The sequence below is a fragment of the Budorcas taxicolor genome, chromosome 8 (assembly GCF_023091745.1).
Source record: "Budorcas taxicolor isolate Tak-1 chromosome 8, Takin1.1, whole genome shotgun sequence".
NCBI lineage: Eukaryota > Metazoa > Chordata > Mammalia > Artiodactyla > Bovidae > Budorcas > Budorcas taxicolor.
In genome coordinates this window covers 20,165,405-20,298,398 of record NC_068917.1, presented here as the reverse complement: position 1 = coordinate 20,298,398, position 132,994 = coordinate 20,165,405, and the positions used below count along the sequence as shown (strand labels likewise).

The 132,994-nt window shown below is 41.8% G+C and overlaps 1 protein-coding gene across 2 annotated transcripts; it reads left to right on the top strand.

Moving 5' to 3' along the window:
- The first annotated feature begins 11,400 nt into the window (after positions 1 to 11,400).
- On the top strand, positions 11,401 to 111,849 carry TEK (TEK receptor tyrosine kinase). 2 transcript variants are annotated; one of them, XM_052644580.1, is made up of 23 exons: positions 11,401 to 11,548; positions 54,783 to 55,094; positions 61,529 to 61,639; positions 62,742 to 62,894; positions 67,767 to 67,898; positions 68,561 to 68,701; positions 70,372 to 70,500; positions 72,723 to 72,874; positions 74,615 to 74,759; positions 81,591 to 81,752; positions 83,891 to 84,025; positions 88,235 to 88,522; positions 90,519 to 90,818; positions 93,284 to 93,435; positions 94,802 to 95,012; positions 97,540 to 97,650; positions 99,854 to 100,044; positions 100,584 to 100,697; positions 104,930 to 105,000; positions 106,276 to 106,316; positions 107,844 to 107,940; positions 109,539 to 109,638; positions 110,846 to 111,849. In XM_052644580.1, the coding sequence occupies exons 1-23, from the start codon at positions 11,497 to 11,499 to the stop codon at positions 110,918 to 110,920; spliced, it is 3,375 nt and encodes a 1,124-aa protein (XP_052500540.1). In that variant the 5' UTR covers positions 11,401 to 11,496; the 3' UTR covers positions 110,921 to 111,849. The 2 variants fall into 2 exon arrangements, with proteins under 2 accessions (XP_052500540.1, XP_052500541.1); XM_052644581.1 differs by lacking the exon at positions 70,372 to 70,500.
- Positions 111,850 to 132,994: the final 21,145 nt, after the last annotated feature.

Here is a 132,994-nt window from a genome sequence, read left to right as displayed (position 1 = left end):
TTATAGACTTTCTGTCCTTTAAGCCAGGTTAAAGTCTTGACAAATAACATCAATTAATATTATTAACTTAATATGGTGCTAGAATGCCAATTTCAGAAGTCATTTCAAATATGGACTTTGCAGTGTCAAGAAATTTATAGCACAGACAGACTCTGTGTCTGCCTTTTATAGAATATTTTGCCAAATTCAAGAGAAAAAAACTCTTACTGAAAAAAAATGGTTTCTATTTTGAGTTGTTTTGTTAAATTCCTCTTTACAATTTTTTTTGTTTGTTTCTGTATCTAACAAGGACTATGATTGCTATCTCAGTGGATGGGTGTGGCTGAAGAGAAGATACACAATCTAAGGTTAATTTGTTCTCTTTCTCCATCTCTTTGCCACTTCACTGAAGTGGTTAAGAGAACGCTTTAGAGACAAAGGGAAATTTTATTATAAAGGCCCCTGGGGGGAATGGCTTACCGGGCTCTGAGTTTAGAATGTTCCGGGAACGGTGAGGAGGCCATTGTACCAAGTGCAGAGGCCAAGGGGAGGCTCCGATAAAGCTGGAGAGGTTGGCAGGATGGCTCCTGCAGGGCAGTGCAGGCCACGCCAAGAGTTCACAATACAGAGCTGATGAGTAGCCATGAGTCACAACGTGCAGAGCCCCTCATGGGGCCAATGCCAGGCACAAGAGAGTATCTCATAACCCCACCATCTCATAACCCTTACTATAACCCTCAAGGAGGCAAAAGCGGAGATTTGGGCCTGAACCTCTAGCAGATTTGCAGGCAGTTTTAGAAGTCAAAGAATTACTGTTTAGTTATTTTACAGTGAGATGCCTATATTCCTGACTGACCTGGTGGGGGATAAATTCAGTTTCATGTATGGACACATACATGTTGTCATTATAAATATTATAATGTGCAAAAAACAGCCTCTTCAGAAACCTTCTCTTGGACACTTCACCCATCAGCGCTAACAGCACAGAATTGAATAAACTTCTGCTTATGTAGAAACTAGTTAAACTACCTTTATTTGATTTTATAAGATATCAAAATATAAAGTTCTCCAAACTGGAATGTCTCCTAAATAGAGTTGAAAGGCTTTGTAAATTTCATGTTTCAACTCTATAAATCTTTGTAAAAATAGATGCTGGAGATACGTATGCATTATTCATAGTATAAGAAAAAGATGGGCAGACAGTTTTCTACAAGGAAGCATGGTAGATTTATTTCATGCACTGGAGAAGGAAATGGCAACCCACTCCAGTGTTCTTGCCTGGAGAATCCCAGGGATGGCAGAGCCTCGTGGGCTGCCGTCTATGGAGTTGCACAGAGTTGGACATGACTGAAGTGATTTAGCAGCAGCAGCAGCAGCAAAGTCAATTCAGTTTTCTCTATAGTTGTCACAGGTGGTGGTGGTTGTTTTGAAACCTGTAAAAAGTGTGAATTATATCTGATGATTATGCTAAGAGCTGTCATCATTTTCAGCCATTATGCTGGATGCTTTACACAAATTAAATGTTATTTCAAAAGAGAGTGCCCTTCTACCTTCACCGATTTAACATACGAGGAAACTAAACTTCAAAGAACTGAGTTAGCCAGGGTAAAATAGCCAGTTGTGTGGGATCTGTGTAATTCTTAAGTTGGCAATTCTGAGGCCCTGTACTTCTTGCTTTTCTACCAGCTCCTTAAAAGCTGGTTTCTATAGTGTATATCTGGACTGAATCAGAGACAATTTGGTAACTATCAACCAATTTACTATCAACCATCTAAGGACATTTGCAATGGTTTTGTTTTGAGTGATCAAGTTGTTCTCTAAAATGTGGGCCCTTCTGTATTCATTTACCAAAATTTCATTTAGTTATCTGTGAGTGAAGCCCTATGCTAAATATTGGATATACAAGGATGACTAAGACCTGGTCCTTGCTGCTGAAGAATTCATAGCCTAGAAGGGAAACAAGAATTGTAAACCAGAGCGACAATACTCTGTTAGAGTCATTGCAAAGAGCCCTCTTCCTGCCTCTAGTGGTCATGTCTTTCACACTACTCTACTCACTCTTCTGCCTCCATCGACTCCTTATGGTCCAGGCTGCTCTGCATGCCAGGTTAGCTCTTTAGTCCCCAGGGCAATACTCAGATTCCTCTCTTAAGTTTCATACCATTGTATCCACTCACAGCAAACTAAGCATCTATTTGGACTTGGCTATCGAGGAATTGGGGGCAGGAGGAGAAGGGGACGACAGAGGATGAGATGGCTGGATGGCATCACCAACTCGATGCACACGAGTTTGGGTAAACTCCGGGAGTTGGTGATGGTGGACAGGGAGGCCTGGCATGCTGCGATTCATGGGGTCGCAAAGAGTCGGACAGGACTGAGCAACTGAACTGAACTGATCCCATGCCCAATCCAAGCCAATGTATCTATAATAGAATTTCATATTGAATTTTTTGTATTTCCCCACAGAAGAGCTTCATGCCCTGTGGCCCTTTCATAGTGAGTTCTACCATATCCATTCATCATACAAAGCAGCAACCTTGGATTTATCCTCCCTCTGTGTGAACCCCAGTCATTAAAATTAATATTTATATCACTGTAACACTTGTCATTCTTTCTACCTCTGAAGTGATTATAGCCTTAATTAAGACTTACAATCTTTAAATAACATATTACAATAGTTATCTATCATGAGTTTTCCTGACTTTAATCTCTACAAATGTAACATGTCTATTGGTCTCAGAGTGATCCTCCTAAAATGAAAATGTCACTTAATCATGATATTCTTTGATTTAAAATCTTTTCTTTCCCATTGTTATAGACCTTACTAGGATATTTTAAACCTGGACCCAGTTTGCTTAATGCTCACTGTCTCAGGCTAAGCCCTTTCTCACACTTATTTCAGCCTTGCTCATTACATTTACCATAACACAGTGAGAAAAGCAATGACAAAGAATGTTCAAACTACCATACAATTGTGCTCATTTCACATGCTAGCAAGGCAATGCTCAAAATCCTTCAAGCTAGGCTTCAACAGTATGTGAACCAAGAACTTCCAGATGTACAAGCCAGATTTAGAAAAGGCAGAAGAACCAGAGATCAAATTGCCAACAGAAGTTGGATCATAAAAAAAAAAAAACCAAGAGAATTCCAGAAAAACGTCTACTTCTGCTTCATTGACTACGCTGAAGCCTTTGACTGTGTGGATCACAACAAACTGTGTAAAATCTTCTTAAAGAGATGGGAATACCATGTCGCATTACCTGCCTCATGAGAAACCTGTATGCAGGTCAAGAAGCAACGGTTAGGACCGGACTTAGAACAATGGACTGGTTCCAAATTGGGAAAGGAGTATGTCAAGGCTATATATTGTCACCCTGCTTATTTAACTTATATGCAGAGTATATCATGTGAAATGCCCAGGTGGATGAAGCTCAAGCTGGAATCATGATTTCAGGGAGAAATATCAGCAACCTCAAATATGCAGATCACACCACCCTTATGGCAGAAAACAGAGTATGAATAAAGAGCCTTTTGATGAAAGTGAAAGAGGAGAGTAAAAAAAGCTGACTTAAAACTCAACATTCAAAAAATTAAGATCATGGCAACTGGTCCCGTCACTTCATGGCAAATAGATGGGGAAAAAATGGAAACAGTGACAGACTTTATTTTCTTGGGCTCCAAAATCACTGCAGATGGTGACTGCAGCCATGAAATTAAAAGACACTTGCTCCTTTTAAGAAAAGCTAAGACAAACTTAGACAGCATATTAAGAAACAGAGACACAACTTTGCCAACAAAGATCTGTATGATCAAAGCAATGGTTTTTCCATTAGTCATATATGGATGTGAGTGTTGGACCATAAAGAAGGGTGAGCATTGAAGAATTGATCCTTTTGAAATGTGGTGCTGGAAAAGACTCTTGAGAGTCCCTTGGACATCAAGGAGATCAAAGCAGTTAATCCTAAAGGAAAACAAGCCTGAATATTCATTGGAAGGACTGATGCTGAAGCTGACGCTCTAATACTTGAGCCACCTGATGTGAAGAGTTGACTCATTGGAAAAGACTCTGATGCTAGGAAAGATTGAGGGCAAGAGGAGAAGGGGGCAACAGAGGATGAGATAATTGGATGGCATCATTGACTCAATGACATGAGTCTGAGCAAACTCCAGAAGATAGTGAAAGACAGGGAAACCTGGTGTGCTATAGTCCATGGGGTCGCACAGAGTTGGACACAACTTGGCAACTGAACAACAACAAAAACATGGTATACTGTTTCATATCGTCATGTTTGGGCTCAGGCTACTGGTCCGTTTGTCAGAAATGCCTGTTTTTCCCTCCTGCCTGCCATTGTCATGGTTCACCTGGTAAACACTTCAGGTTTCAGTACATAATTCAAGATTTCCTTTTTCTATATGGACCTTTAGGGGTAGCTCCTGCTAAGTTGCTTCAGTCGTGTCCGACTCTGTGCGACCCCATAGATGGCAGTTTTGGGGTAGAGCTCTGGGTAAATAAGTAACTGTGAAGACTAGAGAATAAGTCTACTGTGATCATTTCAAAAGTTACCACAATATGAAAGACTTCACAACAAGAAATATTATCAGAGATAAAGATAGATATTAATGAAAGATAAGTGAGTCAATTTACAAAGACACATAACAATCTTAAATATGAATGAAACTAACAACCTTTAAAATATATGAAGAAAAATTGATGGAATTGAAAGCATGAATACAAATCCATAATTATAGTTGGAACCTTTAACCCTCTGCTTTTAGAAACTAGTGTAACAGGTAGAAAATCAATGAGTGGGGATGGAGAGGACCTAAACAACATTATGAGCCAACTGGACCTAAGTGTAGTTTTTGGAACACTCCAGCCACCAGTAGAATACATATTCTTTTCAAGTGCACATTAAAAGAGCTGAGGCCCTGCCTATGGGGCTTGTAGTCTATCTAGAAAGATGCCATGTGTGCCAAGGAAATATCAGGAGAAGAAAAAAAGGCATGAGAATTAGTGCCTTGAGGGGTAAAGGATCCCAAACAGACTATGACAACTTTTACTGCCAGTACCACCCTTCAGTATTTAACTACACAATGTCTAATTTTTACTTAACTTTTCCTGTTTTGAGGCATTGTCACTATGCTGGGATTATGTAATTGTGAGCTTCAAAAGCAGAGACCACATCGTTTATATCTGTGTCTCTTCCTACAACAGTTAGCACAGCGCTTGCCATTTAGATGCTAAAAAAAAAAAGATTTAGAGTAAGTGGGGTTCAGAGAGGGTCAGGTATTTTCCATGGCCATCAACTCTGCTCCAGACCAAAGTGGGTGTTGCCACTTTAACTGTGGTGTCTGGGCTGAAGACCAAGACTTAATTGTGGATGACCGTTCCTTTTCTGCTAGCCACTGCTAGGTACAGTGGGCTCACAAAGAGAGTTCACAAAAGTCCTTGAGAAGCCAGATGTGATGGCTGTGGTGCTTCAGTGCCCCCAGCCCTGCAAAAGGCAGAATGCCAGGGCTGCACTGCGGGAAGCTGACAGTCCACTCTGTTTGCTCACCTCCCACAGGCTGAAGTTCACCTGCATTCTGTTGCATATTTGCCAGTGGATGTTTTAAGGGACATCCTACTGCCCTGGGTCAACTATCTCAAGGATTTTCCCCCAATTGTATTCATTTGTGCATATAGATTCATTAGTTCTTTAAAGCTGAAAGTATAGAAAATTAGAAAGAAAATAAAGATCGGTTTTTCAATAATCCAGAAATAGTAACTTATAACATTTTCTGTGTTATATATATATATATATGTATGATAAATATACATGTATAGAGAGTGTATGCATGTGTGTAAATGTCATGCTGTCTGATCTGTTTTTTCTCCCAAATACACCATGAAAGTGAAAGTGAAAGTTGCTCAGTTGTGTCCCACTCTCTGCAACCCCATGGACTATACAGTCCATGGAATTCTCCAGGCCAGGGTACTAGAGTGGGTAGCCTTTCCCTTCTCTAGGGGATCTTCTCAACCCAGGGATCAAAACCAGGAATCAAACCCAGGTCTCCCGCATTGCAGGCAGATTCTTCACCAGCTGAGCCATAAGGGAACCCATAATATCCCATAAGCATCCTTTACTCTTTCCATGTCAGTATGCTTCCATCACAACATTTTGACATTTGCCTGGTATTTCACTGCTTACCATAATTTATATTAAAAAATCCATTTTTTGGCTGCTTAGAATATTTTCATGTTTTTATATTTTTAACAGTTTATTTATTTGTGGCTACACTGGGTCTTCATTACTGTATATGGACTTTCTCTATTGAGTGTAGGATATTGTCTAGTTGTGTGCAGGCTTCTCATTGCTGTGGCTTCTCTTGTTGCAGAGCATGGGCTCTAGAGCTCAGGCTCAGTAGTTGTGGTACACAGTTGTTTCGCAGAATGTGGAATCTTCCCGGACCAAAGATCAAACCCATGTCCCCTGCATTGGCATGCAGTTTCTTAACCACTAGACCACCAAGGAAGCCTCAGATTTTTATTATTATCAACAATACTTCAGACATAAATGTTGGGGCACAAATTTGCTTTGGGCTTGCATTATATTGTAGAAGTGGACCTTTTGGGCCAGAGAATATGCATCTAAGACTTTCGCTACATATTTGTGATAGTGGCCTCTGGACATGCAGTACTAACACAGTAGGAACATTGTGTAAGTTATTTCCCATACCTCATCACATTTTTAATTTATCCATTGCTACTTTTGTTAATCCATCTCAAAGACTTTTACTGTTTTCTGTAGATGTTTTTTCACATATTAAGTACAAAAAGGCGAGATGGAAAAATGAAACATCAGCTAAGTGCCTCATTTCTTTGCTTATTTTGCTTGCTTGTGTATTGGTTTGGTTTTCTCTCTTGTTCTGCTATAATGGTGTCTGGAAAACTCACACATAGCCAGCTTGACTAGTGAGGAAGGCCCTTTCCCTTCCCTAGAGCATGGCAGTGGGGTGCCCACAGATTCTGATATTACTTCCTGCTATTTTGGAAGCACAGTGATAAATGTCCACATTTGGGACTCCCTGGTGGCTCAGTGGTAAAGAATCTGCCTGCCAATGCAGGAGACATTGGTTTGATCCCTGATCTGGGAAGATCGCACATGCTGTGGAGCAACTAAGCCCATGCACCGCAACTACTGACCCTGTGTTCTAGAGTGCAGGAGCTGCAACTGCTGAAGCCCGGCTTCCCTAGAGCCTGCGCTCTGCAATAAGAAAAGCCACCCCAATGAGGAGGCTGCTGCTGCTGCTAAGTCGCTTCAGTCGTGTCCGACTCTGTGCGACCCCACAGACGGCAGCCCACCAGGCTCCCCCGTCCCTGGGATTCTCCAGGCAAGAACACTGGAGTGGGTTGCCATTTCCTTCTCCAGTGCATGAAAATGAAAAGTGAAAGTGAAGTCGCTCAGTCGTGTCTGACTCTTAGCGACTCCATGGACTGCAGCCCACCAGGCTCCTCCGTCCATGGGATTTTCCAGGCAAGAGTACTGGAGTGGGGTGCCATTGCCTTCTCCGAATGAGGAGGCAGGGCACCGCAACTAGAAAGGAGCCATTGCTCTCCACAACTAGAGAAAAGCCCGCATGACAAGGAAGACCCACAACAGCCAAAAATAAATAAATAAAAATTTTAAATGTCTGCATTTATCAGTGTCATCAAACTTTTCCATTACCTGTCAAGTTTCAAATTCTTTCCTAAGGCCTGACTTCTTTCCTAAATACCTGGGTTGCTGTTTGTGATGTTGGCTACGTTTCTCTTTATCTACTTTTTTGCATATTGTGGTCTACAGATGAACTGTGAAAAAGAGAGCCATATATGAAACTTTGAGAAAAATTGGAAACCAAGAGACCAGGATTCTAATACTCCCTTTGCAAGTACTTCTAATACTCCCTCTGCTACCCACAGATGCGCAGGTTACTTAGCCTTTGTTGGATCTTGCTTCCTCATTGCCAGTAACTCTATATTGCAGTCCAGGGGTGGTGTGGTGGTTGTGGATGGAGAAGAAACCTATAGAAAGCCCTTATTAAATATGTACTTGTGCCAGATACTATGTTATCTCATGAATTAGACATTATTTACTTCCATTTTAAAGATGAGGAATCTGAGGTTCAGAGATATGAGTTAAATTTGCGATCTAGGTTTGCCTGACTCCAAAGACTTTTCAAGGTATGAGTATATAAACAATGATGGGAGTCTTTTGATTCATGTGTTAGTTCATTAAGTATTTATTCAAGACCTACTATGACTTACCAGGCACTGTGCTCAGATCTAGGAATTCAGTGGTGAATCAATTAGATATGTTTCCTGCCTCATGAAGGTATCTGTCAGCTGAGGGGAAAAGAGACATTAAAAAGAAGAAGACACAAGTATATGATTACCAGTGGTGATTAGTACTGTGAAAACAAAGGAGAGGATGGTGGGAAGGAATAACAGGGGAGACCTGATTCAGATTGAACAGGTCAGGGAAGACCTTTCTGAAACTGAGACCCAGAAGATAACTAGGTATTAATTAGGCCAGAATGGGAAGAGCATTTCAATGTTTCTGGGTGGGTGGAACTGCTGAAGGATAGAAAGCTGACCCAGCTGGTCCCCAGCAAGGCTCCTCAGGGTATGGAGATACCCTGATGATGGCCGCAGCCAGCTTTCAAGAGAAGGGTTGTGGCCATGTCCAAGTATGTGGTATTTCCTTAATACGTTATGTATTGGGGAAAGTCCTGTCCAGACATGGAAATGGCCTCTCCCTTCCCTTGGAAATTCTGGCATGCCATCCAGTTTTGCAACTTCCCAACCTGTTGCCAATCAGCTTTGCTGACCTATTGGCCCCACACTTGGTGGTGAAGCTCATACTGTTGTTCCTCAGTTGGTTCACCGTGTTCTAATACCTGTAAGGCAGAAAACTGGGTCACAGCATGTCTGCGAACTTTTGTTCACAAGTTATCTTCACTTTACACCTGGAATTTACACACCAAAGGTTCAGACATCCCAGAGAAAAGTTGCTTCACATTTTAACTAGCTGTATAATCATAGACTCAAGAAACCCAGCTTGCTTATTATATGGAATCAATATTCTGGACAACACGGAAAATGATTACATGTAATAATATTTCTGGATCCTGGAAGATGAAATTAAACTACATAGTTCTTTTGGATAATGAAAAAATAAACTGAGCAACATTTCCGGATTACAGAGAGAAGAGTGAAAATGAGTCACCCATTCTAGATAATGGAAGAAAGAACAGGACTGACAGCCCTAGGTAAGAGGAGATCATTCTAGATGATGGGGACGGATGAAGCTGATCAGAGACAGGCAGCCCAGGTAAGGACACAAGGTAGCAACACCTTCAGCCCTCAAGAACCAGCAAACAGGAAGGAGCAAGAGCGATGACAGCTTCCTTGTGTACCCATCAAGCACAAACAGGGGAAGCTGTGCCTGGGAGGAAGGTGCGCTGGGATTTGTTTGTTTCCAAGGCCTTCCTTCCACTGCTGCTCCATATGGCTTGGGGCCAGGGGGCCTCACAAAGTCTCAGATACCATGTGCTTAAATCACTTTTGTGACCCTCCCACCCCTTAGGTTTTCACAGTGACAAAGATACACAGTTAACATCTTCTTTGAACTGCCCAGATGAAAGGCCCTAGGAATCAGCATGGAGATGCTGAGAGGGATAATTTAGTCACTGAGACTATGAGATGTTACCATCAGAAGGGGAATTAGTCATATCCAGTCTAAATGCTTCACTTGCATAGTTGAGGAAACCAAGGCCTAGGGATGGGGAGGTGAATGGTCCAAGGCCTCACAGGCAGATCGTAGCAGACCTGGGACTAGTACCCAGAATCCCTGACTCCTAGAATGCTTCGTTAGGATGCCAGACTTGAAGCCATCTCAGAGAAGTAGAGACTAGACTTCTGGAGGAAGCTTTTAGAGACGGAATGGAAAGACGAAAGGAAATGAAATAAGTTAACACAATTAACAAAAGTCTCCTATGAATTAGACACAGTGCTGGATGTTTCTATGTATTTTCAAACCTCATTTAATCCTCTCAAAAATTCCCCTTGATGGAGATATTATTGCTATTTTACAGCTACTGAAGCTGAGACTCAAAGTTTCAGTAACTTGTCTCAGGTTACACATGGCTAAGCCAGTGTTTGAACCCAGGTCTATTGAAAACACAGCCTGAGCTTCTCTACCTTAGCTGCCTGGAAACATCAATCGATTCTCAAGATCATCACTGAGGTGATAAAACCCAAGACAGAAATCGGGCAAGACTAGCAACATCTGCCGTTTCCTGTGGTGAGTAGGAAAAAGAGCAGAGACCTATTTCCTAGGGCATAAAGGCAAGGTGATGACTAAGGTATGGGCTCTCCGTGCTAAATTCAGAATTTGTATTTTTGTGATATTGTCATTTGCATAAATTTAGGGTCTCTGATCTTGTTGTAGATATGGTTACCCCAGTGGTTATTTTCTTTTTGGTTTGTGTACTCTCTCTGCTCTTATAAATAATATTTTTATCCCCACCTAAAACTTACACTATTTGGTTTTTACACAGGCTATTTTAAAAATCTTGAATATAATTTGCTTCTGAAAGTAAGTTGGCCAGTAACCATGAAATCCCTCCTAGTTATTACTGAAATCCTTCTCTGCCAGTTCTTTAAGAAATTAGATCATCTCTAGATGAGTTGTTAATTAAAAAATAAATGCCAGTAGCATAGATATCTTCGGGCTCTTGGCCAAAAAAGAAGCCATCTGTGTAAAAGAAAACAGGCTAACAATTTTGGACTCTGGTCTCTGTGGCCACATTGAGCGTTGACCTCACTGTTAATTAACACACATTAATTGTTTTGGGCGGGGGATTGTGTTCTCTCATCACGAAAACGTCTTTTCCCCATTCAAACCACGTGGGGTTAAAACAAGAAAACAAAAGCCAAAACTGCTCCCCACACCCAAAAGCCCCTTCTATCAGGGCTCCCAAGTAGACCCGTGAGAGCTGTTAGAGGGCTGAGAAGGGCCCGTCATCAGCACATACCATACATAGGTGGAGGGCTTGTTATTCTCAGTTTCCCGCCTCAGAGAGGATACCCCTATTGTTTTTGAAAGTGCTGACCAGGACCCACACTTCCAACTAAAATTCCTCTACCCCTGCAGCAGCAGCAGCAGCAGCAGCCATAGATAAGTGTTTTGATGAATTGCAAGATGGACAGGGCTTACCATGCCCCCAGCCCTGCTGATACCAAACGCCTTTAAGATACAGCCTTTCCCATCCTAATCTACAAAGGAAACAGGAAAAAGGAACTTAAAACTCCCTGTGCTCAGACAGAAATGAGACTGTGACTGCCCGCTTCTGTGCTGTTCCTTCTTGCCTCTGACTTGTAAACAAGACCTAGTAGGACAGGCGAATGGAAAGTCACAAACCTCTGGGTGTTTGAAAGGATCCTTGGGACCTCATGCATGTCCGCGGAAACTGGATGGAGAGATTTGGGGAAGCATGGATTCTTTAGCCGGCTTAGTTCTCTGTGGAGTCAGCTTGCTCCTTTCTGGTAAGGTTTGGCTTTATTATTTTTTTAAAAAAGTTTTTTTTTAACAGTTAGTGACTCTGGGCTCTCTCACCAACGCCTATTGCTGGTTAACAAGGGGCAGCTGTGACACGGACTGTTTCTCTGTGAGTCTCCATTCAATATATGGAAGGATTCACCTAGAAAGTCCTTGTGGTGTGAACTGATTTTTCTAGTTTCTCTTCTGGATTATTGCCCCCTGTGTCACCACAGATGCTGTGGGGACTGACCAGGTCACCTTATTTGAAGAGACATACTTACTGTGGGACATTATTTTACTACTCCTCATTCTAGCTTGTTTCCTTATTCTATACAAAAAAAGAAGAAGAAACTTGGCTTTACCTGCTTCAGAGAAAATCTTCAGTCACTGAAAAAAAGTCAAATTTATGCTGAGAATGATGGGGACCCACTTAAGGCACTATACAGAGTGTCATTTTAAAAATGAGAACAAAATTGCTTTTCTATAAAGTTTTCATATTTGCATCCTATTTTATTCAAAGTGGTCAAATGCTAGGCTTTTGGGTTTGTTTGGTTTTTTTTGCTATAGTTGGGGTCAGGGAGATAAGGGTTATATAATTTGTGTTTTATTTCAAAAACTATTTGGCATATAGTGATTTGTAAAGTCTTCACTGGCCCAGTGAAATGAAAGTTTAGGCAATTACCCAGATCACTGGCCTCAGGAGTGTATTGAAACCTATTGTGGGTTTAAGGAATGGTTGGCCTGAGTATAGATTTAAGGTGTTGGTTGCTCAGATTCTCTAGATGGTGGCGTGGCTCGTACTTCACTTACCCTGTGGGACACCTATGAAAGTGGTATCAAATCATGAGATAAAAGATCACAATGTAATGGCCATCAATATCTCCCCTTAGGTTTGAAAGCGTTAGAATTATTATAATGAAAATAGAATTGATATAGGAAATGAATTTGGGAAAATTTACTGAACTTAATGATGTGGACTGTGTTATATTAGGTATACTTGGATCAAATTTTACTAAGTATCTGCTATACTATTTTATATTTTTCATATGTTTCCAATATTATTAACTATTCAGAAATTAATCCAATAATAGAATTGCGTGGAAAGTAGTTTGTTGATAGCTCTTGAGTTTGTTGTCAGTAATCAATATGTTGAGGATATAGTAATATTTTAAGACTGAGTAACACAAACTGCTGGGAAATGAAAGATTATCTGAGATAGTTTCAGTATTTATGTAGAAATTGTTTATATTCATGTGGAAATAATGTTGATTTCTCCAACAATATGCATGTTTAAGCCAAATAATTGTCATAATTTCATTCTCAATTTGCTTTTTTTCCTGTGTGACATCTATCCGTGACCTTGAAATCTGGAACTGCTTCTTTATCAGGGATTATAGTAATGCAAAGACCAGGGGTATATAGTGGCTCTGAAATACCTCTTTAGGTTAACTACTATACACACACACACACACACACACACACACACACAAAGACACACACACTCTCTGTTTTAATTCTTTTCCCCCCATAGTGACTATGTTATGGCACTTTGCAATATAGGCTTAGAAAAGCTGTCATAAAATCAAACAAAGCAGAAACTAACACAACATTGTAAAGCAACTATACCCCAGTTTTGTTTTAAAGTACTTTTAAACAAACACACACATGCAAAAAAGTTATGTGGCAAAACAGTTACTCTGTGTCTAAACCTTAGTTTTCTTGAAAGTACAGTGCTAACCTCAGCAGGCTGAGACTCAAGGAGAGGGGTTTCATGCTCTTGTTGAAAATGAAGGTTAACACCAGTAACGTGGGTTTCTGGAGTAGATCTGCTGTGCTAAATCCTAACTTACATTTTCCATCTAAGCCTCCATGAATATGAACACTGAAGGCTTGAGAGTTGCAACAGCAAGAATCCAGTATAATTATGTCTACAGGCATGGGATCCCATTCTTCAAACCAAACTCCACTGGTGGACTACAGTAATGGAGTGAGAGGCTCATGACTTACAGACTTATCTCTCTAGTTCAGTGAGTTGTTCCTCATTCCCTACTTCTGAACAGAAGTAACTAACAGAATGTCACATTTGCCTCAGTGAAGGTGACTCTGGGTGGTAGATGCTAATGCATAAGAGGATGTATGTAACTTTTAGAAGACTTCTATCAAATCCACCTAGATTCTGGTAGATTTCCCTCCCAATGGAGGATCATGGCCAGTACCAGTTTACAAACAAGTTCTCAGAAATATACTAGATTTCCCGTTCTGTCCCATTCTCACCAAACCAGGCTACTCTCTGTAAAGCATTGTATAGAAAGAAAACCAATGAAACAAATCACTCTCTGTCCTTTATCATAATATGTCCTCTGTGATCAACATGATCCAATGGAAAGTCTCTATAGCCTGTCTTTTTGCCTTTTTCCTATCTCATTCGACATTTTGAGTAACAAACTGGGTTCAGAGATAGTGAGTATCTTGTCTGGAGTGGCGGAGGAGATTCAGTTCTAAGATCAGGGAGGTGGTCACAGATGGAACCTCTTGATTAGGGTTGGTCTTAGAAGGCTAGTAGCAAGCCTGAGTAATCAAGGGTAGAGGTGTGGAAGCTAGGATCAGAGGCACACCTGGGAATTATTCTCAGAGGGAGGCTCTTTGCCCTCTCCCCAGATTCTCTCCTAAACACTGTCTTTGGGAGGTCTCAGCCTCTCCCTTTCAGTCCTACCCTGGGAGAACTTCCTTTGAGAGTTTGGTTCTTTTAAAACATCTCTCCTGGAGAGAAGGACTTGTCCAGTTCATCTCAGAAGACTATGCTATATATCCTCCAGGGATTCAGATGGGTGAGCTCCAGGTTTTTCTGACATTAATTCATCTCCTGGAACTTTATTCCTTAAAAAATGTGTGTGATTGTGTCACCAATTTATTCCCTATAGATGGTTTGTTGGTTAGAGCACAGAATCAGGATTCAAATAGATTTGTCTAGGCTGAAACAAAGCCAGAAGATACCACTTCAAAATAGATAAACGTCAAGTTATGCATTGGGGTTCAATAAATAGATTATGTTCAGTGTCAGATCTGGTGTGTTGAGAGTTCTGTGGGTGACATCTAAGTTTTGGTGATACACAAAATTTACAGGAGCCAACACGTGCTTTACTTGCTAAAATGGTAATACATACCTGTAACTATTTGCTTAGTAAAAATATAAGGTCTGACTTAGAGATGGCAATTGCTTCAATCTACTGCTCAAAGCGGACCCATTAAACACTGGTGACATTAAGAAATTTGACAGCAAACAGTAATCAAGCAGAAGGATAAGTGCTTTAAACACTTGGTCATATGAGCACATTTAGTCAGGAGAGAAGAGATGAAGGAGCAGTATTTTTATGGGTTTCCATTTAGATGACACATAGATCAATGCCGTATTTCTCCAGGTCTGGGATGCAGGGATTGAGGGAGCTGCACAAAAGATAGAGTTTGACTTTATTGACAGAAACTTTCTAAAAGCCGGATCACCGTCCCCCTGAGGAGTGAGTTCCCACTCTGAGGAGGGATCAGGTTGGGTGATGGATAGATTTTAGGAATGTGAAAAGAGGATCCTTTTCGTTTCACTATCTGTGGCTTCTGATTGATGACTTGGGAGGTAGATAAAGGTTCTGAAGAGCCACCAAGATCTTTGCTCACTGAAATCAAACTGGGTGTGTTTTCTGAATGTGGGCCCAGCTACTCTCACTTTACACTGAATTGTAACTCAATCAACTTGGCTTAGGAGAAAAAAAAGCACATGCCCTTGGGCTGTGATGATTTCTTGAAGCCACTGCTCCGAGATTGAGGTGGAGCTCATCAAGAAGGCAGGAGAAGGAGTCTGGAGTATGGATTGTGAGGTTACACACTTGGTTGTTGTTGTTTAGTCACTAAGTCATGTCCAACTCTTTTGTGACCCCATGGACTATAGCCCACCAGGCTCCTCTGTCCATGAGATTTCCCAGGCAAGAACACTGTGGTGGGTTGCCATTTCCTTCTCCAGGGGATCTTCCCAACCCAGAGATGGAGCCCAGGTCTCCTGCATTATCAGGCAGTTTATTTACTACTGAGCCGACAGGGACTCTCTTACACACCTGGAGTTAAGCTCAAATTGGGTGACCATGGACCAGTTATTTGACTGCTCTAATACACAGTTTTCTCATCTTTTACAGCTGAGAATACCTTTGACCCCTAGAGTCATTATAAACATCAAGTGTGATAATGCATATGCATTAGTCGGCCAGTAAGAACTCTCTTAGCAAGTGAAGCTAGTATAATTGAAAGAGAACTGTTGCTCTGAGGACCACTGTGCTTGTTTAAGACCAGTCTAATCTTTTCCAGGTGGAGGGGGATCACTTACTACTCATAGAAGCAGTCACCTTCTAAAAGCCTTCAATATTAGCTGGTTCCTCAAATTTCATACTGGTCTCTCCCAGTACAAAGCCAGAACACTGGGCCTACTTTCCAGTGCTTTCTCTCACCTATCCCATTCATGGTTGTTCCACTTCAGCCACGTCCTTCTCCACAATTGATGTATATTTTCCTCTTGGCTCTTGTTCATGCTGTTCTATCCATTTGGGAAAGACATCCTCCATGCTTGCTCTGCAAACAAAATTCAACTCAATTTGCCTAGGCCAATTCTTCATGATGTTCTAATTCTGAGTTCCCTTACCACACAGGCTGTGTCTTTGAACTCTGGGCACATGGATTTAGCCCAGATAACCTTTAACATCTTGAAAAAGGGTATTATTTCTTTACTATTCTCCATAGTGCTTGAAGTTTAATATGCCACAGTAAGAAACTTTTGGTATGCCACAGCAGACCTGAAAAAAAGAGAGAAAGCGTTTGTTGTTATATGAAGGGTTTTTAAACATTGAAATAATAATAACAATAATAATCAATTTCATATGTATTGAAAGTAGTAATCACTCATATCTTGAAACGTTGGCTTATGTTAAATATTTCATGTAAATAAGGCCAAAAGAAAATCCCTTTCTTCTCTCAGGTGTGAAATATGAAAGGTTTACTCATGAAAGTGGGTTTAGCAAGAGCTTTACCTAATACTATGTATTGTATGATTGCTGAATGTTACTTAAAAGATATGCATAGTTTTTATTTAATAGATATTTATTGGGTTATTGCCTGCCCATATTCATTCATTCACTCAACTATCACTTCAGTCAGTGAAGACACACTGAGGACTTACTTTGTACCAAGTATTGTATTGGATACCAGGAATGCAAAAAAAGGATGAATCATTTTTTTCCCCTTGCTAAACTCACTTTTTGGTAGGAAAGATAAATAAAGGAGAATAAATTATAAGATGCTATGATAAATAATATAATTATTGTTGTTGTTCAGTTGTTAAGTCGTATCTGACTCTTTGCGACCGCATGAACTGCAGCATGCCAGGCTTCCCTGTCCTTCACTATCTCCTGAAGTTTGCCCATACTCATGTCCGTTGAGTCGGTGATGCCATCCAACCATCTCATCCACTGTCACTCCCTTCTCCTCTTGCCCTCAATCTTCCCCAGCATCAGGGGTATATAAAAATCTAGCTTTTTAAGAGCTGTAAAAATACTTATTGGATTCAGTAATTTAAAAATCCAATTCTAAAATCCAAATTAAACATAAGTGACTAAAAACATATAATGCTAACTTCATTAATTGCTAAATTTATATGAATATAATTTAATATTGAAAATAATCTGTAGGTTAGATTTTCCTCACTTTCCCAGAACTCCTAAATAGTAATGAATATTGCCCAAAATTATGGCTGATGTAGTTATGAGTTATTCATGGCCAAATGATTTTAAAACAAAGTAGATAAAAAGGAAAAGGGAAGAAAGAATTTCCCATCAGAAGGAGCACAGGGTGTGAAACAGCAGGGCAAGCTCAGGGAAGTTGAGCAAGGCTAGAATGTAGGAGGAGGTGGTGAATTAAGGTTGAGTTCAGATCAGGAAGGGCCTCATTGGCCATATTAAGTCATCTGTACCTCTTTTCTGTACGTGTGGAAATTTAGTATGGTGTTTGCTCTATTGTATCTGATTTATGTCTTGGAAAATTCACTCTGGTAAGAGTGTGGAGCATGTATTGACATGGCAGAGACTTAGGCCTGGACCAGTTTGGCTTTCCAATTCTCCAGGCAGGAAGGCCCGGATGAAGAGGGGAATTGAAAGTGTCTAGGCGGTGAAACTGTAGGGACTGGTGATTGGTTACTTATTGGAGGTTCTGGGAAGAGAAGGTGGTGAATAAACATTGCTCCAGGCTTCTGGTTTGGGTGATGGTGCTGCCATTCACTGTGTTGGGAAACATGACAGAAGGAACCTGGTTGATGACAAGCTGACAAGAAACAATTATTTTGCACATGTTGATTTTGAGTTTCCATGTTAATGGTGGATATTTAGCAAAACTGGGCTCTCTGGGTCTGAAACTCAGAAGAGAACTGGGCAAGGGACTGAGACATAGGAAACTTTGTGTATAGTAAGTAAGGTCCTGGACATGGACACATACTGAGATTTAAGTGAAGAGAAGAGGAGGAGGAGATAGCCTAGGGTTCCATGAATAAGCAGTCAAGGAGCTGGCAGGAGAGGCAAACCCAGACAGATTCCTTTCCTGGAATTTCAAAGAATTGGCATTGCTGTGGCTAAGAAGGAGAGAGTATAAAGAAGGGAATGATAAGATGGGGGCAGCAGGGTGACAGCATCTGGGCTTGGCCTGGGGGCACCAGACTGCAGGTGTGTTGTTTCACAGAGAGCCAGCTGCACTGACAGCACAGCTGAGCCCGAGCTGGAAGGGATGTCAGAGGATCAGCTGGCATCACTCCCAGCCTTCAGGAAGGGGAACGTCTGAAGTTGCCTCCCTCAGTTCTGGAATTTTAAACTGATAACCCAATTCCCACCAGTCTAGTCAGACTGTTCCTTAATTCTCATCACATGAGCAGAATGCTTCTTTAGATCAAGACTTGCCTGCTTTCCTCTACATCCCTCCCCCGTTGCCACCTTTTGTCACTCCAGGACTCTGATCACCCTTCTCCCTTGTTCCTTCCCAAAGGCCACAGGGACAGGTGTGGTGACATGAACCTGCCAGACAGGCAGAGTCCTGACCCTTTTTAACACAGCTCTTGATTAGAGGGAGTGCGTTCCCACTGCCTCGAGGTGCCATGTCTAACATGGTAGGCACACACTTAACAGACAGAGGGAGAAAAAACCTAAAGATGAGCCACGGGAGCCCATCGGGCAGCCAGCAGAGGGGCATGTGGGCGGCTGCTGTTTGTTCCCTGCTGGTCACAGCCCCCTGCCCAGGGCTTGACCAGTGAGGTGTGTGCAGCGGGCACACCCATCTCAGCAGATCTGTCAGCTTTCCCGCTTTTGTTAGAGGGTGATATCATGCTTCCTGGGGGGAGCACTAGAAGACAATGCCCGGCCACTTTCCTCCAGATACAATAGGCGGAGTCAGGAAGGCAGTATTGACATTGCTGGGGCCGGGGAGGCACTCGCTGCTCCGCGGCCGTCAGATGGTGAAACAGCTTAACCTTGGCACATGGAGCCTGGGTTGTGCAAGGCGTCTGGCTCCAGAGCCAAAGGGGACTCCACCCCAGGGACAGAAGTCCTTTAGACATCTGGGAATCTGAGATGGGCCTCGAATTCCCATCCGCTTGTCAAAAAACATCAGTAAAACAACAACCGTCCCAGGAATAACAAAAATGACTACCATAGGCTGAATGTCATCATGTGCCAAGTGTTTAATATGACTTTTAATATCTTACAATAATCTCATACAATTGGTATTATTATTTGTTTGTTTACTATAGATGGTGAAACTGAGGCTCACAAAATGTTAGTGGCTTCACTAAGGTGAAAATATTGTGGACATTCATTATCTGGGACTGCCCAACATTCCTGTTTTTCAAAAGCCACCAAGTGTTCCCTCCAGTGATGGGACTGCCAATCACTGATCCATGTACTATCTGATCAGTGGTTGGTTCAGATGGAGGATGTATGACCCAATAGGGTCACATGGACTGTCCTCTGGGAATTTTTGAGCAAGATGTTCTCTTTCTTCAGTGAGGACACTGTTCACTTGGAGCCATCAGCTTCCGTGGGTGCTTCAAGGAAACTAGTCTTTGGTAGAACAGAATGAGTGCAATAACAGAACACAGCCCAGACAGGCACTCTGGAACGATCTGAGCTCTAGATCAGAGGCCTATCCCAGCCCCTCCCAGTTATGTGAGCCAGCCGCCTTTCTTTTCTTGTGCTATTTTGAGTTGTTCTCTGTCTCTTGAAAATGAGTAGTCCTGAGTGACCACGTGATCTCGGTAGGATTGATGGAGGCAAGAGTTAAACTCAGAATGACCTGAACCCAAATTCTGGGCTTTTTAAAACACTTCACTGTGCTGTCTTCCAACTAGTGTTTCATGGTCACCTCAAGCTGGTTCACAGAAAATGAGACTCGTAACAGTACTGATAACAGTACTTATTCACGTGCTATGTGGTCAGTCATGTCCAACTCTTTGTGACCCCATGGACTGTGGTCTGCCAGGCTCCTCTGTCCACGGGGCTTTCTAGGCAAGAATACTGGAGTGAGTTGCCATTTCCTCCTCCAGGGGATCTTCCCGAGCCATGGATCAAACCCATGTCTCTTGTGTCTCCTGCTTTGATGGGTGGGTTCTTTACCCCTAGCGCCACTTATTCAGTATCAGTATCAGTTCAGTCGCTCAGTCATGTCTGACTCTTTGTGACCCCATGGACTGCAGCACACCAGGCCTACCTATCTATCACCAACTCCTGGAGTTTACCCAAACTCATGTCCTTTGAGTTGGTGATACCATCCAATCATCTCATCCTCTGTCATCCCCTTCTCCTCCCACCTTCAATCTTTCTCAGCATCAGGGTCTTTTCAAATGAGTCAGCTCTTCACATCAGGTGGCCAAGTTTTGGAGTTTCAGCTTTAGTATCAGTCCTTCCAATGAATATTCAGGACTGATTCCCTTTAGGATGAACTGGTTGGATCTCCTTGCAGTCCAGGGGACTCTCAAGAGTCTTCTCTAACCACCAAAGAGCATCAATTCAAAAGCATCAATTCTTTGGCGCTCAGCTTTCTTCATAGTCCAACTCTCACATCCATATGTGACTATTGGAAAAACCATAGCCTTAACTAGATGGACCTTTGTTGGCAAAGTAATGTCTCTGCTTTTTAATATGCTGTCTAGGTTGGTCATAACTTTTCTTCCAAGGAGTAAGCATCTTTTAATTTCTGCAGTCACCATCTGCAGTGATTTTGGAGCCCAGAAGAATAAAGTCAGCCACTGTTTCTCCTTCTATTTGCCATGAAGTGATGGGACTGGATGCCGTGATCTTAGTTTTCTCAATGTTGAGCTTTAAGCCAACTTTTTCACTCTCTTCTTTCCCTTTCATCAAGAGGCTCTTTAGTTCTTCTTCACTTTCTGCCATAAAGGTGGTGTCATCTGCATATCTGAGGTTATTGATATCTCTCCCTGCAATCTGCAATCTTGATTCCAGCTCGTGCTTCATCCAGTCCAGTGTTTCTCATGATGTTCTCTGCATGTAAGTTAAATAATCAGGGTGACAATATACAGCCTTGACGTACTCCTTTAGGTTCCTATTTGGAACCAGTCTGTTGTTCCATGTCCAGTTCTAGCTGTTGCTTCCTGACCTGCAAACAGATTTCTCAAGAGGCAGGTCAAGTGGTCTGGTATTCCCATCTCTTTCAGAATTTTCCAGAGTTTATTGTGATAACTTCACATAGTTCAGGGGGAAGATTTTAAAATATACTACTTTAAGTGGACACTGTATGGTGTGGGTATATAACGAGCACTCAGTAAAAATCTGATGTTATTTTTCACTTATAAACAAAGCTAGAGGTGCTTATGTCACTTAATGTCCATCTTTTCAAAGCACATCTCTATCCAAGAGGGTAGGTAATTCATTCTATGCCAGATGGAGCTCCCCACCTTTCCTTGAGTTAGCCTCCTTTTGTCCTAAGCCTGGCCTTGTCTCAGAACAAGGGGAGAAATCCTTAGAGATGTGTGTTCTTGGGCTCTGGCTAAAAATCTGGAGTGTCAGGTGGGGACTTCCTTCCCATGGCCCTACCAGCTGGCAAGATGGTGCTCCCCATTTTTTCTCCTGCCAGCCCCCAGTTTCCTCTTTTCTCAGGTCCTAACTGAAAAGTGGCTCTAGGATGCTTTGCTCTAGATTGTTCCCACGTCCTTTATCCCAAATCTATGAATTCCTAGTTCTTGAAAATCTTATGTGGCATTGTCAGTTCCCAGTGCAGTGTGCCTCACTTCAGACTAGGCTCATTACTGGTAAATTATTTGGGAAGTGATCCTAGGGAGCAAGAATGAGGGGCTACGGGAATGGAAGTATACAAGCATGTACTATCATGTTGGCCACTGCTTCAAAAGCCTGGTGAAGTGAAACGTTAGTTGCTCAGTCGAGTCTGACACTTTGCAACCCTGTGGGCTGTGTGTAGTCCACCAGGCTTCTCTGTCCATGGAATTCTTCAGGCAAGAATACTGGCGTGGGTAGCCATGCCCTCCTCCAGAGCATCTTCCTGACCACGGGATTGAACCTGGGTCTCCTGCATTGCAGGTGGATTCTTTACCATCTGAGCCCCCAGAGAATTCCCAAATGCCTGGTGCTCCACAACTTCTAAGGAGCCTCATGAAATGTAGCTCTGGGCCTTCATACTTTGCTTTCCTTCCCTTTGTCTAAGGCTCATGTAGATACATGAAGCTGATAAGTTACTGGGGTCCTGCGCTGTTGTGCCATAGAAAGTCCCAGGGGAGGAAGTGCGATATCCTCCCACAGGCTCTGAGTGAGCTACTTTGAGGTTCTGCCTGCTCAAAGCTGATGGAGGCCTGCTCAGAAGTGATTGCAGAAGCATTTGGAGCTAAAGTGGGAATGGGGAAGATTTGCATTGGTGTCCAAGAGGTGTTGGATACAGGCACCCTTACATTTGTCCCTGACATAGAACTTAGAATATTAAATCACAATTTACAGTTTACTTGATGGTTTTCCCACTAGGTTATGGGCTGAATGACACATTAACATTCTCAGCACCAAATATAGTATCCTGGATGGAAGAGAAATGCTTTAATAATTGTTTTGCATTGGATTCAGTGTTCTGACCTAGTGCTTCCCCAAGTGTCCTATATACACTATTGCTGGCCTGAAAGATGATTTTATGTGATGCAATTTTAAAAAGGGCATTTTTAATTATGAAATTAATATGTGTATATAGACATATGTATGTATAATTGTGTAGTTGCTAAGTTGTGTGTGATGCTTTGCGACTCTATGGACTGTAGCTTCTTCTGTCCATGGAATTTCTTAGGCAAGAATACTGGAGTTGGTTGCCATTTCCTTCTCCAGATCTTCCTGACCCAGGTTGAACCCAAGTCTCCTGCTTGGCAGGTAGATTCTTTACCACTGAGCCACCTGGGAAGTCCATATGTGTGTATATATCATAACAATCATGTAATTTCATGAGTATTTTGGCATTATATGAGGCTAAGAAAAAAAAGATGAGTTAACTTAAAAAGAATGGTTAATAGAATAATTATCATACAAGTCTCATGTAGACTCAGCAAAAATCATGAAAATACTGTCTAAATTAATGCAGTTTGAGAGACACTGCTCTAAAAGAATGAGGGAACCAATACTTTTTTATATCTCTATGTATGTGTTCAAATTAAAAGTGGAAAAGTAATTTGGGCACATAAATAATACTAATGGATTAAGCAGAAGGGAGTCTCTTGGTGATCAATCTGTCTCAGAGGACTGACTTGGACTGTAATCTTGCTCCTCTCAGGAAACCTGGAAAGGGGACATTTATTAATAAATTACAGTTAAGACCTAGTTTACCCCTTGGGTACCCTGAGCATTTGTCAAAAAAGGCCCAACAGTCAGCATGCAAAGTAGTGGGCAGTGGCCAAAGTGGAGGAACAAGTAGGTCAGTTATATCCGTTCATTCAAGCTAACATTTAGTGAACCCTTTCTGTGTGGGGGGAATCTGCTGGGCATTCAAGTTACCAACATGGTTAAGATAGGGATCTGACCTCAGGTGGCTTTTAGTCTGGCAGGTGAGAAGCTCTGCTCTGTTAGAGGCAGACAGCGCACATTGGGAGTATCGAGGCTGGAGGGAGTCCTTCTGGAAGAAAACATGGGTCTCACCAAGAGGGTGATGTTTGAGAAGAATGAGCAGGATTGTGCCTTGTGGAAAATCAGGAATGGAAGTGAGGAAGTGTTCTAGGCCAAGGAAGAAGTGGGAAAAATGAGGGATAAAAAGTTTAACAAATGTTTGTGCCGTGGTTCTATGTGGCTACCCTGTAGGGTACAAAGACCAAAGCTGGGGAGGTGGACTGGGGAGAAGGTAACTTGGCTTGAGGTTCGCTGGCAGGGTCAGAGTCAGTTATGGGAGTTGTCAGGATATGGGATGAAGCCCTGTGAGGGGATGACATTGCCAAAAAGAGGAGAAAGAGTTTGTTTCGGGAACACCTATGTCAAGGGGTGATGTGGGTGGAGGAAGAGGAAGCTGAAGGTGACAAGCCAAAGGAGGAGGGAGTTTCTCATCTACATCAAAATGTACAAAGGCAGGAGCTAGGATTACGAGAGAGACTGGAGAACTTGGCAGTTGGGTATTGCTGCTAAGCATTTCTGGTGGATGGGCAGGGCCTGGTTTGAAGAGTAAGAGGGAGGTGAGGAAATGGAGTAAGCAAGCATAGATTCCTCTCTGGGAGATGTCCCATGTCATGGCAGCTTCCTGTTTCTGTGTGCTTTTCTGTAAACTTGATTCTAGGGTGATCTAGTAGGAGAAGGGGTGAGGTCCCCTCTGCCATTGTTGGCTCAGGGTGCTAGGAGGATATGCCAATGTTTGAAGGAAATAGAGAAAACGTCTTCCATCACAGGTATTCTCCCCTTCCCATGGATGTTGTCCCAAATTGCCTGAATTAGATAATTATTTTAATTTCAAAAATGTTTGGTAATGGAGGTACACAGGGGAGCCACACACCGCTACCTGGAATGAGGAACATTAGAACTGACAAAGACTCAAAAGATTATCTAATCCAGGGTTATTGAATTGTTTTTTCATACAATACTAATTCCAGGAGAATTGTTGAATTCCTCCCCACTTTTTTTTTTTTTTGAGTGTAATGTGGAGCTAATGTTTGATACCTTAAGTAATACTGGTTTGATTGAACCTGCTCATTTTACAGATACTGAGGCCCCAGGAGTTTAGCACTTTGCACAAGCTTACTCAGCTCATTAGAGGCCGTTTCTTCACTTTAGCAGAGAGTGTGGAAAGCAATATAAATTAGATCTATTGTTTGGTCAGACTGCCTGGGCTTGCATTCCAGTTTTACCATTGAATTGGTTAGCTATCACTGTGTAACAAACCATTCCCAAAACCCAGTGACTAAACCAACATTTGTCATTCCTCACATGTCTTTGTGTGATTTGCGGTTCACTTGATGTGTGCTGAGTACAGCTCTGAGGTTCTGCTTCAGATCGCTGCAGCTGCTGCAGCTCTGCCTCTTGCTGCAGGTGTGCTGGTTGTCTGGGTGACCTGCTCACACGTATCTCATCCTTCTTGGATCAGCCCGGGGGGTGTTGTTCTAATGGTGATGTTAGAAACACAAGAGCACTAAGTAGAAACAAATCAACAAGTGAGTCTTCTCAAGGCTTAGGCTGTGAACTAGCACACTGTCATTCCCGAAGTGAAGGTCTGGGAACTACGTTCTGCCCATGGTATGGCCAAAGCAAGGGAATGATGCAAAAGGGAGCTGAAGTTTGGGGGTCAACAATTCGATCTACTACAGCTACCATTAGCCTTGCACTGTGGTGCAAGTTGGTTGTTTTCATCTGAAAAACAAACATCATAATAGCACCTTTTGGGGCTTGGGGAGAGGGAATTAAATGAATTTGTTCATGTAAACCATTAAGAACAGCACTTAAACTTAGAAAACACTAAGTAAATACTAAGATTGCCACTGATTTTATCCACCTACCCATCACTATCCATGCATGATGGAGGATATTTGGGGTCTTTGCCACCAGAGTGGCTATGGAAGGTTTCGGGTTGACTTGATAAACTGGCTCAGCATCGGCCATTTCCCACCAGCAGAAGGGCTCAAAGGAGTGACCTTCTGAAAATCCTCCAAACCGCTCATTTATAAAGTCCTCTCTTTGTCTTCTGAGTGATTATATGGCCTCTGGCAGCTTGCGCTGGCTTGGTGCTGCCCTGTTCTCCCAGCCTCCGCACCACACGCCCCTCCCCTGCAGTGTCTCTCTCACACCCAGAATCGGCAGAGATTTTCACACAAACCATCTGCCAGGAGGTGTGGAACTGGAGCCAGAAACGCATAACAGCTGCAGAAGCTCAGCTGTATTCTGAGGCCTATAGTAATCTCACAGCAGTCCTGGACACAGCCCTGACCCCTGACTGGCTCTAGAGTACACAAGCCGTCAGCAGAGTGTGATTCCAATGTGAGTAATACATGAATTCTGCCAGCTCCTTCTGGAATCAAACAAATTTTTTTTTTTTTTTTTTTTTTTTTTTTGCCATTTGGGGGAAAATCGTGCATTGCATCACTGTCTTCCCATTAAGTCTGGGGAGAGTCAGTGACTCAAGCCAACTTCTGCTAGAGACTCTCTTCCTCTCCTCAAGGCCACTTCCTGATGAAACTCATGGTTTAGGACCCCCCACCAAGCCCACCTTTCACCTTGCCAGGTGGTATTATATGCCACATGAATCTAGACTGTGCAGTAGTGGGATAGCTATGTGACCATAGGCAAGTCATTTCACCTTCCTGTAGAATTGGGATAATAGTATTACCACACCAAAGAGTTGTGAGGATTATATGATACAGGTAGGTCAAATGCTTAGCCAAGTGCATGTTCATAAAAAATGCTCAATAAATATTAGCTATCATTATTTCTTTTGTCTCCCTATGCCACTAGCTATTACTCCTAGGAGCAGTCTGTCTCCAAGATATTGTGTAAATGTTACTCTGTTCTATTCCATCCCACTTTGTCCTATCTCTTTCCTTCCTAATCCATTCTAGTCTTTAGTATTATTTGAGCTCTTACTCTGTGCTTAACACTGGGCCAGCAAGTATAAAGATGAATGATACAAAGTCTGTGTTGCTATGAAGGTTGCTGTTGGGATGTAAGTTGCAGATGGATGTACAGTAGGTTCTTCTTACTCATGGAAGCTGTATTCTGTAAACCACCAAAACTGAGTTAGATTTCTGCCAAGTCCAAACATTTTTGTGACCTGATCAATGCATGACCCAGTTTTGCATTTGTGTGTTTTGTTTTTGCCAACAAAAAGCGCAAAAATGTGAAAAAGTGGCACCGAATAAACCATCCAGAGGACCCTGGTTTTCTGTTTGAGAGCCCAGTAGAACAATGCCTTGTTTCACCTCGGTCGGGAACAGATGTGTCTGATGACTCAGGGTTTTCCCTGCTCTGCATGTGTGTTCAGGTGACTGGGAAGGCAACATGAGTATCAATTTTGAGGTTGTAAATAAATTATAGGCAAGTTCATAAGTACAGAATCAATTAATGATGCGTGCTGTGTACTTGGTCATATCCAGCTCTTTACAACCCATGGACTGTAGCCCACCAGGCTCCTCTGTCCACGAGATTCTTCAGAATACTGGAGTGGGTTGCCATTTCCTCTTCCAGGGGATCTTTCCCGCCCAGGGATTGAAGCCATGTCTCTTGGATCTCCTGAATTGGCAGGCAGATTCTTTACACTGAGCCACTTGGGAAGCCCAACTAATAATGAGGATAGACTGTTCATACACGAATGCATAAATTACTCAAACTGCAGTAAAGTTTCCATAGAAGTACAGGGGAAGCACAGGAGAGAGAGTAATGGATTCCATCTGGGGCAATCAGGGTCCTTTGGCTGGAATCAGACTTTCAAATGCAAGAGGGCATTTCTTTCTTCCTTTTTTTCTTTTTTTTTGAGATGAGCAAATTTTTTTTTTTGAATTGTTTTATTGGAGTATAATTGCTTTATAATGTTGTGTTAGTTTCTGCTGTACAACAAAGTGAATCAGCTACATGTATACATTTATCCCCTCCCTTTTGAGTCTCCCTCCCACCACTGCCCACCCCCTATCCCACTAGGTCATCACGGAGCACCGAGAGGGCATTTCTGACAGCAGGCAGTAGAGATGGAAGCACGTGGCTGGGTGCAGCCAAATCAGTCAGATTAGGGCTTGTGGGTAGCACCATTTCTGTGTACTGTGTAGCCCAGATGTGACTGGATGGCTTGTAGCAGGCCTCTTCTCACCTACATCCAACTAGAAGCAAGACTCAGCACTCTCAGATGCCAAACAAGGTAAAATGATCCAACTCTGTAGCATCAGCAAGTAACAGAGCGCTTTCACTGGGTCAAAGGAGAAGATGATCTGTGTTGTCTAGTGTGTAAAATAATAAATTCATGAGTCAACAGCTCCCCTTTCCTCTGGCTAAATTCCTCTCCAGCTCCAAGCCTCCTTGTTTCTCCTCCCTGCCTCCCACATCCTATACTCTTCCAGGCAATTCCACTTTGCATACATCACTCTGCAATACAACAGCCAGCCTGGGGATCCAGCCCCTTCTCTGGAATCTTAGCAGAGATCCTGTATTGTTCCTTAAGTTTGGCTTTCAGGAATTTTCTCTTCCCTCCATTCCTCACTCCATGGGGATTATTCAAGTATTTGTCCAGTAAAATATTTCCTCCATATTTTGGCATAAGGGATAAAGTACAAGGTCCCAGGTGAGTTACCACTTCCCATCACTGCCTCTACTGTTCATTCCTGACAGATAAGTCATGGTAGACATATGTTTTTTTCAGGTTGATATAAATCTTTTTTTTCCCCAGTTTTACTGCAATATTGACATTCAACATTGTATAGAGGTTTCTGCAGTTTTTAAAGAGCCTAGTCCAGGCCCTAACCACAGTAGATATTCAATAAATGAATAGGTTTTTGCTAATCTGATTTGGGGGAAAGTTACATTTTTGTCATATTTTCTTCTACAAAACAGATATGTAATTTTAACTACTATAATTTTCTTATATATTTCTCAGCAAGATTTTGTAATTTTCATCACATTCAATTCTAAACATTTCTTCCTAACAATTCTCATCAAAAGATGTTGCTTTCTAGAATCTTTACAAGAGCAGCTATAACTGATTCACTTTGCTGTACAGCAGAAACTAGAACAACATCTTAAATTAACTATAGTTAAATAAAAATTGGAAAAAAAATGGAGTCAGCATATACTGGCCCACCCCGAGTTTGAGGACTATATAGAACTATTTGTGAAAATGCCTGTAAATGATACCTACAATAAATACAAAGTAGCATTAGGGGAAAAAAATACTGTTTAAAAAATTAACAAAATAATTATGATTTTTTTTTTCTTTTTTTGGCCATGCCCCATGGCCAGGGATTGAACTCATGCCCCTGTATTGGGAACATGGAGTCTTCACCACTGGACTGCCAGGGAAGTCCCAATAATTATGAATTTTATCATGAAGAATGAGCAGGAGCTATAGTTGAGAAAGTTCTAGGGGTAAAAAAGGAGAGTAATGTCTTTGAAATAGCTCTATTAGATCTTAAGGCAGAGCATCATAGTGTAATAACAGTGGGGTACAGTCCAAGAATATGAACACATAAATCAACAGACTGGATTGGCCAGAACAAAATCTGAATTTATATAAAATTTTAATATCTTATAAAGGACACAAATCAGTAGGAAAAGGAATAATAGTTCTGGGAAAATTAGTTTGGAAAAAAAGCCTTGTTTAAAAAAATCCCATCTGTTATTATATACCAAAGTAAATTCCAAATGGATTAAAGAGCAAGTGGGTTAAAAAAAAGTCAAGCCATCAAAAGAAGATGGAAGTGAATATTTATTGACTTATTATGTGGAAAGGGCCTTTTTAAGTTTAAAAACAATGGGAGAAACCACAAAATCAATACCTTTAGGCACATGAATATGTAATCTGTTAGTCCAACAATAAGCATAATTAAAAGGGAAAGAACAAAAGAAAAATGTTTGCAACAAGTATGGCATATAAGAGATTAAAGTATTTCCATAAAATAAGCTCATTGAAACTGATAGACAAAATCAAAACATCAGTAGAAAAAAGAGAGGAACAAATAATTCACAAAAGGAGGAAATACAGATGGCTAATAAACATGTGAGAAAGTCCACCCTCTAAATTACAATGAACCGAAATAAAGATACTAGTTTTCTATATCAAATTAGCAAAGACTGAAAAAAAAAATGAGAATACAATTCCATGGCTGGAGTTGGTTAAATATTCACTCTCACTCACTATAGCTTTTTAGTTAGAAATGTGACACTGTAAAGAAAAATGTCATGATAAGACTAAGTAAAAATTAAGGATATGAAATTGTATTTGGTTTTTACCAAAGGAAAAAATTATGTATATTGGTTTCTGCAGTTTCTCCTTATATATGTTCTGGGAAAAAAGAAATGATGTAAATCAAAATGTTAACAAGACTAACAATGTTCTTTTTTAACCATTTCTCCCTTCTCATTATGTTTAGACAGGCTTGATCTGGTGTTTGAAAAAGGATTTCATAATGAGGAGATATATTTTAAAGTAATTTATAATCTGAATGGACTAAAAGGATCACTAAATATATTATTTTTGTGGTTTTAGAGATACTCTTTGATTCTTATTATAATATTAAATTGTTACCACCTAACAGGATAAAGATAAATGTAAAAAGACCCATATTTATCAAGACTACTATCTATTTTGAGTGCATAAAATGTTCATAACCATAAAGATATTAATTAATGCCAAGTTATTACAGAAGAGGGATTCCAGAAACATTTTTATTGGAACATGCAGATGGCTTATTGAAATAAGGCCAAGGAAGACAATGAGAAATGTTTCTTTCACAATATTCAGTTGATTTTTAAAGTCTGAGAATGAAAAACTACTATACAGAATAGAGTTCTGTGTAGTTATTCCAAATTATGGCATTTGGTTTAGCTTCCTTCAAAATATATATTTTTCTGATCAGAAAAATAATTCATGTTCCTATGGAAAAATTTGGATACACAGGAAAACATTTAAAAAATCCAGCCACCAGAGTTAAATAGACATACTTCGTAATGATATAAGACATATATCATCTCTTGATATCTCTGTGTATATATATGTATGTGTCTATGTGCATTTGTATATACACACAGAGAGAGACAGGTTTGATTGTTTGGTTTTAACATCTGTTAATTATCATCTTTAAACATAAACCCAGTTGTGCAAGCTCCCTTCTGTCATGGGAATTAGAAGAGAAAAATAAAGATCTCAACCATAGGGTCATTGAACATAAGGCAGAAGAGACCCCATGGAAAGTGAAGCCACCCAGCTCATCCAAGCCTTCTGACGCTGCCACATTATAATCAAGTAATGTGTGAAACAAATAGGTTCCTCTTATCCCTGGACCTCCTCTCCTCACTTGGACTTAACCCTGAGGGATGGAGTGAGGATTCAAGGAAGTGTGAGGGATGAGGGTTTAAGTATCAGAAAAGGGTTTAGAGTGTCATATACACACTCTTTGTTAGCTATTATTTGCTAATAAAGAAGAGTCATGGCTCGCTTTGTTGTTGTTGGTTAGTCACCAAGTTGCATCTGACTTGTCTTGAGGGTCGCAAAATAATTGGAAATGTCCAAGAATGCCTGATGTCAGGGACACTTTCAGCAAGGTGTGACTTCCAGCTCTGTCTTTAGCTGCTTCACCACCATCGTCCTTATCAACCTTGGGAGCCACAGTCAACTGAGACTGAATGAGGTGAGGGCTGCAGCCCACCACTGCCCTCTACAATCTTGCACTGTGGCTTCTTCTGTTATGCTAGTGGCCATGTGACATGTCCAAACTCGAGAACCCATGTCCTCAGTTTATGGATGCTCTTTAGTATTTGTATGCAAACTCGTTACGTGAGTATGCCTAATTTTCTACAAATCTCCTACCAGGCTGTAGGCCAGTGGCTTTCACACCTGTGTTATAGGACTCTGGGTGTTCCAAGGAGGTGCTGTGTGGCTGCCAGAGATGGTGAGGATGTGGACTCTGCCTGTCAGTCCCTGGGCCCTGCCCTGCTGCTGCTGCTAAGTCACTTCAGTTGTGTCCAACTCTGTGCGACCCCATAGACAGCAGCCCCCCAACTTCACCCAGAGTAATTCTTTATTTCATGTATTATCTTCTATATGATATTACATTTGTTAAAATTCTGTCTTAGCTTAAACAAAACCACGTTAGAGAACCATTGACATAGTTGTAGGATTTGCTCTGGCAAAGACCCCGAGCTGGGAGTGATGGACGGGTATCCTGTATGAGGAATTATTGGCGAAGCAGGTAGTGGTTCAAAGTAGTTTTTGAAACTGAATGAAGTATGAGCTGTGGAAAGCTGGTTTGTTTTTTCTATTTGCTGTAGACTGGAAACCAGAAAGTCAGGCCTGTATGTAGAGGTTGGTAAGGTGTTGACTGGAGGTTTGAGAGACTCTTCAAGGAGTAAAGGGGCTGTGTCTTAAGTCATGATCTTTATACCACTGATTTTTGTCAGTGTTATGGTGAAGTTTGTTTGCCAGAGTGCAGAGTTTTAGGTGGGTGAAGTGTTACTGTATGGATATTAATATTATGTATACTTGAATTAGAGAGTTAACATCATGTCATTTATTCTGAGATTTACTGCTTATAAACCTGACGTTTGACAGGTGCTTGGGGAAACTTGAATGTGTGGCTGATTTCCTTCTTAGTTGACCATTGGAATGTTGCTCCCTTTCAAGTGTTAAAAGTTTGAAAGTTACTACACTGGCCTCAGCAATGAAATTTTAATTTCAAGTATGTACAATAGAGCAAACATTGTGGCTTCCTTTAAATACATGTCTACATTCTACAATCTAAGAACTAAATCAATTTAACATAATTTTCAATTCCTTTAGGAGCCAAAATGAAGAGAATCAAAAATTCTATTTGAAACCCAGGGCTTTGGTAGATTAGCCCCATTTTAAAATTCTGAATCCAGGGATTTTTGACTTCAGGTTGTAGAACACATGGTATATCTATCCTGTTTTCCAGGGATGACCTTTGGACCATAAGTGTGTGTCATTCTTTGATGGAGTCAGATTTTGTCATTAAAGAAACCATAGATTGAAATTTTATGGCCCCTACTAGAAGTCAAGTCCATTTGAAGAGCTAACAAATTAAAGAGGATGGAAGCTTTAGCAATGCAGCCCAGAATGCCAGCACTTGGATGGAACCAGGTCCCAACTTTCCAGAAACAAATTAGGCTAACTGAGCTCATCTCTGGGCTTCCCAGGTGGTGTTAGTGGTAAAGGACCTGCCTGCCAATGCAGGAGATGTAAGAGACATGGGTTCTATCCCTGGGTCGGGAAGATCCCCTGGAGGAGGTCATGGCAACCCACTCCACTATTCTTGCCTGGAGAATTCCATGGACAGAGGAGCCTGGCAGGTATGGTCACAAAGAGTCAGACACAACTGAAGTGACTTAGCGCACGCACACGCACACACACACGAGTTCATCTCTTGACCATGTTTGTGTTGCTTCTCTGAGGTATTGTGACATGGAAAAAGGGACAAAAGGGACATGAAATAAATTTCAAAAAGGACCCTTGTCCTACTCCACCATTATTGTGCTGGCTAGTCTTCATTAGCTCACTCTCTGGACCTTATTTCCTCTGGACATAAGATGAAAATGATACTAAAAACGTTAGCTTTTTCCTGTGGTCAGCTCTGCAGGCAAGGTTGTCACCACACGAAAGTATAGCTGTGACTGCTTTGTAGCAGAGCAAACCCCATTTTTCTTTCCATTAGTCTCACAACTTCAGAGAATCATAAATCATCACCGTTTATTGGCTGCTCTATTTCCCACACACATTATTCATGAAATTCACAAGAGATTTTTTATAGTGTGTACTTTTTTCCATCCTCAGTGAAAGGCTCAGAGGTATCATCACCTCCGTTTTACAGATGACCAACCTGAGACACAGAAGGCCACGTGCTTTGATTGTTGTCGTGTATTTCATAAGTAGTACTTGGCAGATCTGGGATTCACACCCAAGGTGGCTTGATCCTCTAGCCTCTGACCACGCATTGCATCACTCTGTTGCTCAGCCATGCTAAGCTTCCCAGCCTTCCACTGCACTGTGAGCTGTTCCTGAGATAGATAGAGCCCCCGCACAGGGCACCTGGAAGCATGGAAGACAGTTCTGACACCTAACTATGATGAAAGATACCACTGTAATCCAAGGCTTAATGTGTAGAGCCCAAGTCACTGGCTTTCCTTTCAAAAAATTCAATTTTTAAAATGTTTATCTTTTAATTTAGTGTGTACAATGTAACCACCATCCAGAGGTAGCCAACATTAACATTTTCTAGATAAGACTGGATTTCATATCTCTCCCTGAGGAATCCAAATGCCCTCCCCCAGGTTTCCCCTGGAATTCCCAGTGCACTTACATTCCCATGGTTACCTCCTACACTGAGCTCTGGCTTTGATTTTGATTTAAAGCATAGCACACGCTGGCTCACTTCTGCACTTGTGGTCTCTGTCAAGCTTGGTGTCAACCCTGGCATGTAGCTCAGCGATTTACTTCAATTAAAAATAAAAGTGGCAACAATTTTCCTGCATAGAGACAGACACAATCACAGAGACATGCAGACAGATAATGCACTTGTGAGTAAACTGCACTTGACTCCTGGGTTGAGACAATGATGGGCTTTGTACTATGGCAATGCAAACCACCTGCCACAAGTATTAGACAAGCCAGTCCAAGTCCTTTAGCTGCCTGCTCTTGTAAATTTCACCCACACCACAGACCAGCTGCTGGAATTTTCATTTTTCTGTTTTTAAGTTGATTAATATTCTTATTTAGTTTTATTTTTTCTTTCTCCCTGAATTTCTTAAGTCTTATTAGTCCTTTTTACAAATGTTTCCTGACTTCAGTTCTTGATTTTTTAAAGTACTCATTTAACAAGAAAAGCTTTTAAAACTATAAATTTGTCTTCCAAATTAATCTTTGGACTTGCTGTAGCAGTTTTGAAAGTTGGATTCTTATTTTTATTTTCTACAAATCATATCTCTTTAGTTATGATTTTTTTGAGAATTAATAATTATTTAGAAGACTCTAAGATGGCTCATCAGGCAAAGAAGCTGCGTGCAATGCAGGGGACACAGGGTATGCGGGTTCGATTCTTGGTCCAAAAAGACCCCCTGGAGGAGGAAATGGCAACCCACTCTAGTATTCTTCTCTGGAAAATTCTATGGACAGAGGAGCCTGGTGGGCTGCAGTCCATGGGGCCTCAAAGAGGTGGACATGACTTAGTGACTAAGCAAAGAAGGAAGATTTTTAGGGAATTGGTTTCTCTCTTTTTTTGTTCAATGATATGCTGTTACACTTGATTTATTGTGTGTGGGGTGGGACTGTTCTGTTGTGATTGGGGATTCTTGCAAAGGCAGTTTCCCTCTGTTGAACTTAACTGAGCTGAGTGTGTCTGGGCGTGTCTGGGATAGCATGTGTTACAGCAGGGCTGATAGCTTACTGTGTTGAACTGCTTTGTTTTACTGTTAGGACAGTGGACTAACTCTGTGCTATTTGTTTACTAGCTGCTGCTTGAGCTTCCTAATTTCCCCTTGACCTGCTGCCTGGTTGTCTAGATCCCTCCTTCAAGACCTCTAGACCTCCCAACAATGCAGCAACTAAAGGGTTCATGTCTGGCCCATCAGCGTCTCTCAGAACCTTTTCTGGTGCTTGAATTAGGGTCCGCTGGCCCAGCTTGCAAATATTTTGAATATCACCTCTGAGCCATGCCAAGGTTAAGTTAAGCAGGTTCAACTCAAACTGCTTGGTCTAAAAGATCTACAAAAATATAAAATAGTACAGGTGATTTCGGGCTTCCCAGGTGGCCCAGTGGGTAAAGAACCTGCCTGCAATGTTGGAGATACGGGTTCAATTCCTGGGTCGGGAGGACCCCCCTGGTGGAGGGCACAGAAATCCACTCTAGCGTTCTTGCCCGGAGAGTCCCATGGGCAGAGGCACCTGGCAGGCTGCGTTCCATGGAGTCGCAGAGCCAGACACAACTGAGCAACTCAGCGCAGCATAGCACCTGAAGGACACATCTGTAATTACATCTATGTCTAATTATTACTAAATGGTATTTTGATTTTTAGTCAACTTTATCAGTCAAAATTTGAGAGAGGTGGGATACTATTATCTCCCCAGAACTATTGTGATTTCTTCACGTTCTTCTTGCTTTTACCAGTTGTATTTTCTTTACTTGATTCTATATGATTTAGAGCACTGTGATACATAACCACTATTCTTTCATTATGGAATTTACTTTCCGTAAAGATACATGATAGATTTTGTCCCATCCCATGCCTTCTGTCTTGAATTCCAGTTGTCCAAAACTAGTATTTGTAATCTTTGTTTTCTTCTCTTTCATCATTCTTTTTTTCATTTCTTGACAAGTTATTGCCTATATTTTTGTTTTCAAGATTTTAAGCATTATCTTTGAAGGTTTCATTTTTTTCTGTGAATATCTGTCATTCTGTAGGTGAGTTTTTAATTTTTTTAAGTTTTTTTTTAATGTAGAAACCACTGTTTTTTATTAAAAAATTTTTTTTTTAATTTTATTTTTGGCTGTGCTGGGTCTGTTGTTCTCTAGATGCAGTGAGCTGGACTCCTCTCTAATTGTGGTACGTGGGCTTCTCATTGCAGTAGGTTCTCTTGTTCCACAGCACGGGCTCTAGGCACACGGGCTTTGTCACTGTGCGTGGGCTCAGTACTTGCAGCTCGAGGACTCTAGAGCACGGGCTTAGTAGCTGTGGGGACTCTAGAGCACGGGCTTAGTAGCTGTGGCACTTGGGCCTGTTGCCCTGAGGCGTGTGGGATCTTCCCGGAGCAGGCATTGAACCTGCGTCCGCTGCACTGCAAGGCCAATTCTTAACCACTGGACCACCAGAGAAGCCCCTCTGCAGGTAATTTTAGGCATTTATCTTTCAATCACAAATAATATATTTAATCTTAACTTCTGACATACTATTTTACTCTTTGATTTCTTTTCTAATGTAAAAAATTTTTCCTGCTGTTTCCTTTTAGTCTTATTTTTTCCTGTCTTGCTTACTTGGCCTACATTTTGTTTACATTTATCTTCTCTAGTCATTTTTGTTGTATACATCCTGTTTCTTATTTTGTTAGTGGTTACCCTTATGTTTTTCAAAAAACACTCTTTAACCTATGCCTCTCTGTTTATAAATAGTGAAACCATATTTTGAACTTCAGTGTATCAGCAAAGAACTTAACACATATTAACTTTCCCCCCTCCTTCCTGTTCCCTTCTAAGTCTTGACTACTTTAATATGGAATTGAAGATCCAAGTTACTTTTTACAGCATATATTTTTAATTTTAAGAGGAATTTTTGACATTAAAAATATTTTAGTATTGAAAATCCATTTTTTCAGTCCAATTCATTGGCCTTTGTGATTACTGTATGCTGCCAATAGGTAGACTGACTATCTTGGTTAGCTCTGTATTTGCAGTTCTTCGCTTTTTTCCCCATGGCTTTAGGGGGAAGCTGAGCGAGGCTACCTCAAAGGTGCTAGTCAGATGTCATTTTAAAGCTGATATCTGACTTCATTGTTAAGATATACATTTCAATTTCAGGATGTTGTTAATTAAATATCACCTCATGTTTGCTGTATCTTAAATTCCTTTGTTTTCTTCAATTCAAGAAACAGGCATAGTAGGTTTGAATCTTCAGCTGCCACAGTCTGTAAATTTGAGCTTTACTTTTTGAATTGTGCAGCATAATAAAAGACAAATTCCTAGTACCACTGAGATTTGAGCTGAATCTTGGAAGAGACTGGACCTAAACAGATAAACGTTCGTGGGGAAGGGCATCCTCAGTGGAAAAAAAATGATGTCATCAATGGCCAGGAAAGGAAAGCCTGTGGAGCGTTTGGGGCTAAAGAGACAAAGGCACTAAGATTGTGCGGGAGTTCAAGTGAGTGACAATGAAGGCGTGAAAAGGAGTTGAATGTGAGAGATAAGACAGAACTAGGATGGGCAGAATATGGTGATTGGATACAAACAGTGAGGGGGAGATAGTTGTTGACAATAACTCAGAGTTTTCAAGCATCTGTGATTAGAAAGATAGAGGTTTAAGAGATAAGGAGAGAGAGAAGGTGAAAAGAGTCCGAGAAGACGCTGAGTTCATTCTAGATGTATCACAGTTGAGACGCCTACATAGATGAGTAGGAGGCCTTATTATAATACGGGGAAGAGGTTTAGTAGCGGGGAAGAGGTTGGAACTAGAGATCTAGGTTTGGAACAGATGATAACCGAAGCCCTAGGAGTTGGTGAGATCCCTGTGAAAACGGAAATGGAGTCTTCCGTAGCACGGGTCAGGCTATAATCTCTGGCTGAGGCCATGGCCACTTGCTGAGTTTTGGCAAAGAGGATGAATGGGAAATTAGATTTAACAGAACACTGCTATTTAAGATGTGTAGACTTAGATTTTTCTACTAAGGTAGTAAGGCAAGTGGATATGCAGCCAAAGAGTACACATGAGGGACCTACTGTGCTAACCTAGGGAAAAGGAAGTGAAAGGAAGTCGTGAGTTCTAACACTGTCCCGGATGTTTTACATTTAAGATCTCATTTAGTCATCACTGTTGTTTTGTCTAAGTGAGTTTCCTCATCTGTGATATGAGATATAAATGACTAATTCATAGTCATTGTGAAAATGAAGTAACACAATGGATTTAAAGTATCTGAAAGGTGGTAAATAGTTAATAAACTATAGTTCTTATGTTACAACTAATCATTTTAGGAATTGTCTGTACATAATTGACTCACTGCAGTTGAGAAACAGCTAGCAAATACTTGATAGCAGTGAATTGGAAACTGTGCCCCTTCAAGAAATAGCAATGCTAGGGAGGTGCTCAAGTGTCTGCTTCAAGAGTCAAGATGTAGGTACCAAGCTGGAATCCTGTCTCCCACCAAGACACACGAAGCGTTGTTCACCCGATTTAGTTCTCAGACATCGGCACAAAATTTCATTTACATAAAGGGAATGACTGAAACGTGAGTGGTGCTTGAAACCAGTGTAGGCCTGAAGGCACAGGGGAAGGACTGGCTCTTGGACCTAGATTGACCAGTGTCCAAAGAAGACTCCCCACCGAGCTGCAGTCTGTAGGTGGCTCAGTGGGGAGGGGCCGTCCTCCCCTTCTACCCTCCTGTCTTCTTCTGGGGCTCCTAGTGGCTGAACCCAATAGGACACGGGTGGCCCCCATGACCCCAGAGCTGAGCAGAGGGGGTTGGAGAGCAGCTGGTGAAGGGCACAAAAACCAAAGCCTGGCCTGGCCTTAGAAAGTGAGACCCTGTGATACTTTACATTCTATGTTAAATTTGACATGGAAATGGATCCAGCCCATATCCAGGGTATCCAGCCCATATCCAGGGTATCCAACTCAAACACGTGATGAATTTGCCTCTTGGCTTTCATGTTTTTGAACTGCTTTCCCTCAAGTAACAGGCTCTGTCTCCTTGCTGCCAGAAGAGTCTAAGTAGATCTTAGATTGTCTTCTTGGGAAGAAAAAGGAGTAGCTGTTTTCCTGAGTGATAAACTCCCAGGCAGCTGCTGTATGTAGGATCAGGGCCCGTCACATCGCCACACCTACTCGGTACCTTACCTATGCAGTCCCTGGGACACAGTCCCTGCCCTCGGCCATCTGGAAGGTTCACCAGGGTGTGTGAGAGCCTGGGTCAAGCCTTGGAGCCTAAGCAAGTGTTTGCCAGGTGACGTGGGAAAAAAAGAATCATCGAAGGAAGGCTCGTGTAAAGAGTCCAAGGGTGATTCCTTGAGAAGAGCTCCCGACAGGTTTGGAAAGATGTCAGTGTCGCTGGCATAAATGTAGGGCCTGGCAGAGGCCCAAGGAGATGACACTGACTGTGATACTCAGGGTTGTCAGGAAGCCCCTCTTAACAAAGACACATAGATTAGTACCTCTTGAGATGTTCAGGCTTGCAGTCTAAGAGGGGAAAAACTGACATACATTTTATATTTGGAATTCTGCCTGACAAATGCATCTATAGTTTGGAAGTATGCAGGATTTTTTTTTTTTTTTTTTATGGAGAAGAGGGAATATGACCACACAAGCTGATTCCCAAATAGGAGACTTCCAATCACAGGAATAACTCAGGTAATGTCCAAAGGACAGTAAATTCGAGAACTGTAATAAAGGAATTTCTAAACTAAATGAAATGAGGCCAAAGGGCCCCGGAGCCCTCTTAAACTACCGAGTTAAGGTTGTGACCCCATCAGTGAGCCCATGGGGGCTGATACTTCAGAATGCAGAGCTACTGTCCTGCTCTAAAGTGAAACAAAATATAGGAACTGTACTTTTAATGGACTGTACATTCACTTTCACATGCTCACTTTTAAAGATGAAGGGGGAAATGTCAGGGAGGGTTCTTTGGTCCAGGGACACAATAGGGAGGCTTTTGGGTAAGTCAGTGGTCTTCCTGAGGGTCAGCTGGCAGACGCCCATGGAGCAACAGTTTGCGTCCATCCCTGAGTAGCACCTGATCTCTCCAGGGCTCCCTCCACACCAGCAAGCTGGTTGTGGAACTGCTTTTCCAGAGTCATTTGCATGGACAGAGATTTGGTTTCCTCTTAAGGTCATTCCTGTAAGAAAGGGGACAAGAATCAAAGGATTTTGGAAGGAAACACAGGGAATCTTCCTTAGCTCAAGATCGGCCTGTTTCCTGCTCATGTGGGTTTGAAGTATGCAGGAGGGTGTTCACACAGCAGGACACAAAGCCACTAGCAGTTCTTCCTTCTGTGGGTACCTTAGCTCCAAGATGACTTAAAAAAAAAAATCCCTTCCTCTGAGGCTAACACAGACTATTATAGTTTCATACAGATTCACTTGAACACACTGGCTTTGTGCTATGCTAATACTAATAATCCTGTACACAAAAGTCAATGATTTAGATGTTATTTTCCCATTTTACAGATGATGGAAATGAGACAGAACTTCAAGACCAAAAGTCTTAACAACTCCACTATCTTGTTGATGGTGCCCTGCAATTAGCAATTCACAAAATTGTCACCTGGGTTTAAGATGTACCACTTTGACTATATATAAAATAAATAGCTAGTTAGAACCTACTGTATAACACAGAGAACTTGACTCAATATTCTTTAATGACTTAAATGGGAAAAGAATCCAAAGTTGATATACATATATGTATAACAGAGGAGTCTCGGTAACTCAGTCGGTAAAGAATTTGCCTGCAATGCAGGAGACCCGGGTTCAATTCCTGGGTCAGAAAGATCCCCTGGAGAAGGAAATGGCAACCCACTAAAGTATTCTTGCCTGGGGGATCCCATGGATAGAGGAACCTGGCAGGCTACAGCCATGGGGTCACAGGAGTTGGACACGACTTAGTTGACTAAACCACCACCATACATGTATATATCATTATATATGTATAAATATGTGTTTATACATGTATATGTATATATAATCATATATAGATATATGTATATGCTTCACTTTTCTATACATTTGAAGCCAACACAACACTGTAAATAAACTATACTCTAATAAAAACTAATTTTTAAAAACTCAGTAAACAAAGATCTTTTCAAGAAAATTTATAGCAAAACTTAATCAAAGGAGCATTCTTGGACTTAAAATTCCAAAAAGAAAAAAAAAGATGTGCTACTTTTAATTACTATTGAATTCTTCAAATTGAAATATATTAAAAATACACACATTCTGTCAAACACAGTGCTTGGTGCTAGGAACTGGAGAGAGACAAAACAGAGTTCTTTTCTCCTGTGAGCTCACTGTCTAAGGAAGGAGACAAGTGTGTCAGGAATTAAGTAGAACACTGCCATTGGATTGGTTAGTTATATGTGTTTCTGTTCTAAATAAAAATCTTTAAAGTGACAAAAGAAATGCAATGCTAAATATGTAAAACAATAAGTGTACATCTGCTTTCCTCCTCACCCCACCCCTGATCCCTAAGCCTGGCAATTTGATCAGTCAGAAGTACCACTGTTATCAGCTTGGTGTATGACTTCTAGGATTTTCTCAATATTTGTGCAAAAATATTCTGCATCTTGTTTTCTTCACTTGATAAATCAAGGATATAATTCCATGCAAACTTATAGTCTTCAATCAGATGAATGAATCATCATTTATTTACCCATGTTCTTGTGTATAATCTGTGTTTCCAGTTGGGACTGCAGGAAATATCGCCTATCTACATATTTGTTCTGGTAATTAAGAAGGTTTATCATAATTTTAAAATTAATATTAAAAATTAAAAAGTTAATTTTGGTGTGTGTACAGCTTTATGAGTTTTTTTTTCAATATTTATTTGTTTGGCTGCCCCAGGTCTTAGTTGTGGCACTCACGATCTTTTTAGTTGTGATAGGTAAACTCTTCCCTTGTAGCTCAGAAGGTAAAGAATCTGGCTGCAATTCAGGAAACCTGGGTTTGATCCCTAGGTTGAGAAGATCCCCTGGAGGAGGGCATGGCAACCCACTCCAGCATTCTTGCCTGGAGAATCCCCCTGGACAGAGGAGCCTGGTGGGCTACATCCAGTCCATGGGGTTGCAAAGAGTCGGACACGACTGAGCATCTAAGCACATGCACCCTCTTAGCTGTGGCATGTGAAATCCAGTTCTCTGACCAGGAATTGAACCAGGGCCCCCTGCACTGGGAGCGCAACATCTTAGCCACTGGACTACCAGGAAAACTCCAGCTTTATGAATTTTAATGCATATATAGGTTCCTCCAACTGCCGGCACATTAGAATACAGAGAGAGCAATTCCATCACCCCCTGAAAGAGTTTCTGTGCCACTTCTTTGTGGTCATAACTATCCCACTCCTAATCCCTGGGAATCACTCATCTGCTCTGTATCTTTATAAGCTCACCTGTCCCAGAAGGTTATGTAAATGCATCCATACAGTGTGTGAGCTTCTTATATTGGTCTCTATTGCTCAGCATAATGCCACATTGTTGCAAATATTAATAGTTTATCCCTTTTTATTACTGAGTTTTATTTTCATTGTTTGGCTGTACCACAGCTGTTCATGCTTTTGTCTATTGGAGGACATTTGGGTTTCTCAGTTTGGGGTGATTATGAATAAATGGAGCTGCTAGGACTTCCCTTGTGGCTCAGCTGGTAAAGAATCCACCTGCAATGTGGGAGACCTGGGTATGATCCCTGGGTTGGAAAGATCCCCTGCAGAAGGGAAAGGCTACCCACTCCAGTAGTCTGGCCTGGAGAATTCCATGGGGTCGCAAAGTGTCAGACACAACTGAGTGGCTTTCACTTCACTTTACTTCATAAACATTCACTGTATGAACATCAGTTTTCTGTAGGGTAAATATGTAGTAGTGGGATTGCTGGGTGATGTAGGAAATGTATACTTAACTTTATGAAAAGTGATCAAGCCATTTCCACAGTGACTGAACCATCCATTTTCCATACCACAAGCAGTGATTGTTACAGTTGCTACGCATTCTAGCTAGCACTTGGTACTATCAGGATTTGTTTGTTTGTTTGGGGTTTCTTTCTTTCTTTATTTTTTTAGTCTGCGTAGTGGTATCTCACATTGTTTTGTTTAGCATTTCCCTAGTAGACAGTGATACTGACCATCTTTCTGGGTACTTATTTGCCATCCACATATCTTCTGTGGTGAAGTGTCTCAGATCTTTTGCCCATTAAAAATATTGAATTGTTTTGATAGCATTTGTTTCGCTCTTAAGTTTTGAGCGTTTTAAAATATATTTTGGGTGTAAGTTGTTTGTCATATATGTGATTTGCAGATATTTTCTCCCAGTCTGTAGTTTGTATTTTGATATTTATAGTGTCTTTCACAGATCAAAGTTTGAAATGTTGATTAAGTCAGATTGATCAATTTTTTCTTCATAGTTCACACTTTTGGTGTCCTAGCTAACAGCTCACCTCCTAGCCCCAACATCATGAAGATTTTTCTTTCATATCCCAAAAGTTTTATATCTTTCCACTTTCATTTAATTTTTATATAATGTAGGAGGTTTTAGTTTAGGGCTTTGCTGCATATGGATGTCCAGTTGTTCCAACACTATCATTGAAAAAAAACAACCTTCACTGAATTGTTAGGAGATAGATTTTTGATATCAAGTGGTGTAATATGACTATAATTTAAATGTTAAAAGAGTGAGTTTTAAAATCAGTCTGCCTAAATTTGAATCTCCGCTCTACCATCGATTACCTGTGTGACAATGATATATATTTAACTTCTTTTTGTCTTAGTCTCCTTTTCTGTAAAATAAAGATAATCATAGTACATATTCTATAAGATTCTATGAGGATTAAGTTATTACATATTGTTGGTGTTGTTTGGTCACTGAGTCATGTGCTACTCTTTGCGACCCCATGGACTTTAGCCTGCCAGGGTCTTCTGTCTTGCCAGGCAAGAGTACTGGAGTTGCTATTTCCTTTTCCAGTATTACACGTTACACACATGGAATAAGTGACATATAATAAGTGATGAATTAGGGTTAGCTTTCATGTAACTCTATAGATATTGCAAGCACGTCCCTCCCATAAATGAATTTCCAAGGAAATGTAAAATATTGTGACCATTTGTTCCCTAGAGTTGGCAATTTGTGTTTCTTCCTCTGTGAATTGTTACTGATTTATTTATTGCCTTTTTCACTTGGTCTTTCACCCTCCAGTAGATTAGTCTGAACTTTACCTCATGGTGGTCTCAGGATCCCATAGAGAAGTAGGAAGCAGCAAGCCTAGGGGAAAAGCAGATTGAAAGCCTCTGTTTGTGTCTGTCACATTTGCTAATGTTTCACTGACCAAGCCTAGTCTCATGGCTAAGCCTAGAGTCAAAGGGTAGAGAGGTTAGACTTTACTTCTCAATAGAAAGAAATAGAAATTATTATGACCATTATTTTTCAATCTACTGTAGTTGGCTGATAATTTTATATAAGTTTTTGACATTTTCTATATTGAAATCTCTTAGTGTTTTCCTTTATGGATTTGCATATAGTAGTGACTTTGGATGACCAGACTGTAAGCTTCTTAAAGGCAGAAACCATATTTTGTTCTTTTCTTCACCCACTGAAAGCCCAGCTCATAGTACTTATTAAGTAAATTCTTATTGAATAAATTCACTCACCAAAAGCCAGCCCCACTTATTCATTTATTTATCCATTTAGTCCTTAATCAGTGCTTATTGAATAGCTTGTTTATATCAGGTACTGTGCTAATTGTTAGAGATACAATGGTGAACAATAGGCAAAATAGACTTTTCTCATGGTGGTTAGAGTGAAGCATCATGACTGGTAATGTAACTTAGATATGGGTTCAGATTCTATCTTTCTACTTCTGTGTCACTGGGCATGTTACAGAACATCTGAGTTTTGTGTTTTTTTTTAACCTATAGAATGGAATGTAAATGCCCTCCTTCATGAATTCAAGTGTACGAAGTTTGTAAGGCACCTGGCACAGTATCTGTTACATGGTCTGTAATAAACAAAGTTTGATTTCTTCCCAACATGTTATCATCTGAAGCCTGCTGAGAATGCTAGCCCTCTTTCCTTGTCTCTTCTTAGAAATGATCATGATTCTGAACTTCTTCCATTATAGGACTCATTTCTTTGCTTTGCTCTTCTGTTAGTTCTCAGTGGGTCATCACTTTAAGCTATTCTTGATTATTCTCTTTACTGTGCAATCAAATCAACCCAAACTGCTTTCTTTATTGGACCCTGGAGAACACGACACTTAGGAGTTAAAGATTTTGTTGAATTCTGTCTTGGACAATAGAAATAGTTGGTTGTGGGAGTGGGTTTGCACATTTATGGACATCTTTTGGCAGCAGAAGAGAAGAAGGGAACTTGGCAGGTGATTGAAGCAGAGGAAGAGCCCAGAAAGAAAAGGTGTCCTGGCTACAAAGGTGGATTCCTCTCACGCCAGATAAATTTTCTGGCAGTGGATAAATATGATTCGGTTACAGAGCATCCCTCCCTCAGGGTGAAATAATAGAAAAGAGTATAAAGCAGCACTGTAAGTTTTGGGGGAAGTTGTGCAGGGGGCAAACCTTATTCTGGTAATTCCCACTCTCTGTCCTGTGCCCTTCCCAGTGTTTTGGTTGTCTTTCCTCCCCTGGCCCAGTTTCTGCTAAGTTTCACAATTCTTCAGGTACCATCCTGTCAAATTCGTAAATATTCCAAATTCCCTGACATTAAAGATTTGTCCTTTTGCCCCACTACCCTAGGGTGCAGAAAGGGCCCTGGAAAAAAATTCACACTTGAGGGCTGGCTTTGCTATTATTAGCCTTCGAATGACTACCAATCTGTCTCTTTTCCAAGGGTCTCAGTTTACCCTTTATAACAGGTAAGGCTTGCACCAGGCAATCTCTAAAGTATTTTCCAGTTTAAACAATCCTAGGTTTGATGGTGCCATGCCTCCTCCAGCCCCACCTTTCAGAATGGAATTTGCATGTAAGTGTGTGTTTTGTGAAGTTTCACTGTGTGGACGCTCTGTCTATTCCCTGTATAAAATGAAGACTTGCTTGCAAACTGACTGGTGCAAATTCAAATGTTCTAACTAGAACTTGTGATATTTATCCTGAATGGAAAATTCCTGGTGTTCACAGGTGGGGAGAGATGCCATTTCCTCCAGCAGGCAGACGAGGATCCACTATCTGGGAGGCAAGGGTGGGAAACTGGCATGCCCTTTGGCAAAACTCCTGAGTGGAAACAGTTTGTTGTTAGACACAGCTAGTCATATCAAGGATGTCCTTGTCTAACTCCCAACTATGCAATTAAAAAGCTAGCAACTTCCTTTGGTTATGTCCAGCCTTGTGCATTTTGGTATCTTCTCATTAATTGCCCAGTATCTTCTTGGAAGGAGCCATGAGGATGAAGTTATTGCTCAAATTTACTACATACATGAAAGGATACTGGAAACAAAGAAAAAAGATTAATGTACTGGAAACATGCCTGGGAACTGGATTTCTTCAGGAGACACAAAAAGGCAGAGAATATGCTAAAAATACGTTAACATAGAGTTGCCACATAGAAATGGTGCCAGAAGTTCTTGGAATTCAGGATAAAGAAATTAATGTCTTCTTTAGGGCTTCGCTGGTGGCTCAGATGGCGAAGAATCTGCCTGCAATGCAGGAGACTTGGGTTTGATGCTTGGGTCAGGAAGATACCCTGGAGAAGGGAATGGCAACCCACTACAGTATTCTTGCCTGAAGAATCCCATGGACAGAGAAGTTTGGCGGGCTACAGTCCACAGGGTTGCAAAGAGTTGAACATAACTGAGCCACTAAAACTTTCACTTAGGATAGATTTAAGAAAGGATATTCTAGTGGTGAGTCCTATTGAACATGTATTCATTCTTCAGAATCCTGCTGAGTGTTTTCCCTTTAGGGGAAAACTTTCCTGACTGGTTTCTTGTATTCTTTCTTTTTGCTTTGTCCTGATAATTCCAACTCTCCATCAGGCCAAATTTCACTTCCCCAGGGAGCCTTAGCTGATTTATAAACCATTCCTCCACATCAGCCAAGTTTGACTAAGTTCACTATTATGCTATCCCATAGTATAATAATATAATTCTCTCTCATGGTACCTGTCATAGTTCCAGTGTTACATTTATTTATGTGATTGGTTTGCCATGTCTGTCTTCCACATTTGTCTATTTACATATGAGTTAAGATCAGATCTGTTTTAGTAATTATTGTGTCTCTAGGGTCAAGTGCAGTACCTTAGCACTTGGGAAGTACTCAGTAAATTAGTAAATGGATGAATAAATGTATAACTAACTTAGAGTGTTTTTTTAAAGCTGAAGAAAAGTATCCTTTTCTGAACACCCTAAAAAATACCTAAACTAAAATCCAAACAATTCCACCAACTAATCCTGGATAGTCTTGAGGTTCTCTTTGCTTCTTTGGTTCATTGCCAGGGCCTTGAACTTTGGGCCAAGATCTTTTCATTCACTGCCAATTGCCCAATTTCAAAAATACTTTGGCTAAGTTAGTGCTCCTTGCCATTTTAAATATTTAGAATTTTAATATATCTGCTGCTTGGAAGGAGTTACAAAGGTGAGGCAACCAAGGAGACTCCGGAAAAAAATTGAAGCACAGTCAATACCACACTTCCAAGAAATCATATAGCCAGTTGTTCTGAAGACATGGTATCCTATTCCAAACACATGTTAGTGAGACTCCACCCAAAACCACAATTCTGAGGTAAAAAGAAGCACAAGGGAATAGCCTCCCTATGCAATAATTTAATGTTCTTTTGCTCTTAGCTGGCAAGTGCTTCAAAGACACGGGAACTGCATTAATCAACAGTTGACTCTGCTGTGATGAACTTGTATGTGAGACAGCAGACTAATTGGAGTCAGCACCTTGTGAGGCGGGGAAATGTATTTTCATTGATATTCATGTTTAACTTTTCATTTTCTTCATCTGTAATGTGATGACCTTTGAGGTTTTATACATTTTATTTAAGAAAGTTCTTTTTTTCCCAAATGAAAACTTATGTGGAGCTCAAATGTAAAACAGACAAAAGTTGAGCTGATCAGTGAGCGTATACATACGTGGGGGTGCCTGGAATGCACTCTCTTGATTTCACCTCCACCCCTCTCAGAACGTTCTGGAACACCTTCCTTAGAAAATGAGAAATAACAACTCCTTGAAATACAATTTGAAAAGCATGACTTTGTCGCTCATTCTAATTCAGTATAGTTCTCGATATGGGTGTAGATTTAAATCCACAATCCTTTCTATGAATGTTTTTAAAGAAAGATATTTTCCCTGTCTTAGATAGTGGGTCATTATTCAAAGTATCATCCTAAATTAGAAATCAATCTCAGAAAAGAATCAAGGTTATCCTGAAGCAAAAGGGCAGCTTTGTTGTTCGCAAGCTTTGCAAACCAGAAACACTTCAAAAGCTACAGTTGGGTGACTAGTAAGTGAGCTGGACAGTCCTTGCAGTCCAGCCACAAGTTTTAGATGATTCGCTGTCATCCAAGCTTCTCATTAGGGGCTTTTCTAGGGAGGACCTTAGCAGAATCAGAAGTCCTAATAGGTTTTATTTTGTGGGTTTCCTAAGAAAGACTTATGAAAACCAGTTATGTTTTGACTGCCTGCTGCTGCTGCTAAGTTGCTTCAGTCGTGTCTGACTCTGTGTGACCCCATACACGGCAGCCCACCAGGCTTCCCTGTCCCTGGGATTCTCCAGGCAAGAACACTGGAGTGGGTTGCCATTTCCTTCTCCAATGCACGAACGTGAAAAGTGACAGTGAAGTTGCTCAGTCGTGTCTGACTCTTAGCGACCCCATGGACTGTAGCCCACCAGGCTCCTCCGTCCATGGGATTTTCCAGGCAAGAGTACTGGAGTGGGATGCCATTGACTGCCTAGATCCATTTTATTTTTGTTCTCTGTCAGCCACACCTGGTCCATTTTCTAAGTTCTTTCTTAAGGGATTTCTCTTATTTTTACTTATCCTTAAGTGATTCTATTTTATTTTTGCAAAAGCAGTACTGAATACAAGAAAATCTATATGCAAAAACAAAATTTAAGCAGCATTTTGTGTTTACCACAATGAAATTTAGTGAGAAAATTTTACTGCAGAAGGTTAGAGGCGTTCAGTACAGCACACAGAACATATAATGAGCAGAACAACATTTTAGGATACTGCTGGGCTTCAACCGTGATGAACAATATTTGTTAACTCAGCAGGCGCCCAGTTATAGCAGCAAGTATTTCCTTACAAACATGACACACTTTTATGCAAATATTGAAAAGTATTTGTGAAATCTTTGCTGAGGGAAAATAGTATCAATCCCTAAAACATGTAAGATGTATGAAATTCCATACACACCTTACTTACAGCAGACTCTTAGCCTTGAGTTTTTTTGTTTGTCTTTAAATTATTTGTTTTTATTTTGGCTGTGCCAGGTCTCAGTTGTAGCATGAGGGATCTTCAATCTTTGTTGTTTCAGAATGAGAATGAGGAATCTTTTTTTTGGCAGCATGTGGGATCTGGCTCCCTGGCCAGGGATCAAACTTGGGCACCCTGCATTGGCAGCACAGAGTCTTAGCCACTGGACCACCAGGGAAGTCTCTTAGCCTTGATGTTAGTAGAGTAAGTTGAACTAATTAATGAATTTGATCAGACGACTTCAGGCTGTGATTGTGGTGAAACCACCCAAAGCCAGTCTCCAACCGGACTTGGAGAGGATAGTTTTGTAGTAGAAGAAAAGGTGTTGGCGTGGGGACGAACATCCGTGTGAGCCCACAGGGGCTCTGTCTCTTGGCAGTTATTCTCAGGAAAGTACCAGTGGTAGTAGATTCTTGATGGCACCAGTCATGCAGTGGCAGTCATACCTTTCGTGGGGCCAGTGGCAGAACCCTTTCAAGAGACCGCAGGCTACAGCTGTACTTGTGGCAGTGGGGCCTCTGCTTCTCTTTTCTCTTTGAAAGTGAAGTTTGGCCACTCTCCTCCTCCCTTTACTTAAGTTTTATTTTAATCAATTTTTTTTCCAGCACTATAGAATGACATCACATTTCCTCTCACCAGTCCAAAGTTGAGAGAGAAAGAAAATGCATTATTTGGATGTAATCCAAAAAGATTTGGCTGTGTGTAGGCATAAATGATGACAGACATATATATTTCTCTGGTTCTTGATTCCCTTCCAGATGCACCATTTTTAGGGACAAGAAAAAACATTTACATTTTTATGTTTATTTTTTGGCATGTAGGTAATGTTCAAATGGTTCAAAATCAGTCTACATTAAGTGGACAGTGAAAATTTTTCTTTGCATCATTGTCCCCCAGTAACCTCATTTTCCCCAACGGGTCACGCTTGTTTTTAGCTTCATGAATCATCTTCCTGAAATTCTCTAGATCTATACAAACAAGAAAAAATACATGTTCATATTTTAAGAAAGACAAAATGATTTTTAAAATTCATTCCAGCAACCTGCTAAGTACTTCTTCCCATATCTAAAGCTTATATACAAAATTCTTCTGCTATTTTATGGTAAATGGCAGTACGAAGGACAGAGAACTCACAGGTGGAAGAGAGCTTCCAGTAACTGACATGCTGAAGAAGGGTAGCAACGTGCAGTCAAATCCAGACTCTCAGTGTATACAGTTTCCCTTTCTTTCCCTTTCTGAAAGTAATGGGAAAGGGCCGGGAGAAGCAAAAGGAAAAAGAAACTAGACCCATACCTAGAAACTATTTGCAGGTGCAGTGTGGTTGTCTTTTCAAATCAGCTGCCTTTTCTATTATTTCCTAAAGTCATTAACTAAACCATGACCAGTGCTGACCCAGTTTGGTGAGTTCAGAGCAGAGCCCATGGTTTTGGCAAAGCATTCAACTGGCCCTAGAAATGAGCCAGGATCTCACTGGAGCTGAAAGAATTACTGTGTTTCTTTCCTCCTGAGGACTCTCTCTGGGAGCATATCTGGAATGAGTGAGTGTGGGGGAAGAGGTGGCACTTGCTGGGAGGCAGGGCTGTGTGTGCGTGTGGAAGGGCAGCTGTTCTCTGGTGTTACTTTGGAGGCTGCAATTCCCCTGCTAGGTTTCTTAGCTCATCCTTTCTTGTGACACTTTTCTTATCCTAACCTCTGTCCTCTCTCTCGAAATCTTAAACCAACGAGGCTAGAAGCAAGATGGATGCTTGAGGGTCAGGCTTGGACAATCCATTCAGGTCAAGTTTTCTGCCCTCAGTGTTTTGAGTTAACCTGACAATATAAAAATTACAGCACCAACTCCTACTTACGTTAAGACTTGACTTTGAAATTCTTCCTAGTGAGTCAGATTAAAATGTATCTCCTAGTAGGATCATCCTTAAAACATCACTGCATATATCAAACATTGGCAAATGCCGTTGAAAATTATGAGGACTTCATGGCAGGCACAGAGCTTGGCATGAGTAGGTAGATGAATAGCCACTCCAAATCCTCAGCAATGATTGACCACCTTTTTATGGTATTTTGTAAAAACATAACATCTGCTTCCCCACCCCCATGAGCTCAGTAGTTATCAAAAGGGTCTTTTTTCTTTTTTTCGAAACAGTGTTTCAAATATGGGCAAGGAGTCAGTTTAGACTCAGAAGAGCACTTTCATTTTTAAAAAAAAATCATTGAAACATGCTTGATTTACAGCATTCTGTTAATTTTTGCTGTATAGCAAAATGATTCAGTTATACATCTATATGTTGTTTTTCATTTCTTTTCCATTACGGTTTATCATGAAATATTGAATATAGTTCCCTGTGCTATACCATAAGACCTTGTTTTTTATCCATCCTATATATGTTAGTTTGCATCTGCTAACCGCAGTGTCCCACTTCATCCCTCCCCTACCCCTCTCCCTATTGGCAACCACAGATCTGTTCTCTATATCTGTGAGTCTGTTTCTATTTCAGAGATAGCTTCATTTGTGTTATAGATTCCACCTATAAGTGGTATTATGTGGTATTTGTCTTTCTGGCTTTCTTCACTTAGGATGATAATCTCTAGCTCCATTGTTGTTGCTATAAATGGCATTATTTCATTATTATGGTTAATTAATAGTCCATGGTGTGTGTGTGTGTGTGTGTGTGTGTGTGTGTGTGTGTATCTTCTTTATCTATCCATCTGTCAATGGACATTTAGATTATTTCCATGTCTTGGCTATTATAAATAGAAGAAAACTTTCCTTTTTAACGTCATTTTTCTGCAAGTGGGAGCCAAGTGATTTGGTGAGATTGAATAAGTCAGATCTGGTATAAAATTTGTCCATCTGTCCATTCATCCATTTATCCAACAGATGCTCATTAAGTCTCATCATCTAGGAAAAGAGAGACCAAGTAAAATAATCCCAGATTTTGGTAATCTTTATGAAGGAAACAAATAGAAGGCTGTACTGCAGGTAGTGGTATGAGAGTGGGTGTATATGATAGATAAGATAGGTAAAGAAGACCTCCAAGAAATAGGCATTTAAGTTAAGACCCCAAAGGATGAGAAGAGTTAGACTTGTAGAGAGTGAAAAAGAGCATTCCAGGCACAGGGGTCACCATGTCCAAAGGCTTTGGGGTACGAAAGTCCACAGTACAGCTAAGGAGTTGAAAGACCAGTGAGAATTTGAATTCCAGCTCTGACTTGGAATAAGCTACTCAATCTTTTGCACCCTCATTTCTTTATATTTGAAAATGAGATAGTAGGCACATACCTCCTGGGGTTGTTGGGAGAATTTGATGACTATTAAATGAGATAACACATAACCTGCTTGAATCACTTTCCATCTACACAAAGATCTCTGAGACTCCACTAGACCCTTGTAAGCTGATGTGTTTGATCTGTCTAGTCTCCTGATCATTTTATATAGACTTGAGAATCAATCATCACTGGAGCCAGAAAACATCCTCCATCCCTGGTGTTTCCACATTCACCAAGAGGAAAGACTAGGCAAGATTCCATTGGCTAATCTTAGAAACTTTGGAAATGAGAATAGAAAGGGAGAGGGAAAGAGGAAGAGGGAGAGCAAGAAAGTAAAATGAGAGGGTTTTCTTTTTGTGAATGTGCTTTATCACTATTTTGAAAGTCAGGTAAATTTTTGTTTTTACATTTGGGGAGATTTGAGGTTTGGGACTAGGTGTTCAGAAAACAGAATAAAGAGAAATGAAATAATCATCATGGAGTACCCCATATATTACAGACAGGATTCTTGGAAGGTTATGTACTTTATTTCATTTAATTTTTACAAGAATCCTGCAAGACAGGTCTTTGTAATCGTTCAGTCAGTCAGTCATGTCTGACTCTTTGTGACCCCCATGGACTGCAGCACGCCTGGCTTCCCTGTCCTTTCATCTCTTGGAGCTTGCTCAAACTCATGTCCATCAAGTCAGTGATGCCATCCAACCATCTTGTCCTCTGCCATCTCCTTCTCCTCCTGCTTTCAATCTTTCCCAGCATCAGGGTCTTTTCTAATGAGTTGGCTCTTTACATCAAGTGGCCAAAATATTGGAATTTCAGCTTTAACTTCCAATAAATATACAGGACTGATCTCCTTTAGGATGGACTGGTTGGATCTCCTTGCAGTCCAAGGGACTCTCAAGAGTCTTCTCCAAAACCACAGTTTAAAAGCATCAATTCTTTGACACTCAGCCTTCCTTATGGTCCAACCCACATCCATACATGACTGCTGGAATAACCATAGCTTTGACTATACAGACCTTTGTTGGCAAAGCGGTATCTCTGCTTCTTAATACACTGTCTACATTTGTTAAAGATGAGGCTAAGGGGGAAATGCAAAATTCACTCCATTCCTCCCTCACCTTGTAGAATTTATTATGGAATTGGACAGTACCTTGCTAATGATGAGAGTCTATAAAGTTAGAATATGGTGTATGTGGTTGACATATTTCTTTAGAATACTTTATATTGGGATGTGTCCTAAGTCTCTTCAGTCATGTCTGACTCTTTGCAACCCCTTGGACTGTAGCCCTCCAGGCTCCTCTGTCCATGGGATTCTCCAGGCAAGAAAACTGGAGTGGGTTGCCATGCCCTCCTCCAGTGTATCTTCCGACTGGTTTTCTCAAGGATTTAACCTTGTCTTTTACGTCTCCTGCATTGGCAAGCAAGTTCTTCACCACTAGCACCACCTGGAAAACCCCAATTATTGGGATAGAACCACATTATCACTAATTGATTAATACTTAATTATCATTAATAGTAATTATTAATGATAGTTCATAATAAAATAATAAAGCCATTATCATGCATTTGTCTCAACACTTACTGAATACTTAACTATGTCTTAGGCACTGTAGCAGTAAAGATACCTTGTGCACAGCTTGTTTTGGGAATGCAGAATGAGTAACTGTCCATTACAGTGCAGTGGGGTAAGAGTGGTTAGCAGGGTCTAGGTGACAAAGCATCTTGATGCCGTGGTAAAGAGTTTCAGATTTCGTCCAATGGCAGATAAGCACATGGTCAGAGTAGCATTTTAGAAAGACTGTTCACAGTTATTCTTAGACAAAGCTTTGCGAAACCACCTTATCCTGTGGGGCCATGTTAATAACCTTCCTTATACATTATGTTCCCTCCTTCCTTTCAGCAACAGTGGACAGTGCCATGGACCTGATCCTGATCAATTCCCTACCTCTTGTGTCTGATGCTGAGACATCCCTCACTTGCATTGCCTCTGGATGGCGCCCCCATGAGCCCATCACCATTGGAAGGGACTTTGAAGCCTTAATGAACCAGCACCAGGATCCACTGGAAGTGACTCAAGATGCGACCAGAGAATGGGCTAAAAAAGTTGTTTGGAAGAGAGAAAAGGCTAGTAAAATCAATGGTGCTTATTTCTGTGAAGGGCGAGTTCGAGGACAGGCAATAAGGATACGGACCATGAAGATGCGCCAACAAGGTAACACGCCTCTTAGTTGTGAGCAGATGAGGTCTACTGAGACGCACACTTGCCTCTTGTCCTGGCAGCTGCTCACTCAGGCTGGGCATGAGCCACCTGAGTGTGGAGTTCGAAGACCTTGTCTGCCTCTTTCCAAGAGTTACTATCCCTAGTGTACAGAGCATTAGTGATAAGAGATAATCCAGTCCAGCTCCCTCATATATACCCCTTTCACTAGACATTGTGCCTAGTTCATGAAATGAAATGAACATATATATATCACATGTTCCACTGAGGACTCCATGGTCCTGGTGGAGACCTGGACATGTTACGTGTATATAATATGATTCACAGCAATGAAGACAGCTGTCCACTGCCAACTCAGTTTAGTTACTTAGTGTATTAGTTATCTATTGACACAGTAATTATGTGTAACACACAGCTGAAATCACAGTGGCGTACTATAATCAACAGTCCAAGGTTGTGTGTCTAAGTCAGCTGGCTTGATGTGATGGCTCTGCTGGTCTTGATTGGGTGGCTTTCTCAAGTGTATGGATGTTGGCTGGCTGTAGGTTTATTAGGCTGGCATTGCTTGGGCCTCCTTGGCTCTGTTCCAGTTGACTGTTAACCAGTTAGCAAGCTAACCTAGGTATATTCTCATGGAGACGGCAGGGGTACAAGACAGCAAGTGGAAACATACAGGGTTTCTTGAAACCTAGCCTCAGTACTGTACGCCCTCACTTCTGTCTCATTTTATTACCCAAAGCAAGTCAAAGAGTCGAGCTAAAGTCCAGATGTGGGGGCACTGCACAGTTAAACAGCCAAGAGTTTGGATACAAGGAGGGATGAAGACTTGGGACCCTTTTTATAGGCTGCCATTCTTGTTAGATTGTGGTTTAATTTTAGCAGTTGAGACAGAGGATGTCGAGAGCCTTTTTATGGCTGATCCACGTTGATGTTTGACAGAAACCATTCACAATGCTGTAGAGCAATTATCCTTCAATTGAAAATAAATAAATTTAATTATCTAAAAAAGGAATATTACTCCTTGCTATGCCTCACAAGGCAGTGATGTGATGGAAGTGGGGCAACCAAAGAAAAATAGAAGTGGGTACAAGTTGCAACTTTGGGCCAGTCCATCAAACTCATGGCAGTTGGAGGAGATGTTATTGTAAACATCGTTTAATGACTCTGTTCTGACCTAAAGCAGCAAGATTTTACGATCAAAGTGATAAAACCATTATTCATCAAAAATGAGGGAAAAGGCTTTCTTAGCAAAACCCTAACATTCACCTTTAAGTGACACCAGGCGAGTGGGAAAAATGCATAACAGAAATTCCCAGGAATGCGGCTCTCCAGTGAGGGAAGAGAGGTTGAACAAAGGGATGTGAGGTGTGCCAAAGCTATCATGGCTGAAGTCAACTCTGTTATTTTTCAAATGTGGCATCTGGGATTTGACTTGTATTAAGAGTTATGTCCTTCTGCGGATATGTCCACATTCTGAACAAAGATGATCTGAGATTTGTGCTCCAATGGCCTCACAGGAATGAAGTGAGAAATGCCTTTTCTGGGCTGTCTTGGAAATGTATAAATAGGAAACCATACAGCATATTAAACCAAAACATTGGGAGTCTAAAAACAATTATAATGATCCCTCCAAAGTGAGAGTCCAGGTCAGCACTGGTAAGGATAGTTTAAATTTAGGTAAATGAGGCTAAGGCGGGCATAGATAGTGACGAACAGTGCAGAGAAGGTGGTTTTTTAGACTCACATTCACCTGAGTTTAATTATTTTTCTACTACTTACCAGTTGTATGACCTTAGCGAGTTATTCAACTTCGATTGGTCTCATTTTTAATCATCTGTGAAATGGGTATATCTTCAAAAGTGTCTTAGGTTTTAAATAAGAATAAGCTGGTACATGCAAGAAGCCTGCTTCCATGAGTGTAAGATTTGATTTACACAGTCGCTATGTTCCTGAAAGCCCATGTAAAGTGAGATATTGCAGAACAATTTACATAAAAATAACAATAGCCGTTTGTAAATGGTGGGAAAGGGATTTGATGCCAGGCAGTCTGGCTTCAGAGCCTGTATTGTGCTACCCTTTCCATATCACTCTCACTGAAGGTTAACAACCCTCCCCCATTCTGAGCACTTGTTTTGTAAAGTACAACAACTCTAATGGAAACCCCAAAAAGCAACCTAGAGCACAGAGAGATGGGGGTGAAGGTCAGCTAGACACAAGTTTGAGCCCAGCTCTGCAACCTACTTAAGTTGCAAGTTACTTAACTGAAATCGTAGTTTGCTCATTTAAAAAATAAATGGAGAGAGAGACTTTACCACATACGTTTGAGGATCAAATGAAACCGCCAGCATTATCTGGCTTACACTAGATGTTCAATAATTATCATTATTTAGTGCCTTGTAATGAGCAATAATTTAGTGGAACTGTTACTTTTTGCTTTCAATTATGGAAAATTTTAATATCAGCTGTCGACATAATTGTGGAGGTTTAGACAAAATAGAAAAATAGGCAGTACGTTCCCTGCTGTATTTGAATAACATCATATCAGGCTGTTGAACTGATTTTCTTTGACCATCCAATGGCTGAAATATGGTGCAAAGAAAGTGATATCTTTTATGGTGAGTCAAGAAAACCTCCAACACTATGTCTTCATGACACTATTAATTCACTACTAAAACTTCTTGGGAACTCAGGAGCACCTGCCTAGGGACACAGAAGGATAGGATAAACACCACTATATTCCTGCTTGCTGCTGACTCGTGTATCTGGGGAGGAAGTGGAAAATCCATTTGAGATGTGGCAAAACATGGCTTAAATTGGCTCGCATAGTCCAAATGGCCAAATAGCGGAAGGATTTTTTTGTTTGTTTGTTCTATCAGTGGCATCATCTGAAAAAGTCAAAAGCAGTTTGTTCAAACCTCCCTGAAAATTGCATTTGGGGGTAGGGAAGTATAAATGAAGTTTGAAACACTTTCACATCCAAAGATCTGTTTCAGAGTGTTCTATCAGAGGACAGCTATGTTATTTTTCTTCCTATTTTCATTTGAGAAATAGCTTTAAGAACATGTAATTTCCCAAACATGATTTATGAAGTTGACAGATTTGCCATTTGTATCTGAGTAGCTCAAATGAGCATGTTAAAAATATAAAGAAAATAGAAAAATTAGAAATCAGATTCTTTCATGTATTCTTCCCACAAGTATCCTTAAGCCTCTATTTGTGCCACACATGGGAGGTGCATTGATGTTAACATTTTTAAGTACTTACTATGTGCCTGACATCTCCGTAGCAACTTTTTATACACATTGCTCTGTAATTGAGTCATTAGCAAATGCATATCTGATGAGGACCATTATGATTTCCTATTAATAGATAAGCATTATAACTATTGTAACTTAGAAGCATTTACATACCTGGTTCCCTATATTGGACCTGGGAAGGTGTACTTGGGCCAGATCCCAGAATCAAGGCCCTAACCACCACCCTGTGCTGCCTTCCAAAACCGCCATGAGCCTGCCCTCCTGGAACGCCCAGTCCAGTAGGAGAGATACACTTTGCGTGGGGCTGTAATTGGGAAGGGCTGAGCATGCGGGAAGACAGTCCTAGGGCAGTTAACCTGGATTCCTGGATGTGAGAGTTGGACTATAAAGAAAGCTGAGCACTGAAGAATTGATGCTTTTGAACTGTGGTATTGGAGAAGACTCTTGAGAGTCCCTTGGACTGCAAGGAGATCCAACCAGTCCATCCTAAAGGAGATCAGTCCTGGGCGTTCATTGAAAAGACTGATGTTGAAGCTGAAACTCCAATACTTTGGCCACCTGATGCGAAGAGCTGACTCATTTGAAAAGACCCTGATGCTGGGAAAGATTGAGGGCAGGAGAAGGGGACAACAGAGGATGAGATGGTTATATGGCATCACCGACTCAATGGACATGGGTTTGAGTAGACTCCAGGAGTTGGTGATGGACAGGGAGGCCTGGCATTCTGCGGTTCATGGGGTTGCAAAGAGTCAGACACAACTGAGTGACTGAACTGATTCTGGAAGGCCCCTGGAAAAGTGATGTCTCAATGGAGACTGCTGATTAAGTAGGACTTGGTGAGACACAGAGAAAGGGAAGAGAAGAGAGAAAGTGGACGTGAGTGATCACGTGGTCTGTTTATAGCACTGAGCACAGTTCAGAATGGCTGGAAGTGAGAAGTAAGGACATGGGCCTAGGGGAAGATGATTCTGGAGGGCTTATGTCTGGAACAAGGCTGGCGATCTTAAGTGTGTCTCAACTTTCACACTTACTCATGGTCAGGAGACCTTCAAGAAGGGGCTTAGTCACCCTTAACTCCACCACCCACATGATAGACGTGGATATCTTGTCTTCATAGGGCTGTCAGGTAATTACTGAAAATAATAATGGACATAAAATGAAAGATATTTCCCATAGATGAAAATTAATTGAGCTAAGTTTCAGTTGTCTCCTTCAATTTAATGATAAGTAAACACTAAGAGTTATAATGTCATTTTACTACCTTGTTTCTTCTCCTCTCCTTAAGGAATAAGTGAATTATATTCTCGGGTAAGATCTGTGAGTTAATTAACCAATCCAAATGGTCTCGAGCAAGTCATCTTCTAACATAGGCCTCAGTAATCTCGTTTTAAAAATAAAATGTTGGGCACTTCCTTGGAGTTCAGTGGTTAAGACTCCACACTGCTAACTCAGGGGGTGCAGGTTCGATCCCTGGTCAAGGAACTAAGATCCCACATGCCATGCAATGTGATCAAAAGCTAAAGAATAAATAAATACTTTTTTTTTTTTTTTTTTAAAAAGGTCCTAGGAGAGGCCTCTGGAACCGAACTGCCTGCTTCAAATCCTGGCTGTCCTGTGAACTTGCTGTGTAATCTTGAAGAGAATTTTTAACCTCTCTGGACCTTGATTTCCTCATTTGTAAAATTAAGATAATTGCAGTACCTATCTCCTGGAGATATTATGAAAATTAAATTTGTGCAAGTTTCTTAGAACAATGCCTGTTTCATAGGAGCTTATTGTTTTCATGATCCGGTCAAGTCACACGATTACCTATGTGTAAAGTTTGAGCCAGATTCTGGTGTCATCAAGAAGCCCAGTTGCAAGGTTGGCTTGTGGATGCCCCTCATTAGTCCTCAGCAAAGAGCAGTCAGCCTAGAGCCATGAAGGCAGGAGGTGGCAGGCTGGGCGGCAGGAGAACACTGCCGTGTGACTGTGTTCAGATCCTCACAAAACAGGGAGCTTAAAAGGCACAAAGTCTGAAATAATAAAGAACCACAGAATGGGCAGAAAGAACAACCACGCTGGAGTTGAGCCGAAGGGGGAATCTCGGTTCCCTTTCAGAATACAATGCTGAGTGAGAAGTCCCACGGTTAGCTAAACAATCTTCACACAAAGAAGCAGAAAATATAAACAAACCACAGAGAAAGGAACAACAGCATGAAATGGTCACGAAAAATTCTCACAGAAGCCGAAGGGCATGTCGCGGAGAGTAAGAGCCACTTGGGTTAGATTGCGAAATGAAGCTTCTAGCCAGGCGACAGGGAGCCCTGGAAAGTGGCCCCTGGGGCCCCCTGTCTGCCTTCCCCACCACTCGTGGCCACACTGCACGCGTCAGCACAGCCGCGTGGCCTTCGTTTATATTTGGGAAGGATCCTGACCTCTTCTAGGCACCCAGAGCTTTCACATACATCATTTAATGTTCATGTTTGTTGTTGCTTAGTCGTTGTTTAGTCTCTTCGTCGTGTCTGACTCTTTTGCAACCCCATGAACTGTAGCCCTCCAGGCTCCTCTGTTCATGGAATTTTCCAGACTAGAATACTGGAGTGGGTAGCCATTTCCTCCTCCAGGGGATCTTCCCAACCCAGGGATTGAACCCACATCTGCTGCATTGGCAGGCAGACTTGACCACCACGCCACCTTGGAAGCCCTTTAATGTTCCTAACAACTGTTTAAGGTAAACACTTTTACTTCCAAATTACAGATGAGGAAGCTGAGGTGTTCAGAGGTGAAGTAACTGGGTCAAAGAGGCTCAGAAATTGGCAGAGGGTGACCTTAAGCCCAGGACTGTCTAATTCCAGTGCTCACGGTGCCCTTTGATCTACACCACTCTCCCTCTGGGTCCACATTCATCGCCATCTGCCCCACAGCATCTCTGTGGGAATCTTGCAGAGTGCCATGCCTGGGTTGGCAGGTACTAAGGAAAGCAAGCAGATGTACCTAAAGCCCAGGTGCTTTTGAGCATGGTTCAGAGGCATCATGTGTCTTCTCAGGGTAGCTCTCTAAGCTAACATGAAAATCCCTGACTCCTGCCAAGTCCCGGATCTCATACTCTGATTCAAGTTTCAGTTGTTCCTGGAGAAGCTATGTAACCTCATTTTCTCATTTGGTTTTTTTTCCTCTCTCTTTTAACAGCTTCCTTTCTACCAGCTACTTTAACTATGACTGTGGACAGGGGAGATAATGTGAACATATCTTTCAAAAAGGTATTGATTAAAGAAGAAGATGCAGTGATTTACAAAAATGGTGAGTCCATGTGTTTTGTTTCATTCTTGCATTATTGTGTAAGACATCAGACAGCCAAGCAATATTGGGTCATTATCTCATTCCAGTCTTGGCGGCAGATGTTTGAAGTCAGGCTGCTAAGTGAAAATGTTAGTTGCTCAGTCCTGTCCGACTCTTTGCTATCCCATGGACTATAGCCCACAAGGCTCCTCTGTCTGTGGAATTCTGTAGGCAAGAATACTGGAGTGAATAGCTATTCCCTTCAGGGGATCTTCCTGACCCAGGGATTGAACCCTGTTCTCCTGCACTGAAGGCAGATTCTTTACTGTCTGAGCTACCAGGGAAGCCCAATCAAATTCTATGATAGAAGCTGTCTTAGGTAACATGTTTGGTTACTTAAGTAAATTAAAACGGAGATTTATATACATATGTGAATGCACCTACAGTGTATTGGGTTAGCCAAAAAGTTCATCTTTCCATAAGATGTTATGGGAATATACAACATGAACTATGAATGTTCAACAAAATTCCATCATGATGTAATATGTGGGGTCTCAAATTCTGCCATGTGACCCTGTTTGATTGCAAGGCTAAGGGAAAGGGCAGTGAACCTGGAATGCCAATTGGTGGTGATTATGGGGGTTTAACTGTGCAATGCAAATCTGTCTGTGTCCAACTACAGTTTGGGACCGTCTGGTGGCAGTTGTCTCATGCAGCTGAGATATTGACGGGGCCTAGTCTGGGTTCTGTGGATGGCTGAGACTTACAGGTGGGAGTAGTAATTCTAGGTGTCTCTTAATTGATTAGTTGGCAAGGTCACCTGACATTTTCCCCAGGTTTGCCTAGTTGCCTCTCCCTGCAGAAGATAAGAATGTTAGGCTACCCTCATCCTCATGTTGTTCAGTGGTGGACCTCATAGACTAACCTATCTGCTCCAGCACCATCCTTTTCTCGAGTTTTGGGGGAGCATTCAATAGCAACCTTTTCATTCTTTTCCCACATCTAATATGCTTGAGCACGTTTTCTATATCAGGTCAGGGAAAGCTGATCAAGTGGAGGGGCCAGACAAGGGAACAGGAGTGCTTGAGGGTGACCCATGGTTCTTCACTCTCCTCCCTTACAGGTTCCTTCATCCACTCGGTGCCCCGGCACGAAGTCCCTGACATTCTGGAAGTGCATCTGCCTCACGCTCAGCCCCAGGATGCTGGCGTGTACTCGGCCAGGTACATAGGAGGAAACCTCTTCACCTCAGCCTTCACCAGGCTCATAGTCCGGAGTAAGTGACGGTGTAGCTGTTACAATTTTGAGTTGTGAGTAACCAAAACTGACTCTGGATACTTAAGCAAAAACTGGGATTACTTGGAAGTATACTAAAGACTCTTAAAAACTGATTTAAAGGCTGACAAGCAAGTTCTAGAAAATATCTTCCAGGGAAGATCTGCAGCTCAGGACTGCAGTGTGGGAGGGTGGACTTTCTCTCTAGGATGCTACCATTACCCTAACTTAGCTTCAGTGATGTTTCACTTACTTCTAAATGTTGAACTCTCAGGATGAAGAGTCAGATTGGTCTGACATTTGTCAGGTGTCTACCTGCCTAGACCAAGGAGTTATAGGTGGGGGTGGAGCCACATATTACAGCGAGGGCTCTAGGACCTCACACGTGAATAGCAGCAGTTTCCTCAGACAAAATGGGAATCCCTCTGAGATGAACAGTCCCCCAAAAAGGTGTCTGCTACTGGGAGAAGAGTTAGGCCTTCTGGGTTAGTCTAATATCTAGTTAAACATTAAGTCCCCCATAAATCACACACTTTTGAGATCATTTAACTCCCAAATGTGTTTTCTGTTTTCAGGTTTGAAAAATGCAAGTATTACAACTAGTGAAAATGTTTCCCCCCTATTATAGCTATCAAGGTAGAGAGTAACTATCACCAGTCTTTTTTACCAAAAATTGGTCTATAGAAAGCAAAAAATTTGCCCTGAATTTTCCCCAGTTGTGTTAGGTATTCATGATATGAAATGTTCAGGCCTTCGGGTCTAAGTATTCTAACAGGGATCCTCTGTCATTTCTCTAATGATTAGCACCCCTAATTCATGAAGAGCACTTGTTTTGCTTTGCATTATATTCATGCATTCATTCATTCAACAAATCTGTGTGGATTATAAGTCTCTGCCAGGCATTATGTTGGTGTTGAGAATACAAAGATAATAAGATGAATGACTGTCCCTCAGGTAATTCTCAAGCAGAGCAGATACATACATAAATAGATAAACAGGTATTGCAGTATGACAATAGACCTGTGAAAAGTGTGGTTCATCTAGTTTGGGCAAGTAAAATCTCCTTTCATTCATTTCCTTCCTTTGAGAATCTGAATGGCAAGGACACAATTTGCATTCACTTCATTAAGATGGTCTCTCCAGCTTGATATTGAAACTCCAACTAAAAATCTTAATTTATCTACTTAAATGATTGTAATATATAGTGGAACTACTATATGGTAAAATGTGTTACCGTACTTTCATAACCTAAAAAAATTTTTAAAAAATAAAAATATGGTCTCTCCAATGTGATATAGCACCATGTTCCATGCTCAGAGTCAGGGATAAAAATTGGCAAATTCCTAACAATATCAGAAACATCAGATGTTGATACATGGTAAAAGGTTTAAAGCTTTTTTTCCTTTAACATCAGAGCAAATAAGACTTAGCATAGTTTAGAATTTTAAATTCTCTTGAACTTTGAAGATAAAAGACTTCGAACACATTTTGATCTCCAATTTGTCTCCTTTTTAGACTGTCAGAAGCACATTTATTTTCTTTTGCTCTCATTTTGGTAAAACTGTTGGAAAAGCACTGCTAATATCTAAAATCAGTCTAACAAAGTTTGAGCTGGGTCACAACCATCCCATTTAAAATTACTTTTCCCTACTTGGGGCTTCCCTGGTGGCTCAAACAATAAAGAATCTGCCTGCAATGTAGGAGACCCAGGTTCAGTCCCTGGGTTGGGAAGATCCCCTGGAGAAGGAAATGGCACCTCACTCCAGAATTCTTGCCTGGAGAATTCCATGGACAGAGGAAACTGGCGAACTATAGTCCTTGGAATCTCAAAGAGTCTGACACAACTGAATGACGAACACTTTCCCTGCTTGACCTCTTTTATGTTTACTACGAAATGAGGTACAGTTGAAGGCATTTGTCCATTTCTCATAACTAGGATATCTTTTTAGGTAAATTTGAACCCTAGCAATCAGTTCAGTTCAGTTGCTCAGCCGTGTCCAACTCTTTGTGACTTCATAGACTGCAGCACGCCAGGCCTCCCTGTCCATTACCAACTCCTGGAGTTTACTCAAACTCATGTTCATTGAGTTGGTGATGCCATTCAACCATCTCATCCTCTGTCATCCCCTTCTCCTCTTGACTTCAATCTTTCCCAGCATCAGGGTCTTTTCAAATGAGTCAGCTCTTCACATTGGTGGCCAAAGTATTGGAGTTTCAGCTTCAGCATCAGTCCTTCCAATGAACATTCAGGACTCATTTCCTTTAGGACGGTCTGGTTGGATCTCCTTGCAGTCCAAGGGACTCTCAAGAGTCTTCTCCAACACCACAGTTCAAAAGCATCAATTCTCTGGTACTTAGCTTTCTTTATAGTCCAACTCTCACATTCATACATGACTACTGGAAAAACCATAGCCTTGACTAGATGGACCTTTGTTAGCAAAGTAATGTCTCTGCTTTTTAATATGCTGTCTAGGTTGGTCATACCTTTTCTTCCAAGGAGCAAGCGTCTTTTAATTTCATGGCTGCGGTCACCATCCGCAGTGATTTTGGAGCCCCTCAAAATAAAGTCTGTCACTGTTTCCACTGTTTCTCTATCTATTTGCCATGAATTGACAGGACTGGATCTGTTTTCTGAATATTGAGCTTAAAACCAACTTTTTCACTCTCCTCTTTCACTTTCATCAAGAGGCTCTTTAGTTCTTCACTTTCTGCCATAAGGGTGATATTCTGTCATAAAGACTGAATATTAAAAATCAAACTGGTTATATTTACAGGGTTTCTTTTCAGCATAAATTCTCTCAGTGACAGTATAGCAGATTCACTTTGTTGTACAGTGGAAACTAATACAACACTGTAAAGCAACTATACTCTGATATAGTTTTTTTTTTTTTTAAGATTTTTTGAAAACATTAAGATTGTAAGATTTCTCTTTGGATGCCATGGATCTACAGTTTTCTAGAACACAATACCTTTTTATATTTTGAAGAAAATCACAGAGGCCTAACTGCATACTTGGAGAAGGAAATGGCAACCCACTCCAGTATGCTTGCCTGGGAAATCCCATGAACAGAGGAGCCTGACAGACTACAGTCCATGGGGTCACAAGAGTCGGACACGACTGAGTGACTAAATGACAATGAACTGCATACTTGTTGCTTATCAAGGAACTCTTTTCCTGCCTTCATCCCTGAGAGAGCACCCCATTTATTTCCTCAAGCTTAATCCTTTTCTCTTTCCCAGGATTAAGAGTGAAACTGTGACAGGTCTACAGATTGGTACATAGGTTAATGTAACAGGAGACCCACTTTTATCCCAGGGTTCTGTCATCATTAGTTTTCAGCGTCTGAAGATAATCTGGGGTCTGGCTTTCAAGAAATCACTGATTGTGTAGGATTTTCCCCTTTATACATGAAGGCATGTAAACATTAGCTTTGAGACATTTTGTAGCTTTATCTGTTAGGTGGTTGCCTGTCAGACTGGGTCTGTGTTGACAGTCTTACTGATTATTTTAGAGAAAATACTGATAACCAGGAGTTCTTGCCAAAAATATTATAAGCCATTGGCACAGGTCCAAGTTTACCACTGTGGGACTCATATTCAGGGACAAAGACATTAGTTCCTTTCAGAAGAAAGATTAAACTAAATTCCTGACCACAAAAGGTCACCCCACCCCACTCCCCCTGAGTTTTCCTTATATTAGAAGGTGTCTTTGGGTCTAATTAACAATCTCAAATCACCAGGCACTGAAGTGGAGGAGCCAGGAAATATGAATCTAGGAAGCCTTTTACCATTCTTGTGCTTTCGGTTTTGAATCTTGCTTTATTTCGTCTGTGTTTTCTACCTGAAAAATATTTGAGTGCTACTAGCTCCTGCTTCCCCTTTTAGCCTGTTTCCCTCCTCCATATTCTTCATCTTTAAAAAATTTTTATTTAGTATTGAAGTATGGCTGATTTACAATGTTGTGTTATCTCATATGTAGAGTAAAGTGATTCAGTTATACATATTCATATATCTATTCTTTTTCAGATTCTTTGCCCATTTAGGTTTTTCTCCACATTCTTTAAACTGGATGTTCCCAAATTTGGCATGCCTCAGAATTATCTAAAACACCTGTGAAGCATAGGGTACTAAGCTACCTCCAGAGTTTCTCATCCAGTAAGTCATAGATAGGAATCTGGGGTTTGCATTTCTAACAGATTCCCAGATAATGGAGATGCTACTCATCATGGGTCACCCTTTGAAAACCACTACTCTTGTCTCTAACTGTACCTGCAGCTCCTCAAACATACCATGTTTTCCTCCCAATCTAGCCTTTGCCCAGAACTCACTCTCCAGCATTATCTTCTTTGTCACTTAGGAGGTCTTACAGATTCAACTCACGTACCACCTCCTCTGGGAAGCCTTCCTTTATGCCATATTTCAACCCTAATACAGATTAGATAGTTCTCACACTGTTATATTTAAAATGAATAACCAGCAAGGATCTACTATATATATAGCACAAGGAATACTGCTCAACGTTATGTGGCAGCCTGTACGGGAGAGGAGTTTAAGAGAGAATGGGTACGTGTATAAGTGTGGCTGAGTCCCTTTGCTGACCATCTGGAATTGGCACAACATTGTTGATCAGCTATACTCCAATATAAAATGAAAAGTTAAAAAAATAATTGGGTACTTCTGTCTTTGTCTTTATCATGTTCCATTACATGTCTGTTTCCCACATTGGACTCAGCTTTTTGAGAGCAGAGGTTGCGTTTTATTTATCTTCATTCACCAGTGTTCACTCATGTGACTAACATGTCGCAGGTGCTCAGCAGAGCTTTGAGGAATGAATGTGCTCCACTCACCAGAGTTTTGTTTTCCTTAACCAAAGGATGTGAAGCTCAGAAGTGGGGACCTGAATGTAACCACATCTGCACTGCTTGTATGAACAATGGGATTTGCCATGAAGATACTGGGGAATGCATTTGCCCTCCTGGGTTTATGGGGAGAACGTGTGAGAAGGGTAAGTCAAGAGTGCTTGATGAGTACCTTTGGATTTAAAATCCATCATTGCTGAATCCAAATTTTAGATCTGGACACAGTTGGGGATGGAAGCTAAATGGCCTCTGTGACGCGATATGGTACCTTTGTGTGAATTCAAAAAAGGTGCCCTTTCCTGAAGGCTCTTTATTGTCAACCACTGCAAAGTTGTGAAAGTCACTCAGTCGTGTCCGACTCTTCGCGACCCCATGGACTATACAGTCCATGGGATTTTCCAGGCCAGAATACTGGAGTGGGTAGCTGTTCCCTTCTCCAGGGGATCTTCTCAACCCAGGGATTGAACCCAGGTCTCCCACATTACAGGTGAATTCTTTACCAGCTGAGCCACCAGGGGAAAGTTGTGACAGGTGTACAAATCTGTGACGTCATTGATGTGAACACCACTCCGTCAGTTTGTGCAATGCACGGCCTGCATAACTGGGAGTAGTGGCTCCTATGTCCTGTCCAAAAGGCAGTTTCATTATCTGTAAGGTGGACCATAAGGGTTCTTTACCCTGACTATTCCATGGCTCAGACTGGACTATCTTCCATGTTCAGTGGTCTAGGAGAGACCCTTGAAAAGAAGAATCATGCCTTTCAAAGGGTTGGGTATTTGCCTCTGAATTATCTTTTTCTCTCCCATAGCGTGTGAACCGCACACATTTGGCAGAACTTGTAAAGAAAGGTGTAGTGAACCAGAGGGATGCAAGTCCTTCGTGTTCTGTCTCCCAGACCCCTATGGGTGTTCCTGTGCCACAGGCTGGAAGGGTCTGCAGTGCAATGAAGGTATGGGCCAGTCACACCCTGAAGAGACAAGGTTCTAGCAGGTATACCAAGGAGACCCAGCTTCCCAGACATCGGTGTGTAGGACATACCTGGACTACTCAGTCAACTGTCTTTGCTGAGCTATAGGGTTTTGAATCAAAGATACTTTCATCTGAAGTTAATTATGCTTTTGTATTAAGACTCTGGACCACTTAGAAAGTGCTGCTGATACACATCACCTGGGGATCTTTTTAGAACACAGATTCTGATCTATAGGTCTGGACGGAAGACTGAGGGTCTGCATTTCTAACAAGCTCCCAGATGATGCTGTTGCATTTCAGACCACATTTTGGGCTGGAAAGGCATAGATTTATTTCTTTTTCACTACATCATAAATATCAGTACTTTATGTCAGATACAGATAAGATTTGGGATTTGAAAATCGAGGAAGTTAAGATCTTATCTTCTGTGGCCCTTGCTCAAGTGATACTAGCTTCACCTACTCAAAGAAGCTCAGAGGTGTACGTTTCTCATCTACTTTCCAATAAGCTTTTCATATAGACTATCACACAGTAACTTAACGTAAATGCATGCGTGCTCAGTCATGTCCAACTCTTCGAGACCCTGTGGACTGTAGCCCACCAGGCTCCTCTGTCCATGGGATTCTCCAGGCAAGAATACTGGAGTGGGTTGCCATTTCCTCCTCCAGGGGATCTTCCTGGCCCAGGGATAGAACCCACGTCTCTTGCATCTTCTGCGCTGCAGGCGGATTCTTTACCACTGAGCCCAACAGGGAGGCCGACTTCACATGATTCTGTAGCCAGATATGCTAGACCCTCCCTAACAAATGCTAATGTGGTGAGTTAGCCAGAGCTCAAAGATGTTTCAGTATTTGCTCCCCAAAGTCAGGTTTTTTCCATATCTGGTACTGCTGGGAGATGGACTACATGGCACTGTTCCATTTCTTCTTGTGTTAATTGTATTCTAAACATCGTAAAAGTTACAGTGAGGAGACTCTGGAGTGCAGTATATTCCTCTGAGGAGTGTTTATTTTGTTTTGTTATGTCCTATAAGGCAATCAATTTGGGACGACTCAAACTGTAAACTCTGACTCCCAGGCATCAGCTCAGACTCAGTTCATTCCTTCCACCTTTAGATGGGCTGTGTTGAGCCTGCACTTAAGATGTGTGGTTCAGGGAGCAGCCAAAAATTTGGGACTTCCTCCCTCTGGTTCTTCCTTTCAAGATTTTCCCTCTCAATTTTAAGTGGCTGCAGTTACCCTTGACTCTGTCCTCTAAGACTCCTCTACCAGTAAGACTTCAGGTTTTCTCTGGAGTTCTAACATCCCCACATAGTGTCAGCTGTGCCAACATGAGACTAAAAGCTGGGGAGCACACCGTTCCCATATTCCAAGTTTTAATTCCCCTCAGAACCTTCCTGGTCCTTCCCATCCTCCCTCCCACCCCATCACTCTTCAGTGCTTTCAGGTGGCCTGGTAAGTGCTTATTCAACTTGCCTGGAATCAGAATTTCTCTAACCTTTAATTGCTTGGTAATACAGATATATCACTTACTACCTTTTATAACCAGTAAGGTTGATAGCTTGGAGAGAAAAATAGAACTAGCCACCTACAGACTGAGTTTTCACCCTTCCCCCATATTAATACTAGTTGTTGATGTCTTTGTTGACAGCATGCCAGCCTGGTTATTATGGACCTGACTGTAAGCTTAGGTGCAGTTGCACCAATGGGGAGAAATGCGATCGGTTCCAAGGATGCCTCTGCTCTCCAGGACGCCAAGGGCTCCAGTGTGAGAAAGAAGGTAAAGCAAGGTAACACTGTAATCAGGGCCGAGTTCAGCACGTCTGAACCCAGCTTTGCTGGCATAATTCTTGCCCCCCTAGTCCAAGAGTCTTAAACTCCTTCTGTTTCCAAGCAGAAGTAGGGAAGAACAGATCCTCTGTTCTAAAGGACAGCTTTCTGAACCTTCTTTATGGACTCTCACACTGGCCTTTCCCATAAAGAATGAACCTCGTGCACTTGAGTGATAACCAGCCACTGAAGAGCTCTGTCAACCTCTTTGACAGTCTTTTCTAGGATCAGACTTTTCCCTGGATATGCACAGCAGTGAAAGAATTACACTTTTTTTTGGCCGGCTTTCTTCATTTACCATACTGTTTTTGAGGTTTATATATATTGTGGCACATATCAGTATGTTTCTCATTTCTTTTTATTGCCCTACCATCTGTTCTCATTTAAAAATCTTGTTTGAACACAGCCATGCCCCTTTGTTTACCATAGATCATGTGAGGCTGCTCTTACAACAGGGTTGAGTAGTTACCACCCAGAACATATGGCCTGCCAAGTTGAAAATATTTATTATCTAGTCCTTTAAGGAAAGTCTGCTAACCCCTGTCCTAGAATATACTCTTTAAAATCAAAAGAAGCATATTTTTAAAATTTAAAAATAATAAACATATATTACTTTTTCAGTCAAACAAATATAAATAACATATGTCCAGTGAAATCTGCACTCAGAGTAGTAAGACATTTATAGTCTTTTCTCTGTGAGTTTTAAATATCAGAACAAGTATGGAGAGAAACACCAACTGTTTTCTCAAAGGCCTTAGCTTGTCAGCTTTATACTTTCCCTTCTACCCCAGCATTTGGACTTTGCTACAGGGTAGGAATCTGGGAGGGTGTAGAGAGGGGAGGAAAGGCTATGGGGCTGTCAGAGGATGGACTGCAAGTGGGCAACAGACAAGCTTAATGATTTGTCTTTTCTGTTCCACTTCTTTCTGTACTAAGGCCGGTGTTGCAAAAAAAACCCGTGAGACTCTCAAACTTAGACCCAGATTCTGGGCTTTCAAGGGGCAGCCCCCTTTCCCCACACCCTCTACCTGTACCTCCAACCTCCATCTAATCGCAGAAAACTGCAAGGGGACAGAGAAGGAAAGGCATGGATTGAAAGTGTTAGAGCACTTCGAACAATTCCAACACCAGTACCTAAGTGTGCTAAACAGTTTGGCAAAGTTTCTCATTACAGTCTCCCCAGGTCTGCAGATATATCAAAGAATACCTTTGTGGCTATTAGACCTTTTCCTCTCCTGCTCCATACACTTCACTTGTTTCATTCTAGGCTTAAGAGATAGGATATCAATATAAAATATCAATATTGATGCATTTACCTTGACCCTCACCTCCTCTCACCACTGCTATGGAGCAGCTTGTAAATGACTGCTGTTCTTTTTTTTCTGGAAAGGACACAGCCACTGTTCCAATGTTTTAAGTGCATGTCCATCTCCTACATTACTTACTGAGTGTTGGACCACTTTCAATTGTGTCCTACATGTGGTCCAAAACTCTCTAAGACCCCACAGTTCAGGATAAAATTGTTAAATTTCAGGATTATTCATTCTCTACTCTGCAGACATTAAGTAAGGAATCCCAATGCCTTTCTTGATATCAGAGGCATTTGTTTTCCTTTCTATGTTGGCAGCAGTATTTTTTATTTGACTACTGATGGGAAATTGATTAGGGGAATTTTATTCCACTTCACTTCTTGGATGTAAATGTGAATATAATTAATCATCAGCCAGTTGCAGTCTTCCCAATCAATGAGACATCTCTCAGATATCAAAACTAATGATCACATTGTTGATCAGAGAATCGGGGGCTTGCAGAGTGGAAGAAGAACTGGCTTTTGCTATTGTTTTTGTAAAAATAAATTCCCTTAAAAAGCAAGAGAGGGACTGGACAGTAAGATCTGCAGAGATGTGATGATGATGACCATTTCAGCACTGAGACCGTATCCCCTAGGACCCTGAGAAAGTACATCATTGTGGCAAAGAGTGTGAATTCTGGTTCTGGTAACCATTTTAATGGGAATTGAGAGCAACTACCCCCCCCCCCAAGTTTATTATGTAATGATAAAACAATAAAATACTTGCCAGATTTCTTGCCCAGTACATGACTTGCTAGATGGTAACTGCTTCCATATTTTCTGCTTCTGCTGTGTTTCACAGTGTTGTTTCCTTCATTCAGGTGTGCCAAGGATGACTCCAAAGATAGAGGATTTGCCAGAACATATAGAAGTGAACAGTGGTAAATTTAACCCCATTTGCAAAGCATCTGGCTGGCCCCGACCTGCTAATGAAGAAATGACCCTGGTGAAGCCAGATGGGACAGTGCTCCGTGTAAGAGTTATTCTCTCTCTCTCTGTCTTTCTTTTTTCCTTTGGTAGAACAAATTATAGCTTTTTTAAAAGTTGAAGCATAGTTGATTTACAGTGTTGTTATTTTCAGGTATATAGCAAAGTAATTCAGTTATATTTTTCAAGATTATTTTCCAATAAAAGTTATTACAAGATATTGAATATAGTTCCCTCTCTTATACACTAAATCCTTTTTTTTAATGTAGTGGTTTGTATCTGCCAATCGCGAACTCCTAATTTATCCCCCACTTCCCCTCTCCCTTGTGGTAACCATGTTTGTTTTCTAAACCATGTTTGTTTCCTATGTCTGTGAGTCTGTTTCTGTTCTGTAAATAAGTTCATTTGTGTCACATTTTAGATTTCACATATGACTGATATCATATGATATTTGTCTTTTTCTGTCTGATTTGCTTCACTTGGTATGATAATAAGTCCATCCATGTTGTTGCAAATGGCATCATTTTATTCTGTTTTATGGCTGAGTAGTATTCTATCATGTATATGTATATGTGTGTGTGTATCACATCTCAGACAAGACTGGGTATTCATTTCTGGCACTTACCACTGGTTAGGGTGCTACCACATCGTTTTTCTTTGCTTGAAAGAAATAAGGACTAAGCTACTTTCCCACATGTTTCCCTTTCCTCTTTCAACAATGCCAAATGCACCAGAGACAGGTACCACCTCAAATTTCTGTGTGTCACAAGTGGTCTGCAGGAAATTGATTTATTTTGTTGGCTAAAGACTTTGAACTAGTTATTTTTTTTCTCTCAAAGATGACCAGGAATCAGCTTGACCAGGAGGTAGATCCAAGCGATGTCTTAGGGGCAGAATATGCAGAATAGTCACACATCAGATGTTCCTGATTCCCCTTTAACAATCCGCTAGGTGTAGTAGGAGCCGATTGACAGCTTCCAAAATCTTGTTGGCCTATCCTAGTCACAGCTACCTTCTAGTGAGAGCTGACCACACTACACACGTCTCACTTAACATTAGTTAGTTATTTTGCAGAAGTGGAAACTGGTTGGGTGAAGTTAAATAACTAAAGAAAGTGAGAATCACTCAGTTGTGTCCAGCTGTTTGTGACCCCATGGATGGTAGCCCACCAGGCTCCTCTGTGCATGAAATTCTCCAGGCAAGAATGCTGGAGTAGGTTGCCATTCCCTTCTCCAGGGGATCGTCCTAAGCCTGGAATCGAACCTGCACTACAGGTCCTGCACTGCAGGCAGATTTTTTACTGTCTGAGCCACCAGGGAAGCCCAAGCAATTGGCCAGAATTGGCAGAGCTGGGATGTGAGCTCCGGCCCATGTGTTTTCAGAGTCTTGACTTTTTCCATAATACCATACTCAGCAGCCTCTCAAACACTTCAGAAGCCATTTTGTCTTTTCACCCAGCCATCACTGCATTGGACCAGAAAGAAACAAATGTTACCAGAGGCAGTTTAGAAGGAATTAGACTTTTTGCTTGGAAGTGTTTATCCCATACTCCCAAACACACAACTACAACAGCAGGATCTGCGAGGGCGTCAATCCAACATAAACTTGCAGGGTTACTACAATAGCTTTGGAAATAAGCCAATGCTTATACAAGCATTGGACTGATCTTCTTAATCTCTCCTAGAAAACTTCTTATTTAACAATGAGATGGGGTCAGTGTTATGAACCTTTGTGTTTATGCCTCTGTAGAAGCTTCTTTTTTATTTTTTGTATTTGACCTTTTCAGCCAAAAGACTTTAACCACACGGGTCATCTCTCCGTGGCTACCTTCACCATCAACCGGATCCTGCCCCCTGACTCAGGAGTCTGGGTCTGCAGTGTGAACACAGTGGCTGGGATGGTGGAAAAGCCTTTCAACATTTCTGTTAAAGGTATGCTCCATTTTCCAGGGGAAGAGATTGTATCCTTGATGGTTCTGCATTTATGTATTGCTGGGTGCTGCCTTTAGATAGAAATGCCTCTGACCACTTAAAACGCCTTTTGGAATCCTCCAGGATTCTAAGGCTTAAGCAAAAAAATTATGTGCATTGAAATGGAAAGGAGGGATTAAGTTTATGATCTTTGGAATTATATAGCCCTGGGTTTGATTTTTATGGCTGACAGCTAGTAAACTTGGGTGTCGCTTTGAGCAAATTAATTTGACCTCTCTGTTCAGTTCGGTTCAGTTGCTCAGTTGTGTCCAACTCTTTGCGACCCCGTGGACTGCAGCAGGCCAGGCCTCCCTGTCCATCGCCAACTCCCGAAGGTTACTCAAACTCATGTCCATTGAGGCGATGATGCCATCCAACCATCTCATCCTCTCTTGTCCCCTCTCCTCCCACCCGCAATCTTTCCCAGCATCAGGGTCTTTTCAAATGAGTCAGCTCTTCGCATCAGGTGGTCAGAGTGTTAAGAGTTTCAGCTTCAGCATCAGTCCTTCCAAAGAACATTCAGGACTGCTTCCCTTTAGGATGGACTGGTTGGATCTCCTTGCAGTCCAAGGGACTCTCAAGAGTCTTCTCCAACACCACAGTTCAAAAGTATCAGTTCTTTGGCGCTCAACTTTCTTTATAGTCCAATTCTCCCATCCATCCATGACCACTGGGAAAGCCATAGCTATTTGGGCCTTTGTTAGCAAAGTGATGTCTCTGCTTTTGAATATCCTGTCTAGGTTGGTCATAACTTTTCTTCCAAGGAGTAAGCATCTTTTAATTTCATAGCTGCAGTTACCAGCTGCAGTGATTTTGGAGCCCCCCCAAAATAAAGTCTGCCAGTGTTTCCACTGTTTCCCCATGAAGTGATGGGACCAGATGCCATGATCTTAGTTTTCTGAATGTTGAGTTTTAAGCCAACTTTTCCACTCTTCTTTTTCACTTTCATCAAGGGGCTCTTCAGTTCTTTACTTTCTGCTATAAGTGTGGTGTCATCTGCATATCTGAGGTTATTGAAATTTCTCCTGGCAATCTTGATTCCAGCTTCATGCAGTCCAGCATTTCTCATGATGTACTCTGCTGCTGCTGCTAAGTCGCTTCAGTTGTGTCCAACTCTGTGCGACCCTATAGACGGCAGCCCACCAGGCTCCTCTGTCCATGGTATTTTCCAGGCAAGAGTACTGGAGTGGGTTGCCATTGCCTTCTCCAGATGTACTCTGCATATAAGTTAAATAAGTAGGGTGACAATATACAGCCTTGATGTACTCCTTCCTGATTCGGAACCAGTCTGTTGTTCCATGTCCAGTTCTGACTGTTGCTTCTTGACCTGTATACAGATTTCTTAGGAGGCAGGTCAGGTGGTCTGGTATTCCCATCTCTTTCAGAATTTTCCACAGTTTGTTGTGACCCACACAGTCAAAGGCTTTGGCATAGTCAATAAAGCAGAAATAGATGTTGTTCTGGAACTCTCTTGCTTTTTCGATGATCCAACAGATGTTGGCAATTTGATCTCTGGTTCCACTGCCTTTTCTAAATCCAGCTTGAACATCTGGAAGTTCACGGTTCATGTACTGCTGAAGCCTGGCTTGGAGAATTTTGAGCATTACTTTGCTGGTGTGTGAGATGAGGACTATTGTGCAGCAGTTTGAGCATTCTTTTGCATTGCCTTTCTTTGGGATGGGAATGAAAACTGACCTTTTCCAGTCCTGTGGCCACTGCTGAGTTTTCCAAATTTGCTGGCATATTGAGTGCAGCACTTTCACAGCATCATCTTTTAGGATTTGAAAGAACTCGACTGGAATTCCATCACCTCCACTAGCTTTGTTCATAGTGATGCTTTCTAAGGCTCACTTGACTTCACATTCTAGGATGTCTGGCCCTGGGTGATCTGTCTGAACCTTTCTCTATTTGTAAATAAAGCTTAGCTTATCTACCACTCAGGGTGATCGTGAGATTGTTAAGTAGTGGAATTGCATCTGGCACAAGTCTGGCAGTGATTTTATTTTTGTAGAAAGTTTAACTTCATCATTGTCTTGACTTCTGATTCACTACAGAGAAGTTAGAGAATCTTAATTTGCAGACTACTCACTTAATATGAAGCCCAGACTTTGCTATACAGTGAACATGAATTATTTTCTCATATATTCAGAGTTCTGACTATTCTTCCTACTATGAAATAGTATTTCAAAATTTGGAATTATTCCAAGTGGATTTGTGTGCATTTAAGGCTTGAGGGGAAGGAATAGAGTGGAAGTAAATCCAAGTTCCCTTGTTGTACAGAGAGGTAAAACAAATTTTAAATTTGAAAGTTGCTTTTGAATGTATTTAGACAAAAGCACCTAATAACTCTGTGGTATGTATTCTAGAAAGGCATTGGACTAAATGCTTCATTCATCTTAATATTTTTAAAATATTCATTGTATTTATTTATGTGGCTTTGCCAGGTCTTAGTTGTGGCAGGCAGGATCTTTAGTTGTGGCGTGTGGGATCTAGTTCCCTGACCAAGGATTGATCCCGGGCCTCTTGATTTGGGAGTGCAGAGTCTTAGGCACAGGACCACTAGGGAAGTCCTATCTTACTTCATTTTTATAAAGACCAGACACAATAGTATTGTTATCCCATCCTGATCAGTCCAGAACTAGGTTCAGAGGTTTAGGTGACTTGCTTAAGGTAGCCCATCTTGTGAACAGCCAATCTCAGTGTGGAACCTGGTCCAACCCTGCATCATCATTTCTAGATCATTTTGCTTTCTCAGTCTCTCCTGTTACAGATAAGGAAGCAAGATAATGGAAGTTGATGTGTATAATGTATGTAACCTACTTCACTACTTGATTAGGAATCTTTGGGTGATCCTAGAGGTAATTTCTGTCAATGAAAGTAAATACCCAGAACATAATCTTGTTTTAAAAAAAGGTCAGTAACAATAGTAACATATATAGAGCCTCATAGAGTTAGATTCTCTGCCCTGAGAACCCACAGAAACAACCTCAGAATCTTTAATATTTTTTTTTGATTACTGGAAAAGCCTGGATCTATTTTATTCAGTAAAACATTAACACAATCAAAATAATTTCTTACGTCATACTTGTTCTTGGAAGAAAGGAAATGATATGCAGACAAGACAAATTATGTTATTTTTGGAATATTTGCTGTCCATGGAAAGTAAATAAGTAAAAAAACAAACCATGTTGCTAAGATTCAGAAGAGTCACTGATTCTAATTTTTATTTTTTAAATAAGGCACAGCATGCAACATCAGTCCATTGAAATATCTCTTGTTCTAAGTCACTGATGCCTCTTCACTGTCATATTGACTGGTATCCATAAAATGGAAAATTGCAAGTAGGTAAATTGAGCAGTGTCTTTAATGATAATATTTTTAAAAGATACAGAGATACAGATCTCCTTCAGTGTTTGTAGGGGATTGATTCTAGGACCTCTTTGGATACCAAACTCCACAGATGCTCAAGTCCCTTTTATAAAATGGTGTAGTATTTGCGTACAACCTATGCACATCCTCCTGTATACTTTAAATCATCTCTAGATTACTTAAACAATAGCCACCCCCCCCCATCTGTGGTTTCACTTTCCACAGTTTCAATTACCCATGGTCAACTGAAGCTCAAAACACTAAATGGAAAATTCCAGAAATAATATGTAATTTTAAAATTGTGTACTGTTCTGAGTAGCATGATGAAATCTCACACTGTTCCACTCTATCCTAGGATGTGGGTTTTCCCTTCATCCCATGTATCCCACTCATTAGTCACCTAGTAGACATCTACATTATCATTTCCTCTGTCATGGTATCAAAATGCTCATGTTCAAGAAACTTTTTTTGTATTTAACAATGTGATGCTAGCAATTTGAATATTCCCTTACTCTGCCTAATTTATAAGTTAAACTTTACCTCTGGTATGTGTGTATGGGAGAAATAAATGGTGTATATAGAATTTGGTAAATTGTCTGCAGTTTCAGGCATCCACTGGGGTCTTGGAAAGTATCCCCTGCAGACAAGGGGGATTATTGTAACACCTAATGCAATGTAAATGCTGTGTAAATCATTGTAACTATAATATAAATATTTTGTAAATAATTGCTGGCACATGGAAAATTTCAAGTTTTGCCTTTTAGAACTTTCTGGAGTTTTTTTTTTTTTCTTTCTGAATATTGATCTGCCCTTGGTTGAATCTGCAGATGCAGAACCTGCATATAGAAGGTTGCCAATACTAGACTTTCCTCCCAGAGTACAAATTAGAACAACTACTATGAAAAATTGGCAATATATACTAAAGCTAAGTATACACCTACCCTGTGATGACATTCTACAGCTAAGTTTATGCTCAAAAGAAATGAGTGCATTTGTTAAACAATCTTCAAGAATGTTCTGAGGAGTTTTATTCCTAATAGTCCAAATATCCATCAGCATTAGAAAGAATAAGTAGATTGTGTTATATTCATATGTAATAGGTTTCTAGGGCTGCAGTAGCAAAGTTCTCTAGACTGAGTGGCTTAAACAACAGAAATTAATTTTCTCAATGTTCTGGAGGCTACGTGATCAGCGTAATCTTACGTTGATCTGAGATCAAGCTGTTAGCAAGGTTACTTTCTTCTGAGCCTTTGCTTCTTGGTTTGTAGATAGCTATATTCTCCCTGTATCTTCTCAGGGTCTTCCAGCTGTGTGTGTGTGTGTGTGTGTGTGTGTGTGTGTGTGTGTGTGTGGTAATTTTATCTTCTTATGAGGGCCTCCCTGGTAGCTCAGATGGTAAAGAATCTGCCAGCAACTCAGGAGACCAGGATTCGATCCCTGGGTCGGGAAGATCCCCTGGAGAAGGGTGTGGCTACCCACTCTTGTATTCTTGCCTGGAGAATTCCATGGACAGAGAAGCCTGACTGGCTATAGTACATGAGGTCACAAAGAGTCGGACATAACTGAGTAATACGCTAATGAGGACAGCTGTCATACGGGATTAGCAATGACTGTAGCCCTCACTGTAACTGAATTGCCTCTTTAAAGACCCCCATCTCCAAATACTGCAATGCTCCCCTCATACAGCAAGGGTGATGTACAGGGCTGGCTTTATAGGCTTATGACCTGTCCACACAGGGCCCTATACTTGGTTTACGTTTCTGCTGTCTTCAACTTGAAATTTTATCTTTGAATTTCATAAGTGAAGTCCAGTGACACCATGGAGTTTGTGCATGAGCAGAAGAGACAGATTCACAGTCTGTCTCCTTTCTTGGCTACCCCATTCCCATACGTGTTCTCCATGCCCCAGGAGTCTGGTGGACCTAACTCACGGGAGTTCAGTAAGACTCAAAGCAAGTTGAGTAAGTTGAGCTACTTCTATAATTGAGTAAACAGGATACTGACAGCCTGACAAGACATCCTTTCCTTTCAAACCAGTAGTTGCTTCACATGGTAAACATACTGTACATCTGTTTATTTACCATGCCCCTTATGGGGGCTAAAAACCATTGAAATATCTAAGAATGTTTTCTTTCATCAAGAACCAATTTTTACCTTGTTGGGGGTACTATTTCAGTCCCATTGAGAATACATGGTCTTTGAGGTGGGGAGATTATTCTGGATTATATAGGTGTGTTCAGTTCCTTAGTCATGACCGACTCTTCGTGACCTCATGGACTGTAGCCCGCCAGACTCCTCTGTCCATGGGATTCTCTAGGCAAGAATACAAGAGTGGGTAGCCATTCCCTTCTCCAGGGGATCTTCCTGACCCAGCAATCAAACCCGGGTCTCCTGCATTACAGGCAGATTCTTTACCATTTGAGCCACCTGATTATCTAGTTGGACCCATTCTAATCACAGGAGTTTTTAAAGACTGTCAGAAAGAGATATCACAACAGAAGAAAGGTCAGAGAGACATGAGTTTGTTGTCTTTGAAGATGGACAAACGGACCATGAGTCAAGAAATACAGGTGTTTTTTAAGAAGCTGAAAAGAAGAAAACAAATTATCCCCTACAGCCTCTAGAAAGGAACACAGCCCTTTGAACACCTTGATCTTAGCCCAGTGAGACTAACTACTGACCCCCAGAGACCTCCGATTTCTGACCTCCAGAGCTATAAGATAATAAATTTATGTTGCTCTAAGCAGAGAGAGACAGACAGACAGAGCCTGGTGGTCTAGTAGGATGATTGATATTAAATAATCACACAAAGAATAATGAATTCTGAAAACTGCAGTGAAGGAGAAGATCTGTGGAAGTGTGTGGCATGTGAGTCTAACCAAGGTTCAGGGATAGACACTGTGAGGAAGTCACAGCAGACCTGAGAGTTGAATGATGAGTAAATGATAACTGCAGAATCGTGGGAGGTCTGGCGCATTGCTTGCAGGAGGAGAGTATCAGCCAAGAATACGAGACAGAAAGGAGCCTGGTGCATTGTTAGGTGGATGAACTGAAAGGTCACTGGGAGTGGAGAGTATTGGATGAGAGGATGAGGGAGCTAAAGAGGCGGCAGGGGTGCTATTGTGCAAGGCCTGGCAGGTCATGGTATGAATTTCAGATTTTATTTGAAATGTAATGGGAACACATGGAAAACTCTTGATCAGAGGAGTGCTCATTCTTTAAGAAAGCACTGTGTGGATGGTAGGTTGGAGGGGTGAGAGCAAAGCCAGGAGATCACAGAGCGGGTAAGTGCATTGAATCTGATCAGAGAATTCGAAGACGGCTTTGTTAGGAATGTAAAGGCACTCATCCACTACCCCATCTCAAAACAGCGGTAAAAACCCAAAGTGTAAGGACTGATCTGATTCTTGCCATTTTATTTAGTTCTTCCAAAGCCCTTGAATGCCCCCAATGTGATCGACACTGGACACAACTTTGCTGTCATCAACATCAGCTCTGAGCCTTACTTTGGAGATGGACCAATCAAATCCAAGAAGCTTCTGTACAAACCTGTTAATCACTATGAGGCTTGGCGGCATATTCAAGGTAAGATTTGGCAAGGAAATGCTCCAGCGAGAGATGGGACACCAGGAAAAAAAATTTGTCCCCAAATGTAGAAATCCTCTCTCTCAGTCTCAACCCTCTACCCCAAGGTAGGGGCTGTGGCAGTGGATTCTACTTTGGAGTATTCAGGAGAGAGTGGCGGGGTGATGGCTCCTCTGAGTTCTGGGTCTACCTTTCTGAAAGGCACGGTGTAAAATGGGACACAGACCAGCCTGTGTCAGGAGCTTCTATCTTCATCAATACTCCCTGTCCAGGTCTCTCTGGCTCTCCAGTCCCATTTTTACTCTGTCTTGCTTGGTCATGGCAAAAGATACATGTTTATACCATGACTACAGTAACAGGGAAGTCCAGCGCCCACTGGAAAGGCAGAGACTTAATCTGCTTACATCTGAGGGGTGATTGCTGCTACTGCTGTTGTTCAGTCGCCAAGCTGTGTCCAACTCTTCACAACCCCATGGACTGCAGCACACCAGGCTTCCCTGTCCCTCACCATCTCCCAGAGTTTGCTCAAGTTCATGTCCATTGAATCAGTGATGCCATCCGACCGTCTCATCTTCTGTCAACCCTCTTCTTCTTCTGCCTTCAATCTTTCCCACCATCAGGGTCTTTTCCAATGAGTCAGCTATTGCTACTGAAACATGTTTGTTTGTTTTTCTTATTTGAGTTTGCCCTGTCTGCAGTTTCCTAACTCACAGAAGTTTGGGAAGGAATTTGGGCTGTGGCTGACTGAACTGGGGTAGGGGGAGGTGGGGGTACAGGCCCATCCCCACCTTGTTGAAGGCAAAAGCCTCAAATGTAATAAAATGTCAAACGTTCATGAGAACAGTTAAATTTATTTAAAGTTAAATTTACTTTGAAACATAAATTAGAGTCCTGCTTGTTGCATGATGATGTAATAGCACTTTTTTTTTTAAAGCTGAGCACCATCTATTGACCCAGCTGCTTAAATTGTGCCGTCTTATCATGAGACATACCACAGTCACACTTGTAGGGAACATATACACCTCCATCAATACTCTAGTCTCACTATGCCCATGAATTCCTAAAAGGGTCCTCTACCCATGACTGCAATGAAGGAGACACTGGAGACACTAGTTCCATCCCTGGGTCTGGAAGATCCTCTGGAGATGGAAATGGCAACTCACTCCAGTATTCTTGCCTGGGAAATCCCATGGACAGAGGAGCCTGACAGGCTACAGTCCAAAGGGTCGCAAAGAGTCGGACACAACCGAGCGACTAAGCGCATATAATCAAGGAAGTTACCAAAAAAGAAGAAAACGAAGGTTTGGAGCTTAAAAAACTAGCTGACCTGAGTACGTTAAGTAAAGTCATGGTGGTATTACGGAGCTCTTCACATTCTTTAGAACACTCATCCAAAATTCAGAATCCCAGGAGCATCAGTCTGATTTGCTGGATTGTTGTTTCTATTGACAATGGCTAGGTCTTTTGAAAGAGCAGCTTAAAAAAAACAGGATATTGATAATCCATCCTCTCTTTATGGACATCCACAAAGAGGTTTTCTAAAAACCCTTAACACAGTCCAGTGTTTTTCCTTACTGACTTTATTACGTGGTAAGGCAGGAATCTACCTTTGCAATATTCATGCAAATAGCTCAGAAGGAAAGAAGCATATGTCATTTGTTTCTGGGAGGTATTTTCAAATACTTCAGAACCCTTTATTTATTATGATATGACTATTACAAATTTGTTGTCTGATTAGTGTAAGCAAACCCTCAAAGAGTCTTTTCTCTTGATAGCTTGATTGGAATCACTGTTTGCATTTGAAAGCAGTTATTTTATATTATTCTAATTGAGTTTTTCCCCTAAATCTGACTGGTATTCCCTATAGTTGAAGATGTGCCTGATTTTACTCTACAAATGAAAATACAGAAACACTAGAGCAGAAATGTATGAGTGGCACAGAGATACTTACACGAAAAAGCCTTGTTTTCTTTATAGTAGGGAACACTGAGACCCTGAAGATGGAATCTCCCCTCTGTTCTGCTCAGCCATTGTATTTTTAAAAACCAAACATTAGTTCCCATCACAATAACAGCATTCCAGTTTAAAGAATGTAAAAGATTGCCAACTTAAGTTTCCTGGACTTTCCCTCTTCTCAGTGACAAATGAGATTGTTACCCTCAACTATTTGGAGCCTCGGACGGAATACGAGCTCTGCGTGCAGCTGGTCCGGCGTGGAGAGGGCGGAGAAGGCCATCCTGGCCCTGTGAGGAGATTCACAACAGCTTCCATCGGTCAGCTGAAGCAAACAGGCATTTATTCAGGAGCTGGGTGGGTGGGGGAGGAAGGGGAAAGAGGAAGGAAGACCAGGAAGGGTGGTGGTGGGTGAGCGGGTGGGTGGGAAGGGTGGTGGAAGGGGTTTGCTTTTGAATGGGTGGGAAAGTGACAGGAAGGCTTCAGACTTGGAGCCAAGCCAGCCCTTTATTTGGGCTGCTCTCCTGGTCTGTCTCCCTGGGGGAGGGGGCTGGAGTGATCCACAGGGACAGAGAAGGAAGCAGATGAGCCTTCAGGAAGGCAGGGACATCCCTGAGGACTTGGGATTTACTTTGTAGCAACTGTGCTCAGTCTTGGCTCCTGAGTTTTTCCACCAGCTTCCTGTTTCCATCCTAAGGGCCCAGGCCAGGCTCTTGCTGCATACATACTCCACAAATCCCAGTGTGTTTATAAAGTAATTTCTAGTTTTTCAAAGTCATTCATGCACATGGTGAAAACATCGAATAGATTGAAAGGCTTTTACCTAAGAACAGCAGTCCTGTGCTCTATCCCTCCACTTCCCCATCCTATTTCCTTTATCTCCTTGAGCCATATGATATATACCACCCTGTTTCTCATGGCATGGCACACAGGATCTTGGATCCCCTTACTCCTGGACTAGGGATCGAACCCATGCCTCCCACAGTGGAAGTGCAGAGTCCTAACCACTGGACCGCCAGGGAAGTCTCTACCTCTATGTTTCTAAATCAGTGGTTCTCAAACATTATTTTCCCTCAGAATCATCTGCCCAGCTTATTAAAACAAATTTCCGGGCCTCGCCTCCAGGGTTTCAGATTCAGAAGGTTTGGAGTGGGAACGGTGCTCAAGAATCCGCATTTCTAATAAGTTCCCCAGTGATGTATGATGCTCTGGTCTTAAGCTTACACATTCCAAGTGTAGCACTATTTCCTGATGGATCAGTGTCAGTCAATAGCTATCAGTCTTCTATTGTGTAAACTGAGGAGCCTTTGAATTTGTGAAGTTTCCTTGATGCTAACGTGAACTCCAGCTTTCTGCTACCCAGGTCCCCTCCTCTGAAATGTCTGAGTGAGTCCTTTTAAAGTCCTCTTTAGTGTTGTAGTGTGCCTTGTGTATAACCATTCTGTTACTATCTCTTGGTCAGTGCTTTACAGTTTCAGGTTCACATTTATTTAATTCTTAGAATTGTCATCTTTCCCATTTTATAGATTGAAAAGTAGAGTCCCAGAGTGGTTAATAACTTGGCTATGGTGATGTATCAGATTCTTCATCATCATACTAGATCTTCAAACTTGATCCCTTTCTGTTTCTCCAGTTATTATTACTATTTTTTTAACCTGGAGCCCAAAGACACCAAATCCTTTCCCGACTGATGAGTTTTCCTAGTTTTCGTCCATTTACTAAAGGCAGAAGGATATCGGATGCTTTAGTGAGAAACTAGGAAAAGCATCAAGCTCTTCTGCAAAGGTTGTGCATTCCTCACACACTCTTCCTTCCACACCCCCCACCTAGTGTTCATCTGACCAGCAGCATCTTTAATGAACCAAATGAAACTCAGGAACTACTCTAATGTTGTAGAAGCATTGTACAAGTAAGCAATGGCTTCCTGGGAACCCACCAGGTAGTAACACCAAAAATAACACTGGCAGGGACTTCCCTGGCAGTCCAACTTTGCCTTCCAATGCAGGGGGGTGCATGTTCTATCTCTGGTCAGGGAGGTAAGATCCCACTTGCCTTGCAGTCAAGAAACCAAAACATAAAACAGAAGCAAGATTGCAACAAATTCAATAAAGACTTTAAAAATGGCCCACATTAAAAAAAAAAAAAAGATCTTAAAAAGAAAATAACCCTGGAAACTATATGACTTAGAGGATAAAAGGAACCTCCATGACTATGATGCAAGAGGCCCCTGAAATGTCATCAGGTTGCTGCTACAAAGCAAATGGTAGCTTATTCTCTCCTAGGCCAGTGCTGATGAATCAAAAGGGGAAGGGCATAATCTGACTCAGATGGAAAGTATTTATGGAACAGAACATAAAACACTTAACAGATCCACAGTGTGCTGTCTTCAGCTCTCAGAATATGTTCCAGCCAGGATGTATTCAGAGGTCTCTTGGAATATTTCAAAGTAGTTCTCAGGGGTGGGTGGGAAGGGAATTCTTGAAGGTTCATCTTTTCCCATCATTTGAATTTTGCTGATGTTTGTTTTTAAATTCATTTGGCAGTTGCACTATTTATAAGTGTGTTGACTGAGGGCAAAGGCCGGGAAGGCCAGGAGGGGAGGGGACAGGACACACTCTGAACACACGGCAGAAAGAGGGCAGGTAGGGAGGGGTGAAGGGTAAGCCATGCTCTCAAAGGGAGGGGAAAGAGGAAATGACCATTTATGGGGCTGCTCCTCTGTACAAGGCACAGGCTCAGAAGGTTTCCAGGTTTGCTCTGCACCATCAGCCCTCTTTCCGTCTGTTGTGTCATTATAAGCCTGCCTGCCCATTCCAGGTGGCTTATTTTGGAACTTTAGAGAAGAGCAGAAGGAGGTGACGTCACCTCTTGCAATTTGCAAAGGTTATGGAGAAAAGACCAACGAGACCTGTAGCCTAGTGCCAAGCACTGGCATACCTGATTGCTGGTTCTCCCTTGTCTATGGGTGGTCAAAGCTGTTAGTGAGAGTCCCTCTCCTGAGGAGTGGAAATAGACACTTCCTGTCACCTCTGACCAAGTTTCTCAGCCTTCTTACTTTATTTTTTATTTTTATTTTTTCATTGTATTGGAGTATAGTTGATTTGCAATGTTGTGTTAGTTCAGGTGTACAGCAAAGTGATTGTTATATATACATTTGTTTGTTTCCACTTCTTTCTATTATTATTTTTTTAAATTATAACCCTCTAAAGAGCTTCTTAGATAGTTTTGTCCTTAAGATACCATCTCTGTTTTGTTTTAATGTCTCTTCTGCCATGAATTTTAATACCATAAATCTGTTTATATATTGTGGTCCTTCGTAAACCATTGTAATTATCTAAAATTTTCTCATACCCCGAGGACCAATTTTTGCCCCGTTAGGGGCAGTAATGTCCCCACTGAAAATGCATGAGGAGAGGATCCCTATTCTATGTTTTGAAAATACTTTATATCTGGAGTTTAAAATATCAGTGTGCTGTTACTAGTTGAAAACTTGCAGATTCCTTCTCTGTCCATTGGTACAAGATAAGATAGGAAGGAAGGGAGGGAGAAAGAAAATGTTGATGGAACCCAAACACCTTCCAAGCATTTTCATCTCCATTATCTCATTTCTCCTCTTGAATCTGGAAGGTGAGTGTTTTCATTTCATGCTACATAAATTTTCCTAAGGTCACAGAACTAAAGGGCCATGCTTCTGCCTCTTTGATTTCACAATTCATGTTGTTTCCATTCAGTTACCTCTGTGGTGACTCAGGTTCTTGCGGGTAATTATGGCCACACAGCCTGTGGTCAGAGCCAAACCTTGATGTGATCAGAGGCTGGCCCTGCCATCGCTATGTTATCACATGTGAAATTGTGCCTGCTAAGGGGATGTAACCCTGAAATTGCTTTAAAACATATTGCTCAAAATGGGAACAGAGACACTGAATGCTCACCTGCAACCCCACAACTTTGGCAAATCCAGTGTTTCCAATTTTTTCAGTTTCCTTCCTCTTTCACCAATGGTAGACATGACTTTTCCCAAGTGGAAATTAGAGTATTTCTCATGTGTTACAAGTTTTGGAGAGGCTTCTGTACTTCTCACAATAATCCTTTAATCCCTTGGATGGCTATATCAAAATTTATTAAAGCATTTCCCTACTTTGAGCACTTAGTTTTCTTATGATTGTTTGTTATAAATAATGTTGTAAGGGACATCTTCATGTCCCTAGCCTTTTTGCTTCCTTTGAGTTATTTCTTCAGGATAAATCCCTGGTAGTCAGATTATACAAAGTATATGACCATTTCTAAGGCTCTTGAAAAATATTCCCAAGTTGTCCTTCAGAGGGGTTGTATTTTGTCTTACAGTTACTCAAACTACGCACTAATATTTTAAAGCTTTGCTATTTTGGTAGGGGAAAAAAGTATTTCAGGGCTGCTAGTGGCTGTTTCTTTGCTAGCTTGTATATTATTCTAGAAGCCAAGGTTGTCCTTGGGGGCTGTTGTTAGCTTCACTTCATATAAAAAACAATGATCCTTCTGGTTTCTCCTAGGTCTTCCTCCTCCAAGAGGTCTCAGTCTCCTACCAAAAAGTCAGACCACTCTAAATTTGACCTGGCAACCAATATTCCCGAGCTCAGAAGATGACTTTTATGTTGAAGTTGAGAGGAGATCTGTGCAAATGAATAGTGATCAGCAGAATATTAAAGTGCCAGGCAACTTGACTTCAGTGCTGCTTAACAACTTACACCCCAGGGAGCAGTACATAGTCCGAGCCAGAGTCAACACCAAGGCCCAGGGGGAATGGAGCGAAGATCTCATCGCTTGGACGCTTAGCGACAGTAAGTAACTTATGCTGCCCCAGGCTTGCCTGAATGATGCTTGGTGGCCGCCACTTAGATTCAGCTCCCATCACTTCAAGTCTGCTTCTCAGAAACCATGACAGGTAGGTAGTTGTAAGTGGAGGCCAATGAGTGCCCTCCCCCCAACACCTCAAATCATTTTAGTGACCCGCGATATTTATGAATGCTCCGTATGTTTGGACTAACAATAATTCAGGCAGACCTGTCCTGCGATTTACCTTTCCTGTATTTAAAAGAGTTTGTTTATTTTCGGCTCTCCGGGGTCTTCGTGGCTGTGCACAGGCTTTGTCTAGTCTCACTGAGCAGGGGCTACCCTCTAGTTGCAGGGTGTGAGCTTCTCATTGCGATGGCTTCTCTTGTTGCAGAGCAGGGTCTCTCAGGGCTCACCAGTTTCAGCGGTTGCGGCATGTGGACAGTAGTTGTGGCACACAGGCCTAGTTGCTCCACGGCATGTGGCATCTTCCCAGACCAGGGATTGAACCCGTGTCCCCTGCATTGGCATGAGGATTCTTAACCTTTGGACCACTAGGGATCCCTACCTTTCCTTTCAGTGGAGTTATTTACTAAGCAGATGGTGATTCATTACAGATAGATCTCTCCTAATCTTAAAAGCCAAGGAACTTTGCTTGAAAATCTGCAAAACAGATAATCCTTAGCATTATGGTACATATTTGAGAGTAATAAAACAACTTTTCTTTCAAACTGTTCTTCGGGCTCTTCTCAATTTCATATTGTCCATTAAAAATTAGTTGGAACTTCTAGGGTTCCTTTGTAGTCTTGAAAGCTTTCTCATCAGGAACCAGAGAGTTCTATTTGATTCGCTGCCATAGAACTGTCTGTGCATTTCAGAGTCCTTGGAAAGACCAGGTGTTTCTGGGTCACACCAACTATCACTAACACTGGGACCCTGTGGTCTCTTGCCAACTGCCAGAGTCTGAGTTTCTCTTCTGTAGCTGAGCCTCCACTTCCCCAGTAACAGGTGTACAGACTGGCTCTGTGTTTCTCCGACCAGTCTCTTGTATCATAAGATGTGAAAGTCTCAACCATTTTGTCAGTGTTTAGGCATGTCTTCTTCATCTTTAAAAAATTCTGTGACAGAAGCTATAGGCCAGTACAGAGAATAATAATACATAAAAATCTACATTTCTACAACTCAGAATTAACAACTGTTAACATCTTGCCATCTTTGCTTTCAGCCTTTTTTGTGAAAGTAATTCCCCAATACAGATATATCAAAATCCTCTTTAATCATCATCCCTACTCTAATTTTCTCCCTGTCTCCCTAGAGACAACCAAAATTCTGTTTGTTAAACCAAGATTATGTTTGTTGTATGTCTTTCCATTCAATGTTGTATAATTTTAATACAGTAAGTATACCTGTAAGTGTGCAGATGCATGCATACGCTTCATCTTGCTTTTTGTATATGTCTACTAACTGCTTAACGTATTTTCTAACAAGTGCTTAGCAAGGATAGTTCCTATGGGCTGATGGCTAACTGCAAACTAATAGGAATCCTTATTTCTTCTACTTGAATCTATTTCATAAAAGCTGTGTGACCAAGTCACTTAATGTTTCCAGGCCTCAATACTAACAGTAAGATTGTTATGTGGAGTCAATGAGTTACAATATGAAAGGGCCTATATAAATGTCAGCTCTCATAATCTTTGTTTTCCTCAGCATTAAGAACAGTAAAATAGCAGTTTGTGGAGTAACAGAATTTCCGAGGTCTTAATTCAGTGTAAGGATGGCAGATACGTGATTTGCATGTGTTGCCAAGTTCCCCATATGTGGCCATGTTGTCAAGTCTGTGTTGAGTCCACCACGAACTGATTGGAGTTACCATCAGAGATAACACTTAGTAGCCATTCACGGTTCATAGGCCGACATTCACTCTCTCTCAAAAGCATAATAAATAGTCAAAGAGATGGTAATGCATCTTAAGGATATATGTTTTTGTTTTTTTTTAATTTCTAGTTGTCCCTCCTCAACCAGAAAACATCAAGATTTCCAACATCACAGACTCTTCGGCCGTGATCTCTTGGACGATCCTGGATGGCTATTCTATTTCTGCTATTATCATCCGTTACAAGGTTCAGGGCAAGAATGAAGACCAGCACATTGACGTGAAGATCAAGAATGCCACCATCACCCAGTATCAGCTCAAGGGCCTTGAGCCCCAAACAGTTTACCAGGTGGACATCTTTGCAGAGAACAATATAGGCTCAAGCAATCCAACCTCTTCTCATGAACTGATGACTCTTTCTGAATCTCAAGGTTGGTAGAGTAGACAGGTATTTACATATTATTATTTCTGGGGAGTATCAGAAAGGCCCCACTGTTTTAAGATATTTACTCCATATTCACATCTTGTGATACGATAGGCTTGTCCTTAATAGGCATCACCATCTCTAAAGAGGTCCTTAAGATGAAAATGCCCCTTGGAGGGATACCCTGTTGGTCCATTTTCTATTAAGCCTTAAAGGAACTTAGCCCATCAGCAGTCCCCATCTAGCAGTTGAGGCTCTGAGGAATCTGAATGTGATTCTGTGAAAAAAGACTAAGGACCCAGCTTAGTGGAGGAAGGCCTGTGCAGTGGTTCAGTAGGAGGCTCCAGGAACCACACTCCATTCTTTCTCAAAATGAACTCTTCTTTTAACTTGGGTGACACTATGCTATTCTGAGTTTTCTTTTACTTTTTAGATCCAGGTTATGATGGCTTTATGTCCATCACTAACCCCTACCTCAGAGAGAATAAGCTCTTTGAGACAGAGATCCTTCAGTGCCAAGCACAAGAGGGCCAGTGTTTGTGAGTTTTTTTTAATTGAAATACAGTTGTTGTGCAATATTATGTTAGTTTTGAGTGCACTATGTAGTGATTTGACATTTGCATGTATTATGATCACCACAGTAAGGCTAGTAATTATCTGTCTCTAAACAAAGTTATTACAGTATTATTAGCCATATTCTATATGCTGTATATTATATCCCTGTGGCTTCTTTATTTCATAACTGGAGGGCTGTACCTCTTAATCCTCTCCAGTGTTTGTGGCTGGTAAAACCTGTTGAATGTAATTAGTGAACAAGGACACCCCAGGTGGGAAGGGTTGAAGCTTCTGGGAGACTTCCCTCTGAGGTTAGTCTGAAATTGCATTTCCTCACCCTCTGCACCACAGCTTGTTCAAGGGAATGTAGCTAGAGGGACTTGAGAGGGAAATGGTGATTTTTGCAAATTTATAATTCAGACCAACCTATTTTTATAGAAAGTATCATAGCACTAGAAACTTCTTGGTTCTTTTGAGGGCTACCTAGGGCTTATGAAATAAAATCCAACAAGGTCTGTTTTCAGTGCTGATTCTTTGGAATATGTTTGAAATATCCAAGGAATGTTGAGTCTGTAAATTACAGAGAATCATAGTTTTCAGATGACAATCTTAAAAAATGCATCATTTCCATAATTACTTGTGTTTTCATAGAACACATGCAGGCCCTAAATCCAAGCTACAAATAAAATACAAAGAGAAAAATTTAAAAACAAGATGTAACAAAACTAAAAACCCCTCACCATCCCATTTCAGACATCTCTTTATGCACACATGCATGGAGATAGTAGGAAAGATAGCTAATCAAAAGAATAATTGTTAGATGAGGTCATGCTCTACATGCTGCTTTTCATAAAAATACATTGAATTTAGTTGTGTTTTAATTTAAGCAAGGGAAAGTAGAAGAGTTAAACCATAGTCTTTAATAGTCCATTTTGACTGAGCCCTAAATTCAATAGTTTTTCTCTTTTCTCTCTTCTTTCCTTCCTTCTTTGCTTCTCCCATCCTTCTCCCTACTTGGTAGGTATCCTCAGATTATTTTCAGCTCTTTAAAACAAGAAAAACCCAAATCAAAATATCTTACAGATTCTGTGCTCTTAGCGTCATAGAGCTTGCAAGATTTTCTAGGTGAGGAAATTGTTCAGGGAGGTTTAGTCACTTTCCCAAAGTGATAGATATAGTTAGTCAGTCTCACTATTATGAGATAATATTCATCTGCTTGGGCCTGTACTTGGAAGTGAAAGTTGAACAAAGGGCAACAATTATTGATTAGCATCAGTTCAGTTCAGTCACTCAGTCGTGTCAAACTCTTTGTGACTCTGTGGACTGCAGCACGCCAGGCCTCCCTGTCCATCACCAACTCCTGGAACTTGGCCAAACTTACATCCAGCGAGTCGGTGATGCCATCCAACCATCTCATCCTCTGTCGTCCCCTTCTCCTCCTGCCCTCAATCTTTCCCAGCATCAGGGACTTTTCAGATGAGTCAGTTCTTCACATCTGGTGACCAAAGTATTGGAGTTTCAGCTTAAGCATCAGTCCTTCCAATGACTGTTCAGGACTGATTTCCTTTAGGATTGACTGGTTGGATCTCCTTGCAGTCCAAGGGACTCTCAAGAGTCTTCTCCAACTCCACAGTTCAAAAGCATCAATTCTTTGGCACTTTGCAGGTTTGGTGATTAGCATGTTGACTTGTAGAAAGCCCTTTTGCACATTCCTTTGAACTTTTAACAGCCCTGTCAGTCAGATTTGTCTCCAGTGAGTTCCAGACAATAAATGAGTAGCACTAGGTCACGTAGCAATTAGGTGGCAGGACTCAGGCTGCCATGATGTTCCCAGTGTAACTGTGACTTCTCCTGCAAATGGTCGTGGCCTATCTCTCCATCTAGACTAACCTGCTGCTTCTCCTGCGTTCTGCTCAGCACCAGCAGACCTCGGAGGCAGGAAGATGCTGCTTATCGCCATCCTCGGCTCAGCGGGAATGACCTGCCTGACGGTGCTGTTGGCCTTTCTGATCATGCTGCAGCTGAAGAGGGCAAACGTCCAAAGGAGAATGGCCCAAGCCTTCCAAAATGTGGTAGTGTCTCATCTTCCAAGCAATATTTTAAAGATATGGGTCAGAAAATTTACTTGTAAAGGAAGTATTTCCCTTAGGCAAGTTTCATCTTTTCTTTGTCTTCCATTATGAAATGGGAGATAACTAGCATGACTATATAAGTTCTTGTCCAATTCAGAACAATTCTGAGAGTGAAAAGGTTACTCTTAATAATTATGCAGAAAACTAAGCCTAAAGCAGGACTACTGCCCATCAAAAAGAGAAGAGAGTCACCCTAGTGATAAGTCACCAGTGAGAGTAATCTTGCGATATAAACAGCTGACCATTACTGTAATGAAGGGCATGAGGGGAACCGTACCTCATAAGTCATGAATATTGATACTAGATCAGTTTTCTTCACTTTTTTTTTAATTTCCAGTTTCCATTTTGTACTTCTAATAGTATCCCCCATATATATATGAATTATATCCACGTGTGGATCGCCATCCCTGTGTACCCTTCAGTCTGCAGTCAGAGTTCATGGCACTCGGCCCTACTTTTTTCTTTCATTTAGTAATTTTGACCAGTTGCAAAGGTTTACAAAATCATACTTTACCGACAGGTACCCCATTTGAATCCTTGAGATAGTATAGCCTGAACATTTCTCTGTGATTTTGAGCTCTGTAAAATTAATCTGTACCCAACTTTACTGATTCTATATATGAAGCACTGAATACAGTTACATATTCCGAATGAGGTAAATCTTCCTGATACGAGTTCCTGAGATGCCCTTCAGGCTGTCACTAGAGAGGAAGGTCCAGCAGGGGGGTGGACAGTGCTGGAGCTCATCGTGGTACGGATGCTTTGTCCTGGTACTGCCAGCAGCCACCAAAACTCAGGAGAAAAGGAGACACTGTCTTGGGCTTGAGAGATTCTGAGCTTTAAGACAAGTGGGAGAGAGTGAGTAAGAGCCAAGGAGGCCAAGATGAAGCTAGGATAAAAGCTCTCACAGAGGCATGTCCTGTGACTTCTCCAGATAGATCTCTGAGCTCTTTTCCAAACCAGAACTGAATAGCTGCTCGTTTCACAGCAGGGCAGACACTCAAGTGTGAGTAACTCAAGTGTGTGTCGTGACAGACATGCTATTATCCTCCTCTCCCTCATCCCTGCAGACATAACTAGTTGCTTGTAGCATGCTTTCCTACTGAGGCCTAGGATCATGCCCATGCAGCTCTACTGGCTGCCACTTCATCCAAGTGGGCCTACTAAATGGACCCTATTTCCATCTTAATTCTAGAATTGGGTATACTGTTTCTTTTTTTCACTTAGTGTGGGCATAAACCAGAAGGTATTATGTACCTTAAAAATTATGAAAAATCCTGACACAAACCCATTATTTTTGTAGAGGGAAGAACCAGCTGTGCAGTTCAACTCAGGAACTCTTGCCCTGAACAGGAAGGCCAAAAACAACCCAGATCCTACCATTTATCCAGTGCTTGACTGGAATGACATCAAATTTCAAGATGTGATTGGGGAGGGTAATTTTGGCCAGGTTCTTAAGGCTCGCATCAAGAAGGATGGGTTACGGATGGATGCTGCCATCAAGAGAATGAAAGGTCAGTGCATGCCCCGATCAAGTCAGCATTTTACTAGGGTGGGGGGACAGCTTGACTTCCTGTTGAATCTTTCCTCTAAGGTCTCATATTTTTTTAAACAAAAAATTGGCATGATGTTAGATGCAGTTGTTCTGTGCAGCTGAAAGTGATATTTCCTTTGAGGGTCAGGATGTAAACTTGAAGGCATGAGCTGTTTAGACGCCACTGTCTGGATTCACTGGGATGTGAGAACACAGACTGTCTGTCCCACCCTGCTGACTTTCGGGAAGCATTACTGTTTCTCTTAATGTAGTGGTTCTCAACATTGATCACGTCCAAATCACCTGGGAGACTTGTTAAAAACCAGACTCTTCAGCTCCACCCTATGGTTTCTGATTAAGCAAATCTGGCCCAGGGCCAGAGGGCTTGCATTTCTAATTAGTTCCCATGGGATGCTGAGTCTCAGAATTTGGAGACAACATTTGGCAAATCACTATCTTCCTGCATTATCTACATCAGCATTCCTGGAAATAGTTAGAAATGCATCTACTTGAATTTTTCCTCCTCGTGGTTCTAATCTATTCAAATTTCTGGGATGATGCAGGGAAAAATTGGGGTCCCTAAACTTGCTCAGCGGCTCTTCTATACACTCAAGCTTAGAAACCATTGATCTATAGTCACAAAACTAGATCTTTTCCAGTTGTGTTCAAGACTGCTTAGGGCCCCCTCATTGAATACGATCTGAGAAAGCAGATTGACGTGTCCCCTGGAAATACTAGCTGTCTTCTGTTGCGTGTGAAATGGCAGTTTACAGATGACTTGACTGTGAAGCTGCACTGTTGTTTTTACAGCACACAGGCTTGGCAAGTGATATATTAGAGCTGGCAATGTAATTGCCACTTTTATTGGGCAGCTCCATAAAAAGGACTTGCTAAGGCTGCTGATGGGTTTTCCTTCTTCTTGACTGCAATATTAAGCCTAAGATGACAATTAACCCTAAATCTTATTAAGCCATCACTGCTTTCTGCATTGCTAGAAAACACATGTCAGGAAATGAACAAAACAAAATAAACACAGTATTATTTACGCTTAGAGACAGTAATGTTTCAAAACACACACAGAGACACACACCCAAACAAACCCTACTAGAATCCAGAAATTCCTTTTCCTTTTCCGACTTTAGTCACAGCAGTTTTAGGAAGCAGTAAAAATGGTGAGAGGAGAGAGAGTGTAGAACTTTGGAGCATCAGTTTTTATGCTGATTGGGATCTGACCTGAGCTGATTGTCCACCTCATGTCCATGTAAAGAGGTAGAATGACTTAACAGCGCACCAGGGCAGAAAGTTTTGCAGGGAAAGTCATGCATGCAAAGAGGGGACTTACTGATGTGAAGCAACAAGGAGCTTTGCTTCTAAAATGTTCCTGAGGCATTGACCCTTAGGCTCCTGTGGTATAAACAGGGTACTAGACTTGGAATTGTTACCTGTCAGCCTCATGGGTCCCCTTAGCTCATATGAAACCTTCCCATAATTTTCAAGCATGGTCACGCATGCACATGGCTACCAGCTCTCTATCACTCTTTCCCCCAATGTTATTTCTTCAAAAAGCAATCATAGCATACTGTCACCAACTCAAGGCTGACCAACCAGTTGCACATCAGCCAAAGAGTTTTCTCTTCAGCCTGATTGGTGGTTCTGCCTCTGATCAAAGTGCTAATGGAGAGACGGAATGACAGGAACAGAAAGAAATGCAATTGTTTCCTGACTACGAAGCGACTTCTATAAAAATGTCATTGAGATTTGAGTTTTTTCAGCAAGTCTTATGTGGGCTTCCCTGGTGACTCAGTTGGTAAAGAATCCACCTGAAGTGCAGGAGACCTCGGTTTGATCACCTTCATCAGCAAGATCACCTTGGGAAGGAAATGGCAACGCACTCCAGTATTCTTGCCTGGAAAATCCCATGGACAGAGAAGCCTGGTGGGCTATAGTCCATGGCGTCGCAAACAGTTGAACACAACTGAGCACAGTATTCTATTCTGGTTTATGTAAAAAGCAAAGTAAAATTATTATAATAAAGTAAGATGTGTTCACTACTGGCAATGTTTCACTAAAATTTTGGTGTTATTCCTTGGCATATTTGTCTCTGGAAAGCCAGGGTCTGAGAATGGACGCAGCTCCATCTCAACCAGACCATTTCTCTGGATATTTGAGGGCTTCAGCAGTGATTCTCAAACAGAGGTGATTTGGTTTCCAGGGGGGACACTTGGTGATCTGGGTACATTTTTGGTTGTGCTACTGGTAACTAGTAGGTCAGGTCAGAGGGGCAGCTAAACATCCTCCTTGCCACAGGACAGCCCCCAACCATAAGAAGCATTGGCCCAAAATGTGGACAGCCAAGCCCCTGTGATAGAGCCATCTCTTTGATTTCTCTAATGTTTTCCAGACCCAATGACAGCTGAGTGTACTTGAAGGTGATGGGGATCAGGGGGTACAGTTGTTTCTGACGAGGCATCACAGAAAACGGTCATGACTCTTGACTTTCTTCCCAGAATATGCTTCCAAAGATGACCACAGGGACTTTGCTGGGGAACTGGAGGTTCTTTGTAAACTTGGACACCACCCAAACATCATCAATCTCTTGGGAGCGTGTGAACATCGTGGTAAGATGCTCTTTTCCTGTTTCTCCTGCCAGAGTTTTTTTTAAATAAGAAAGAAAATCAGGCACATTCCATATTGAAGTTAGGGAAGATAAGTCATCTAAGATTGCTGCTGCTGCTACTGCTAAGTCACTTCCGTCGTGTCCGACTCTGTGCGACCCCACAGACGGCAGCCCATTGGGCTCCGCCATCCCTGGGATTCTCCAGGCAAGAACACTGGAGTGGGTTACCTACTTTTTAAGCTGCAATTTCAGTCTGAATGTCTGGCCCCATGAATAGACTGTGCTGAGATGTGGGATGTTTTTGAAGGTGGGTCCCAAGGGAGAGTCTTTTGGCTTCTGATACAGCTCAATTAGTAATGCCCAAAGATACCCACAGCTCCTACATGCTCCCATCTTTGCTAATCCAGAGGTTTCCTCAGTCACGACTAGGTGGATGGAGGCTGCACTCTGCGCCAGGAAAGTGAAGTACGTTGGTTCTTCTTAGTTGACTTTTCATTTTCCCTCCAAACCCAAGTAGCCAATACTCCAAATGTTAAACCTGTGAATGCCAATAATCTACTGTAATGTGAAAGGACTGGTGATACTTAGGTTAAAAAAATAATAGTAAGCCTATATCTAATAGTACTTTGTTTTTATCCAAAACAATCCCCGGTACAATTACATTGAAGCTTTCTTTACAACTATCCTATGTCACACACACTCTTAAGTTCAAATTATATTATTAATTCAAATGTTTATTGAGTATTTCCTATTGTAATGTGTGGAGTTAGCTGTGAATGAGTAGGTAATAAGAAATCTATGGGTTTACCTCTGCATGCTACCTGGGTTTGCAGCTCTAAATCCATGCTTACTCTTAATTTCCCATGGAAAAATTTACTCCAACGCAAAAGCTCCACATGGTAATTATTTGCAAACTTTACAACCTCTTGTTGACTTTGCAGCACAAATACCAACAATGGAAAAGAGACTACTTCCTTTTCCTCAATTTATTAAACTAAAAATACTGGTACTTCAAACAATATATCATTCTGTGATCCAATAAGGGTGTAATTCTAAAAGCCAGATAATGTCATAATGAAGTAATGACACTTATTTTTGAGCTATTTCCTGAGAACAGTAATCAGCATGGGACAGCAGTAAATGAATGTTTAAAAAAAAAAAACTTATAGTGACAGAATATATGTCTTTTAAAAGTTTGCTCTATTGTCACATAATTGGTTGACTTTTAAAATTGTATTGTTCAGTGAAGTGAGAAAATACCTTCATACCAGAACTGAGGTATATCTTTCCTTATAGTACAACAGGATTCAGTGCTAGAAGCTTGCCTTTTTTTTTTTTTTTTAGAATTTCACTTTCTTAGAATATCTTTGAAGTTTAAATTCATTTGACATAAAAAGTATATACCAAATAATTCACTTTAAAAAAATAGTAAAATAGAGCACTATACTTTCATTTTGGCTCCAAAGATGAATAATTGCTATCAAAGCAGATTACATCTCATTATAAAAAAGAAAAGGGAGGAAACTATTTGGAATAAAACTAAGACAATGAACCATACTTTGCTCTAGGAAAAATTTTATTTTTTTTCCTAAAAGGTTGACATTTCTGGCTTCTGTCAGCAAAATTGCAATCCCTGGCACTAGATTTTGCTGACCAGTGATGCACTCAACAATCTAACGACTTAGTCTGGATTTTAGGAAGGAGCAGAAGTCAGGAGAGAGAAAGTTACCTAGTGTGGGTCCTTCTGCTTTGGGTATTTAATCACTTGTTTGTTTGTTTTAAAAAAATAACCTCAGGAGAAGCTGGATTCATACTGGAATAACATGTCTGGCTCATATTAGGTTCTCAGTCAATATAGAATAAAAAATAAACGGTGATGTGGACTAGCTATCCTAGGTCATCTGGAAGCAGGTGTTTTGATTTCATTCTACTGGTGTTACCCAGTAGGTGAAGCATTCAGGAAGCCTGCTGTTTGGTAGGAGTGGAGAGGGGAACCCTAAGGGCAGGCATGGCCCTCTTTTGCAGGAATGATGTCACTTGTTTTCCTCCTGTCCCCAGCATTACCTGTATCGGTACCACTAGATGTGTTATTTTAAGATAAAATGGAATTTTATAAGCAGTCCCTGAGGACCAAAGCACATCTCAGAAATACCACCGGGGTTTAGGGCTACTGATATAGTGAGGCTTCCTCCCTCGCCCCACAGGCTACCTGTACCTGGCCATTGAGTATGCCCCCCATGGCAACCTCCTGGACTTCCTGCGAAAGAGCCGAGTGCTAGAGACGGACCCCGCGTTTGCCATCGCCAACAGCACTGCCTCCACACTCTCCTCCCAGCAGCTTCTCCATTTCGCAGCAGATGTGGCCCGGGGTATGGACTACCTGAGCCAAAAACAGGTTTGTTCTGCGAACCTTGCTTTGAGCATCTTTCTTCCAAACTTCTCTCTGATATCAGAGTTTAGATTTTTTTTTCCCAGTTCACCTCTCTGCCTTAATTCCTTCTCAAACTCTCCCTAATTTTATTCTGTTAATATTCTATCTCTTTATATAGAAGTTCATGCTCCATGCTAATGGTATGTTTATCTCGTGAATCTCATCATATGTATTTGGGTGAGGTGCTTTCACTCATATTAGCTTCAAGTAACTCCACACAGCACACATAGCAGAGGCCTTTCATGGTAATTGGAATAGTGCATGACCTGGTGCTTCTTCCTGTAATGCTCCTCCAAAGACCTGTGGGTCGTTGGGCAGAATCCACTCACTGAGCATTTAGAAGAGGAACTAGAAGGGAACTGGATTCTGGTAGCTTTTTAAAAACACTTTTTCATACTATCCTCTAGATTTCCCAAAGCTCCTGCTTTTTGTGCAAACAAAATGAAGTGAAAAAGCAAATATGATGCTGAAAACACATGACCTTTTTTTTTTTTTAATTTCAGTTTATTCACAGGGACCTAGCTGCCAGGAACATTTTAGTTGGTGAAAACTACGTAGCCAAGATAGCCGATTTTGGATTATCCCGAGGTCAAGAAGTGTATGTGAAAAAGACGATGGTAAGTTCAGATGTTGATGAGACCCTTTCGGGGGCACCCCTCCCTCTCCTGAGGTTGCTTCTCTTAGAATTCCATCCTTCTGTGCTGACGGAGGCCTCTGACCTTTTCTGCCGTTTCATAATGCCTCAGCCCAGCAAACGTCCTTTCTCAGTTTTGATACCTAAAATGTCTGGAGGGTCTGCCTTTACCAGTGAAGAAGCCTCTGTCACATGTGGTGAAGTTGTTGAACATGCAAGCTTCGTGCTGGAGGGGCTGGGGTCCGTATCCAGCACAGACCTCCAAGTCTGGTCTCGTTCAGAATCTTCTGGGGAGCTCCCACAGTCCCCTTTTACACAGCAAACATAGGAGCGGGGGAAAAGACATTTAACCTACTTTCTAAAACATTAAGGAAGTGAATCAACAAGGTTTCCTAAGTCACAAGGATGCTCTAGAAAGAAACTTGTAAGTTGTAAATGCTCGTATAGGAGTTCCCTCTTTTCTGAATGTTCTCTGCTCATTCGTCAGTTCGGTCGCTCTGTCGTGTCCGACTCTTTGCAACCCCATGGATGGCAGCATACCAGGCCTCCCTGTCCATCACCAGCTCCCGTAGTTTACTCAAATTCATGTCCTTTGAGTCGGTGATGCCATCCAATCATCTCATCCTCTGTCGTCCCCTTCTCTTCCTGCCTTCAATCTTTCCCAGCATCAGGGTCTTTTCCAATGAGTCACTTCTTCGCAGCAAGTGGCCAAAGTATTGGAGTTTCAGCTTCAGCAGCAGTCCTTCCAATGAATATTCAGGACTGATTCCTTTAGGATGAACTGGTTGGATCTCCTTTCAGTCCAAGGGACTCTCAAGAGTCTTCTCCAACACCACAGTTCAAAAACATCAATTCTTAGGCGCTCAGCTTGCTTTATAGTCCAACTCTCACATCCATACATGACCACTGGAAAAACCATAGCTTGCTCGTTCATCAAGCCCCCACCAAATCCACTTTCACCTAATGATACCTAGCCTCCCAGGTAGCCAAATTTTACCTTCAAATAAAAGATCCCAGGGGAGCCTCATTCTGCTCTTGTTGTCCACCTGGAATCATAAAGCTGGAAATGCCACATCCCTGGACATTAGTGCTGGGCTTTCAACATGCCACCACCCTCTGCTTTCCCTGCAGTTGGGCAATGCAGGGTGTTGGGGCTGACGCATCCTGTAGTCTTTGCACATGTTGGGTAGGTCTCTCTGATGGCATGGCTCTCCCAGCATTACTTGGGCTCAGCTTTCTTGGGATGACTCCAGTTCTTGTAACATATACATACAGAGAGTCTTTTTTACTTTTGTAGATATCAAATTGCCTCCTAGCAAGGCTCAGGCTTCTGCATTTATCCTCAAGCTCAGGTTTCCTTTCTTTTAAATATACTTATTTCAATTACTGACAAGATAACACAGAAACAATATTCACGAGTGCTTTCAAGAGGAAATGATCCACAGTTCACAACCTTGACACAATTTATTTTATTTTTACTCTTTTCCTTCCACAGGCATACAGTCTTTTCCATAGTTATGATCACAGTGAACTTAATCGTTTTGGAACTTTCCACTCCCTTTTTTGATGAGGGTTTGAAGTGGGCCTCCTTTGGTTCTTAGAGAGTACCATGCCCCTGGTCCTTGATACTTACTGACATCAGCACCTCAGGAAGCCTCCAGTGACTCCCCGAAGGTTGGTTGCCAGGCAACAGTTTTTTCCCTAAACTTCTCAGATTCGCCCCTCTCAAAGCAGACCTTTCTCTGGTGAGTGGCTGGGCTGGTCTTACAGAAGCAGGACGCACCGCTCACCCATCTGCTCCAGCTCTCCGCATTCCTCCTGGGCCACGTGGGACCCTCTTATTTCCGCCGCAGCGTCTCTCGCCTTCCTTCACTCCGGCACTTTGGGGATGGGATGCCGTGAGGAGGGAGGGCCACATGCATGCTAAGTCGCTTTAGCCGTGTCTAACTCTTCGTGATCGTATGGATTGTGGCCCGCCAGGCTCCTCTGTCCATGGGGTTTCCCAGGCGAGAAAGCTGGAGTGAGTGGCCATTTCCTCCTCCAGGGGATCTTCCCGACCCAGGGGTTGAACCCCTGTCTCTTATGGCTCCTGCACTGGCAGGTGGGTTCGTCACTACTAGTGCCTCCTGGGAACCCCTGTGGGGATGAGAAGGAGAGGTTAGCACAGTTTAGCCCCATAATCCTACCCGTTTAATTTGGTTACTTGCCTCGGTACCCCGAGGCTAAGGTTGGTTTGCTTGACATTTCATAAAGGTCAGAGATTTCTGTATCTTATGGTGTTAGGGAAATGCTTAGAGGGGTGGAGCACTGGTTAGGGCTCTAGTGTATCTCCCAGTGGAAGGGCAAAGCGTTCAGTAGCAGCATGGTGTCTGGGCGGGGAAAGGACATGGTGAAGGTAGGGGAAGAAGAGAGAAGGGATTGGAGAGAAGCAAGCTCCCAGCAAGAAGGGCGCAATGTAGCACATTACCCACAGAGGGCAGAGTGGCTACTTTCTCTGGCTTACTATGGAAGTCAGAGATTGTCAATTCCTATTGAACCTAGATTCTCTGGGAAACTTTTTAAAAGACAGATGCTAAGTCCTACCACTTAGATATTTTGATTCAGTTATTGTGGAGAGGGCATCCTGCATTAGTTTTTTACTTCCTCCCAGGGCGATTCTAGTACTGGAAGTGTTGCAAAATGATGTACTTAAGTGATCTGGGGTTTTACTACCATTGATTAATCTATTGATCCCCTCAGCGTGGATTTATTTATTACCACAATGTTTCACGCTTGTTCTGGGCTTGGGGATAATATTAAGACACAGTGTTCTCCCTCAAAGAGCTCAGAGACACATAACAAACAATTGTAATGGTGGATAAGGCTGAGAAGGAGGAAAGTGCAGGTCCCTCCGGAGCTCAGAGGAAGCACAGTGAAGCTTTCCAGTAAATGTGACATAGATACTGGAGACGTGAGAATGAAGTGCAGGACCTGGTGGATGCAGTGTATATATAAGAACTGAGAGGCAGAGGAAAGCACGGAACTTTGGGGAAATAAGAAAGGCAATGTGAAAAAAAGAAAGTCAATACGGCTAGATGGTGATGCAAGAAAGAGGAAGAGTTAAAACTCAAGGCTGGAAGAGGAAGTGGGGATAAGGTCTTGAAAGCTCTGGATGCCAGCTTTTGGGGATTCAGCTAAGGAATGGGGATGTTGTAACAAGAGTGATATTACAGAATTTTAAGGACAGGAACCACATGTTTGGGTTTGCCATTTAGAGTGATTGTGGTACAGAGAACAGGTCAGTAGGGAGTGGAACCAGAGGCAGGGAGATGAGCGGAGAGGTGGTTGTCAGCAGGCAGGTGGAGATGGTGGTGGCCTGAACCAAGGTGACGGCAGCAGGGACAGACAGAGGTGCACAGATCAAAGCAGTCACACGAAGAATGGAAAAGGGCGCATGGAAATGAATAACTAGGAAATACGGGGTCAGAGGCCAGCAAGCGGGAGTAAATGAGAGCAAGGACCAAACAGGAAATGCAGACAACTCCTCCCATCCCCTAGGGTGAAGGAGAAGAGAGAGTGACAGGTGGGCGATGGAGGCGAGGACATGGAAGGGAGCAGATGTTGAAGAGAACACAGCATGTAGACGTGAGGGACTTCCCTGGTCTGCACTGGGAGAAGTCACCACCTCCTCGCTGACCCACATGCACCCTCTGCCCTTTGGTCTGAAATGCTCTTTCCTCCCCCATCCACCTGGTGGTACCTACACATCTTCTAGAACTGAACTCGTGTGTCCCCTCCCCTGGAAACCCTCCCAGCCTCTCCTCCAGGCATTTGGTCTCCTCCCACCACCTCAGCCTTTCCCACATTATGGCCTAATCCTCGGTTCCTATGCCCATCTCTCTTTTCAAACCTCTGAGCACCTCTGACAGCCACGAAGTGAATAATTGCATGACCACTGAAAGGACACACACATACACACACATTGTTATTTTTCTTTACATGAAGCTATGGTAGTGACCCCTTGAGGTAAGTGGGACTTACATAATTTGCAGGGCTTTGAACTTAAAAGCAGACTTGTGGGTGGGACGTGCAAAAATATCCCCTGACTCTGCCATGCCTTCTGTCTGGGGACCTCCCTGAGAACTGGGGTGAGCTCCCCCCAGCTTCAGGCCACCGGCAAGCCTTGGGAAGGGGCCCCTGTTGAGCCTCAGCAGCCTCTTTCATTGTATTCTCCAGGGAAGACTCCCCGTGCGCTGGATGGCGATCGAGTCACTAAATTACAGCGTGTATACGACCAACAGTGACGTGTGAGTAAGCCTCTCACTGCTGAGGGGTTTTTTGTTTTTTTTTTTTTTGGACCCAGAAAAATATCCATTTGACAAAGGTTTTGAAGAGAACCAGGAATATTGCATCCCTCTGTGGAATAAAGCTAATCACTAAGCCCAGGAAATAAATTAACAGAGTGAACAAAGCCACAGAGGAAATTATTTCCCCTGATGGCAGGCTTTGGGTTTATTTCTGCACGCCGGGGAGTGACTTCAGGTGGTTAATTCTTTATTTCCTGAGGAGTCAGAGGCATTCTGGCCTTCCTGTGAGTCCATTGCCCAGACTGACTTCGGCACAAGGACCTAGATCCGAGGAGGTGGCCCAGAGTAGCTGCTGGGGGTCAGAGGTGGCAGGGACAGAAGGCAGTCACACATGCTAAGTCACTTCAGTCGTGTCCGACTCTGTGCAACCCGACGGGCTGCAGCCCACCTGGCTGCTCTGTCCATGGAATTCTCTAGGCAAGAGTACTGGAGTGGATTGCCATGCCCTGCTCCAGGGGATCTTCCCGACCCAGGGATTGAGCTCACAACTTTCATGTCTCCTGCACTGGCAGGCAGGTTCTTTACCACTAGTGCCACCTGGGAAGCCCCACAGAAGGTGGTCGGTGGGGCCCATCTCCCCTGCAGCCTGCGTGACGAGTCTCAGGCTGGTGGCAGGGGAGGACGGTTTGCGATTGAGACCTGAGCCCTCTTGCCCACATTCCCTATTTTCAGGAGGAAGAACAGGCCCAGAGGGTTGAGTTGACTTATTCGAGGGGGTGGGGTGTTGAGGGGAGAGCTGTTATGCCTGGGGATGGGGAGAGGTCGGGCGATGACTGTGTTCTCACTGTGTGCCTTTATGTTATCTCATGTCATCTCTGCATGAGGCAAAGATGGGTGTCCTCACTTTTGGAAGAATACAGTCGGAGGCCTCAGCAGTTCTAGTCATTTGTCCCATGTCACATGAGTACCCGGTGGCAGAGATGAGATCTGATGCAAATCTGTCTGGCCTAGAACCCCCTGCTTTCTGTAGTGTCAGCCTGCATTCTCTACCTAGAACAAGTCGGGGCTCTGCCAGTATTAACAGTGTTCCCCTGTTACAATCCTTCCATTGGCCAAAGGGGAGATAGACGCACACTCTGTGCAAGACCCAATCCTAGGAAAAAGACGTGGGACTTTCCCTCTTCTGACCTAGAGTCAGTCGCCCCAGCTTTGGGGGCAGAACGTTGACTGGCCAACGCGTGTGCTGATTAGTTTTCTCTTTCATCCCTTCTGCAGATGGTCCTATGGCGTGTTACTATGGGAGATTGTTAGCTTAGGTGAGTATCCTTGTCCACCTACCAGGTGAAGCTCTGCGCAAAGGGAGTGGGCGCCCCCGTGCTCCTCACCATCTACTTTCATGGGTAACATTTGCATTCGGTGCCGACAGATGCCACTTGGGAAAAGAACCTTGCAGGTTTCCTGCATGAGTGTGTTTATCCCCATGGCTCTCTTTATGAAAGCCCAGTGTCTAATGTCACATTTAACACTGATGACCTGGTGGCCAAGAACTTCATTCTAAGTTGTCTCCACGTGTGCACAGATGTCATAAAGCCGTCATAAGTTTTCTTCTGCAACTTTAAGACAGTATATTGTGTTGCTATGAAAAGTCACATTTTCAAAGGCCATTTATTTTTAAATTTTATTAAAGTATAGTTGATTTAGTTAATTTCTGCTATACAAAGGTGACTCAGTTTTATGTATGTGTGGATATAATTTTCCATATTCATTTCCATTATGGTTCATCACAAGATATGAAATATAGTTCCCAGTGCTATACAGCAGAACCTTGTGGTTTATCCATCCTATATGTAATAGTTTGTTTCTGCTAATTCCGAGTTTCCATTTCTTCTCTGCCACTTTTCCCCCTTGGCAATCACAAGTTGGTCCTCTATGAGTCTGCTTCTGTTTTGTAGATAAGTTCATTTGTCATATTTTAGATTGCATGTAAGTAATATGGCAAATGTCTTTCTCTTTTTGACTTCTTTCACTTAGTATGATAATCTCTAAGTCCATCCATAGTGTCACAAATGGAATTATTTCATTCTTTTTGATGGCTGAGTAATATTCCTCTGTGTGTGTGTGTGTGTGTGTGTGTGTGTGTGTGTGTGTGTGTGTGTGTGTACCACATCTTCTTTTATCCATTCATGGACATTTAGATTGTTTCTATGACTTGGCTATTGTAAATAGTGCTGCTATGAACAAAGGGATGCATGTATCTTTTTGAAATATACTTTTGTCTGGATATATGTCAAAAGCCATTTAATACCATGTGAAAATGTACATGCCAAAAAGCAGAAAAATTTCACATTTGCCATAATTCCAGTTTTATAAATATCACACATAAAAAAACTGGAAAGACTACACAGGATTTTTTCAAAGTAGTTTTTTCATTATTTTTTGTACTTTCCACAATAAACGTATATTGCTTTTATAGTTACCATTGGGACAGTAACTATGGTAGATAAAACAGGAATTGCATTATGTAAATACAGATTTCCAATTGGGAAAAAGATCCATGTCATTGGTACATTGGTACCATGTCAAGAGACACGCTGTGTGTAGACAGACTTGGGGACGAGCAAGGCGCCGTAAGGAAGCAGCGACTGCACGGGAGCACTGTCTGTAGCCAAGTCTAGCTGTGACGTGCGCTGGGTTTGCCCCAGGGGATGACGACTCTGGGTGCTTATCGTCGCTTGACTCACCCCCCTCTTCCTCCCAGTCCCTTGGCTGTAGGGCCCCAGGGCAGGAGACAGTGCCTTCTGCATCCAAGGGGGGCTCAGGGTGCACCGTTTCCTATCTTCCAGGCGGCACCCCTTACTGTGGGATGACGTGTGCAGAACTCTACGAGAAGCTGCCCCAGGGCTACAGACTGGAGAAGCCACTAAACTGTGACGACGAGGTGTAAGTCAGGCCTCCCCCCAGGGCCATTCTACCCTAACCTCCCCTCTGTATGTTTCCTGAACTGACTGTAATGAAGCAGCTATCTGATACATACAAATATGTATGTATGTGTACACACACACATCCAAAACAGTCAGAAACAAGAGTCTGTGTTATGCGTGTAGGGGGGCATTTCCCTCAGAAAACTCAAACAAGATTTTTGAGTTCAAGGTTTCAGAACCTTGAAACTAAGACTGTTAGGCAATGGGCAGGAAATAGAGAGTTTTCCAGGCATAGAAATTCAGGAGGAATTTAAGGTGGTGATTCTTGGCTGAATCTTAAAGTTGAAATGAGAAAGGGCAACAAATACAGAAAAGATTTGTATGAATAATTTATGAATACATGAAATTATGCATGAATAAATGTATGGAACTTTGAGGGTAGAAATGTCAGAGCAGTTACACCAAAGAAGATAAACTGTTCTTTATAAAATCTTGCTTCTACAAGCCTTATTTTCCAGGAATAAATATTCTTATTCCTGGAAAGAATGATTCTCTAGTGATGCTGCCATTCCCAGAACCAGCTGAGGTCGTTGCTGCCTAAATGACATAATATGAAGAGTGCAAGGCTCTAGGTTGAACAAGGAATTTATTGTCCAAACCAAGCCACTTCTAAGAGTGGATGAGGGTGCTATTATGCTGTGGTACAAGAAATATAAACCTAGACCATCCTGGGAAAACCTGAATGTACTCAAGCCATCACTGGACCAAGTCCCTGAATCCCACCTTTAAGGAGTGATGTTTTCACTGCTTTAACTCACTTATGAAACTTATGTTAAAGTAGAAACTCTTCTAGAATCTCTACCACCCCAGGCTGATAGCTGAGAGCCTTCTGTGCACTGTGGTTCCCAGTGAGGAACCACCCTGTTAGGCATGTGAAATCTTGAGCCCCACTCTCAGACATGATGACTCTCTAAATCTGGAGTGGGTCCCAGGAATCCACGTTTTAACAATACAGGTAGTTCTGGCCACACTGGAGAAAGACCTTAGACTAGCACTTTGTAAACTGTGTCTGTGGAATGTGTGAGACATAAATAACACAAGGGGAAAGAGTACTGTGATCAGTTATGTTTGGGAAGCTTCTATGTTAAACCTCGTTTAAAAGGTTGTTGGTTTTTAATAGAATGACTTCAAGATTTCACAAAGTCAGTCACTAAGAGGGACGCACTATAGGTAGCGTTTTGCAAATTTATTTGCGCACAGAGCCAGTTTTTAGAAATGAAACACTGACATTTTGAGAGATGTAATATTCTGAGGGAAAGCCTACCCTAGACACACAACTCTGTTCTTCCCAGATGATCAGGATAGCTGAGACCAAGATCTCTTGGGAATGGTACCCAAAGTGGGCACTAGATCCACTGGGAGAAGAAAAGAGACATGGGTGGGGAGGCGGGAGGCCTCCTAGAACCTTCCTAGCTGTAGTACTTCTGTCTTCTGCTGGCTAAGTGAGATGACCATGCATTGTGTGGCTACATTCTCTTTTATTCCCAACCCTGCACCTGGCTGTGCCCAGGACTAAAGCACAGTGGGAGACTAAACACTCTCACTCTGTTTTCAAAGGTATGATCTCATGAGACAGTGCTGGCGGGAGAAGCCTTATGAAAGGCCCTCATTTGCCCAGATCCTGGTGTCCTTAAACAGGATGTTAGAAGAACGAAAGGTGAGTATGGAACTCAAGGCATGGGTTCTTTCATTGGAATTCCTCATGTGTCCATTGTGGTTAACAGTGGATACAGGTCAGCAGGTTCTTTTGAACCAACCTGAGGTGCTACAGGGCCATAAAAGATGTGGACTCAACTTTGAGAAAGTTACAATTTTGGAGGAAACCAGATTCCTATATAGGATATAGTCAGACACTGTAGAACAACGTACAGAACTGGCTTGTCTGAGCTGGACGGGATCTTAAATCTGTCATACAGCCTGACCCTTTCATTCTGTAGATGAAGGAGCATACTTAGAAAGGAGAAAGTGACTTGCCCAAGGACAAATGGGAGAGTGACAAGAATGCGGTCTTCAGGTTACTACGGGGAGGGTCAGGAATTCTGTAAAAACTTGTAGTAGATAGATCTGAGATCCAAAAGGTAAATCTAGGTTAGGGAATTTGGAAGCCATGGAAGATGCTGGAAGTCATCAAAACCCAGTTGGTAATGAAACCAGAGATGTGGGTGAGATCTCACAGCAGGAGATGTGAAGAGCAGCAGACAGAGGAAGGGGTCTGGGAGGCTGTGGTGCATGTCAGAAGGGACCAGTGAGAGACCATGGGACAGAGAAGCCGGGAGGCTAAAAAAGTGAGAGGAAGCAATCTTCCTTGCAGAAGTCAAGGGATGCTCTTCAGGAAGAAAGTGGTTAAATACAACAGAGGGAATGAGGATAGAGAAATATCCCTGCCAGTATTTGGGGGCTTGTGGAGGAGGGCATGGCAACCCACTCCAGTATTCTTGTCTGGACCATCCCATGGACAGAGGAGCCGGATGGGCAGCGGTCCATAGGGTCGCACAAAGTTGGACACAACTGAAGTGACTTAGCAGCAGCAGCCGGTGGTGCTAAAGAATCCACCTGCCAATAATACAGGAGGTGCAGGAGAGGCAGGTTCAGTCCCTGAGTGGGGACTCCATCCCTGGGTGAGGAAAACTCCCCTAAAGTAGGAAATGGCAACCCACTCCACTATTCTTGCCTGGAAAATCTCATGGTCAGAGGAGCCTGGTGGGCTACAGTGCACGGAGTCACTAAGAGTCAGACACGACTGAGCGCACAGCATCTGTATTTGAGCTGAGACAAGCTAAGGAAACCGGGGTATGACCGTAACTGCTCCCAGTGGAGGCAGGACTGAGCCAGCTTGTGTCTCTGAACCACTCTTGTTCTCCTAGACCTATGTGAACACCACACTTTATGAGAAGTTCACCTACGCGGGAATCGACTGTTCTGCAGAAGAAGCGGCCTAGGACCGACCACTTTCATCTGTATATTCTGTTTCCCCTTCACCGGCGTGAGAGACCCTTCATACCTTGATGCTCAGCAAGCAAGCCTCTGCCAAGAGAGGTGACAGAAAATGGACATGTATATAGATTGTCGCTTGCCTGGGACTTTGACTGTAAGACCCAAGTGTGAATCTGTAGCACCCTCTGACTAGGACTGTATATACTATTTTGAGTAAGAATGTGCTGGAATCAGAATGCTTGTTTGTGGTTTCATATACAATAATATATTTTTCTAAAAACATGGACTTTATGGGAAGGTGTGAGTACAATCACTGTAGTTCATAACTCATTATTGTCCTAGGTATTTTTTTAAATATTTACCTATATATTGGATGCTCTAAGATGTTTCACTGTGTAGAAGAAAATACTATTAGTAAACCTGTTGGTACAGGTGAGAAAAAGTAGGGGAAAGGTATGAGTTCTAACAGGACATGGATTTAGGTCTCTTAAATGTTAACCTAAGTGATGTAAAGAGCTTTTTCTATCTCTAAATATTCCCCCTCACCTGTAGAAGCCATCCTGATTCCTTTGTTAATTTGATAACTTTTTCATGTGTTTCCAGAGCCAACAAATCAGTCCTAAATGTAGACACTGAAAAACCGACTTAAATCTCATTCCTTAGAAGCCTAAGAATGTTAGGAAGTATTAATTTGATAAGCTAATAGGTTTTAGTTTCTCGGATAACATCAATGTGTTTGTTAAGAAATTAAAACAGGAAGCTTGTCTTTATATTTGGGAGACATGTGACATGTATCATAGGAGATTAACATCCCCACCTGTCTTGCACATTGTAAAAAGTTCTAGTTTTGATCAGTTGTGAGTTTACCATTTATATTGTAGGCACATGCTATACTGAGATCATATAGTAAGTGAATAAATGTCTTGCCTACCCACTTTTTGTCTAGGAATGTGTCTCATAAGTATTACCAACCATCTCTATTATACTTTCAAGAAAACCCTTTATCATCCTCTAATGTGTTGGCAATATGCAGACAGCAGTTGGTGAGTATATTCAACCAGATGTATCACAAGCTCACAAGATTAGAAACATCTCCCAGAAATATTCTGTTTTCCTGTACCTCGGGTACCAGTATGAATTGAGGGCTTAAAACTGGAATCTCTTTTAACTGTGTTGCAGTGTTTTACGTACTGTGTAATGTTCCATATTTCTGCCATCTGCTGAACTTCATGCAGCAGAAACAGTGACCAGGAAACTGCATTTGTCCAAAAGCTCGTCATCCACAGCAGGATAGGCGAAAGTAACACTGCTGCCGCACCATTTATTCTTCAGCAGAGCAGGGGCTGGAATGAAAAGCCCCTGAAAGTAGGTCCAAATATGTAACAGTTCCTTTTTACCCAAATGTTGTGAAGATACTCCTGACAGCTCTTGGTTTGTATGTACATGGAACCAAACAAGAACAGGGATGAATGTATCTCTGAAAAATGTAGATAATGTCTTCAAATTTTGCATGTGGCTTTGGAATACACAATAACAGCTACCCTCTCTAACAGCTTGACCTTCTTGATTATATATATTTAAAATAAATTTACATCATTACGAATTTACTTCACGGCCAGTAAAAGAGATGACTACGAAAGGGCAGCATCAAGAAAAAGGAATTCAGTAATAAGATTTACTTGTAAATTCAAAATACTGAAGCAGTAAGCCTAAGGTGTGCTATAGGTTGACACATAATCAACTGTCAGAAGGCCACGAATTCACTTCTGGCACATCCAACTGACATCTCTGTGATTCATCCATGCTGGTGACAAAGAAACCTTTGTAGCTTTGTAGCATGTTAACCGAATTAATTGAAAGATTCATACTTACTCAAAGGTCAGCAGTCAAACTGAATGAATTTGTGTCATTTCCACAGGCCAGTTTGCATATCATCAAAAAGCAATTAAGAAGGGAAGAACTGACCCCTTTAAGGAACTAGGTAATTTCAGTATTGGGAATATAGATTAGATTTCAGTGTACCAGAAGATCCACAGGATACTGCCTTAAAAAAAAAAAAAGATCAATGAGTGGCTGAGAGGAATCAAAATCAAGCAAGAGTACACCAGTTAGAATGAAAACACCTTACACAATAGCCCAGTGACCAAACTGTATTATGTTAACAGTACACTGAAAAGTTTACATTCACATCCATATATTTTGTGAAGAAAATCTCTATCTATTTCTATATAGGCAATCTAAAGAAAACTGTTATGATTTTGTTAGGAAGAGATGTTTCAGACTCCTAGCAGTATAATGGTTCCAGGTATTTAAAGAGGAAAAGAAATTTTAAGTAATCTGAGAAATGAACTTTGTGGAAGTCCTGGACGCACTGCTTCCACTTTAAAGCATCTTCCATGGACATCTGCACACGGCCTATGACGATAAGTCAAAATCCAAACAACCTAATTCCTTCCCCACCCCTCCCCAGACACAACTTTAGAAACTGCTGTAGAAATCCAGCCTTTAAAATGTAACGCATAAACCTCGACAGTGCTTCTCTTTCTCCTCTTCTATGAAAGGGAAACCTCATGTTATTATAGATCAAACGCTCCTGCCAGCAGTGGAGGCCAAGGAGTCAGGGAAGCGGTGCAGAGGTTTAAGATATGCTTGGGCCAGGTGGTTACTTCTTTCCTTTCAGGTCGTCTTTTACCTTCCAGAGGACCAGTTCCATGAAGGCGGTTGCATTTTCACTGGAACTGTGACCTCCAAACAGAATAGGACAAAAAATAAAATGTTAGACATAGACAACTCCCTGTGAGGTTGCCCACGGATGGTCTCAAAACGGTCTTGAGTTTATAACAGAATCAACACTGACCACTTATCAGTATATCACTATTTCACACCTAGAACCACCACTGGTTGCTTTAGAAATGTTTTACACAGATGTAATGGCAACCCACTCCAGTGTTCTTGCCTGGAGAATTCCAGGGATGGCGGAGCCTGGTGGGCTGCCGTCTGTGGGGTCGCACAGTCGGACACGACTGAAGTGACTTAGCAGCAGCAGCAGCAGATGAACAAACATCTCCCTTTTTCTGTATAGCCTGTCCTCAGTCACGTGGTCACTACGTTCCTATGATGGCAGAGCACATCAGTACCTTCTCCATGAACCTCTTTTCCAGGGATATGCAAGAAGAAAGTGACGGGCACCAGTGAATGACAGATCTGACAAGAAGCCAGAAATAGAGATGCCAGAAAAAATATACCTCTCTAGACAAAGAGCGACCTTAGATATGAGATGACATGGGTTTAAAAAGCAGATGAAATCTACCCAAGATACCAAGCCTACAGTTCTTTTGAAAATAAGTGATGTCTGAGATTGAGAAAAATCATGGGCTACACTTGTAAAACACTGTATTATTTTTTGTTTCCTTGCATTATTCTGAGAGAACTGTGGTGTTCTTTAACTTTGCTTTAGATAGGGCATTTTTTGTTGTAAGATGAAATATTTTTGTGCCCATGGTCCCAGGTTGTTTTCAGCAGAACACATTATGAATTTTATAATAGCATTTTCAGGGTATTTGAGATATGAATATTTTAAAGCAGATAATATAAAGATCCTGTGTAAGTGTCTAATAGATATAGAATGAAAGAATAAATACCACAAGATAAAATCTGAATTCTTGTACAATAAATTACATGATCAGAGAAGCATCTGAAGAAACAATAGCATTATAACATTTTAACATTCAAAATTAACTTTCTTTTCTATCTTGTGCAATAGAGGGGCCTATATGGGTCTGCATGAAATGTACAGAATAACTAATCTCCAGTCCAAGTCAGACACGTGCCTCATGCTTATGGTAATGCCACTAGCAGGGAGCTGGTGCCTGTACCTGTTGCATTTGATGAGCCTGTTTAATGTTGGGCCTTTACCTCAAAAATACCAAAAGTAAAAAAAATTCTGAGAGCAAGATCTACCAATCCATTACAAAGCAAGTGCATGCATGATGAATCTGTTGAATCTGAGCTATACTTCCTTTTACAAAAAGCTCACTATTTACCTGGGGTGAGAGAATCTGCGTGCTTGCTCAGTCACTTCAGTCGTGTCTGACTCTCTGTGACCCTGTGGACTGCAGCCCGCCAGGCTCCTCTGTCCATGGGACTCTCCAGGCAAGAATACTGGAGTGGGTTGCCATGCCCTCCCCCAAGGGATCTTCCCAACCCAGGGATGGAGCTCACAACTCTTACGTCTCCTGCACCAGCAGGCAGGTTCTTGACTACTAGCGCCACTGAGACACCTCGGACCCAATCAATTCTAGATTCTCATTAGGTTTAATGAAAATCACATATGAAAAGAGGTACACAGCAACATTTAGGATGGAATTAGATCTCTGCACCAAGAAAAGTTTCATGTATGAATTCCAAGGTCACCAGTCGGCTCCAACTGCTGTTTTGATGCCTATGGAACATCCAGGACTATGCCAGGTAGTGGGCAACGAGCACATTTTACTTAAACAGACACTTTGGGATTCTCTGCCCTAGGAGAAAACCCACAGGGAAGTATTTCAAACCGGGGACCTTTACCATGAACCTCATGATGTATTCACCCCCGTCAGACTCAGGAGCTTGATATTTATCATGAACAAGCAAGCTCTTACCTTCATCCTGAATGACTCTCTGCAGGTAGTCAGCCACTAAACCCTTCAGGGATCTTCTGTGAGGCAAGCCTAGCGGATGAGGGAACAGAACTGTCGTGTCCACAACTGAAGTATGAATTAACTGTCAAATGAAAGAGAAAACCTTTTTAGAAATTCTTCCCAAAGAATAAGAAAACTGATGCAGCAACAGGAACTGTAGCAGCAGAAACAACACTACAAAACCAAGGAACGTGAGCAGTTATACCAGCTCAGTCACTAAGCACTTTACCTGGCTTATCTCACTACAAACTGCAGACTAACCCAGCATGGTCGGTATTTCATTGTCCCCTTTTTACAGCCAGAGAAACTGAGGCTTGGAGAGGTTAACGTTGCCTCAGCCAAGTTAGTACATTAGAAAGAAATCCAATCTCAGAGCCTGACTGCCAAGTCTACTCTCCTACCAAGAGATCCCACTAGGAGGCAGCATGAGGTCAGAGGGGTTCCAATAATTACTGGCTGGGTGGCGGCAGCCAGGGGCGAGTCAGGCTCCTCTCACCTTGGGACTCAACTGAGGGGGACACACCTCACTCCAGTGCACGTCCCATTTCAGTGGTTTGTCTCTCTCTGGGGAGGGAGCACGGAAAAGGATTAGTCCAATCTAGGTTCAAATGCCCTGTGCTTTCACTTGGAAGAAGCGAGTAAATTTTACAGTAGGATGGTTATGGGGGAGGGGGAACAGGTCACAGAGTCTAGACAGTCAGGTACCGTTTGCATTCCTCATTAGAAGAGCTGTAATTTAAACAGGAGTGAATGAAGGTTAGCCTCAGGACAAGAGTCATTTAAAGACTGATCGAGAAGAAAAAGGTTGGAAATTTAATGTTTAACACCTATGATGCCCTGTCCAGAAACACTGTATAGATTCTCACTTAATGTATCCGTCACCTCTTAGACACTGTACCTGGCTGCAAAAGATGGAGCAAAAATATAAGGTGGTTGTGGAAACTAAAAAAAAGAGACATCTATGAGTAATCTGGAAGGAAGAAACAGACTGATTACAAGGAATAAAGAAACATGATGGTTTGAAATTCTCTGGTCTTGGAGGCAGATGAAATCACAGTTCCTAGAAAATGGGAAGCAGAAAAGTCACGGTGAGAAACTGTTTGAGAAGTGCTGTCTCTGAGGCGACAGAGGGACATGTCTGTGAAGACCTTTCTGACAGAAAGCTTACATCCCCACATCTCTCTGCACACACTTGGGTGGGGTCTGGTGGAAGGACATTCCGTCTCCTCTATCACATGAACACAGCAGTGCTGTGGGAAACAACTATACTACGGTGGCAGCTTTGCAGAGAAAGAGGGGGACATCTACTCAGGAGAATTAAGGAAGCTTATATTCTTGCACTAAAGAAGAACTAACCCTTCTCTGCATGAAGGTTAGGTCCTAGGGGTGGCTGAAACAAATAGTCAAGGTCCCCAGCGTTCCAGAGCTTCATTGTGCAATGTGGTAGCCACGAGCCACATGCAACTATTGAAATTAAAAAACTGAAAAAATCATTTTCTCAATCAGACATCTGATATCTGTGATGTCCAATATCCCCTGAAGGAGGACATAGCAACCCACTCCAGTATTCTTGCCTGGAGAATCCCATGGACAGAGGAGCCTGGCGGGCTACAGTCCATAGGTTGCAAAGAACTGGACACAGCTGATGTCCACCATCTTGGGTAGTTAAAATAATAGAAAGTTGTATCGCAGGGCACTGTTCTAGACCAGGGAACGCCACCAAACTCTTTCTTCAAGTCCCAAATTATAGACAGCTTAGGCGTGCAGCCCTCACCGCCTCTGTCATGACTACTCAACAATGCCCTTGCAGTGCGAAAGCACAACAGAAAATACACCAATGAATGGGTTGTGATGGTTCCGTTCCAATAAAAATATTTGCAAAAACAGGTGGCTGGCATGAGCCATAGAGTGTGAACTCTAGAACATGGAGCCAAAAAACAGACCATTTTAATCCAGAGTATATTAAAGGAGAGATCTTCAGGTCTATCATGCCAAGTAAAATGAGCATATCTTTGATGTTAAGCCTCCCTATAAGGCCTACCTGACTTAACATGAAAAAGTATTTTCCAGGATGTGACTATAACAACTTGTTAGATCAACTCAGTCATATCTATTTGGACATTAAAGATAATCAAAGATCATGTCAAAACAAACAATGATTTTGGCTTTATCACAGTTGATGATGGACTTTCTGATCTTGATTAGCCAAATGACTTGGGCTATCTTACACTGCTTTTGGTTTACCATCGTTGGACAGTGTTATTAGCGCAGACAGTGATTCTTGTCTTCCTTGTCTTGTCAAAAAAGGGGAAATCAAGCATCAGTGATGACACAACAATAATGACTACCAGGCTAACACGAGTTTTGTAAGAAGATGAGCCTGTAACTCTTTACCTTAAGCGCACAGAGACTGTGTTCAAAGCTATGTCCAATTAGTATAGTGTCAGCACTGAAGAGGTTCAATAAGATGGCTTGCACATCACGGACTGAGGTCTTTGTGTTCTTCAAGTCATCTTCAACCACACCAGAAAACCTGCCCCAATAAGATGCACAATGCATGTAAGTCAAGAATGCAGCTCAGTAGATGTCATCAGTTATAGTTAGACTACATTACTGACTCAATAAGACAAACATTTGATGATCAGAACAAAGATCTTATTGTATGACTGTCAACTACCCCTTTATTAGGTTATATCGGTATAACTTGGCAAAATTTATACTTTGGATCAATCATGTAAGGCTGGAGGAGACATTATTACAAGTTGATAAAGCTCCTTTGTGAACTCTCATCTTTGTATAATCTGAGTTTTGTCAATTACAATTTAGTAAAGTTAGCCTATCTCACATTAAGACAAAGCTAAAGATGAAACATGGGGAGCATGGAAAAGTAAATGGAGCCCTAAGCAGAGTCTAGACAACTTAAGTTTGAACTGTGCTGTTTCTGCCATTTACTTATTATATTTGACTTTCAGCAAGTTACTTAACCTTCTGGTTTCAGTTTTCTCATCTGTAAAGTAGGATTAATTACCAATCTTAATGGCTTAGGATGAACTGAGAGACTGGCATTGACATATACACACTACTACTGTGTGTATTGCTTCCCTGGTGGCACAGACGGTAAAGCGTCTGCATGCAACACGGGAGACCTGGGTTCAATCCCTGGGTCGGGAAGATCCCCTGGAGAAGGAAATGGCAACCCACTCCAGTACTCTTGCCTGGAAAATTCCATGGACTGAGGAGTCTGAAAGAGTCAGACACAACTGAGCGACTTCACTTTCACTTTTCAATGGCTTAGGAGAATCTAGTGAAAAGGTATGCATAAAAATACATGCATAAACCTGATTATCCTAGTGGTTTTCATGAAGCACATACTTATAAATAAGTGTTCAGAAACATGGCTATTGCTGTGCCTTAGTGCAGATTAGGAGAAAAGAAAAATACTGCAAAGGTATTTTCAACTTAAGCTATATGTTAATATTATTGTCTCCTATAAGGGAAAAAGGACAGCTGGCTCCATCATCTGGCTTAATTAAGGAATGTGACTCATAGTCAAATATTTGGATTAAGAGGAAATGATCATGGATAGAGTACTTGTATCTGTTTTAAAGCAGTTCTTAAAGAATGTCATCCATTGAATCCTTTTGACCTTTTAAGATTTGAAAGTTCTTTTGTTTTTAATGCAAGCCCTTCAATTCTCATTTTGCTGCTGTGACTATCAGTAATTACCAAAACATTTCCTGACTTGTTCCAAAAAGGAGCTAGAAAAGATTACATTAAACCCACGGAAGAACAAGAACCAATAAGAGTACAATTAATATAGTACTTTTTTTTGCCAATTATAACTCAACAAAGTTTAAAAAAAGAGTAAAATAGATGGGGCTATTAGGATACGGCCAAAATAAGTAGGAAAAAAACATCAAATGAGGTCAGGAGAGAGATTAGTAACAAAATGCATTTTCTGATAACAGGAACTTTTATTGAGTTTTTATGTATACAAACATTTTTATGAATGTGAGGGAATTTGCTAAAAAGTGCTTGTTAGCAGAATTCTCTGTAATTATTCTCAAGGCTTATCACAACTCTTAATTCACTCCCATTTTGCCTTGTTGTGCTCCAAAATTACGGACATACACACACAAATCGTGTAATGTATGTGCTATAAACTATATACTATGCTGCTGCTGCTGCTGCTGCTGAGTCGCTTCAGTCGTGTCCGACCCTGTGCGACCCCAGAGACGGCAGCCCACCAGGCTCCCCCATCCCTGGGATTCTCCAGGCAAGGACACTGGAGTGGGGTGCCATTTCCTTCTCCAGTGCAGGAAAGTGAAAAGTGAAAGAAGTCGCTCAGTCGTGTCCAACTCTTTGCAACCCCATGGACTGCAGCCTACCAGGCTCCTCCGTCCATGGGATTTTCCAGGCAAGAGTATTGGAGTGGGGTGCCATTGAGTGTGTAAAATATATATGTGGACTTCCTGAGGCTCAGCAGTAAAGAATCTATGTGTATATGTGTAAAAGTCATATTTGTTCACATACATGTATACATACGTGTGCATTTATTTATACACACATGTACAAACATGTACACACAAATGCTGTGTTGTGCTGTGCTCAGTTGCTCAGTTGTGTCTGACTCTTTGCGGCCCCGTGAGTATAGCCCACCAGGCTCCTCTGTCCATGGGACTGTCCAGTCAGGAATACTGGAGTGGGTTGCCATGCCCTCCTGCAGGGGATCTTCCCAACCCAGAGATCGACCCAGGTTTCCCGCATTGCAGGTGGATTCTTTATCGTCTGAGCCACCAGGAAAGCCCAAGAATACTGGAGTGGGTACACACACACATACAAGACATACTTAAGTACCATTGAAAAATTCATTATTTAAAGAAAACTGAATAAATACAATCATATCGGTAATTAACACTTCTAAATTTTCATTCTAGAATAAGATCAGTGTCTTCTATTTTATATTTAAATACATATATGTGTTATGTCATATGGCTTATATGCCTTTAGGAAATTCAATTCAATTAATCAATGATATTATTGGGTGTTTTATATGAGGTTTTTAAAAATTAAAGGCATATCTTATACTATCTCAAGTTACCATTGAGTTTGGATCAGAAACATGCCATACTTTAATAATAATAATTAATAAAATAGAAGTTTCACTGAACCAGTGTTCTGCATGCTGTATAAAAGCTGTGTATACTCAACAACATGTCTACAGGATTACAGACATTTTCATCTAATGGGAAGAGCATAGCATGATATTTTCAGAAGAAACCTATTAATGGTTGAATGAATAAATGAATAGTTTATTCAATATTTTTGCCTATCTCTCTAGCCCCCTACCTGCTACTCCAACATGTAGACACCATGAGGGTGTGGGCCCATATCTCTCATTTAAAGAGTTACCCCAGGGCCTAATACAGCGCCTGCATAATTCTAGTAAGTATTCAACAGAACATGAATAATTTTGAATAAATAAAATAGTGTAACTCATGCTCTAAAGTTGACTCCAATAAAGGTACCTAGGCTAAAACTTAAACTACATGTTGAATGTTCTATAATTTGAAAAACAAACCCCTTGTATAATGCATACCTAGTGTTATAGTCAATGACCTCTTCATCTGGTTTCACAAATGTATCATAGACCACCTGGAGGCTGGGATCCACCACTGTTATTTGAGTAAGTTCCAAACCTTTGGCTGTATAGCACTATAAAGGCAGAGATATTAAATTTATACACCACATTGAGTAAACCTACTTTAACATGTTAGATATAATAAAGGCATATTTCTAACTAGAATATACAATTTAATCCTGTCATTCAGTTTTGCCAACAAAAGCCAGTGAGTGGATCTGACAGTGGTATCAAAGATGTTCCAAGCTTTAATTTTTTCCCTCAATGTTAGTAATATTTCTGCTAATAAAATAATTTCATTTTCTTGGCTTAGGCTTTACCAGCATTTTCATTAGAGATCAATGCTATCCAATAGAGACCTCTGTGAAGATGAAATGTTCTATTTCTGTCCTGCCCAATAGGGTAGCCACTGGCCACAAGGGGCTACTGAGTATCTGAAATATGGCTAGTATGACTGAAGAACTGAATTTTCAACTTAATTAAATTTTTTACTGAAGTTAACACTGTTTTATAACATTATGTAAATTTCATGTATACAACGTTATACTTTGACTTCTATATACGCAACAGTACCCTTCACCACCGAAAATGTTGTTTTCACCCTTCACCATACAGGTGGCCCCCTTGACCCATTTGGCCCTTCCCTGCTGTCCCTCTGGTAACAGCTACTCTGTTCGCTACATCACCGTGTTTGTTTGCTAGTGGATATCATACTGGACAACACAGTTATAAACTTCGTTGAATGGGGAAAAAAAAAAATCCAAACTATGGTTACATAAACATGGCACCATAGAGGACAACATGGTAGTGAAATTTGATTTCTAAGCCAGAAGCAGCTCTAACTGTCTCCAATTAAAAATCTAAGTTTGAAACTGTATGTTGCTCTTCTATAATTATAGTCCACAAATCTGCTTTCCAAATATGCCACAAGGAATAAAAATTTAATGTTTTGTTAAAGATGACTGTTCACATGACGTTTGACACAAACAACGCACTCTGTCATATATCAGTGTATGTGATTCTCACCATCCCTGGGGGTTGTCATTAACCATGTAATTGACAGAGCAGATCACCCAGGAGACTTGCCTATAAGCCGTGGGGCTTCCCAGGTCTCATGATTCCAAGTTCTGCCTTCCCCCTACTATTTAGTACTGATTCTCATATAAAAGAAGATAAATCCCTATAAATATTTTACTGTCTCCATAAACAATAGTTTGTTAAAAATTAAAACTTTTATAATGGTTTGGGGGATAACAGCAGTGTTAATAACACTTTCCACCCGTGTAATTTCAGCAATGTAATGAGTAGAGCAAACAGTGGTGATGTATAAAAAGAATCAGTAGGTAATAGAAAAAGGATCATCGGCCAACTCCTGGCTCCATCACTAAGTGCAGAAAGTGAAAGTGAAGTCGCTCAGTCGAGTCTGACTTTGCGACACCATGGCCTGTAGCCTGCCAGGCTCCTCTGTCCATGGGATCTTCCAGGCAAGGGTACCAGCGTGGGTTGCCATTGCCTTCTCCAGCGCATCTTTCCGACCCAGGGATCAAACCCGGGTCTCCTGCACAACCAGCACATGCTTTACCATCTGAGCCACTGGGGAAGCTAGCCCTAAGTGCTGGGACCTGGCCAAGTCACTTAACTCTTTTTCAGCTACAGTTGCTTCACCCAAAATATGTGAACAGCATTGCAGAGCTTTGTGGGACTGAAAGAGAAAGCCTGGGAAAGTTCCTTACACACATATACATGAGGTAAAACACACAACCAACATACCACTTCACAGCTCACAGCAAATACACGGGGATTCCCGTCGAGGGCTGGGAACTTGACCAACGTCTTCACAAAGCCCCCTAGGTTTTCTTTTTGGTTATGAACATGATGCTGAAACAAACATTGCCAAATAAGTTACCATGTATTTTGGCAAGAGGAATTAAGCTTATAAAAATTCCACCAACTGAAAAATCAGTGAATTAATTAGACCAAAAGTTCATTGATCCTCTAGGTCTGTGCAGCAGACAGCAGCTCTGGTTCTGACACCAATAGAATTCTGGGCAACAAGCCCTACCTTGGCAACCTGACACCCGGGGGATCCAAGAACACCTTTGCAACAGCTGTACCGCCTTTCTAAGCCACCAAGGACTGCAAACCACACAAAAAGAAAAATCAAATGAGCAAGCTTGACAAGGCAGAGTGGCTAACTCCCAGAGCATCTTGCCCTCAAAGACCATTAAGACTTTACCATGCAAGTGATCTGATGTAAGGTCTCAAACTCTGTATAGTTACTTTGTATAGTTATTTTCTAGCTATTGTGTAACAAACAGGAAAAACTGACTCCTGGAAGCAGAATTCTCGGGGGTTGCATTTTTTGTTGTTTTTTTGGCTGCACTGGGTCTTAGCTGTGGCTTGCGGGACCGTCGATGCATTACGCGGGATCTTTTCCGCAGGGCGCGTGGACCCTCTAGTTGTGGCACACGGGCTCAGTAGCTGGGGTGCCTGGGCTTAGGTCTCTGAGCAGGATGAAACCCCAGTCCTCTGCATTGTAAGGCAGATTCTTTACCACTGGGCCAACAGGGAAGTTGCCAGGGGTTGGATTCTGAAGGTGAGTTATAACTGCGCATGTCCTGAATCCCTCCTTCCCCTTATTCCCTTCGCTTCCCTATCATCTGTCCTGATCTTCAGCTCCTCGCCTCGTGTCCCTTCTTGACCCTGCTTAACTCTCCCTCAGCCATCCTCTCTAACTTCTCCTCTCTTCCTCTCTTTGCTGGAGCCCTGTGGTGGCTCCAACCACCAGCCTCCCCCTTTCTGTATCTGTTGATCAGACCCAAGAAGTATCACCCAGTTACACGGCCTGAGACCATAACACAGACGCTGCTTCCAGCCCCCGCAGGACCTCCAAAATCCCAGCATCCTCTTCTTCCACTCCTTCGGCCAGACACTTGGCACATCTTCACAGCAACAAGGCCAAGCCTCCATCCCTCTCTCTTTTCTCTCTCTCCAATCTTCTTTATCACCTGTGCCCTTATCCACCCCAAGCCCTTCTTCCCTCTGGCCCAAGGAAATGTTCTCCCAACTGTTCCCTATAACCCCCTCCGCCTACAGTGATTTCTGCACCAGCTTTTCTATAAAATGCGGTTAGATTAAATGTGCTTCTTCAAGCACATTCTCATTACATTACTTTCCTCAAATGCTTCATTTGTCCATTACTGATCAAATGCAGATTTCTCATGCTGGCACTTCTGGCTTACTTATCCAATTTTGACATCTCACAGCTTTATCTTACCTTCTCCTGAGATGAGAAAGAGAGCCAAGAACCAGTGTTAACAGAGCACAGCTTGTAAGCCAGGACATGGGCACATCAGCTCACTAAACTGCCACGCAAAGCTCTTGCTACGAATGTGGAAACGAGCCCAGAGAGCTTCAGAAACCTGCCCGAGGTCTCAGAGGAAGTAAGTGATAAAACAGACCCAGATCTCAGGTCCATTAGCTCCAAAGACCCCTCCTGTTCATGGTGTCGTTTGCTCCAGTGATCCCACCCAGTCGCAATCTGTTACTCTTATTCTTGGGCAGTGTCTTCCTCTTTTTCCTCCCTTTTGGAATCTACAGTACCCTCTACCCTCTAAAGCTAATCCCAAACACTCAGGTCAAATCTAAGTTGACTTAATCTTTACTTTGGTATTTATTTATTTTTTAATTTTTTTTATTATTTTTTAATATTGGTTTCTTTTTCTTTTTTTTTTATTTTTAAAATCTTTAATTCTTACATGTGTTCCCAAACATGAACCCCCCTCCCACCTGGTATTTAATCTTTACTTTGTTGTTGGTCAGTTGCTAAGTCATGTCCGACTCTTGCAAACCCACTGTAGCCTGCCAGGCTCCTCTGTCCATGGGATTTCCCAGACAAGAACACTAGAATGGGTTTCCATTTCTTTCTCCAGGGCATCTGCCTAACCCAGGGATCAAACCCTCATCTCCTATGTTGGCAGGTGGATTCTTTACCACGAAGCCAGTTGGGAATCTTTACTATATTATTTATTCTTATATTTCTTCTGTAATCCAGTCATATCCACTGTTCCTCTCTACTTCCTCTGCCCTACTTTATTTTATTCACACCACTTATTATGATAATAGCATTTCTACTCGTGTCTGTATCTACATAAATGATTCATCTGTTCACCATCTATCCAAATAGCTACCTACGGTCTGTATGTATTAGGTACCAAGCTAAGTGACAGCCTGATGATGGGGAGAAAAAAAGAGGGATGGACCCTCCAAAACCTTGCAGTCTTTCAGGCACAGCAGATAAATTACTAAATCATTACAAAATGCAGTCATGTGCTACCAAAGCCACTGACAGCATGTTGTGATAGAAGAGGGACAACTGATTTATTTTTAACTTTATATTAGAGGACAGTTGCTTTACAATGTTGGCCCAGTACATCTGCTGTACAGCAAAGTGAATCAGTTACATGTATACATATATCCCCTCTTTTTAGATTTCCTTCCCATTTAGGAGGGAGGGCCTATTTTAGATCATGGGGTTGGGAAAGAACCTTGAGGAGATCATATTTAAGCAGAGACCTAAGGAATGAGATTTGTGGTGCTGGAGAAGACATTTGAGAGTCCCTTGGACAGCAAGGAGATCAAACCAGTGAACCCTAAAGGAAGTCAACCCTGAATATTCATTGGAAGGTCTGGTGCTGAAGCTGAAGCTCCAATACTTTGGCCACCTGATGCAAAGAGCTGACCCACTGGGGGAAAAAAAACTGATGCTGGGAAAGCCTGAGGGTAGGAGGAGATGGGGCAACAGAGGATGAGATGGTTGGAGGGCATCACCGACTCAATGGACATGAGCTTTAACAAACTCCAGGAGATAGTAAAGGACAGGAAAGCCTGGTGTGCTGCTGTCCATGGGGTCGCAAAGATTCGGACATGACTTAGCGACTGATCAACAACAAAGGACGAGAGGAAACCAGCTGTGTGAAAGGGACAGGAGACAGCAGGTTAGAAGGCACCTTTCGAGGTGGCCAGTGTGGCATGAAGATAACCATGGAGAGGGTACAGATTTGGCGGGGGGGTAGAGGTCAAATCTGGCAGGGTTGACAAAGTCACTGAAGAATGTTCATGAAAGCAGAGGCATAAGGTAAACAGAACTGTGATGTAAAAAGTATTCTCGGGTTGTTGGGTGAGAAATAGACTGGGGAGGGGCGGTGAAGACAGGAAAAGGCAGAGCAGATGCAGTGAGCCTAGAAGGACGCCGCAGAGAAAGTGGGATGTGGCCACTCTGAGATGAGAGGGCTCACCAGGGGATTCCCTGGTGGCCCAGTGCTTAGGACTCAGCACTTTTGCTGTGGCCCCGGGGTTTAATCCCTGGTCAGAGAACTAAGATCCCACAAGCCATGTGGCACAGCCAAAGAAAAACCCTTGCATTCTAAACAGATGAATGAGTAAATAAATAAAAATGTTAAAAGAAAGAGTGTGCCAGAGGGAGATGATGACAGTGCCCAGGGTTTTGGTTCGAGTAGGGAAAAACCACCATCTGAGGGGGCTATTGGGAGTTTACTGTGCTGCAGGGGAAAATGGGGGCCAGGACGGGGAATCAAGTGTTTGTTCATTCTCAGGGCAGGGTAGGGGCAAGGAATCAAAGCTGTTAGCAAAGAAATTAATGCTGGCCTGTGAGAAGCAGGTAAAGTCAGCAGGTAACTGCCTGATATATGTGTAAGCTCAGTGGTGACTCTTTGTGACCCGTGGACTGTAGCCTCCCAGGCTCCTCTGTCCCTGGGACTCTCCAAGCAAGAACACTGGAGTGGGTTGCCATTTCCCCTCCTCCAGGGGATCTTCCCAACCCAGGGACGGAACCCAAGTCTCTTAGGTCTCCTTCATTGGCAGGAGGATTCTTTACTGCTAGCGCCACCTGGGAAGCCACAGCTGCTTGAACTGAGGTCCTAAAAAGGCACAAGAGTCGTCAGACGTGCCTCTTGAGCCAGCGAGCTCCAGCTAAGTTAAGTGACGGTCAGAAGTGGGTGTTTGTAATGGAAACTTGATAATCAACAGCTTCTATCAGGTTGTATTTAACAAATACACATTGAACTGAATATCCCACCTTTCTACTGATTTGGCACCAGCTCGGCTTGTCAAATAAATGAAACAGAACCACCAGATACTCACCTTTATGACTCAACACTCGGCCAAAGTGGTAGTGACATTCCTCTGTCCTGCTGTGCCTGCCTGTAGAAGTCACACCATAGACCTTCCCACATCGACAGCATGTCTTCCTAGAAGCTGAAACAGGAGAATTATTCCTGAAGAGATGGCAGGAAAAACGAGGACCTGAGTGCAGAGCCTTGCCTCTGCATTCCTGACCCTGGCACGAGAACAGACTCAGTGTGATCACGAGGTACCAGGAAAAGGGACAGGGCTGTGTGAAGGAGTGCTCACAGGCGAGCCATCTCCTGCATCAGGAATGACGTGGCTCGAAACAGGCCTCCTCCTGACTGACTCCAGAAGCAACCCTCCACCAGGCAGCTGTGGTTTCAGCACCACAATCTGACTGTCACCAACTTGAATTGTCATCTACTCTAGCACATAGTTGGAGAAGGGAATGGCTTCCTACTCCAGTATTCCTGCCTGGGGAATTCCATGGGGCTACAGTCCAAGGGGTCGCAAAGAGTCGGACATGACTGAGCGAATTTCACTTTCACTAGGACCTAGTAACTCCTGAATTAGGACCCGTGCCTTCCTTTCAGACACAGAGATCTGTTTGTTTATTAAGTCACTGAGAGTATATCTGGGCTTTTTCACTAGACCCATTTCTGTTTTAATTTTTTTGCTCATGTCCATGTGACATGTGGGACCTTAGATCCCCAACCAGGGATCGAATCCGAACACCCTGCACTGGACCAGCACGGAAGTCCCTAACCCATTTATGAATACTTGTTTTTATTAATAACCCTCAGGCTAGATCTGATGGTGATGATGATGGCGACAACTCTTATTTGAGTGCCTTTTATGAGATTATGAAGCAAGCACTGTGCCAAGCAGTTCAGCCGCACAGTTTTAACTGACTCTCATAAGAACCTGATGGGGGCAGCGACCATCATCTCAGTAGAGGCTGGGAGGGTCACTTGTGACTGATCCAACATCCCGGCCCAGATCTGCCCAACTTCCTCCTTCAGAGTCCAGGTTCTTAACTGTTAAGTGTACTGCCTGCCAATGAGAGGATTTAAAGAAAAGGTGAAACAAATGGTGAAAATAATCCCAAGACAGAAGTTCCAAAGATGTAAAACATGAAGATAAATATCTTCTAATCAATGAAAAATATATATAAGTGCATTTCAAACTCTGATGGACCTAAGATTTGACAGTTGTGTTAATATTAAATACTCCCTTGCTATCTCTTTTTTGCAAGGGGAGGAAATAGGTATAAATATATTAACTAACTATGTCCAGTATTTGGAAAAAATATAAAATAATAAGAGTAATTATAAGTCTTTTTTATAAGAATTCCTAGTGAAAGGGTATGAAGTGTACAAAACACAGCACTGCCTACATGTGTACAGGGGTACATATGAAGCAGGAGCTTCAGAGTCAGACTCCTTAGGTTCAAATCCTGGTTCTACCACTTACTTTCTGAGTGACTGCTGGTAAATAATTTGACCTCCCTAACCCTTAGTTTCCTCACTGGTATAAAGGGAGGTGGTAGCAGCACATGCCTGAAATGGTTACTAAGAAGATTTAGTAAAATTGACTAGGTACATAAAGCACTTACAGACTAGGAACAAAATGAAACAGGAAGGGGAATCAAATGGAAGGCAGCCATGCTTTCCCCTGCAGTTTAATGACGCTGGCCACAACTCTCGTGTCCATTGGAAAATATCGGAACACTGGGACTCTTATGGCTCCAGTCTCAGTACACAGAAAGGGTCGTGTTCACATCCGTATACTTACGATCATTTACACAAGTTTTTGTCATGCCTGGGGTTAAAAGAATACTTCCTGGTTTTTCAGGGTTGGGCTGGGGGTAGTTATTTTCACGTAACTGTTCTTCAGTTAGAAGGTAGTCTTTAAGATGTCTGTAGAGCATAATTCCTGTGAGTCCTAAGAGAAAAAGAAAAGCCATTCAATACAATTTAAATGGCATTTTTTCCTTTTTTCAGGAGACGGTAAGGTTAGAGTCTATCCACCCTTTTGGATATGAAATAGCAGAATTCTGATTCATGTTAAGTAAGATGATAGCCTCAAAGAGTCCAAGTCTTCGTACCGTTTAACAACAACAAATAAATACTGTCCCCTGGACCACGTGATGTCCTAAGCTTTGAGCAACAGACGGGAAAGTAAGAATTACATCAGTAGTAGCTGGTGCATATTAAACACACCAAAAACCACTCCAAGGACACTGACTTAAATTTTACATTAGAGACTTCCTTGGTTGGTCCAGTGCTTAAGACTCTGCACTCTCAGTACAGTGGGTGTGGATCCAGTCCCTGGTAGGGAAGACGAGGATCCTGCATGCCTGCCACGAGGCACAGCCAAAAAATGGGAAAAAAGAAAAAAGAAGTTTTAAAAATAAAAACATGTGAAATCTAAATAAATAAAAATAAACTTTATATTAACCCAGATTGGCAAGTGAACTGACTTCATTTTTACAGATGAGTTAAATGAGGTTCAGAAAAATAACGACACAGGACCAACTCACACAGCACAGTTGACAAAACAAGGTTTTCAGGTTTGAAATCTTGCTTAACAATTCTTAATATTTACTCAGATAAGAATAGTACAAAAGCTTATAAGCAGGAGATGATGGGGGAAAGTATCACAAGGGCAAAAGAGTTCAGGTTCAAAAAGAATCTCTTTCCAACATCAGTAACCCAGTACCAGATGCCCTCACTCTAATGAACTCTCAAGGTTACTCTATTTCTAAAAACTCGGGCAGAATTTACAAGACACTCTTCAGCAAACTCTTTTGTAAGGAAAAATCCTTTTGTTATGAGAAGGACTGGGAGATTCTAAAAGCACCAACATTGTTTCAATCCTTACATTGGAGACTTTTTCTAAAGAGAAGCACAGCCATCTGGTTTTAATAAAAACACAATCAAATTCAAACATTTTCTCTACCTTCTTTCTTGTTATAAATTCAGATTTTGAGGCTGTATTCAGACCCACTGATGGGAATCTTCTTAAAAATGCAGATTCCAAGGTATTCCAATGCAGGTAGAATTTGAAAATTTAAGCAGCACTACTTACTGACTAGACATACATTAACCTCAAAAAAAAAGTTGAGAATTCAACTCAAATATTACTTAAAACTCCACTTTTTCATCCCCAATTTATACTAATTTTTATAAAGGATATACATGTACAAAGTATGCAGTGGATCCTTCGTAACAATTTAAAAGCTGTAGTAAACCTAATTTCAGTTCAGTTCAGTCGCTCAGTCGTGTCCGACTCTTTCCGACCCCATGAATCGCAGCACGCCAAGCCTCCCTGTCCATCACCAACTCCCGGAGTTCACTCAGACTCACGTCCATCGAGTCAGTGATGCCATCCAACCATCTCATCCTGGGTCGTCCCCTTCTCCTCCTGTCCCCAATCCCTCCCAGCATCAGAGTCTTTTCCAATGAGTCAACTCTTCGCATGAGGTGGCCAAAGTACTAGAGTTTCAGCTTTAGCATCATTCCTTCCAAAGAACACCCAGGGCTGATCTCCTTCAGAATGGACTGGTTGGATCTCCTTGCAGTCCAAGGGACTCACAAGAGTCTTCTCCAACACCACAGTTCAAAAGCATCAATTCTTCGGCGCTCAGCCTTCTTCACAGTCCAACTCTCACATCCATACATGACCACTGGAAAAACCATAGCCTTGCCTAGATGGACCTTTGTTGGCAAAGTAATGTCTCTGCTTTTCAATATACTATCTAGGTTGGTCATAACTTTTCTTCCAAGGAGTAAGCGTCTTTTAATTTCATGGCTGCAGTCACCATCTGCAGTGATTTTGGAGCCCCAAAAAATAAAGTCTGACACTGGTTCCACTGTTTCCCCATCTATTTCCCATGAAATGATGGGACCAGATGCCATGATCTTCGTTTTCTGAATGTTGAGCTTGAAGCCAACTTTTTCACTCTCCTCTTTCACTTTCATCAAGAGGCTTTTTAGTTCCTCTTCACTTTCTGCCATAAGGGTGGTGTCATCTGCATATCTGAGGTTATTGATATTTCTCCCGGCAATCTTGATTCCAGCTTGTGCTTCTTCCAGCCCAGCGTTTCTCAAGATGTACTCTGCATGTAAGTTAAATAAGCAGCGTGACAATATATATACAGCCTTGATGTACTCCTTTTCCTATCTGGAACCAGTCTGTTGTTCCATGTCCAATTCTAACTGTTGCTTCCTGACCTGCATATAGGTTTCTCAAGAGGCAGGTCAGGTGGTCTGGTATTCCCATCTCTTGAAGAATTTTCCACAGTTTATTGTGATCCACACAGTCAAAGTCTTTGGCAATGTCAATAAAGCAGAAATAGATGTTCTTCTGGAACTCTCTTGCTTTTTCCATGATCCAGCGGATGTTGGCAATTTGATCTCTGGTTCCTCTGCCTTTTCTAAAACCAGCTTGAACATCTGGAAGTTCACGGTTCACATATTGCTGAAGCCTGGCTTGGAGAATTTTGAGCATTACTTTACTAGTGTGTGAGATGAGTGCAATTGTGCGGTAGTTTTAGCATTCTTTGGCATTGCCTTTCTTTGGGATTGGAATGAAAATTGACCTTTTCCAGTCCTGTGGCCACTGCTGAGTTTTCCAAATTTGCTGGCATATTGAATACAACACTTTCACAGCATCATCTTTCAGGATTTGAAATAGCTCAACTGGAATTCCATCACCTCCACTAGGTTTGTTCGTAGTGATGCTTTCTAAGGCCCACTTGACTTCACATTCCAGGATGTCTGGCTCTAGATGAGTGATCACACCATCGTGATTATCTTGGTCATGAAGATCTTTTTTGTATAGTTCTTCTGTGTGTTCTTGCTGCCTCTTCTTAATATCTTCTGCTTCTGTTAGGTCCATACCATTTCTGTCTTTTATCGAGCCCATCTTTGCATGAAATGTTCCCTTGGTATCTCTAATTTTCTTGAAGAGATCTCTAGTCTTTCCCATTCTGTTCTTTTCTTCTATTTCTTTGCACTGATCACTGAGGAAGGCTTTCTTATCTCTCCTTGCTATTCTTTGGAATTCTGCATTCAGATGTTTATATCTTTTCTTTTCTCCTTTACTTTTCACTTCTCTTCTTTTCACAGCTATTTGTAAGGCCTCCTCAGACAGCCATTTTGCTTTTTTGCATTTCTTTTCCATGGGGATGGTCTTGATCCCTGTCTCCTGTACAATGTCACAAACCTCCATCCATAGTACATCAGGCACTCTATCTATCAGATCTAGTCCCTTAAATCTATTTCTCACTTCCACTGTATAATCATAAGAGATTTGATTTAGGTCATACCTGAATGGTCTAGTGGTTTTCCCTACTTTCTTCAATTTAAGTCTGAATTTGGCAATAAAAATTTACTTTCCCTTTAAAGTCACAATTACAAAGGCATATCGTTATCACAGTACGCTTACCATTTTTTTGTTTCATTCCTTTTCAATCCAGTTGTCTTATTATCGTTACTGCTTCCAGACATATCTAAAACACAAAAGAACTTTTCTCCTGAGATGATGAATTACTTTTGTTTACTTCATAAAAACATACAGAACATAAAAATGTCTCTAGTGTAGTAAGA

What these genes read in the sequence shown, in the direction of transcription:
- TEK (XM_052644580.1), top strand. Translation starts at nt 11,497, where the DNA reads ATGGATTCTTTAGCCGGCTTAGTTCTCTGTGGAGTCAGCTTGCTCCTT. An exon ending in AGTCAGCTTGCTCCTTTCTG is followed by an intron (nt 11,549 to 54,782) that starts GTAAGGTTTGGC and finishes CCTTCCTTTCAG; the next exon opens with CAACAGTGGACAGTGCCATG. An exon ending in GGCTTGGCGGCATATTCAAG is followed by an intron (nt 81,753 to 83,890) that starts GTAAGATTTGGC and finishes CCCTCTTCTCAG; the next exon opens with TGACAAATGAGATTGTTACC.